Source organism: Muscardinus avellanarius, assembly GCF_963383645.1.
Source record: "Muscardinus avellanarius genome assembly, chromosome: 8".
NCBI lineage: Eukaryota > Metazoa > Chordata > Mammalia > Rodentia > Gliridae > Muscardinus > Muscardinus avellanarius.
In genome coordinates this window covers 92,080,412-92,224,590 of record NC_137794.1, presented here as the reverse complement: position 1 = coordinate 92,224,590, position 144,179 = coordinate 92,080,412, and the positions used below count along the sequence as shown (strand labels likewise).

Here is a 144,179-nt window from a genome sequence, read left to right as displayed (position 1 = left end):
TGAGGCAGCCTGCTTCCAATGACTGGTCAGTGTGTGGATAAATGTCAGTTCCCTCCCTCCAACCCTGAAAGGCCACCCTAACTTCAGAACCTCCCATCAGGCGGACAGAGGAATTCCCTGAACTGCACTGCAGCCCATCTTCTCCTTCCCAGACCTATTCCCTCTCTTCATTCCATAGATATTGCTTCCAAGAGCTTTTTACAACCAACCCCCAGCATCCTGCCCCTAAGAAACCCAACCCAGGCTGGGTGTGGTGGCACACGTTTGTAATCCCAACATTCGAGAGGCTGAGACAAGAGGATCACAGTTCTTGGACAGCCTCAGCTACTTAGTGAAGCCCTTTGCAACCCAGTTAGATCCTGTTTCAAAAATAAGAATTAAAAAATAGGGCTGGGGTATAGCTCAGAGGTAGAATGCCCCTGGGTTCCATCCCCAGTACTACAAAAAGAAAGAAAGAAAGAAAGAAAGAAAGAAAGAAAGAAAGAAAGAAAGAAAGAAAGAAAGAAAGAAAGAAAGAGAGAAAGAGAGAGAGAGAGAAAGAAAGAAAGAGAGAGAGAGAGAGAGAGAGAGAGAGAGAGAGAGAGAGAGAGAGAAGGGAGAAAGAGAGAAGAAAATAAACCCAACCTGGAGCATGACACCTATTAAAAATCATCAAGCTATGAAAATGCTGGGACCTTTAAAAAACAAATATTTAATGACTCCTTGAATTTCTCTAGCCCTCTTTTAAACATTGTAGAGGATGAAAGGTACAAGGCATGTCTCCTGTGCTTAAACTCAGTCTCACTGGAGGGCACAACTTAAGCAGGCATCTTTATACAACCAGCAATGTGTTCAGAGGAGGAAGACCAACAGGAGGCCAGAATTAGTATGTAGTAGGTGAATAAATAAATGCATCGATTCACCAAAGAGCCAGGTGTGGTGGTGCACACCTGTGATCTCAGTACTTTGGAGGCTAAGACAGGAGAATTACAGGTTTGAGCCCAACCTCAACAGCTTTGCAAGACTCCCAGCAACCTAGTGAGACCCAGTTTCAAACCAAAAAAGGCTATAGGTATAGCTAGGAAGTAGAATGCCCCTGAATTCAATCTCTAGTACCACAAAAAAAAAATGGTAAATAGGAAAAGATATGTGTGAGCTGAGATAGACAATAAAATTTGAGGCTAAACCACATTTACCAATGTCACCTTTTTTTATTCATTAACTCACTAGGGGAAATTTCTCTCAGTTTCTCCCAGGGCTTTGGACTAATGCAGTAGACTCCCTTTCTCATTTGTAGCTTTTAAGAATAACTGTAAAATACACTGGGAATGCTATATCTTAAGATAAGGGAGGGATGGAACAAAACAGCCCAGGCTTGAACCAGGATACCCTTCAGTGATTTAGCCCAGTTATCCTCCTTCCCCAGGGCATCAAAGCCAAAGTGGACTGTTTTCCAGAGCTCCTCAGCTGTGACACAAGAGCAGCAGGTGCAGATGAGACTCTGTCTACCCCGGGGAGCTTTCCTGAGCCTTGGGGAACCAGCTCATCCGAATATCTTCTGCTATCCCTCGCCACCTACCTATAAGTAGTAAACCCATTTCATATAACTTTTTGTAAGTCATCTATTTCTCTCACCAGACTCAAGTAATCAATAAAAGTGCATCCCAAGACACAGTGGGCTAATATGGTAGCCAGCACACAGTGAACCTGCTTCATGCCCAATTTGCCATCTACTACTTTTCACAACAGTGACAATAGAATATGAACCCAAGCAAATGCACATGATCCTGCTTTGCTTTGTTTTGGTTTGGGATGGTTCTCAGAGAGAAAAACCTACCCTTCCCCCACATGTCAGAAACTAACCTGGCACACGCTCCCTGAGTGGTCAAAGTGAACCAAATGTGTTCCCACCACAGATAACTATGGAGAAAGAGGGATGTCTTACAGTCAGCAATACCTGTAGCCACATCCGTAGTAATACCTTCCCTTCCCTCACTATAGTGTTCTACTATCCCCGAACCTTACCTAACTTGACTCGTTCTTGGAGGTAGGAAAATAAGATTCCATTCTATCCCCCTTTTGCAGATAGAGAGAGTGAGATTCTGAGATCCCACATATTAGATCTGAGCTTAAACTGGAAGTCTTTCTATTCCCTTCGCAACCCTATGAATCTTTAGTTTATGCATGGACTGTTTAAGGGCTTCTACTTGATGGCTGCCAATCAAAAGAGCTATGGTTTATATCAGAAAAAGGGAATTTATATTTTTACTTCTGGTATCACAGTTGGTTTGGGACTCAATACATGTCAATCGAGCTTAACAAAACAAAAATTTGTACTATTGCCTATTTCACTGAGAAATTAGGCACTTGAAACTGGGCATGGTGGTGTATGCCTATAATCCCAGTACTTAGGAAGCTAAAACAAGAGGATTACAAATTTGAAACCAGCCTCAGAAACTTAGAGATGCCCTTGATAACTTAGCAAGGCCCTGTTTCCAAATAAAAAAGGGATGGGGATTTAGCTCAGAAGAAGAATGTCCCTGGATTCAATCCCCAGTATCACAAAGAAAGAAAGATCTATTTATCTGAATATAAATCCTGACTTAAAACAGAGAGAAATTTGCACAATTAACTGTACCCTTAAACAGACAAATAGGTATATTGTATTCTAAATAATAAATACCTTTATTCCTTTCTGGGTTACAATTACACAATTCTCCAGGAGATAAAAGCTAGATTCTATTGAAACCCTTTTTCCTTTTCTGCTCTGTTGGACAGCATATCATTCTACTCTTAACTGAGATACACCTATTTTGGGATGTCTACATTGACAGGTCCCTGGTAGGGTGGAGAGGGGGATGGGGTGAAAATTGATGGGAAAAGAAATTGGGCTGTCAGCTCCTGCAATGCGCCTTCCACTCAAATCAGCTTGCTATTTCCTCCCGTCTCCAGCCAGCATATGGCAAAAACACAGTTTGTTTTTTCTTTCCTTCATGAGTGAAATGAGGTCATCTCATATGCAGTCATTATTCTGTAAGGATTGTTCTGTAGGCTGATTTCATTTCCTATTCTCTTGTCTACTCTTGTTTCCACCTATATTTACATCTCATTGATTCCCAGGAATAATGTCTTACTCACCTCCATTCCATCTGCTCGTGCAGATGATGAAGATTCTATTTCTAATGTGTTTTATTCCTCAACCTAAGGCTCATCCCAGCAGTTTCACTTATGGACAAATGACCTTGACCAAGACAATTACGTATTTACTGGCTTTATCTTCCTCCTCTACGTACACAAAAAAAGATAATTATAAGCATCCTGTGAATGAGCGTGCTTTAAAAATCCCCGTGGATTCTTGAAATGCATGGATTTAATGTTCATGATTATACATTTGCACACAATCCCTGGAAGCCCTGGACATATCCAATAGCTTGTCTTTATTTTATTTATTTTATTTTTTATAGTACTGAGAATTGAATCCAGGGGCATCCTAACTCTGAGCTATACCCCCAAGCCCTACTTTATTTTTTATTTTGAAGCAGGGTCTCAATAAGCTGCTGAGGCTGGCTGTGAACCTACCATCCTCTGGTCTTAGGCTCCCAGGTATTGGGATTACAGGTGTGTGCCACCATACCCAGTAGCTTGTCATTTCAAGTGTGTGGACGTTTGAGGATGGAACCTGAGGTGGACTGACGGCTGGTGCCTGATCTCTGGAACTGTCCAGAAGGCTCATCTTGTTTCTTCACTGAATAGGACCCACAAATAAAGCTATCTGCAAGGGATGTTGGACAAGGTGGAGAGAAAATAAAGCAGATAGGAAGATGATCATTATTAGCCAGAAAATTTCAGTTTTGAATAAATAAGCGAGAGATATTTTAAATCGGGCAGTGTCTCTGATTCTGCCATATTTATTCAACACGGAAAGAAAAAAAAGAGCGATCGAAGAAATTGTTTCTTCAAGTGCTTTTGCCAATGCAAATATGGAAATTTGCAGAGGAAAACTAAATGCTAAAGCAGTTTTGCAGCTTGAAAGATTCCAGATGTGTTCGGATGTTTCTCTCTTGAATGTTAAGAACCTCCACGTGAGGCAGTAGAGGGATGCGTGGATGATGTAGGAGTTACTTTTTTTTTTTTTTTTTTTTTTGGTGGTCCTGGGGTTGCTGGAAGCCCTTCTACCTCCAGGCTACGCTCCCAGACCTATTTTATATTTTTATTTGGAAACAGGCTCTCTTAAGCCAGCGTGGCTGGCTTCGAACCTGCATGATCCTCCTGTCTCCGCCTCCTAAGCACGGGGATTACAAGCATGCGCCACCACGCCTGGCTAGGAGTTACTTTTTAATGTTTTTTACTAATATATAAAAAAGAGACTAAGTATTTTAAATTCCCAGGAGCTCATATTTTGTACTTTTGAAAACAGTAAGCATATAGGATGATTCCCAAAGCATGTGTTTAAAACTATCAATTAAAGGCAAGTATGATGGGCGCACACTCGTAATCCCAGTACTTGAGAGACTGACACAGGAGGATCACAGGTTCACAGCCAGCCTCAGCTACTTAGTGAGGTCCTCTGCAACTTAGTGAGACCCTGTTTCAAAATAAAGAATAAAATGGGGCTGAATGTAGGGCTTGGAGTTAGAATGTCCCTGGTTTTACCCCCAGTATCACAAAAATAAAAATAAACTACCAACTAATTTAAAGGTCCCCTATGATCATATAAATACCCATACCCTGTAATAGATGTTTTTCTTCTATTAATCTATCCTAAGAGCATTGTCCAAATATAAAACTAATTCATTTCAATCTATATATTTTTTGTGGTACTAAGGGTGGAACTCAGGGGCTTTTCTACCTCCATGCTATACTCCCAGACCTATTTTATACTTTATTTGGAAACAAGGTCTCACTGAGTTGCTGAGAGCCTCACTCAGTAACTGAGGCTGGCTTCAAACTTGAGTGCTCCTCCTGTCTCAGCCTCCCAAATGCTGGGATTACAAGCGTGCGCCACCACGCTGGGCTCATTACAATATTTATTGCAGTATTTTATGTAGTCAAAAGTATTGTCCACTATGTGAGAGGTGATTTGGTAAACTACGATTGAAACATAAAAAGGAAAATAATGTGTAGCTGTTTAAAATTACATTTTAAAACTTTTAATGAAAAGCAAAAGTGCTGTGACAAAATGTTAAGAAATTCAAGATAAAAAATACATTGACTGTTCAAGCTCAATTATATAAAGATATATATGCTGATATAAGTCTGGAAATAAATATGCCAAGATGATAATACAATGGATTTTGAGCACTGGAATTAAGACTTCTTTTATATTTAATATACTTTCTAATTTGTTTATAATAAACACATTATATTTAGAGTCAGAGAGAAACCAAGTAAATTTTTTTTTTTTTGGGTGGTAGTGGGGTTCTTGGAAACCCTTTCCCAGGCTACACTCCCAGACCTATTTTTTTTTTATATATATTTTTATTTGGAAACAGGGTCTCTTAAGCCAGCACGACTGGCTTTGAACCTGCGCGATCCTCCTGTCTCTGCCTCCCAAGCGCAGGGATTACAAGCGTGCGCCACCACGCCCGGCCAAGTAAAATTTTAAATAGACTTCATTTTTAATTCTCTATATGTCTAATAAATTAACAACATTCTCTGGTAGAAGAAAGGGCCGTGCCCAAAGGAGACAATGGCCCAATATCAGAAACTAGAACAGATGTTGACCATCTACAACACCTATGCCTCACAGGCATGCAAATGTCCCCGGTTCTTGTCTGCCACCTGTGAAATCAGCCTGTCTATAACTTTTTTTTTTTTTTTACCTGATGCCTTCTGTTATTATCCAAAGTTGTTATTCACTTACAAATACCTGGCTATTTAGATACTAGGTACTGTTTAAATTGGGGGTTGGAAAGCAAGATCTAATCAGAAATAGAGTTTATAGTCTAGTGGGAGAGTTCAATATGGCACAAAAAATTATTTAACCTGAAGCCAGAAAGATCACTACGTGCTGGCCAAGTCAAGGGGTAAGCCAGGCGTGGGGCAGGATACAGAAGAGGGCTGGAGGCAAGAAGGTAATTATCTAGTGCGTTCCAACAGCCGGCTCATTCCTGGCATGCTCACAGAGGACTCCAGTCACATGATTATTTCTGTCCACTAAAGTGTGAGCATCAGTCAACAGTCTAAGTGCTAGCATAGATAAGATAATCTGCTTCTTCTCTTCATTCTATATAGAGGGATCCGTGCTCTCCAGAGGGTCTAGGTTATAGAATCAGACCTAGAGTCCCCATGTGCATAGCGGCTGGACCTGCCTCAGACCCTGCATGAACAATACATAAATCTTTGTTGTATTCAGTTGCACAGAATTTGGGGTTATTTGTTTCAGGGATAGCCCTGACCATACTGTCTTGGGCGAGATTTTAAAATTCAAAACAATATGACTAAATCGAGTACCTATGCCTAGCGTTGCAGAAGGGAGGTGTGTTAAGAAATGACAGTGTTAACTGCATCAGCTGTGGTAGACGTCATCACCGCAGTCTCCACGGAGACACAGTCCCCAGCATTTTAAGTCGGTACTCACCCTCCTATTCTCAAGTCTCCCCATGACATGCCACCCAGTAACATACTTTTCTCAGCTATACTGCGTGAATTTCTGATGATTCTCCCCGGGTTACAATAATAAGTAGACTATACTTCCTAATGGATGGCACCGGTCCCTGACTGCCTAGTTGCCTAACTCTGTCCTCGACATCTCCTCTAGTTAATGTAAAAATTGCATTTTAATACCCACCATGAGGTTTCTTTGCTTCGCTGTTTTTGGACCCTGTCATCAGATCTGTTTTCTAAACACAAATAAACAACATAAAGAGAAGCCACAGGAAAGAAAACTCTCGTGTTGCAATGCAGAGTCAACTAGGCTCAGAATAGCGCGGTGCAGAGCATCTGGGACATGCCACACAAATGTGCACTGCCAGGCCTGCACAGAAGACTTCAGTCTGCCGAGCTACTTTTCACTGTCTGCGTATATAATAATAGCGAACATTACACATGGCTTACCATATGTTAACAAGCTAGAACCAGAACAGCCACCTCCAACAACCATGCAAAATCGAGAACTGGGAGAACTACTTTTAAATGTTTTAAGACTCACATAACACTTCCCTCTTTATTTGGAACCTCATACCACTTGCATCAACCCTTACTTTAAGAAATCAAAGGGCTAGGTTGTAGATCAGTGGTAGAACACTTGCCTAGTATCTGTGGGGTCCTGGATTCCCCAGCATTGCATGAAAAAAGAAAAGTTCCATAAACTGGGCTCGTTGGCACATTGCCTGTAATCCCAGGACTAGGAGGCTGAGGCAGGAGGATCACAAATTAGAGGTCATTCTCAGTGATTTAGCAAGACTTCCAGCAACTTAGCATGATACTGTTTCAAAATGAAAAAATTAGCCGGGCGTGGTGGCACACGCTTGTAATCCCCCCGCTGGGGAGGCTGAGACCCGAGGATTGCACATGTTTGAAGCCAGCCTCCACTGGTTTAAGAGATCCTGTTTCCAAATAAAAAAATATAAAATAGGTCTGGGAGTATAGACCAGAGGGAGAAGGCCTATGGGTTCCATCCCCAGTACCACCAAATAAATAAATAAATAAATAAATAAATAAATAAATAAATAAATAAATAAGAAGAAAGAAAAAATGAAATAAAATGAACTGGAGGTGTAGCTCAGAGATATAATACACATTTGGGTTCAGTTCCCAGAAAGAAAAAAATCAATTAATCCAAAGAATTTTTTTCCACTTCTGACATCCCAAGACCAGCCAATGAACAATAAAAATCATGAAATCATTTTGGCTAAGGAGATGCTATTTTATGTATTTATTATATGCATGTATGTATGTATGTATGTATGCATGTATGTATGTATGCATGTATGTATGTATGCATGTATGTATGTATGCATGTATGTATGTATTGCAGCATTAGAGTTCAAACCCAGGATTTTACGCATGCTAGGCAAGCACTTTACCACCAAGCTACACTCCCAGTCCTTTTTACTTCTACTTTTTAATTTTATTTTTTCGGTACTGGGGATCGAACCCAGGGGCATTCGAAGTCTGAGCTACATTCCTCGCCCTATTTTTTTTTCTTTATTTTGAAATAGGGTCTCACTAAGTTGCAGAGTGCCTCACTAAATAGCTGAGGCTGACTGCGAACCTTCCTGTCTCAGCCTCCCAAGTACTGGGATACAAGCATGGCCACAGTGCCCCACTTTACTTTTTTTTTTTGTGTGTGTGTGTGTGTGTGTGTGTGTGTGGTACTGGGGTTCCTGGAAACCCTTCTACCTCCGGGCTACACTCCCAGACCTATTTTTTCCTTTTTTTATTTGGAAACAGGGTCTCTTAAGCCAGTGCTGCTGACTTCGAGCCTGTGGCTGCTGACTTGCGAACCTTCCTGTCTCCGCCTCCCAAGCGCGGGGATTACAAGCGTGCACCACCACGCCGGCTACTTTTATTTTTGAGACAAAGCTTCACTAAGTTTCCCAGGCTGACCTGGAATTTACAATCTTGCAACCCCAACCTCCCACACAGCTAGGATTATAGATGCGTGGTGCTCTTTTAGAATTGAAATGCTTTCTCTAATTACAAAGCCCATTTATTCACATCCTAATAGATTTCACTTTATTTGGAGATGTTTTCACGGTTTGGAGAACCCGCTCAGTGACCCTTGAGCTGAACAACTTCTGTGTGTATCACTCAAGGCCCTGTGCGTCTCCTTTGTGAAAAAGTACATTTAGTTCCTGGATGCCACTGACAAAATTTCTCGCTGGACCTGTGCTATGAAACTTTCTTGGTGATATTATGTTCTCCATCTAGCTTTAACTTCATCTTGTTGCATCTCGTGAAACGTATTTGTCAATGAAAGTAAAAACGGCATACAATCACCGACGACAGAGTTCCAGTAAGTGTGAATCCATTACAAAAACTGGCGCCAGAGCTGGGCATGGTGCCAGGCACCTGGAATCCCAGTACTTGGGAGGCTGAGACAGGAGGATCTCAGGTTCGAGCACAGCCTCAACAATATATCAAGGCCCTCAGCAACTCAGTGAGGGCCTGTTTCAAAATAAAAATAATAAAATAGGGCTGGGAGTATAGTTTAGAAGTAGAATGCCCCTGGACTCAATCCCCAGTACCCTTACACACACACACACACACACACACACACACACACACACACACACTAGTGTATTACTGAGCTACAACAACTTCAACACACCTAATAAAGATGTAATAGAAATCCATAAACAAGATGAAAGAAGAGTAACAGAAAAAAATTTTAAGAAATAATGTCCAATAATTTTCTAAATTTAATGAAAAGTATAAATTGACATATCCAAATTCAACAAACCCAAAGAACAAGACATATGAAGAAAATTACACCATTTCACATCATCATCAACTTTTTCTAAACCAGTGATAGAAAAGAAAAAAATTTTCAAGTGAGAATACAGTAAAGCAGCATCCTTAATGTACTGAGAGGAAAAGACTGTCAACCTAATATTCTATACAAAACAAAAGTATATTTCATGAGCTAAGCTTTAAAAAAACTTTTTTTAGACACACAAAAGCTGAAGAACAAAAAAAAATAACCACCAACACACTTGCTCTACACGAAATGTTAAAGGAAAAATTTCAACCAAAAACATGAAGAGAGAGGGAAAAAGAACAGAGTGGGACAAATAGATAAATTGCAAGATGACTTTTACATTTTAAATGTAAATGGTCAGAACTACCCATGTAAAAGGCAGAGATTGTCACATAGCTAAAAAGACAGGAGCCAACTATATCCTGCATGTACAAAATGTTTTCTTTCTCTCAATATAAATATATACATGCACACATATACATAAATCTACATGGATCTATCTACATATACATATGTATGTGTACACATGTGAAAGAGGATAGAAAAAGATATACCATGATAACCCCAATTAAAAGAAAGCTATAGTGACTATATTAGCATGAGATACGAAAGATTTCAAAGCAAATAATAATATGAGAAAAATATGTGTCTCATAATGCCAAAGAGGTTAAGTGATCAACAGGGCCTAAACAAATCCAAATATTTGTGTACCTAATAACAATATACACAAAGTAAAAAGCTGGGTAGAACTACAGGAGAAGTAGACAAGTCCGTAATTATGGCTAGAGATTTAAGTACTCCTCCTTCAATCCTTGTGAGAACAAATAGAAAATGTATAAAGACATAGAAGACTTAACAGCACAATAAAACAACTTAATTCAAATTTATAGACCACTCCACCTAACAACAGAAGAGTGCACACTCTTTTTAAGAACAGATGAGAGCTTTCACCAACATGGACCATACTGGACCATAAGAAATATCTCAGTAAATTTATTATTTTTATTATTTTTGTGTGTTTGATACTGGGGGTGGAACCAAGGGGTATTCTACCTCCTAGCTACACTCCCAGCCCTATTATTTTATTCTTTATTTTAAAACAGCGTCTCACTGAGTTGCAGAGGGCCTCACTAAGTAGCTGAGGCTTTCCTCGAACCACAGTCCTTCTGTCTCAGCCTCCCAAATGCTGGGATTACAAGTGTGCGCCACCACGCCCGGCTGTCTCAGTAAATTTAAATGGTAATTTCTGACTGTAATTGAGTTATTATAAATTAGTGGCTGGAAGCACTCTAGGACATCTTCAAATATTCTGAAATTAAGGTACACAATTATAAACTCATGAATCTAACAAATCAGAAAAGTAATCAAACCATTTACATTGAGTGAAAATAAAAGAAAATATTTCTGAATTTGTGAGATGGCTGAAGCAATACTCAGAGAAAATTTATAGCATTAGAAAGTGAACTCCCTGGGTAGGGGTGTGGCTCAGCGATACATATGTGCCTAGCATATGTGAGGTCCTAATTTTGATCCCCGGCATCCCCTCTCAATAAAAAAAAGCAAAGAAAAAGAAAGGGAAACCTGAGCAATGAGGAGGGAGAGAATAAAGATCAGAAAGCAATGAAATAGAAACAAAAAATCCATAGGGGAAACCAGCTGCTCCCATGAGAAGATTGATAAAATTGTTAAATCTCTAGATTATGGGCTGTCACAACCATATTTCAAGTTTAGTATAGAGTAACAGTAATGAAGATAATATGTATTTATCCTAAAGATCAATGGATTAAGGATGTAAAGATGCACAAGTACATTTAAAATAGAAAAAAGGAAAAGAATTGAAAATCTAGAAATGACCTACAAATACGTGAAAAACTGATTTTCAACATAGATGCAAAGGAGAATGTTTTCAACAGATTTTGTGAAATGATTGAATATCCATATATAAAATATGATTTTTGATTATACCTCTCTCCATATAAAAAATAGACTCACAGGGATCTGGACCCAAATATAAATCTTATAACTATGCAATTTCTAGAAAAAAATCTAGGGAAAAACATTTGTGATCTTAGGTTAGGCAAAGACTTCTTTGACATAACCTGAATGGTAGAGCACAATACTTTTTTGTACCCCAAAAAAGTACAGTTCTTTTTCTGGTGTTGAGGACCAAACCCAGGGCCTTGTCTATGCAAGCATATATCCTGAGCCATAGCCTCAGCCCCCCAATAAAAAACAGTTTAAAAATCCTTCCCTTTGAAAGATAGTGTTATGAAAAAAAAGAAGAAAAATTGAAGTAACAGGGAAAATATTTGTAAATTCTATATCTGATGAAGTACTTGTATTCAGATTATATAAAAATTTTCATACCAACCCAACTTAATAAAAGGCAGGATACTTGATCCAGCAGACCCCACATCAAAGATATACAAATGGTAAGTAATCATAGAAGATGCTCAGTATCCCTAGTCATTAGAGAAACTCAAATGAGATGCATGATACCATCATACAACTATTAAAGTGGCTAAAATTCAAAAGCTAGGCCATACAAGTATTGGTGGAGATGTGGAAGAATTAGAACTCTCACACATTCTTATACACTTTCATACATTGCTGATGAAAAATAAAAAAGCAAACCACTTATGGAAAAAAATTAGTTTCTTTAGAAGCTAAATATAAACCAGGTGTAGTGGTGCATGCTTGTAATCCCAACATTCAGGAAACTGGGACAGGAGGATTGTGGTTCACAGCCAGTCCCAGCTATTTAATGAGGCCCTTTGCAACTCAGTAACACCCTGTTTCAAAATAAAGAATAAAAAATAGGGCTGGGGGGTGTAGCTTGGAGATCAAATGCCTCTGGGTTCCATCCGCAGTACAGAAAAGAAAAAAAAAAAAACAGCTAAATATATATACCTACCATAGGATATAGGTGTCCTTTCCTAGATCATTAGCCAAAGGAAAACAATGCATATATCCATAAAATGACTTGTATAAGAATATTCATTGTAGGTTTATTTGTGAAAAATAAAACCTGAAAAAACTCCAGTGTTCCTGAACAGGTAAGATTGTTGCATACCATATAATGGAATACCTATCAGCAATAGAAATGAATGGACTATTGACACACATCTGGGATGAATCTCAAAATCATTATGCTGAGTGAGAGAAGTCAGGAAAGAAAAGAATACATACTACATTCATTGCTATAAAATTTTAGAAAACATTAACTAATGATGGTGATAGAAAACAGAGGACCTATTACCCAGGAGCACCGAGAAACCTCTTGGAAGTGTTGGATATTTTCATTATCTTGGTTGTAGTGATGGTTCCACAGGTACATACACATCAAAACATTAAATTTTATATTTTATATGCATCTTATTGTATATTAATTAAACCTAAAAACATTAAGATTTTTGTCAAACTGATATACCTCAGTGGATAAAGTTTCCTTTCAATCACTAACCAAAAAAACAAACAAAAAAAAAAAAAAAACCTTTACTAGGTCTATTTCTTCTGCTCTGTGTCCACAGCCTACAGGTTAATATGGGAGACGGAATAGCCAAAAACGGTTCTATTTGATTTGCCAAGGGTCTAATGGTTAAGTCTGTTGTCAAATATGGCCAACAGCTGCTGCGTAGGGCTCAGGACAAGGGGTAGAGAATCCACACATTAACCCAGGATCATTTCTCCAGCAATCGCACCAGCCCAAGTTGGCACGTGTGCCACAGTAGACATCTGCTTCTTAATTTTTGCTCAAATCCTGGCACACACCTCACAAAATGGCACAAGGTCACCAGTGATAAACTGAAAATTGGAATTACAGCAACTGCTTTGGAAAAACTCTAGCTCTTTCAAAAACTATACATCTTGCCGGGTGTGGTAGCGCACCCTTGTAATCCCCATGCTTGGGAGGCAGAGACAGAAAGATCACAGGTTGGAACGAAGCCCCTCGCTGGCTTAAGAGACCCTGTTTCCAAATAAAATATAAAATAGGTATGGGAGTGTAGCCTGGAGGTAGAAGGGTTCCATCCCCAATATCACCAAAACACACACACAAAACAAACAAACAAACAACAACAACAAATTATACATCTTCCAGTGGTTTTTTTATTTATTTTTTATTCCAGGGCTTGAACCCAGGAGCATTTTAACTTCAAGCCACACCCCTACCTAGCTCTGTTTTATTCTTTTTAATTTTTATTTATTTATTTACTTATTTATTTACTTGTTTATTCGTTTTTATTTATTTATATTTGGTACTGATCATTGAACCCAAAGGCATTCTCCCTCCAAGTTATACCCAGGCAGATTTTCTTTTTTATTTGGAAGCAGGGTCTTACCTAGTTGCAGAGGGCCTCACAATTTGCTGAGGCTGGCCATGAACCTGTGACCCTCTTGTCTTAGCCTTCCAAGCTTTTCAGTGTCCTTAAACAATATGGGCAGTAAGCATTTATGTTGTATGTGCTGTCTTTAGTAATTAGTATAAAAAAGATTCTGAGCAAAATCCCAATTTTATAATAGCTTTAATTACAAAGAAAGCACCCAAACCCATAGCTTATTATAGTCTCTCTTTTGATCTGGTGGCAAAGACCTACCTTGCCTCCAGGCGGTAGCGGCCACTGCCAAATTCACGACAGCTTCTGCCAGCTCCATTTCAGGGTCTTCCTTGGAGATAATGCTGTACAATTTTGGCATTTAACTAAAAATACACATTTCCAGCAAGTTGGCTTACATTCTGTAACACAGTCTTACTGAATCCTTTGCAAAGCCCTAGCCATTGTTCTTTTTAATACTTTATGCCTTTCTACTTCCATTCTCAGAAAACAAAAGGCCTACAACCTGGGGCTACATAATCGGCTACACCTTCTTAAAGTTAGATGCCACTTGGTCAAAACTAAAATTCAGAAAAAGAGGCTTAACTCGAATGTGTTTATTCTAAAATGATGTTTTAGAAAGACTCTGATTTAGCTAGGTTGATTCTGAATCGGAAAAAATAAAATTTTTCATTACTAGGTAGAAATCAGCATTTACGATAGAAATTGGATTCGGTTATAGAAAAATTGTGCTCTATTTGGTGTACAATTAAGTAATGAATTAATATGCTTGCATCAGGGAGGAGCCAGCCTCCTGTACTCTCTCATTTGGACAGCAATGTAGTAAATCATACACACTCCCAGGGAAAGGTCTCAAGATAGAAATTAAATTAATTTGACTACAAGGATAAAGAAGGCCCTAGGATAGAATAGTTGAAGGCTCTGGGGCAGAAGTAGGCAACCGAAGCCAGAACCCACACCCAAGCTTATGTGATTCTAAACTCATGCTCTCTTTTCTCCTCTGATTGAGACAGTTCAGCTAAGTGTCTGGGCATCCTGGTCACTTAGCAAACAGGGATTCTTATGATCTCGAAGAGTGAGATGGACTCTGTTAATGCCTGGCATGAGTGTTTAACACAATTTATTTACAATTACAGTTATTTGCTATTTGCGTAGCAGAATGCCAGTAACGTGTGGAGAACCTGAGAGCCGACTGAAAAAAAAAGGCTTGTATAGCAAATGATCAGTATTCCGGCCAAGGAGAATCTGAATTCAAATTGGCAAGAGACAACAGGATTTTTGAACTGCCCGGACACGATGAGGTAAAAGTCAGCAAAAGCCAGGAGGGAATTTCTACTTGCTCCCAGGCTCCTCTTCACAGTGCGAGTCCCTGCAGAGAGCTCCGAGGGCTTTGTTCAGGCCAGTCCTAAATGCCTACCGAGGCTTGGCCCCACCTTCTAGAGATTACTTCTTCACTCGCCTCTGTTGGGAGACAAGCCAATAAAACTTCTCATAAAGGTTTGTAGCTATTTCTGGGGCTGGGATTGTAGCTTAGTGGTAGAGTGCCTGCTCTGACGTTAGGTTCTATCTCCAGCACCACAAAAATAGAATATTTCTGAATGCAAAATGTACTCTTTTCCCTCTGTAGTTTGATTCAATTTCTTTTTATAGTCACCAATGTTCAATACCTATTTTGATTTATTTTTGCTGTTTTATATTGACTCAGGCTTTCAGGCCATTTACCATCCAACAATTTCCCAGTGCTTTCCTTCTCCTTCCCCCCCCAAAAACCTCCATAAAAACATTTTGAGAGTATATTTCTAAGTAACAGCCTTACCTGTATGCTACAGTTTCTGGGATTAGAAAATCAATACAAATATTTTTCTTTTGAGACAGATTTCATCATCACAGCAGGAAAAGAAACATAAGATGATTTGGGGTGTTGGTTTTTGAAGATGAAGATGCCCAGGGAGAGATCGGCTTCAGGGAACCTGAGTCAAATTTGGCAAAGGTTTAAATGAAACAGCGAGTTTGATGAATCTGCTCAGGGTTTAAGAATATTCAGCCACCTTTTCTTCCCAAGAAAATCCCCAGGGATCTCTTCAGGAACAAAGGGTTCTCTACAGTAGCTCCAAGCGATTCAGACACAGCTTCCTGCAGATGCCACCAAAGGGATTTCTTTACTTTTAGTAAAGCCATTAGCTGGCTTGCCAAATTCTTCAGCATAACAAAATTATAGGCCGTTTTTCTCTTGGGCATGCTGAAATGGTGAAAATTGCCCGAAGAAAATTGAAACCCTGATAATTGATTTTCTTGCTGTTTTCAAAAGACTCAAACCTTTTCACGATTAAATGGAAACTTTCAGGACGAATACAATCAAAGCCATGGGGACTGCCTCTGTATTCTTAGAACTGTTTCCCAGCTAAAACCTATATAAGACGTTTCTTCAGACAGATTTAGGATTAAATGTTTTTTTCTAAAATAGAACTCTCCTTTTTGAGCTTATGCAGAATCAACTAATTTGATTGACTGGCTCACTGGGTCCTTCCTACCTGGAGTCTAAGGATTGTAGGTAGAAAAGAAAACCCAAGGAAATATTGGCTCTGAAACAAATGATTCCTGTCATAAACTTGATACTAAAAAATAGATCTCTCTCCTCATTAGTGAACTGCTTGAGACAGAGATTTTGTTGACAAATGGCTGAAATGTGAAAATTCTATCTTCCTCATAACACATATTTTTAAATTATTAGATAATATTTCCAACAAATACATACATATATATATATGTATGTATATACATATGTTGTGTATGTTTGTATAGAAAAAGAGAATTTGAGGTTGTCCATAGGACACAGATTAGGTTGCACAATATCATTGCTACATATTTATAATATGTTAAACAGGTTAAAAGAAACTTTACATTTGAAAATTCTTCCCATAGAAGCAGTTGATGACCTTTTCCAGAATAACTTCTTGTACTCTTCAAGAATGTTTGGGCTATTAAGACAGATTCTTTGAATTATTCATTTCCTGAATATGATTATATTCTGTTCAGGCTGCTCTAATAAAATATTCTACAGACTGGGTGGCTTAAGCTAGAGATAGTTACTACTCACAGTTCTGGAAGCTGGGAAGCCCAAGATCAAGTAGAGTCTGTGTCTGGTGAGGGCCAGCAGGCAGCTCCCTTCTCCCTGTGCCCTTGCATGGCAGAGAGTGTTCTCTGCCTCTCCCCACACCCCCTTCTTATACAGCCACTAGTCTCGTCATGAAGGCCCTTCTCCCACAACCTTATCTAACCCTAGTTACTTCCCCATCTCTAAATCCCATTAAACTAGCCTTATGCCTTCAACATAACAAATTGGGGAAACACAATTTGATCTATAGCAATTATGCCACAATTTAAATATCCAACTAATTTTATGCCCTTCATTCCTGCAGTGTTGGATTAGAAGGGTTTCATGAAGAGGTCCACAAGGACAATGGCCTCAAATGCTGGCCAGCCCTGCCAAGTGGAATGCCCGACTTCTACTTTAGAGTGGTTACTTCTTCTCACACAGAGTATCTGCTCTCCTCTGTGAGGGACCATCACTCCTTTTTTTTTTTTTTTTTTTTTTTTTTTGCAGTACTGGGGGATGGAACCCAAGGGCATTGTACCTCCAAGCTACATCCCCAGCCCTAATAATTAGTTTTTTTGTTTGTTTGTTTTTTGTTTTTAATATGGTCTCATTGAGTTGCGAAGTAGCTGAGGCTGTTTTCCAACCCCGATCCTCCAGTTTCCACTTCTCCAGTGCTGGGATTACATTACACCATGCCCTGCACTTTTTCTTTGGGCAATCAACTCCTTCCCCACTCCTCAATCTGCTTTGTGTTGGGTCATGGCCTCAGCCAAGGACTTCATTCCATCACCCTCCTAGATCCCTGCCCCCAGCCACAGCAAGTGGTTGAAAGATGGAATGGACGCACTGACCCAAACTAGATCAGAGAGAGTACATGGGAAAACCCAGAATTAGAGGAAGCCGAAGGAAGAGGTTTACCACCTTGAAGAACTTGAAAGTAGAATGATGGAAATCTAAATCCATTGTAGGACACAGTGCAGAACCCAGAAATGTAGCCTGTCTGAGCTCAGAACCAAGCAGTGCCTAAAGCTAGCTCCACTCCTACATGGGTTCATTTCACCGAAAATAACATCAAACACCAAGGCAAAGTGCAGTCTTTAAGAATGTATTTACAATAAAACACACACACACACACACACACACACACACACACACGTTGCCATTTGGGCTTCTCCACCATTCAAGAAGCAACCTATTCAATGTATATCTTAATAAAAGCACAGTGAGAGGCAATTTTCAAAAGAAAACAACTTAAAAAATAAATAGCTGTGTTTAAATTTATAAGGTATATACATGGCTATCAATTTTATCGTTAAATTATATTAAACTTCAATATTTAATCTGCAAAAGAAGCAGAATAAGGGTCTTGTATATAGCGAACAGGAACAGTATTGATTATAAATTGAATGTGAACTGGGGGACATAGTTGCCCAAGTGCAAAATCCAACCCTGACCAGCTGAGCTGTCTAACTGACCTTTGCTGGCTTACAACAATCTCTCCTCACTCTACAGCTCCAAGGACCTTTCCTATTCAATAATTTATTTGAACAAACATAGCTATTATCTATTCAGTCACCTCAAGAGAAATGCAGATTGAAGAGATAGTCTTTTGCTTATAGACTCTTTCAGATCTGACCTGAGTGGCCAGTCTCCATCCTGGTCAATGCTTGCTCTCATTAGGACCTTGTGTGTAGCCTCCACAGATTGGACCTGGCGTGGGATAAGTCCTCTCTGCAAAAGGGCATGCTGTTGTTACTCTAAGGTGAAAGTGCGTCTGTCCATCTTCTCTTCCTTTCAAAGTGCAGGACAGATTTTGGACTTTAGGTGTAAGTTTCTCACTTTTTGTAAGGGGTGGAGAGAAGACACAAGACACAACAATGTGACCATCGAACTGTTTTGCTGCTGTGGCTTTGTTTTTCTCTTTCTGTGTCGAAGTTGTAAAATGAATGTCAGGATCTTATTGACATTCATTACACATGTTTACCGACTTTCTTTCCATATATATGATCTTGCTGCAGAAAATGGCCTTTGAGTTATTTTCCATCCAGTGCTGAAATTCTGGAAGGAATAGAATGAACAAGAGTAACATTCTGGCAGTTTTAATTTCAATGTTTTAAAACTCCAGTACATTGTAGTCCTTTCAATTTGAGAGTGCATAGGTGTGTGTAAAAGGTATTATAATAGTTCTGCTCATTTATCTGGGAGAGATGCATGGAACCTGAAATTGCAAATAGTAATAAATTCTGTATATACTATGTTTTTTCCTATTCATATATATGTTTATATGATTACGCTTAATTTATAAATTACGCACAGTAAAAGATGAATAACAATAACTAATAATAAAATATAACAATTATAACGGCATACTAGAATAAAAGTTATGTGAACGTGTTCTGTCTCTCGCTTCGCTTTCTCTCATGTTTTCGGGTTGCAGTTGACCTTGGATAATTGAGACCATGGGAATTAGAGCCACGGACAAGTGGGTACAGCTGTACTTTTATCTTAGTTAATTAGAAGCATTCCCACCTCCTGAAGAAGCTGTTTTAATTAGATGTTTAGGGTTGCATATAGCAGAAAAATTGACCCAAGTTGGCCAAAACAAAAATAATACTTTTTCAAACATGTCTGAATCCAGGGCTCAAAAGCTGTCGTCCAGCCACTTTCCTATTTCCCTGTTCAGCTTCTCACTGGGTGCCTTATCACCGTTGGCTCTTCTGGGTAGCAAGACAGAGCAGCTGTAGTCCTTCCTTCTCCCAAGGCTTTTGGTCCAGCTGGGAAGAGACCCTGTTTCCTTGAAATCAGCAAATGTCAGTTTTTCTTCTTGATGCAGAATAGGTAGCTGGACAATTTCTGAACCAATCAGAGAATGCAATATACAAAAATTCCTCTTCAGATTAGTGGGTGGATGATGGGAAGCCAAATACCATCTATCTTCTGAGAAGAATATATCACAGGGAGCCGGGCATGGTGGTGCACACTTGTAATCCCAGCATTTGGGAGACTGAGTCAGGAAGATCGCGGTTCGCGGACAGCCTCAGCTACTTAGTGAGGCCCTTTGCAACCCAGTGAGACCTTGTTTCAAAATGAAGAATTAAAAAATAGAACTGGGGGTATATCTCAGAGGTAGAATGCCCCGGGGTTCCATCCCCAGTGTCGGGATCCAGCCTGACAGCGGCAGGGCTTGACAAGATGATGAGTACCGACGGCCCGATCACCACACAGAGCCGGGAGATATGTCAAGCAAGATCTCATTTATTTCTCTCCAAGCAATCATATATATAGCACCAAACCACGAGGGGAATTCCCATGGGAAATAGCCTAGCCTATCGGAATAAAGATCACTAGCACGTAGTTCACAGCCAATCCCAGGCCAGTACATGAGCCATTCATGTGTGCGGAAGCTCCTTTAAAGGTAAAAAAGGGAAAAAACTGCTCAGTCTCCCCACCCATAGTGAATGGGGAAACCACGCCTTCATAGCTTCCTCCAGGCACCATCTTAGCCCCTTTTCTGCTGAATCATTTTACTGCATAAGTTCTTAAACTTTACTTAGTAAACTTTACTGCAGCCTTAGGCTGCAGGCTGCTCAGGCCGAGGGAGGCTGCATCTTGTTAGGCGCTGTATGGACACATCCCATCACCCCAATACCACAATAAATAAATAAATAAATAAATAAATAAATAAATAAATAAATCACAGGAGACAAGAATTAGCTTTCATTCTTAAAAATATTTGTATAAAAATCTATGAGGAATATCTAACTGAATTCGCTAAATATGGTCAAAAGAATTAGGGGAAAACTAAGCTAAAATTCTTTGGAACATATTTCAAATAAAAGTGGACTTATAAAAAAAAAACTCCCCTGAATAGGCCAGTTTATCCTGCAGGTAATGGTATATTTTGCACAGAATTCTCAGAATGTAATTATAATCAAATTTAGATTTAGAATAATGGTCTACTTAATTCAGGAATTCAGGGTAGAAAATTGAATAAAAATAGAGGAAAATGATTTTTATGCTTGATTTTAGAGACATATTTATAAATGATACTTGAAAAAGACATACTGGCTGGGTGTGGTGGTGCACACTTATAATCCCAGTACTTGGAAGGCTGAGACAGGAAGACCACAGGTTTGTGGCCAGCCTCAGCTACTTAGTGAGGCCTCCACAATTTAGTGAAACTCTGTTTCAAAATAAAGAATAAAATATAGGTCTGGGGGTGTGTCTTGAAGGTAGAATGCCTCTGGGTTCCATCGCCAATACAAAAAAAAAGAAAAAGAAAGAAAGACCTGCAGAATCCATTATGTTTCCAGAAGACTAAAATAAATAATTTTCATTGTTTCATATGTAGTTTATAGTTATGTATTTAAATTAGTGTTAAATAGTGTGTGTGTGTGTGTGTGTGTGTGTGCACGCGCGCGTGTGTGTGTTACCAGAGTTTGAACCCAGGGACGTTTTACATCTGAAAAATACCCCGGCCCCATTTTTTATTTTGAAACAGGGTCTCACTGTTTGCTGAGGCTGACCTCAAAGCTGCAATCCTCTTGTCTCAGCCTCCCAAGTAGTGTGGTAAGAAGTGCATGCTACCACATCTGGTTCATATTTATATATTAAATTACATTAATTTTGCAGTGTTATCAATTTTCTTCCCTTTAAATTCTGACCACTCTTTTCATCTTGCATTAACTGGACCAGTCTTATGTTTTAAAATGTCTTAATAGAGGCCCCTGGAGAAACCGGGCCCAGTAAGACGCTGGGTTCTGGGCGGGGGTCGCGGGCGGGGCACGCCAGATGGGGCCCGGGTCACGGGACTCTGGGCCCCGGGCCGAACTGCGCGTAGCATGCCAGACCCCTGGAGAAACCGGGCCCAGAACAGAAAAAGATAAAGAAAAATATCGGAGAGGAGGTAAGAAAGCCGTTATGGATGCCAGGACACTGGAGATGCAGACAAAACTTATCTAAATGCACTGGAACTTATGGAAAAATTCTCCGTGAAAGAGGACTGCTATTTCTCTATATTGTTAAGAATCTCAGACATCACATATAAGGAGAGAGTTTAGCGGAGACCAAGGAGAAATGCGGTGTTGAAAGAGTTCCCCGTGATGGTGGTGGAGACTTGTATTCAGGAGAAGCAGAAACCGGATCTTACCAACTTTATTTTTTTGGAGAAATTACACCAAATGTCGAATGCTACCATCACGCATGCTTAGGAAAACTGGACAACATTCAGAGTGGAAAAAGAGCCTGGGAAGGATTTGAAACAGTGGAGGCAGTGGCAATGCCAGTGGCCAATATTCGGGGGAGGCAGAGATCTGATACATTACACCTGGAACCTTTGAAATAATAACCACAGAGACAGTGATAGGAACCTGCTGAGGGGTTAGGCGGGCGCCGGGGCCAGTGGCCGACATCGGAGCTTGCTGTGAGGCAAGGCCACTACTGAGGCCTCCGTGGCCGGGATTGGAACCTGCAGAGGGGTTAGACCGATGCTGGGGCCAGCGAGGCCGGCATTGGAGCCTGCCATGAGGCAAGGCTTGTGCTAGGGCCTCCGAGGTCGGGTCCAGAACTTGCTGAGGGGTTAGGCCGGTGCTGGGGTCAGCGAGGCCGGCATCGGAGCCTGCCATGAGGCAAGACCAGTGTTGGGGCCCCCGAGGACGGGACCGGAGCCTGCTGAGGGGTTAGGCCGGTGCTGGGGTCAGCGAGGCTGGCATCAGAGCCTGCCATGAGGCAAGGCCGGTACTGGGGCCTCCGAGGCCAGGATAAGAGCCTGCCGAGGGATTAGGCCGGTGCTGGGGTCGGTGAGGCCGGCATCGGAGCCTGCCTTGAGGCATGACCAGTTCTGGGGCCTCCGAGGCCAGGATCGGAGCCTGCCGAGGGGTTAGGCCGGTGCTGGGGCCAGTGAGGCTGGCATCGGAGCCTGCCGTGAGGCATGAAGAGTGCTGGGGCCTCCGAGGCCGGGATCGGAGCCTGCCAAGGGGTTAGGCCGGTGCTGGGGCCAGCGAGGCCGGCATCGGAGCCTGCCTTGAGGCAAGGCCGGTACTGGGGCCTCTGAGGCCAGGATAAGAGCCTGCCGAGGGGTTAGGCCGGTGCTGGGGCCAGCGAGGCCGGCATCGGAGCCTGCCTTGAGGCATGACCAGTGCTGGGGTCTCCGAGGCCGGGATCGGAGCCTGCCGAGGAGTTAGGCTGGTGCTGGGGCCAACGAGGCTGGCATTGGAGCCTGCCATGAGGCTAGGCCGGTGCTGGGGCCTCCGAGGCCGGGATTGGAATCCTGCCAAGGGGTTAGACCGGTGCAGGGGCCAATGGCCAGCATCGGAGCCTGGCGTGAGGCAAGTTCACTCCTGCGGCCTCCAAGGTCGGGACCAAAGCCAGCTTAGGGGTTAGACCGGTTCAGGGGCCAGCGGGACCAGAACTGGGGCCTCCCATGAGGCAAGGCCGCTGCTTGAGCCAGCGAGGTCTGGATCAGTCCACTGAGTAGCCAGGCCACTACTGGGACCATCAAGAGTGGCATTGGTACTTGCAACACAGCATGCACAGAGAAATATCGCAGAAAATATAAATCAGACGCTTCTCTTAATCAGCAATAACTAGGAGGAAAAGGGCAACAGGAAGAGGTTGAGCTATAGAAAGGGCCCTATAGTGAAGCAACTAATGTGACCAATCAGAGGGTATGTAATACTGGAGGACGGAGCCTCTTTAAAACGCAGGAGGTACATAAACAAATGTATCAAAGTAAATCACCAAAGAAGTGTGGGATGGAGGGAGGGGGAGGGAATGGGATGGGGGCTGGAGGAGGGCTAATTGGATGATGTGTGCTTGTATATCCTCTCAAGTCTTGTACTCCAATGTGATTGATATATGACTACAATGCACCAATTTAAAAAATGAATTAATTAAAAAAATAAAAAAAAGAAAAAAAGAAAAAAAAGAAAATGTCTTAATACTCTAAAAGTGTCTTCAAATTATCCTTGTAAATAAGGATAATCATATATTTTAAATATAAGTTAAACTCCCAGTCCATGTATGGTTAAGTGAAAGTTGAACAAAAGTTATATACAAACAAAATTTATATTACAGCCACAATAATTGTGAAAAAGGAAAGTATTAAGGAAAGCCAAGAAGCACTGGTTTAGGCTCTTTTTCTAAAAACAAAAAGAAGCTGGATGCAGTGTGGTAGAATATACCTGTAATCCTAGTACTCAAGAGGATCATAGATTAGAGGCCAGCTTCAGCAAGTCAGTGAGACTCTCGGCAACTCAATGGGAGCCCATTTAAAAATTAAAAAAGAAATTAAGATCTGATAGTGCAGTTCAGATGCAAAATACCCCTGGGTTCAATGCCCAGCATAAAACAAAACAGCCAGAAGAAGGATCTCAACTTGCAGCCCGGTGGAAGTAACCTGAAATGGAACGCCACATCGTTTTCTGATCTTGGCATTCTAAATTGCCCTGATTTATTCACTGTTTGATTTATATTTTGTCTATATTGCCATTTGAAGAAAAGGGTATGGTTTCCTTCTCTAGAGTAGCCCAGCCCTTTTAACACGTAGAGGGAGAAAAGGGGCGCTGCAGCCATGCATCCGCTTTTTCAATACATAAATACTGAGCACCAGGTCCTGCGCACTAAGCTCTTCATCCTATGCTTAGGATCAAGAACGAACAGCCAAGTGGAGGAGACATGCATTAAACAGAGGGAACAAAACAGTCGAATGAATATATCATCACAGAATGATGAGTGTAAGAGGAATTTCAAACCAGAGCCCTAGGTCAAAAAGCACAGGGCAGATCAGGGGATCAGAAGGTGCAGCTCAGAGGTATGACGTTGACGTCGGGCTCTGAAGGAGCAGCGAGGGCTGGCCAGGCCAGGGCGGGCAAGGCGGGGGCATTCCCCGCCAAAGCAAGCGCGGCTGGAAGGGCCAGAAGGCGGGACGGAGCCTGTTGCATTTGAAAAACTGAAAAACTCATCCAGCTGCAGCTTGAGGGGAGGGGGGGAGTAGAAACGAGATACAAAAGTGAGCACCCGTTGAAACTGTCAGATCAGTCAAATCGGGCCAACAGTGTGGCAAAGAGCAATAGATGTGGTCAATGGCTTGCCCAAAGGCTCCCACCGTTAGACTACTGAATTAGAGATTTGTGTGTGCGCGCAACATTGCTTTCTGATAGCCTGAAAGATAAAAAGTACTTGGCTTCTGGCTGCTCATGGGTGCTGGGTTGTTCTTTCATTAGTCAACAAATGTTTATTGAGCACCTACACCGTGCCATGGCTGTGTAGGCAAAAGTGAGAGTGCCGGACACCTCCCTTGGCCTGGTGCAACCTGCATGTCAGGGAAAGATACGGGCGACCAAGCAAGAAAATGTCTGGGACTGAACGATCAGCAGTGAGGAGGTGGCAGGGGCTTCCATGGAGGAAGGAGGGAAGGATGAACCGTGAGCAGTGGCCACGGCTGTGCAGGTAAAGCAGCTGTGAGAACAAGGCAGGAGCCCGCGGCTCTGGTGGCAAAGAACCAGGACAAGTAACCAGGACAGAGGCTGACCCTCTCTGCCTTAGCAGGCTGGGACAGGAGGGCCTGTTCTGATGCCAGTGTTGGCTCTGTTCAGAACAGCTCTGTCCTGGTTCCTGAGTATCAAAGACAACGTGATTCATTCCCCTCATAAAGCAGAGGTTCTAGCAGGGCATGGTGGGCCATGCCCATAACCCTAGTACTTGGAAGGCTGAGACAGGAGGATTGCGGGTTCAAGGCCAGACTCAGCAATTTACCTCAGCAACTTAGTGAGACCGCTAAAAGAAAAAGAAAAATAGGACCCTGTAGTTGTAGCTCTGTAGTAGGATGGTTCAGTCCCCAGCACCAAAGGGAGGGTGGGCTCAGTTTACTGACTTGGAGAATCATGAAGCTTAGCAAATAAGGGGAAGTCTTGTTTGTTGGTTTATTTTTAAGAAAATGATTTTTGCTTTATAGTACCAAGTGAAGTATTTGACAATTAAATGTCTAATTATTTGCCTCTGTGTGTTTGCGTTTGAAGGAAGCTGTGGTTCCAGCATGCAGACCATAAACACCCTTTGAAGAATGAGGAAGTAGCTTTTGCAGTTAGTAAACTGTTTCCATCTCTAACCACAGAAGCAGAGGCCAGCAACAAATTTGATTTACAAAGTAAATATAATTTCTCTGGTTGGGCTTAGCCTGTTGTTTTCTTAAAGGAAATACGGTTTAGTTTGCACAGTGAAGGAGATTAGCATTTTTCAGAACATTAAGAATCAAACGCTGTCATAAAAGCACGGAAAGAAAAGAACTAATTTTATCTTCCAGTCACAGCTGATGTTCAGAATAAAAATGACATGTGACTAATAGCAAATTGTGCTCCTTTCCACATATTTCTCCATATCTGTTTCTGTATGGCAGCAGAACACAAGACTCCAGGGTAGGAGGGAAAGGGGTGATATCTTTCCATCCTAAGGGTATGGCTGACACCCCAAACAAAAGACAGATGAACAAGAGAAAACGTAGCATCCATTTGATCAAAGCTTCATGTGACACAGGAACCTTCAGACTGAAGGTTCTGAAGACGCAGGGAAAGCCATCTGTTTTTGTGCTCAGATATGATGAAGAATGAACAGCCATGTAGAAATGTGACCGGACATCAAAGGTGTGCACTAACACGGCAGACTTCTTGGCCTCTCTGTGCGCCATCTTTCCTCCTGGGCGTTGGGCAGGACCCTCTAGAGTGAGGACCTTATCTACCATCAGACGAAGTTGGCCAGAGAATTTATGGCCAGCTCTTACCCAGAAAGACAGGGAGAAGGCTAAAGTAATATTTCAGGCTTTATGGTTTGCTTTGTAGAAAAGAGGTTCTAGTTTCTATGACCCGCTTTGGGGAAGAAGAGTAGTAAGAAGCAGGAGGGCCAGAGAAGGTCAAGGAGACCTGGGTTCTGAAGCTGTCCTCTGAGGCTTTCCAATAGCCTTTAGAGCAAAGTATTCAGCATGTCAAACAGCCATGGTTTGGGATACTATTTTCTGAGCCCCAACACTAGCAATGGGTCAGCTATGCTATGGAAATATAAATATTCCAAAATTATCTCTAGGCTACTTGATCAACAGTCTCTTAATAATATTACTTGACTTGGGAAAGTATCAGTATACATTTAAATTAAATTTAGGATTTTTTCCAAGTTAAGCCCTAATCTTTAAAAGAAATATTCCAAGCCAGGTGTGGTGGTACATACGTCTAATCCCAGTACTTAGAAGACTGAGACAGGAGGATCACAGGTTCTAGGACAGCCTCAGCAAGTAGTGAGACTCGCATCAACCCAGTGAGACCCTATTTCAAAATAAAAATTAAATACTACTGGGGGTGTAGCTCAGAGATAGAATGTCCCTGGGCTTAATCTCCAGTATCACACATACACACATGCACACACACACACACACACACACACACACACCACAATTATTTCATATCCAAAATAAAACTATTTATTTTAATAAAAGTTTCTTTTCCAGAAACAATAATATACCATAGAGCAAACCATCTTGTAAAAGATAGTCCTAGACTAGAACAACATGCACCTGACACACTTCTCAAAACAATAGCTAGTTTCTGTCCTTTAGGCTTGAAAGGAAAGTGAAGGAACCCGCTAGAAACTTTGGGTCAGGGTTTCCAAAACAAAGCAAAGCTCAAGCGTCAAGGCTGAGCTCGCCACTTGGTGCTAGGATAGGCACACAGATGGGAATCAGACGTCAATGCCGGTGTCCACTAGCACTTTCAAAGTTAAAAGTGGAGTTGTAAGAGTTAAGCCAACAGCAGCCTAAACCAGCAGGAACCTGTGGGTGGGTATGGAGCTGACAATGTCCTGTTCACAGCTTCTAGGGGCACATTTTGGCTTAAGACCCTTTGCCAGCATTGGCCACGCCAGATGGACACGGGTGGGCATGACAGGATCATTCTGTGGACTGCTCCCTATTGGAAACCAAGGCAGAGTTGACTGTGAGGGACAGACTGAGGGCAGGCAGAAGTGGGGGATGGTAGCTGACGCAGCCCAGGGCCCTGAGCTCGACTCCAGCCCTTGCACACTGAAGAGGAAACAGAAGTTACAAATAAGCTGTAGAAGTCAATCAGTAAGCCTCCAGAGAAAAGTGGAGCAAACATGCCGAGAGCAGAGGCTGACAGCCAAGCTCGGTGCCTCCCACCCTTGGGTGACTCGCCTGTGCATCCCCGGCTCAAGCCCACATGCGTCCTTCTCGTTATCTAAGTAAATAGAAGGATAAACACATGCTTTTTCGTGGGGTTGCTATGATAAATCTTGCAAAGAAAGCCCTAACCACACACGGAGCCACAGTCTACTCTATCATGTGTTGACCAGAAACGTCAGCCCTGAGAAAATGATTCCTGCATCTCTAAGTCAGGAAAATCAGAGTTACTGGCCCCAAATAAAACTTCATACTGAAAAGAATTGAAATTTTTCCTGGTCTCAAACAGGCATCTTCATATAACAATTGAGAACCATGAAGGGTCTGGAAGAGATAAAGAATAGACAAAATGATAAAAGGATTTAGGAAAATAGGTATTAAAAAATGATGGCACCAGCCAGGCGTGGTAACTCACGCTTGTAATCCCAGTACTTGGGAGGCTGAGACAGGAGGATCACAGGTTCGCAGCCAGCCTCAGCTACTTAGGGAGGCCCTCTACAACTTAGTGAGACCCTGTTTCAAAATAAAGAATAAAAAAATGGGGCTGGGGATATAGCTCAGTGGTAGAATGCCCCTGGGTTCAATCCCCAATACCACACACACACAAAAAAAATATTGCTCCAAATGCCTCTGACCAGGAACCATCACTATTCAATCAGAAAATATTTATAGAGGACTCCATGGGGGGGAGGAAGAGATAAAAATTCCTACCTCCGTGGAATGTAACTACTAGAGGAGGATACATAGAATAAACAAAGCAAATAAGTAAAATGTACAATAAGTGTACAGAATGTATTTTCTAAAGAGAAAATGTAGACAACTGGGATATAGCTGGGTAGAGAAAATTGATAAAATTTTAGCAATAGGCAAAGAGCACCTGCTACTAAGATAACTTTAGCATGAAGAACCGAAGGAAGTCAGGGAACTCACTCCACAGACATCTAGGACAGAACTTTCAAGACAGAACAAACAGCAGGTGCAGGAGCCCTCCAGGAGCCCTGTCAGAAGGCGGGAGGGGGGTGCGGCTGCTGTGGCTTCCGTCAGCAAGGGAGAGTTGAGCAAGGTTGGGGCCCTGAGCAAGCAGAGCCTTACAGGACGCTCCAGGGCTTTGGGCTTTACCTTGAGTGGACAGGAAGCCACTGTAAGGTTCTATGCCTGGGAGTGATGTGACCATGACCACATTTTTTTTTTTTTTTTTTTTTGGTACTGGGGATGGAACCCAGGGTCATTCTACCTCTGAGCTACACCCCAGCCCTATTTTTTATTCTTTATTTTGAAATAGGGTCTCACTGAGTTGCAAAGGACCTCGCTAAGTAGCTGAGGCTGTCTGTGAACCATGATTTTCCTGTTTCAGACTCCCAAATGCTGGGATTACGAGCGTGCACCACAATGCCTGGCTCCACATTTCAACAAGATCACACCAACTGCTCTGTTGAGAGGAGATAAAAACAAGGGTGGAAGATGGTAGACAAGATGATGATGATGATGATGGTGATGATGATGATGATGATGGTGATGGTGATGATGGTGGTGGTGGTGATAATGATGGTGATGATGATGGTGATGATGATGATGATGATGGTGATGGTGATGATGATGGTGGTAGTGATGATGATGATGGTGATGATGGTGGTGATGATGATGATGGTGATGATGATGATGATTTTGGCATTGGAGATTGAACCCAGGGGCATTCTACTTTTGACCTATACCCCAACCCTATTTTATTTTATTTGTTTTTGTGGTACTTGGATGGAACCCAGGAGTATTCTGCCTCTGAGCTACACCCTCAGCCCTATTTTTCATTCCTTATTTTGAAACAGGGTCTCACTGAGTTGCAAAGGGCCTCACTACGTAGCTGAGGCTGGCTGCAAACTGCAATCCTCCTGTCTCAGCCTCCCAAATGCTGGGATTACAAGTGTTTGCTACCACGCCAACTCCTTATTTTATTTTTAATTTGAAACAGGGTCTCCTAGATTGATAGGAGGCTCACTATTTGTTGAGGCTGTCCTCAAACCAATGATCCTCCTGTCTCAACCTCCCAAGTACTGGAATTACAGGCATGCAACACCATGACTGGTAACAATATTATTATTATTATTATTATTATTATTATTATTATTATTATTATTACTATTTGGTGGTACTGGGGTTCCTGGAAACCCTTCTGCCTCCAGGCTACACTCCCAGACCTATTTTATATTTTTATTTGGAAACAGGGTCTCTTAAGCCAGCAAGACTGGCTTCAAAACTGCGTGATCCTCCTATCTCCGCTTCCCAAGCACAGGGATTACAAGCATGTGCCACCACGCCCGGCAACAAACAATATTATTTATGATTATTATGATTATGATTATTATTATTATTATTGTACTGGGGGTGGAACCCAGAGGCTTTCTACCTCCGGGCTATACTCCCAGACCTATTTTTATATTTTATTTGGAAACAGGGTCTCACTAAGTTGCTGAGAGCCTCACTAAGTAGCTGAGACTGGCAAGAACCTGTGCGATCCTCCTGTCTCAGCCTCCCAAGCGCAGGGATTACAAGCGTGCGCCACCACGCCCGGCCAACAATATTATTTTAATAATTCTCGGGAAGATTATGGTGAGATTGGACAAGGACGGGGTCAGTGGAGATGAGAAGTGGATTACTTCTGCACAGTTATTGAAGATAGAGCTACTGGGATTTTGTGTTGGATCAGCTGTGACATGGTGACATGGGAGGGAGGGGGGGGGTCCATGTAATTATGGCCAGAGTTGCCTTTTTTTTTAATGGGGAGATTGGAGGAGGAATTTCTTTGCAGAGGAATTTGAAAGAATACATTTTGGACATTCAAATTCTTAAATGCCAGCAGGGCGTGGTGGTGTACTCCTGTAACCCCACTATTTGGGAGGCTGAACCAGGAGGATCGTAGGTTCAAGGACAGCCTCAGCGAGCAGTGAGAATCTCAGCAACCTAGCAAGACCCTATTTCAGAATTAAAAAAAAAAAATAGGGCTGGGGATGTAGCTCAGAGGTAGAATGCCCCTGTGTTCAATTCCCAGTACCAAGAAAATTATATGCCTAAGTAGAGATGTCATTAGGCAGTTGGATAAATTAACCTGAATGGAAACTAAAAAGATAAATGTAAGTCTTCATCATATAAAAGAAGTCCTTACAGATAAAAAGAAAGCAACCCAGTGCAGTGTGCTTGGGGGGCTTTAACAAGACACCATCGCCTAGGTGGATAACAACAGAAACTTATTTCTCATAGTTCTGGAGATTCGGAAGACCACAACCAAGATGGAGACAGATCCAGGGTCTGGAAAGGGCCCTGACCTGATTCATAGGCCACCCATGGGAGAAGGCGCCAGGCAGCTTTCTGAACCTAATCTCATTCATGACGGAGCCATCCTCATGACCCAGTCACTTCCCCTAAAGCCCCATCTCCTAAGCTGTCACTTTAGGGGTGTTATTTTTTGCAAGGAGGAAGCACATAAATATTCAGATCATAGCAAGGGCTAGTAACTGAATCCCAAGACATCCCCACACCGAGAAGCTGTGTATTCATTAGGACTCGATCCACTGAATATGGTGGAAAGCGCAAATAGCAGTGTATTATGGAACATAGACTTTTGAAGGCAAGTACTCCAATATATCCAGGAAGGACATTTGACATGTCCATGATGGGAACAGGGACCTCGATTCCTTTTACTTCTTGTCTCTGCCATCCCAAGCCCAGAGCTCTCATCTGCATAATTAACCTCAAAGATGGAAAATGGGCACCATAGCTCTACCCAGTATTGTTGCAGTCAGGAAGAGGGGAAGAATGGGGAAGAGCAGAACAAGCAGAAGAGCTTTCCTGGTGACTCTGATTATATAGTGTAGAGAGGAGAGACGTTGGCTCTGAACAGGACTGCTGGGGGAAGAACATGCCTCTGCCAATCCAGAGTTGTGACGATGTGCACTGGCTGATCAACTCGTCTCTGTCACGGATCTATCTTCAGAAAAGGAGAACAGCACTACTTACCTCTAGGTCGGTATGAAAAATAAACAAGATAATACACTTAGAATACTTCTTGCCATAGTAAATGCTTCGAAACCGGAGTTACAAGAGTTAAAGGAACAATAGTCTGAATAAACAAGAACCCACTTGATCACCAGAGCCTCATCTCCAAAGGACTCTGAAGATTTGGATTATATTTGATGACGTCTTTTTAGGGAAGGGAGCTGAGTTTTACTGGCTGTGGTCGTTGTTTCTCTAGGACTGAAACTGGTGGTCACAACCAACTAGGAATGAAAGTGATTGTCTTTCTCATTGTGTGAATGTTCCGTGTGACTTCAGAAATCTTTTAAAAGCAGAAACTTAACAGAAGAATGAGTTAGTGATGAACCTTAAAATATTATCAAATGCCGGGCGTGGTGGCGCACGCTTGTAATCCCCGCGCTTGAGAGGCGGAGACAGGAGGATCACGCAGGTTTGAAGCCAGCCGCGCTGGCTCAAGAGACCCTGTTTCTAAAAAAAAAAAAAAGTGTAACAATAGGTCTGAGAGTGTAGCCCGGAGGTAGAAGGGTTTTCCAGGAACCCCAGTACCACACACACAGACACACACACACACACACACACACACACACATATTCAAGGATGTGAACTAATTTTATACTTCCAAACTGATGAATTAGAATGAATGAGTTATCCAATATTTTAGAAAACATACAGGCTTAATCATCAGCTAAAAGGTACTACTTAGGTAATTTTTATCTATGGGGGAAAGAATAAAGTTAGTAACAAGGCACTAATATTTTTTAAAAGAGTTAATAATATAAATTATAGTAATTTTAACTTGAAACATAAGATATAAAACACTGTATTCAATAACTACTGCAAATTATAAGATATTTCAGTTATATATCATAGCCATAAGCAAAATATTTATAAAGTAGTGGAAATATATTTTAAATGATAATCCTTTGATCTCTTATTCATCTCAGAATGCTGCATACTGCTAAGACTTTCTAAATTTGTCCCATTGTTTCCTGTTAAAATAGCTAGTCAGATGCTACAAATAGACATATCATTCATGAATTAATGTGTATTTATAAGGATTTATGAGGATTTGTTTCTCATGTTGCTCCTTTCAAAAAGGAGAAAGACATTCTAATAAATCCTGAATAAAGATTTATTTTCTTAAGCTCCAAAAAAGTTAACTGCTATTTGTGAATTCATCATCCTAGTCTATTCATTTATATAAATTAATGTTTGTGGATATGTCTACATCAATCAGTTTTAATGTGGTTTTACTGCCAACAAATATACTCACTTTGTTTATCTGAAAGAAAGCCTTTACCTTTACTTTTGAAGAATATTTTACTGCTTTTAAACTTGTAAGTGGGCAGGTATTTTCTAACATCATACCAAAATATATCATTCTATTGGCATCTAGCTTTCATCGCTTTGTTTCCCCTGGAAAATAATAAGTTTTGTCCTTCAGACACTTTTAACATTTTCCCTTTATTTTTAAGTAATTTCACTATGATATACCTAGGTCTGTTTGGGTGTTAGAGAGATTCTTGACTCTTTGGCTTAAAGTTTCATATGTGTTTTGAGAACTTCTTGGCTATTACCTTTTCAATTACTGCTCACTCCACTCTCTCCTCTTTTCCCATTGGGGCCCCGATTACACATATGCTAGAGCTTCTCGCCATTGACCATCTAGCTCATATTTTTTTATCTTTTTAATGTTATACTGTTCACTTGGTAGTTCAGTAGACTTCTCTTCTATTGTCCAATGGGCTGTTAAACTCATATGATGAGATCTTAATTTTGATTAATTGTATTTATCAACTATAATTTCCAGCACACTATTTTATAGCTTCTAGATCTCTTGCAAATACATATATTTATGTATAATATATATGTGCATGTATACTAGAATGTATTTTTAAAAATCTATCGTTATCATTTAAAATCCTGTAACTCTAATATAAAGTTTATTATTTTTGCATTATTTTTGGTCATTTCTTGGAAATATACTTTTATTGGCACATTGTAGTCTCTTATTACAATGTAGCTTAGAAGGATAAGGGATATACATGAACACTCGGTGAGCTCCCCCCGGCTCCCCCTTCCCCATGGAGATTGGCATTGATAATTTCACATATGTCTAGAATGTCAATGAACGTGTTTCTTTCATTAATTCTCCCTCGTCCCCAGCCCCCTCCAATGGCTCCAGGAGTTCACCCTCCATTGCTCCACTAGACTTTTTCTCCATTATCTAAAGTCCCCTGGGATGAATCTTTTTATTTAATGCTAGTGATTATATAGGATCAATTACAGGTGCTCTGGAGAATATCTGCCTTGAAGATTATTTTTTCTTAAAAGACAAAGAAGCTACACATCATTTTGATTCAACCAGGAACTGAGAAGATTGCATTTCTAAGAGGTTCTTGAAAAACTTCAATCCTGATTTTTAATCTTTCAAACACTGATGAACTATCTTAAGTTCTTTTTAGTATCTTAGCCTCTTAGATTCCCCTTGCTTTCTTTGTTTTGTTTTTACTGAGGGTTGAACTCAGAGACATTTACCTCTGAGTCACACCACCAGCCCTTTTTATTTTATTTCATTTCATTTTGAAACAAGATCTCCCTAAATTACTGAGGCTGTCCTTGGACCTGCAATCGTCATGTTTCAACCTCCCAAGTACTGGGATTACAGGCCTGCGCAACTATGCCCGGCTCAGCTTCTACTTTATTGCTTATACTGCAGAGCTTAGTGATCACCTGATGCCCTGAGGGACAGAGGGACAGATCCATCCCACTGCCCTGCAACCCTCTTTTCTTAGGTCCTATCTATCATGTAGTGCTAAGTTCCAGCTTTTAGGCCTGAAATCACAGTTTTGTGAAGCTCAAAAAGTTCCAAGGCTTTACTACTACTTTTTCTCTTATTTCTACAACTCACATATTGGGAAATGGTATGACAGGGCAACCAGTAAATAATGTCAGATTTATATCAATGCATTTCTTTTATCTCCAGGATCTGTCTCATTAATAATAAAAGCCTTAGTTCTCTGATTCCCCCAAAAGTTTTTATTTTTAATATAGTTGACTTGCTTTTTTGTTATTTTTGTGTTACAAAAAAATTATTCAGTGATACAGTGATTCAGGGCCATTATGAGAAGTATAGGGATTGCTGCAATGGGGTCTTATCTGGAAGAGATTGGGCTTAACTCTAGATGCAACCTGGGCAAAGAGGGATTTATGGACATGGAGCAGAGTGAGGATCCATGGATAGAAAACTACTAACAGGAAATATCAATTAGGGAAATTCTGGCCAAACCAACCCAAAAGGACTCTTGCTGAAGACAACCCAAGGAAATCAGACATCATCTGGGAAGGGGTGATTGAATAAGAAACCTCGTCAGATACCCGGAGTGACCAGGTATGGAGGGTGGAGGGGGGGATTCTTGTTAAACTGACTTAACAGGGTCTTTGCTAAAACTAGATTTTACATGGAAGCACACAAATTGGCCTGCAGTCTAAGGTTGGGTCAAGCACAGAATCTTTGTCACTTGTCAGTAGAAGGGAGTAGTCTGATGCAAGCTACTTTGCGATGGCTTCAAGTGGATATTTTCTAATAAGATTTCTGTATTCTCTGTATATTCTTGGCAATTGTATTTCTCATTGCCATCTTTTCACTTATTATTTAAGCTTAGTGAAATTTCACTATTATCATTACATTGTATAATTTTTTTCCAATTTATTAAATTTATACCATTTGTAATTTTTTTGCCTTGTAGCTTGATCTCAGAATCCAGATTTTCTTTGAAAATGCTGTCTAAAATGACAACTATTGCAATTTTCTTGATCAAATAGCTTATTTCTAAAATTACAAGGATGTAATTATGACTCATTTATTTATTAATTTATTTATTTATTTTCAGTACTGGGTATTTAATCCAGGGGCATTTTACATTTTACCTTAGAGTTACACCCCCAGCCCTATTTTTCTTTTTTTTTTTAGTACTGGGGGTGTAATCCATGGGCATTTGACCTCCAAGATATACCCCCAGCCCTCGTTTTTATTCTTTATTTTGAAACAGGGTCTCACTGAGTTGCAAATGGCCTCACTAAGTAGCTGAGGCTGTCCTCAATCCTCTGGTCTCAGCCTCCTGAATGTTGGGATTACAAGCATACACCACTATGCCCAGCTCATTTTTTTTTTTTTCAATATTGGGGATGGAACCCAGGGGCATTCTACCTCCAAGCTACCCCCCCCCCCAGCCCTAAGTTTTATTCTTTATTTTGAAACAGGGTCTCACTGCATTGCAAAGGGCCTCACTAAGTAGCTGAGGCTGTTCATGATCCAGGTCCTCCTGTCTCAGCCTCTCAAATGCTGGGATTACAAGTGTGGACCACCACACCTGGCTGCTCATTATTTTAAAACAGGGTCTCAACAGGAGGATCGCACAGTTTTGAAGCTAGCCTTAGCTACTTAGGGAGGCTCTCAGCAATTTAGTGAGACCCTGTTTCAAAAATAAAAAATAGGTCAGGGGTGTAGCCCAGAGACAGAGGTCCCTGCGTTCCAGGACCAAAAAGAAACCAAAAACCAAAAAAAAAAAAAAAAAAAAAAAAAACAAAAAAAAACCACAACAGCAGGGTCTCACTAAGTTGCAAAAGGCCTCACTAAGACTGGCCATGGATCTTCAATCTTCTTGTCTCAACCTCCCCAGTACTGGGATTACAAGCACGCATCACCATACCCAGCTTAACTGTGATTTTTTAAAATAAGTGACCCGCATACATATTTTTCTTCTTAGTATAAATTCTTTTTCTTCTTTCATTTATTTTATTCTCTCAAATAATTTTAAATGTCCTTGCCTGAATGCCCATTCTTTCCCATTCACAATTTTCATAATACATTCCACTTGAAGAGAGTCAAGCTTTTCTAGGGTGTTATAAATATTCTACTTTCATGAAAGGTGCATTTGCATAGTTGTATCATTATTTCATCATTCATATGAGCAGTATTGTCAGTGAGAGTTTTGATTAACAAATAATTACATGGATGTAGACTTCATCCTAAGAATGCAAAGATTGTGAATTTTTCATAATTGACTATCTTTTATGTCAGTAACAAGTATGAAAAAACTTAATACTGTGCCAGATACAAGCTGCCATAAAGTTTGAAATCCCATTTTGTCAGAAAATAATCTTAAAAATGAATTAGTAGGACTATTTGCCACACAGTAGACTCAAAATATAATATTGCATTCCATTCACATTCAAAGTTTATCTTCCCAGCATGAACACAGTCAGGGTCAAGCTATTCCAACCACCAGGCATACTCTTAATATAATTATACCTAAGATTCCAGACTGCCTAGAACAAGTTCAGAGAGAGGGTGAGGGAGGGTTGAGGGTCTCACTGTTACCAGGTGGGAGATTTTTAAATTGTCCCATCCAACCTCATTCCTTGATTTCTGCTTGAAAAGCATTCAAACAAAAACACAAATGAAGCCGGGCTTGGTGGCGCACGTTTGGAATCCCAGTACTCATGAGGCTGAGACAGGAGGATCTCAGGTTCGAGGACAGTCCCAAGAGGTAGGGAGACTCTCATCAACCTAGGGAGACCTTGTTTCCAAATAAAAATAAAAATAGGGCTGGAGGCGTAGCTTGGAGTTAGAAGGTCCCCGAGTTCAATCCTCAGTGCCACACATACAAGTAAAAGAAAAAAGAAAAAGGACACATGAATGGTGAATATAGAAGGTTTATTTATTTATTTATTTATTTATTTATTTATTTATTTTGGTGGTGGTCCTGGGGTTCCTGGAAGCCTTTCTACCTCCGGGCTACACTCCCAGACCTACTTTTACATTTTTATTTGGAAACAGGGTCTCCTAAGCCAACGCGCGGCTGGCTTCGAACCTGCGCGATCCTCCTGTCTCTGCCTCCCAAGCGCGGGGGTTACAAGCGTGCGCCACCACGCCCGGCCTAGAAGGTTTATTTAAAGAAGTGAAGGCACCATCTTAGGCTGTGAAGAGAGGAGAAAGGGTTGTGCCCCAGGAGAAAACCCCTGGAATGGTCCATTCCTGGGAAAGAGGCAGCCTGGGGCAATGGGGCCACACTCCATACGCTGGGCTGGAGGCGCCCATTTCCAGGTATGGAAAGCGGTATAGAGCCTTCCACAAGTAGGGTTTTGTAGTCCTCTGGACAACTTTATCTGTATCACCTTTGGGATGACTGGCGACCCTTTGCACACTGCACTTTAGTGACCCTGCCTTCCTCCTCTTCACCTTCCCACGGGGGTCAAAGTGCGACTTTGATTTCTGCTTGAAAAGCATTCAAACAAAAACACAAATGAAGCCGGGCTTGGTGGCGCACCTTGGTGGTCTAGTCTGTCCAGTTGACCCAGCTGATCCCAGCTGACCCCATCTGCTAACGTTTAGCTACCTAACATCACTAGTTGCTGAGGCTGGCCTTGAACCTGTGATCTTTCCGTCTCAGCCTCCCAAGTACTGGGATGATAGGCATGTGCCTCTGTGCCTAGCAGGGAAGGAATAGATTTTATCTTTCCTGAAGTCAAAGGCTCTCAAATCGGCTCCTTTACTCTAATAGAATACCACCCAGTCTTTGATATTTGATACTGCACCCCCATCCAAGACAGGACACAGAGTCCAGTGCAGGTATAGCTGCAAAGTTCCAGTCCTGTTCTCTTGACTGGTTTTTGTTTTGGGTTTTTATTTTTCTTATAGGAGATACAAGAATTTTTTTCTAAATAGTTCACTGCATCTCGTGTAAAAACAAAACTAACAACAAACTACTTAGAGCAGCCTCACAAGGTCACACATGAAGTGTTGAGCAGTAGACTCTAAAGTCATAATCCTATGCACAAGCACATACCCAAAGAAAAAAATCAAGTATCAGAGGTGTGTCCCGGGCTTAAGGCAATGCTAGTTACAGTTTGTATCTATCACCAAATAGGATACTCTGCAACAGAGTTCATAAAACTCTCCCACAGATTCTTGATTTACATTTGTATAACTAGATTATTCATTAAGAGGTTTTATGCAAAATAATAGGAAGTGTCAGAGGTAAGCTCAAGTCTGTTTTAGCAAGTGGAATTGCTTGACTCTTCTTGAACAATTTCTCTAACTTCTGCTGAGGGAGGTTTCAAAGCACATTAAGATCTTCCACTGATCAAGATGCGCAGTACCACATCTCTAACCTGCATTCCTGGTGACACAACTCGCAGCACAGGTAGGGGGCAAAGGGCCGGGGCAAAGGGCAAGGGCAAAGGGCAGGGGCAAAGGGCCGGCCCACTCCTCTGGAGGGCAAATGTCTCAGGTCTAGATGCAGCATAGCCAACAAAATGACAAGCACTGAAGCATTAGATTGAACATTAAGTTTCATGTGGCACTGTCATTAGTATTTCCTGTCCTTGCTAAGAGGGCTTTTTGTTTTTTTATGGCAGAGGGGGGGATTGAACCCAGGGGCATTCTACCTCCAAGCTACACCTCCAGGCCCATTTTATTCTTATTTTAAACAGGGTCTCACTGAGTTGATGAGAGTCTACTTTTCGAGACTATTCATGAGCCTGCCATCCTCCTGTCTCTGTCCCCAAAGCACTGGAATTACAGGCGTGTACCACCACATCCGGCTATGTTGACATATTATTTGCATAAAAGTTATTTAAATAAATACCACAAAAATAAATAAATAAACAAATAAGTTTGCAAACATTATTCCATTGAAATACTCAAAATGCCCGGCAGACTCATGATTTAATTCGTAAATATTTGCGGAACCCTAGTAGTCTGATATGGGCTCTCCTTTCAATCTCTTTTGGCCGGTATTTTTATCAGTGACTTGGATGAAGATATGGCAGTAGATATCAAAAGACCAGTGCATCGTAAGTTATTGAGACCCTGTCTCCAAATAAAATAAAATACAAAATAAGGCTAGGAATGTAGCTCAGTGGGAGAGGACTCCTGGGTTCAATCCCCAGTACCACAGGATGAAAAAAAAAAAAGTATAAATGGCAAAATGATTCAAATCCATCAATTAAATTCTAAGGTTCTAGCGGGACATGGCAATACACACTGTAGTCCCAGGACTTGGGAGGCTGAACCAGGAGGATCACAGGTCTGCTGTCATCCTCTACAACTTGCTGAGACTTTCCATAACACAGTGAGACCCTATTTCAAAACAAAAAATAAATTGGGCTGTGGATGTAGCTCAGAGCTGGAATGCCCCTGGGTTTAATCCGCAGTACCGAGTGCGTGCACGCGTGCACACGCACGTGTGCGTGCGCACACACACACACACACACACACACACACACACCCTTAGGTCAAAATAGCAACTACACAAATACGGAACTGAAGAATTATTTTTAAAACATTACACTAGCCGGGCGTGGTGGCGCACGCTTGTGATCCCAGCATTCTGGAAGGCTGAGACCAGAGGATCATGGTTCGCAGCCAGCCTCAGCTACCTCGAGTCCCTCTGCAACTCAGTGAGACCCGGTTTCAAAATAAAGAATTAAAAATAGGGCAGGGGTGTAGCTCGGAGGTCGAATGCCCCTGGGTTCCATCCCCAGACCCGCAAAATAACAACAACAACAACAACAAAAAAAAAAACACATTACACTAAAGAGCAGCAGCAGCGACAACATAAAACAAAGTACAGGAACTTGAGTTGGCTGCAAGTTTGGTGAGTCTCCAGAACAAGATCAGGCTGCCAAGCCGAGGGCTGCATCTTGCTGCCGCAGAGATGCAGAGATGCCTCTCGGAGGCAGGGCACCAGTGCTCTCTGCTCTGGGCAGCCCACATCCACATTCTGTGCTCATTTCCAGGTTTTCAAAATAATACACATGGGAGAAAATACTCAAGAGGTGAATGTTCAGTACCTGCTGTGATGGCAGGTTTTGTAGCAATTGTTGCATATAGATTATACAAATTAAAGAACAGGAAAAATACTAAAATGGTGATTTACCTGCTGCTTCAAATGCATTTAGCAGCCCAAGGCGTTGCTGTAGGAGAAATTCCCTGGGTATGAGCTATTCCTTGTATCAGGGATTCTGGGGGAGGGGGCCCTAAACCTTAGAAGAAGAGATGCTGTCTCAGTCTTGTTGAAAATGCTGGTCTTATTTAAAAATCCCATATTGAGATTACATGTTTATGTAAAAAATAAATTGGTTGAGTGGGTTCAGACTACATAACAGTATTTGAATAACAGCTTCTTTTCTTACAGGCCTGATTTGCCTGATGACCAAATTATTAGTGAATAGCTTACTAGTTCATTTAGGAGAGTCAAGTTAACACAAAAAGAACATATCTCCTAAACACACTTGATCATGTTAAAATGCCCACCTTCTTAAATTCTCATGATGAAATTACTTCTAAAGGAAACAGTCAGCCAATCCTGAAGTACTCCCAGCTTGCTGCAGGGTATCACGTGCTTTGGATGTTATATTGGTATCCAGTTTAACTGAGTCAATTTAATCTTTCTTTTCTTTTTTTCTGCCTGCCTTGCTGACTGGTTTAAGAATTTCAGTTTGTTGATCAGTTCTATAACCTTTTGGTTGAGTTTGTCAGGTCTTCTAAGTACAGTGTGTCTGGATACAAAATAAATCTTAAAAAATCGGAAGCTTTTCTGTATACCAACCATAAATCCACTGAAAAAGAAATCCAGGAAACACTTCCACTGAGGATATCTAACAAAAAAATAAAATACTTAGGAATAAACTTAACTAAGGAGGTAAAAGATCTTTACAGAGAAAATGATAAAACATGAAAAAAAGAAATTGAAGATCTTAGAAGATGGAAAGATCTTCCATGTTCATGGATAAACCTGTGATCCTCCTGTGTCAGCCTCTCACATATGAGGATTAGAGGCATGTTCCATCATGCCCAGCTTTCTTGATAGATTTTTTTTTTTTTTTTTTTTGTGGTACTGGGGGTGGAACCCAGAGGCTTTCTACCTCTGGGCTATACTCCCAGACCTTTTTTATATATTTTATTTGGAAACAGGGTCTCACTAGGTTGCTGAGAGCCTCACTAAGTAGCTGAGGCTGGCTTCGAACCCATGCGATCCTCCTGTCTCAGCCTCCCAAGTGCAGGGATTACAAGTGTGTGCCACCACGCCCGGCTTCTTGATAGATTTTTAAGTAAGCAATACAGTACTGTTAACTATAGGTACCATGAGGTACAGCAGAGATCCAGAGTTCATTCATTTTGCGTAAATAAAACTTTATGTGTGTGGAATAGTATAGAATTTTTAAATGGAAGGAAACCCATTTAAAATGGAAGGAAACCCAGTTCGATTATTAATATTTTAACTTATATGCTAAAATAGTTTATAAGAGAACTAATCTGTGCAAGGATCTTATTGAATTCTTTACTATTTTTACAAAAAAGATATGTCTAGAAATAATTTGCAAAAAGATAGGAAGAATTATTTTGAAACTAACATGCATGTGAATGAAGCATATACTGTCATTGGGATTGTTTAATAACTGCAGCACTTAGATATAGTGTAGAGCTTAAGTTATATTCAACCTTTCTAAAATATAATATTTTCTTTCGCGCCCCCAAAAGAACTCTTTAATGAACTCTTTCTAAAAGGAATAGGAAATATAACTTATAAATCTCCTCATGAAGAGAGAGAGAGAGAGAAGAGAAAGAGAGAGAGCGAGAGAGAAAGAGAGAGAGAAGAGAAGAGAAGAAGAGAAGGAGAGAAGAAAACTGACAAGGGATAGGGAATTTAAACCTAGAGAACTTACAACAGAGCTGCCTAGTAATATTTATTTCAAAGTCACACTTGTAAGCATGAGAACAACTTAATAATAAATTTTACTTTTGTTCTTTTATAATTGCAGAATTATATTTTTGCTGTCATTAAAATTATTTTTAAATGTTACCTTGAATAAAGAATATATTTATTTAATAAGAATATATTTATTTTAATATTTTAAGGTAAATGAACACTTTTTAAATATGTGTAGTAGGTTTATTTTCTCTGTAAAAATTGCAAATGTTAGCAAGGTGTGGTGGCACATGCTTGTAATCCCAGCATTTGGGATGCTGAGACAGGAGGATCATGGTTCACATCCTTAGCTATACATCCTCAGCTACTTAGTGAGGCCCTTTGCAACCCAGTGAGACCCTGTTTCAAAAGAATAAAAAATAAAAAATAGGGCTTGGGGTGTAGCTCAAAGGTAGAATGCCCCTAGGCTCCATCCCTGGTATCACCACCAAAAAAAAACAAATGTTAAATTACCTAAATTAAAGTGATTGGTGGTTTCTGAGCAAGATAGTCTGGTCAGACATTATACATAAACTTTCATATACTACAGAATGATTTAGTTGCATTTGTAAAATTCTCTTGTCTAACCTAAACTTACATTCCATGGAGATAACATGGCGTATGTATAATTATTGAAATTAAAAAAAAATAATACATGGGAGAAACAGGTACATCTAGAGAAGGAAAACTAAGTTGAGGAAAGATCTGGAGACTGTACCATCTAAGGAACAACTGAAGAGAGCAGGAACACTTAGATAAAAGGCCCGTGCGGTTTTTAAGCATTAGAAAGGCTGCCAGGAGGAAGTGGTTTGAATACAGTATGCATGGCTCCTAATAACAAATGCTTAGCTGAAGTCTGAAAGTAGAACTGTCTTCATGCCTCAGCCTTGTGCCACTGGAGCCCAGTTGCTGATGCTTCCTTTCACAGAGAATGTCAAGAGCTGTCTCTAGAGCAGCACAAACATTAGACCCTTTCCATCCATAAGCATGCGCTGGAGCAGACATCAGAAACATCAGAGGAAACTTTTCCTCTCTTTCTATTACATTCAGAAATGGCTACAGGAGGGAGCCTTCAAAATGGGAGCAGCTGGGGAATGCTGGAAAGACACAGACTCTTTAGAAGGAGATACTGATGAAAACCAAATCTCACTACCACCTGAAGGACCTGATTTATTCGTTCATAAATATGAGCACTAACTCCAGGCCAGTCACTGTGTTGAGAACACTGAGATAAAAGACACCATCCTTGTTCTTGGGGAACTCATAGTCTCGAAGGGAAACAGGCAAATAGATCACTGTAATGGAATCTGATAGAATACTACAATCAGGGCCATATTCCTAGGTAGAACTTAGAGTTCCCTACTTGATGCAAACATCAATAAATTGTTTTTGATTCTTGCGAATTTTTTTCTATTTAAATCCAAATCTTCTGGGGATTAAAAGATACATAATTATTAAAGAAGATGAATGCCTTCCTAATTAATTTGGATTATTTACTATCAGAGACAGATGGAGAATTTGGATCCTTTCCCAAGACTGATAATACATGCAGAACTCTACTTATTATGTTAACAACCTATAACTCTGGCCAAAGTGATCACTCAACCCAGTTTCTTGGATTTACTTTATATACAACTCCTAATTCTTCTATCTTCCTATAGAAATCTACTGCTCCTGTCCAGGGTGACCTATTCAATATGTTTGGGATTTTTATGATATGAAAAAACCCCACTCTAAAGACTTATAAACTCAAAACATCATAAGATGTATAGATGCCTTTCCATTTACAATTGAGATTTTTGTTTCATGCCCAGTCCACAGATGTTATTCAACTATTTATAAATAATTCTTAACATAAATACCAGGAATTTTTAAGATGTAGATAGCCAATTCAGCACATTTTTCCACTGACTATTTTATATCCTCTGACAAATTTTTCTTACATCTTTGTAAATTCTACTATTTTAAAATATAGGTAAGCTGTTAGATTTAACTTGTAGTGCATACATATCACATGCTCAACATTATCCAGTCTTTCGCAACATACTGATAAAGTAATAAGAAAAACTAGACTATCACTACCAAAGATGTTGCAGTTTCACTGGAGAAGTAAGAATAGGGAGCAAGCTGCGTGTGGTGGAGCATACCTGTAAGCCTAGTACTTGGGAGGCTGAGGCAGGAAGATTGCAGTTTTGAGGATAGCCTCAGCAACTCAGAACAAAAAAAAAAAAAAAAAAAACAGACTTTGAGGAATACAATTCTTTTTATAACTGAGTGAAAAAGGTAAGTCATTTAAAATATTTAAGTCAGCTGGGCATGGTGGTGCATGCTTGTAATTCCAGCATTTGGGAGGCTGAGACAGAAGGAGCGTGGCTCACAGACAGCCTCAGCTACTAGTGAGACCCTTTGCAACTCAGTGACACCCTGTTTCAAAATAAAGAACAGAAAATTGGGCTGGGAGTGTAGCTCGGAGGCAGAATGCCCCAGGGTTCCATCCCTAGTACCACAAAAAATAAATAAAATATTTACGTCATATTGAACACCTGTGACTTCAAATCACTCTTTCCTACTTCATCTTGTAGGCTATTAAAACAGTCCTACTGTAGCTCATAAGATAATTCAACACAACATAGTCATTCACCCCTTTAAAAATGTTTGCACATTCAAAAAAGTACGTATTTAAATATTTTACTTTTAATAGAATAAAGTGGGGGGGTTGCTTTAATTTGCCCTCCTGCAGCTATCCAAAGCTTTTAATTATTAAAAAGTAAACAGAAACACCTCTTGATTATCAAGAGGAGACACACAAGGACACTGGCGAGGCATGGCACATGACGTAAGCCTTATGTGGGCCGGCCTTCTTCACCATTTGCTTCCTAGAGGTTGGACTCCAGTAGGTTTCTCTGGTTTCTGCAGAAGGGTCTTCTTAGCGTCTTGGGTAGATGTTGCTGCCTAGTCTTTGCCTATTCTGTCTGCATTGACTTTTGTCTAACATGTGTCCTGTCCTGCTGCCTTTGGGGCGCCTGGCTGACGACCCACGGGGCATCCTTTGACTGCTTCCTGCTCTTTGTCCAACTGACTACCTTTGTGTGTCCTGGAGATGTTTTCCTTTTCCATTTACCTCTAAAGATACCTATAAGAGCTACATCCTTTCCTGCTCTTTGCATCATTTTGAAACTGATACAATTAAATTTTGGATACTTTCCAGGTTTATTTTTTCTGATTTATAATCACAGCTCTTTCTATTGCCAATTCCCACCTGATTTTGGGGAAAACCCTGTGTTATTTAGCACTAGCTAATTTCTGTATTTTTGTAAGTATATTAAATGAGCCAATAATGCCAATTAAATGACAGGGCTCAGCAGTGACAAACTCTTAATTCCTTTACTTTCTCTTCAAATGCTTCATGCTTTTTTCCCTCTGTTCATCATTAGGAAATTATAACCTTTTGATAGATTAAATGAATTTCAGTTCACTGGAGATTTATTATAAAGTTTTATGTCATAACTTTGGTTATGATAGCTTCCTTGAGGCAGGTTTCTATGTCTTTCTGATACGCTTTTATAAATCTTTGAAAGCATTCTTGCTTTCTGGCACAAGATGATTTAATCTCCCTTGTACATTTCTGTGTCAACTCTAGACTGAGATAAATGTTTCTCCACAGATCCCTAGTTTCCGAGAGAGAGAGAGAGAGAGAGAGAGAGAGAGATATCAAGAACAGAATGATTGGAGTATGACATGCAGAAACAATGTCCCTAGATTATTTCAGTGACAAAATTACAAAATTTTCCCATTTTCCCTGTGCTTTGGAAGCTGAGACAGGAGGATCCCAGGTTTACCTCGGCAGCTTAATGAGACCCTCAGCAACTAAGTGACATTCTGTTTCAAAATAACAAACAAACAAACAAACAAACAAACAGGACTGGAGTTGTAGCTCAGAGATAGAATGCCCCTGAGTTCAACCCCCAGGACCAAACCAAACCAAAAAAAAAAAAAAAAAAAAACCTAAAAATATCATTCCATTAAAGTTTATATTGTCTGAGACAGGAGAATCCCAGGTTCAAGGATAGACTAGGCAATGTAGGAGACTCTCGGCAGCCTAGGGAAACCCTGTTTCAAAACAAAAAACAAAAAAGAATTGGAAGTGTAGTTCAGAGGTAGAACGCCCCTGGGCTCAGTGCCCAGTACCAAATATATAAAGTTCATATTGGTATTTCTAATGCTATTCTAAAATTACATAATGTCCTTTGTCTATTTGAAAAATTCTATAGATTGTAGCTCATTTTCTCTTGTTAAAGAAAAATTACTTATTTTCTTTGATCAAGAGTTCTACGATTCCCACACCAATATCAACACAAATAATAAATAGGGAACGAAGTTCCTGGTCTTTGTGGTCACTTTGGGTTTGGTTAGAAGGGGGTCCTAGAGAAGACATGGCTCTAGATTCTTCCTTCAGCTTTTATTCTTTGAGGCTACACAGGACACATTGTTTGTTTCACTTATTTCACTGGTTTTCAATTTGAAGTCATCATCCTGCTCACAGCGGCCCCACTCTATTCTCATTGGAGAGGAGGCCTTGAGTCTCCTTTCTTGTACTAATACCTACGGCAGGAGAGTCCCAGAGCTTGGCCGGCAATTTGGAAAGGATGCAAAGAGTTTGTGTTTGGTCCACGATGACTTAGTGCACAACTAAAAGGACAGGTTCCCGGATGCACAATGATGCTGGGCAAATTGATTCTCTCCACTCCCTTTTAACTTCTAGCCATTTCTACTTCACACGTTCAATGAAAAGTTTTAGCTCTCCTAAATGTGGCCCTTAGTGTTGAAAACTTTGAACGTGGCTTGTTCCCTTTCCTGAGTCACAGCCTTTCCCTGTGTGTACCACGCAACATCTCCTCGTTCCATCAGCAAGCTGGTAAATCGTGGGATGGCTTATTTGTATTTTATGAACCTAAGTGATTCACCCACACGGTGTTACTTCCATCAGTTCAAAATGTCTAATTTTCTACAGGGAGATCAAAGAAAGATTTAGCATGCAAACATGTAAACACAAGCTTTTGAGGTTTAGGCTGAAAGTCTTTCTTGTCCTCCAGGGTCTAAAATTCATATACTTTGAATACAACATCTGATGAATTCTCACTTCTCCAAAACACATATGTTGTTAATTTAATTACAGATGGTACTAGCACAGAACTTCAATTTCTCAAAGGTCTTTGGATAAATAAAAATATCCATTATTTTAATATTTTATGAATTCAGATTTCTAAAAACTTTAGAACATCTGAAAATAAGCCAAATGTATCAAAACAAGACCATTTAATAGAAATATTGTGTATATTTGCATAAAGTAATTGCATATTTCCATATGCAAAAATCTAAATTTATGTCACTTATCCTGAAAAATGCACAATCACATTAAATCTTATAGTTTTATCCTCGTAGATGTGAATACCTTTTGAAATTTAATAGGGTTTTAATACAAAATCACCCAACTTTCAAATAAATATTTTAGAAAACGCACTGGATTGATTTTCCAATACCTCTGCCCTCCTAAGCCAGGAGGGTTTGCTATTAGAACAGACTTTGAACAGCCATATCGCTCCCCTTCTCAGACATTATCTCTTGGCCTTATTTTCTTCTTATTAACACAAAAGTAAGTTTCTCCTTTTGACCTTAAAACTCTGATACAAAAAAAAGAATTGGCATAAAACAGCTGAATCCATATAATGTTTAACTTTGTACATACACGTGTGTGTGTGTGTGTGTGTGTGTGTGTGTGTGTGTGTCTGGGGATGGAACCCAGGGGTATTCAACCTCCGAGTTACACCCCCTGCCCTATTTTTTTTTATTCTTTATTTTGAAACCGGGTCTCAGTGAGTTGCAGAGGGCCTCACTAAGTAGCTGAGGCTGTGTTAACCGCGATCCTCAGGTCTCAGCCTCCCGAATACTGGGATTACAAGCGTGAGCCACCACGCCCGGCTCACGTGTATATTATTGCTATAGTCTGCAACCCAAAGGCGCCTGTGCTAGAAGTTTGGTCCTCAGCAGAGCAACACTGAGAGGTGGTAGGTCCTTGAAGATCTGGGGCCTAGTACAACATGATCAGGCCTAGGGAGAGATTAACTAATGCTCTACTCAGGGAACTAGTTTCTCACCCTCTGGGAAGTTCTGCAAGACCCATAGACCCAGTTATCATAACCTGGCACCTCCTACGAATCCCTCTCGCTTCCGGTTTCCTCGTGTGATGCTTCCACTGGCACTCCTGCTATTGAGCTGTCATCTCTGCGAGGCTCTCGCCAAAACCAAGCAGACCCCGGTGTCTTGAAACCCCCAAACCCTGAGCTGAGTAAGCCTCTTTTCCTTATAAAAATATCCAGCCTTGAGTATCTTGTATATCAACACAAAACAAACTAATACAACTATCATTCTATAGTTTAACTAAACATACATATATTCATTCAAGGAAATATTTAATGAACTTGATAAAATTAATAAGATGTACAACTACAAATCTGTAATGCATAATCATAATGCACCAATAAAAAAGAATATAAAGTTAAAAAAACAAGGTTAAACATATCTCCTCAAGCATTTGTCATTTCTTTATGGTAAACACTTTTAGAAACCTTTCTTCTAGCTGGGCGTAGTGGTGCACGCTTGTAATCCCCGCGCTTGGGAGGCAGAGACAGGAGGATCGCACAGGTTCGAATCCAGCCGCGCACGCTGGCTTAGGAGACCCTGTTTCCAAATAAAAATGTAAAAATAGGTCTGGGAGTGTAGCTCAGAGGTAGAAGGGCTTCCAGAAACCCCAGTACCACCAAAAAAAAAAAAAAAGAAACCTTTCTTCTAGCTTTTTGAAATGTGCAGCACACCATCGTTATCTGTAATCACCCCTGTGCAAAAGCACACTGAGTGTCTTTTTCCTGACCGTGACCTGCGAGCCACTGACCAACCTTCCCTCCTGCTGACGGCGCACCCACGTCCCTGGCCTCTCCTCTCACACTCTATGAAGGAATCTCTGAATCTTCAAATCTGAAATTTAAAAACTTATGTTAGTAGCCTGATTGTTTTGTCTTGTTTTAGGGGAGGGGGCAAGTCCTTTGACAGAGTTAATATATTTTGCCTATTTAAATATGTAAGTATATACTCTGGAGGAAGATTGGTTTATTAGTTTAGTTTTATTATATCTGGTAACTGTGAAAATGATACCCAGGCATTAGAAGTATTGATTTCTGTGAAGATTTCTGGTGAGGACTTTTCGTCCCATCCAGTGTGGGACACTGGATACAGCATTTCTTTTAGTGAGGGTGAGGACTCAGAGCTTCCCAGCCCTGTCTAGGGCATGTTCTTCCAGCCCGTGGAGACCTTGCAGTCACACCTCAGGTGTGGATTTCCTAGTGTGTCCACAGGAGGAATATACAGAAGCTTATGACTACTGCATAAGAAAGTAGATTTGGGACTCAGCATCAATGGAGGTTGCAGAGGACTATTCAGAAACTCATGTCCCTGGGAGCAGTGTGTGTGTGTGTGTGTGTGTGTGTGTGTGTGTGTGTGTGTGTGTTATGTGTGTGTCTAGAGATTGAACTCAGGGGCATTATGCCTCTGAGCTACACCACTAGCTCTAATTTATTTTTAAATTTGGAAACAGGGCCTTACTAAATTGCTGAAGCTGGCCTCAAACTTGTGATTTTTCTGTCTCAGCCTTACAAGTACCAAGGTTACAGGCATGCACCAAAAAGCCTGGCTATGTGGTGGTGCATGCTTGTAATCTCAGAACTTGGAAGGCTGAGACAGGAGAATCACACATTTGCAGCCTCAGCAACTTAATGAGGCCTTCCACAACTTGGTGAGACCCTGTCTCAGAATAAAGAATGAAAAAGGGCTGGGAGTATAGCTTGGAGGTAGAATGCCCCTGAGTTCAATCTCCAGTGCCAAAAAAAAAAAAAAAAAAAAAGATACCCCAAAGGATTCCTCAAAAGGATTCCCCTACAATATTTTAATGATTCTGCAACCTGTCGGTATCTATGAGGAAGGCAAACAGAAGTTTGTCCTTTACACAAATACCATGATTCCATCTGGCCATGGCTCCTGATATCAAAGTCTTAGGTGGAATCTAGGACCACTATATTGCACAAACCCAGGGGGTGCACATGTATTTTGTTTGCCTATCCCATGGAGTTAGGTCATTAGATAATGCAACCAGTATAATTTGAGGTCATAACTGGTACACTTCCAAACTTACACAGAATGGCTACCATAAAAGGGCTTAAAAATGAAAAGGTGTAGAACGTCCTTCCTAGTACTTAAACTTGAACAAAAAGCCACATGGTTAATTAATCTAGTCTAGTGATGAAACAGTTATGTAAGAAATTTAAGGATCAGAAAAAGCTCTCAAAGTCTAGACAGGCAGATAGTCAGGCTCAACTAAAGGTCTGTTTCTAAGACAACAGAACCCATCAGCAGACAGTTGCCTAGGCATCCCTTGCTATGGAGGGAGAGTGAAGAGATGCAGTGAGAGAATCAGGAGGTAAGGTAACAGGGTATCAGCATTTGCCGACTTGGTCCCTATCCTGCTGCCCACCCGTATCATCCTCAGCATCAGTATTGTTGTAGATACTATTACAACCATACCAAATTATTAAAAACACATACACACATTTGAAATTTTAAATAAGTCCGTGCTCTCATACAATTACACTGCAATAAGAAAGAAGAGTACTCGCCAGTTTATAACCCAGTGACCAACCACACCAATTCTTTGTTTGGCTTGGGAATGGGACTTGAATTCAGGAGTACTCTGCCTCTGAGCACACCTTCAAACTATTTTTTAAACAGGTTCTTGCTAAGTTCTTGAGGGTCACATTAAGTTTCTGAGGCTGGCCTCACTCCTGGATCCTCCTGTCTCAGTCTCCCAAGTACTTGGTGTGTACCACCATCCCCAGCTCACACCCCTGTTTTTTTTGTTGTTGTTTTGTTTTTGTTTTTGTTTGGTGGTACTGGGGTTCCTGGAAACCCTTCTCTGGGCTACACTCCCAGACCTATTTTTTATATTTTTATTTGGAAACAGGGTCTCTTAAGCCAGCGAGGCTGGCTTTGAACCTGCATGATCCTCCTGTCTCTGCCTCCCAAGTGCGGGGATTACAAGCGTGCGCCACCACGCCTGGCAACGCACCCCTGTTTTTTAATACATCAAAATGACAGAGTTTCCTTTACACACAACTTTAGACATCTTTGTAGAATTGCTTTGGGGGGGGGGGGAGAAGAATTTATGACCCTAAGGAAGGAATCAAAAGAAGTAATGATTCTAAACAGAGTAAAGAAAGATCAACCCAGTAGTCATTAGTTAAAAATCCTCAAATAGGATATTTGAAACCTTTGAAAAGAGTAACAGTCCTTGTATGGTAAAACCAGAAGTCATTAGTTAAAAATCCTCAAATAGGATATTTGAAACCTTTGAAAAGAGTAACAGTCCTTGTATGGTAAAACCATGGATGGATCATTATTTGAGATTCTATTTATTTAAACTATTTTAAGTGCTATTTTACTAGGAAGGACTGATTTTTGTTTTCATCAAATGCCATCTACCTAAAGATAGATCAGAGTGGCACCCCAAGGTTATGTTAACAGTGTTCAAGTACCAGCAGGTCTTACCTGCCCATCTACAGTAACAAGCAAATCCCTACCCATAGGTGAAGCCTAAAACATTTCTGGGCAAGCCACTGGTGACATTTTCTTTTTTTTTTTGGGGGTGGTACTGGGGGTGGAACCCAGGGGCTTTTCTATCTCCAGGCTATACTCCCAGACCTATTTTATACTTTATTTGGAAACAGGGTCTCACTAAGTTGCTGAGAGCCTCACTAAGTAGCTGAGGCTGGCTTCGAATCTGTATGATTCTCCCATCTCAGCCTCCCAAGTGCTGGGATTACAAGCGTGCGCCACCACACCTGGGTGGTGACATGTTTTTAAAAGGACCAAGAGAGCCGGACATAATGTTGCACACCTATAATCCTAGTACTTGAGAGACTGAGATAGGAGGATCATAGGTTTGAGGACAGACTCAGCTAATAGTGAGACTCACATCAATTGAGAGATACCCTGTTTCCAAATAAAAAATAAAATCAGGCTAGGGGTGTAGCTTGGAAGTAGAATGCCTCTGGGTTCAATCCTAAATAAATACATAAGTAAGTAAATGGACCAAAATGAGAGATGTCAGCATGCTTCAGTCACGTGATCTTTGAGCGCACTTACTGACATGCAAAAATTGGAGCAGCAGAACCTATTCTAGGGGAAGGTTGTTGCTATAGTGATAGCAGCAGGTGCTGGTGCCTCTGAGGCCAGGTTCGGAGACTGCTGAAGGGTGAGGCCGGTGCCGGGGCCAGAAAAGCCGGGATCGGAGCCTGCCATGAGGCAAGGCTGGGGCTGGGGCCTCCGAGGCCAGGAATGGAGCCAGCCGAGGGGTGAGGCTGCCCAGGGCCAGCAAGTCTGGGATTGGAGCCTGCTGTGAGGCAAGGCCAGTGCTGGGGCCTCTGAAGAAGGGATGGGAGCCTCCCGAGGCGTGAGGCCGAAGCCGGGGTCAGCGAGGCAGGGATCAGGGCCTGCCATGAGGCAAGGCCATTGATGGAGCCAGCGAGGCCAGAATCAGAGTCTGCCAGGGGGCAAGGCCAGCGGCGGGCCTTCAGGAGCAGGAACGGAACTTACAATGTGGCATACACAGAGAAACATCACAGAAAATAGAAAATCGGATGCTTTCCCTAATATGCAAAAACTAGGAAGAAACGGGTAATCTAGCTGAAGAAAGGGCCCCATGGAAGAGCAATTAAGGTGACCAATCAGAGGGGATGGGATGGGGAAGACGGAATCTCTTTAAAACGCATGATGTACGTAAACAAATGTATCAAACTCAATCACCAAATCAAGCTTGGGATTGAGGGAGGGGGAGGGAATGGGACGGGGATGGGATAAGGGCTAATTGGATGATGTGTGCTTGGATACCCTCACAAGTCTTATATTCCACTGTGATGTTTGACTACAATGCACCAATAAAAATATATTACAAAAAAACCCCCAGCTTTGCTGGGTGTAGTGGTGCTTGCTTGTAATCTCAGTTCTAGGGAAGCTGAGACAGGAGGATCACACATTCTCAACCAGCCTCAGCTACTTAGAGAGGCCCTGTCTCAAAATATAGAATAAAAAATAGGGTTGGGGGTATAGCTTGGAGGTAGAATGGCCCTGGGCTCAATCCCCAGTACCATACACACACACACACACACACACACACACACACACACACACACACACAGCTTTGTCCTCTGTGGACTTGCTCTGGATTGTAGGAGGACACAGTCCTGTGGTCCTGAATCTTTACTACATCCAGCAATGCTGTGAGGAGGGGTTCGTCAAAGAGGGGGAGGTCCAATAATCCTGCAGTGTGGCTGACTTAATTCTGATCTTCCTGGGGAAAAATACTAAATAATATATGTACATGTACAAATATATAATAATAGCCAGGCATGGTGGTGCACACTTGTAATCCCAGCATTTGGGAGGCTGGAACAGGAAGATCGCAGTTTGTGGACAGCTTCAGCCACTTTCTAACTCAGTGAGACCCTGTTTCAAAATAAAAAATAATATATAGGGCTGGGGATAAAGCTTATAACTCGAAGGTAGAATGTCCCTCGGTTCAATCTCCAGTACTGCAAAAAACGAATATATATTTGTTTGCCCAATTTTAGTTTTCTAAGTAATAAAACCTAATTCTCTTCACAGGATATGAGTCATTCTCTTCACATCTGTAGATCAACTGTACACAATTATTACAAATTAAAGAGTTGTCACCATAGAAACTGAATATTGTAACTCAATATTATGGTAACTCAATAATATGCATAGTTTTACATTTAACTAAAATAAAACAATCTCAGCTTAGCCACAAGCCCATACCCCTCCCATTTTAAAAAGATAGTTGACATCTGCCAAGTATGAGCAAAATATTCATAGAACTTATACCTCTACTCCAAGCCAGATCTAACCCAGGTCAAATATATAGAAAATGACCAAGATATGATACAATAGATTATCAGACTTCAAAGTGATTCTAGATAACAATAGTTTAAAAATGTTGTAAGTGCAGAAAATATTAATTCCCACTCACGGGCTTGTTTTATTTTTTGTTATTCATAATATTTGTACATCTTTATGGGGAACATTATGGTAATTCAATACATGTACACAATATGTAATTATCAAATAATAAGCATTTTCATCTCTTTAAACATTTATCATTTTTATGTGTTGGGAATTTTATATTCTTCTAATAGTTTTGAAATAGATCATAGATGTTTTTAAAACTAATAGATACATTAACTGTGCTAAAAGCCAGAAGTAATTCCTTCATTCTTAAATCTGTTTTGGTGCCCCTTTACTTACTTATTTTTGTATGTATATGTGGTACTGGGGAATCAACACAGAGCATTTTACCTCTACACTTAATTTTTATTTTGAAACAAGGTTTCACTAGGTTGATGAGAGTCATTACTTGCTGAGGCTGTCCTCAGAGCTGTGGCCCTCTTGGCTCAGTCTCCCAAGTACTGGGATTAAAAGCATGCACCATGCTCAGGCTAGTGCCCCTTTATTAACTTTTCCCCACTCCCTCAAGCTTCCCTCCCTTCCCAGTCTCTAGTGATCATTATACTCTTCTGTTCTGTGAAGTTAATTTATTAACTTCCACAAATGGTGAGAGCATGTGATATTTGCCCTCATCTTTATTTTTTGTACTAGGGACTGAACCCAAAGACATGCTACCTTCGAGCTTCATCTCTAGCCCTTAAAAAAAAAATTTTGTTTGGCAACAGAATTCAGCTAAATTGCTGAGAGTCTCATTAAGTTGATGAGACTGGTCCCAAACCGGTGATCCTCTTGTCTCAGCCTCCCAATCCCTGGGATAACGAGAGCAATTCCAGCTTTTGTGTTTGTCTTTCTAAGTCTAGCTTATTTCATAACTTAACATAATGACCTCCAATCTCATCCGTGTAGCTTCATAGGACAGGATTTCATTCTTTTTATTCTATTATTCTGGATAAGATTCCATTAGGCATATATACCACATTTTTCTTACCCGTTCATCCACTAAAGGGCATCTGGGTTGATTCCATATTTTAGATATTGTAAACAGTTGTTATTGCAATAAATATGGGAGTGCAAGTATAATAATTTCATATCCTTTGGATATATACTCAGTGGTGGAACTGCCAGATCATTTACTACTTCTATTTTTAGGATGTAGAGGAAGCTCCATACTGTTGTCCATATGGCTGTACTAATTTCCATTCCTACCAACAGTGTATAAGAATTCCCCTTTCTCCACATTGCACCAGAGCTTATTATTTTTTGTATTTTTGATGACAGCCATTCAAACGGGGTGAAATGATCTCATTGTGGTTTTGATTTTCATTTCCCTGATGACTAGTGTGATGGAGCATTTTTACATGCACTTTGTGGCTGCCGCCATAGCTGCCTCCTCCTCCTCCTCCTCTTCCTCTTTCTCCTCCTCCTCCTCCTTCTCCTCCTCCTCCTCCTCCTCCTCCTCCTCCTCCTCCTCCTCCTCCTCCTCCTCCTCCTCCTCCTCCTTCTTCCCTGGGCATTCTACTTCCAAGCCACCACACCCCCAGCCCTTTTCATTGTTTATTTTGAAACAGAAAACAGTCTCTTGAGTTGCTAGGCTGCCCTCAGGTTTGGACTACAGTCATACACCATCATGCCCAGCTCATATATGTTCTTTGGAGAAATGTCTAGTTCCTTAGCCTATTCTTAAGATGAAATTTTTTTTTTTTTGGTGTTTAGCTTTTTAGTTCCTTATATATTTTGGATATCAATCCTTATCAGCTAAGTAGTTTCTCTATATAATCTTTTCCCCCCTGCACAGCTAGCCTAGGAAGCTACTGGACCCCACTGGAGGGGGAGATCAAACCTCTGAGGCTTTGTAAGTAGAAATGAAATTGCCACAGAAAAAAAGCTGGGCATGGTGGTGCACACTTGTAATCCCCAGCATTTAGGAGGCTGAGACAGGAGGATCATAGTTTGTAGACAGCCTCACCTACTTAGTGAGGCCCTTTGCAACTCAGTGAGACCCTGTTTCAAAAATAAAGACTAAAAAATAGGGCTGGGGGTGTAGCTCAAAGATAAAATGCCCCTGGGTCTCATCCCCAGTACAGCAAAAAAAAAAAAGAAGAAGAAGAAGAAGAAGAAAGAAAAAGAAAAGAAAAGAGAGAAGGAAAGAAAAGAAATAGAGAAAGAAGAAAGAAAGAAAGAAAGAAAGAAAGAAAGAAAGAAAGAAAGAAAGAAAGAAAGGAAGAAAGAATCTCCACAAAAAAACAGAATGTATAAATTATCTGTCAAATTTAATCTTGGGGAAAATTGTACAGAGAAATATTTTATAGGGTTCTTGTGTAGTTTGGGAAGATAGTATTCTCAGTATCAAGCAAATGAAAAGATAATCATTGACTCCAGGAAAGACAGAAAGTTGCACAAGAATGTAATGGCTTTAAACAGACACAGATTTATTCTTTGGGTTTTGGAGATCAAAAATTGAAGCTGAGTTTCACTGAGCTAAGGTCAACCTGTCAGCAGGACCACACCCCTTGGGGGCTCTAGAGGACTCAGCTTCCCAGCTTCCAGAGACTTCTTGAGCTGGTTGGCTCATAGGCCCGCAGCACTCTGGTCTCTGATGCAGTCATTGAATCTCCCTTCCTGATTCCCACCCTCCCTCCGTCTTTCACGAGGACCCTGCAATAACAGCAGGCCCACCAAAATGATTCTGGTAAGCCCCCCATCTCAAGCTCCCTGACGTAAGCCCACATGTAAAGTCTGGGTACCCTGAACAGTTGTAGCACAATCACAGGCTGCAGCAACCAGGACATGGGCATCATTGGGCGGCATAATCCTGCCTACCAAAGGGGATTCCACAGCCCCCGGACTATCCCAGAGCTGGAACTCCAGTGGAGGAATCTGCTTGGGAAAAGGGTGGGAACACATCCTCCAGAAAGAGAAAGCAAAAAGGATTGGGTGTAAGAAAAGAGAAGGGCATTTTATGTGAATGGGGACCAGGGTCATTTTCTAGGAGGCTTAGAAACACACCAGGAGCTTGACACAGAGATGTGCTTCTCAGGGCTCCGAGGAGACACTCCCAGGAGATGCTGGGATTTGAGGTCACGTCACACATCATGGGACACATAGTGTCAAAACAGCCATGGAAATTTTTATTCCGAACTCTGCAGACACACCAAACAATGACATCTGAACACAGCAGCTCTGACATCGCCTTCCAGATATACCGTTGTTTTTCTTCTCCCATGATTCCACGAGAAACCTGACACTAGGCTTTCCAAGAAGAAGAAGGAGAAGGAGAAGGAGAAGGAGAAGGAGAAGGAGAAGGAGAAGGAGAAGGAGAAGGAGAGATGAATCATAAACCATATGGGACATAAACCAAGAAATAAGAAAAACTCATCTCTGTCCAAAAGAACAATAATGGTGAAAAACTGCAGTCATCAGGGGGCTATCTACCCAGGGTTTAAATGTTTTGAAGAACAAAACATGGAGAGTCTGATAAAGCCTACCAGCTGCTTCTATTTTCTGAGCTATCTCCCCTGGCGTCAGCCACTGAAGCTTGCACGGATTTCTCTCTTGCTATGTCAAACGATGTCGTATGACATCCCCACCCCCTCCTGCTCCCTCCATCTGTGTGTGTGTGTGTGTGTGTGTGTGTGTGTGTGTGTGTGTTATTTCTCTCCTCCCCGTGAGAGCACAACCTCGCCTGCTCTTGCTGCTGCTGCAGCTCTGCCCAGCTTTCTGCTGCCTCTCTCTTCTCTTCTCCTCTCTCTTCCAGCTTAACTCCTTGCCTTCCGGTAAGTGTGACAAACACTTCCCCAGCCCTGTGAGAAGGCACAGGGTGAGGTTTGTGGTCTTCCAAACTTGCAACTTTGAAACTGCCAGTGAACTGTTGGGGAACTTTCCATCGTTGTGCTTATAATTGAAGTGTGTTCTCAGGAGGGTCTGGTGTGTGGGGCAGTCTACTGGGGACACCAGGACCAGTGGACAATTGTCTCTGGAAGTGTGGAGTCAAGAAAGGGTATAAGATAAAACTTATAAATGATACCAATTACTCTGAAAAGGATAGTTTAACAAAGTTCTTTGACTTTCTGTCCTGTTTTCTCTCCTGTTAATTTGTCTTGAGAACTCTTTTAGGAACTGAGTTGTCCTGTGGCTTACAACGACTCAGTTATCCCCTTAAAAAAACACTCAGTTATTCTCTTTTAAAATAACTGTACAACAGGAGTTTAAAGAGTAGCAGGAAACTAAGTATTAAACACTCCAATGCTTATGGAAATCTGGCGAATGGGTAGATCAAATACAACGAGACACTTGCCTGTAGACCAATGGAAGGACAGTTTAAAATTCATCACTTTGAAGTTTGGTTTAATTTAGATTTATTTCATCCTTAAATAATCTCTCCAACGCTTAAAATCCACAGGTGGATTTAAACCAGTAAATATTTATTGTTTTTAATTTGACTTAAAAACTACTCTCTTGATTTTCAAGGGTAAAGAGCAAAAACACCATGAGTCATTTTAGAAGAGCTTAAAATAACCTCTGGCTGGACAGCAGGTGCACGAGTCTCTCTCTGAGCTTAGGGGAGGCCTGAGTTATATATAGATGCGCATGCCTAATAAGTCGAGGTCAGGATAAAGAAACTCCAGTGATGAAGACATCAAAGCTGTTCCTTGCGTTACACGATAACAAGTTGGCAAATTAAAATTGGTGAACTTACTTCTTTCTACACTAATGAGTGTGTGGTGGGAACCACAGGTGGGTGGTAATGTCTGTACATTGAAACTTCCATTCTTTTTAGTGTCTGAACATTTGCCATCTACTGCCCTGAGAAAGGAAGAAGGAAGCTGTGTAGTTTGAAGAACAGTATGTTTTTGTTCTTATTTTCATGCTGGAACAGCAAAATGTGTGAATTATGAGGATCTTGCCATATTTTTAGGCTGCTAATTAGCAGCATCACTACTAAATATTATTTACAAATAAAAAGGCGCCTGAATTTAAAGACCCGCACCAAATCAATGGCAACCCTAAAAATGAAACAGCCAGATGCCCTAGAACTGTTGACTCAACTCACCTCCTCATTCCCAATTTCCTAGGAACCCGCACTGCATCGGAATTATGTCCCTAGCTCATGGGTTCCCTGTTTATTATACGTTGCTATTTCCTAAAAACTATTGCATTTTCCTAGAGCTTTGTGGCTTAGAAAAGAAAGCAGTTATGTTTTCCTTTTTTTATAAAAAAAATCAACTTTTAGAGTGAGACAAAAGGGCATGATAGAAATTTAAAGAATTATTAATATTTATAAGAATCGCCATGTTTCCATATTAGTTGATTTATACCTTCTCTCATTCTCTATTTTATTCCCCAAATAATGCTTGTTTGAGCCTCAAAAAAGTGTTTTGCTGATGGATAATTTCTTATCTGGGAGAAAGAAAATGCTAGAAAAAGCAAGAAATAGCTCCTATATTAGCATAAGAACATATTTATATCCAAGTATACTAACAGAGTAAGGGGCATTATTACTAAGAATGGTTTTAGTAAGTACAAAGGCTCTTCAATGAAAGAAAGTGCACTTGTGAAGACCGTGAGTCCACACAGAATTACATAAGAAAATCATAACACAAACTGACCTAAGGAAAATGGTAAATGTGGTCACAAAGCATAGCATGAATCATTCAGTCAATGCCAATAATAAAAGGTGCTAATAAAATTGAAGATCAACCCACCAATGTGCTAGCAGTATGATTTGATTTTAAAAATGGCTTCCCACTGTTCCTACTGTACTAATTGTAATATCAATGGTTTTATAAAATGATATTCATTCTATGTTAGAAACCATAATTATTTGCTTAGTGTCCTTATTGTCCTTAGCGCCTGGAAGTCCTTCCTGTTAGTTCACCTGTCTGGTCAAACCTCAGCAGTAGAGGTTTAGAGGCTTCAGCTGATAAAATACAAGGAAAATTTGTATTATAATCAATGGTGAAGGATGAATGAGGAGGAAGGAGATAGAGTGATGGGTGACTATAAGAATAAAGTAAAGTGCCTATATGGGAAATATCCTTGTCTTTAAAATATAGCGGGGTTAATATAAACCTTAACTAACTGGGCATAGTGATATATGCTTGTAATCCCAGCACTGGGGAGGCTGAGACAGGAGGATTGCAGGTTTGTGGCCAGCCTCAGCTACTTAGTGAGGCCCTCTGCAACTTAGAGACCCTGTTTCAAAATAAAGAATAAAATATAGGACTGCGGGTATTGCTCAGAGGTAGAATGCCCCTGAGTTCTATTCCCAGTACAGCAAAATATTATATAAATATATATTTAAATATATAATATATAAAATAATATATATAACTGTGCTCATCACTAGGAATATTCCCTGTATGGAGACTAAGCACTCTGAAGAGCTCTCAGGAGAAGCGTCAGCATGTACAGGGGATGGCTCATCATCCCCCACTCAAAATGGCCAGGCAAAGCAAGATAGTCAGGATTCCTCAACTTCACTCCAAGAACCAGAGCAAAAGGGAAGTGCGCCCCCTGAGAAGGGAGCCCGTGATATCTCCGAAGAGCTGAGTCGACAACTGGAAGACATCATCAGTATGTATGGATCTACCGATGGTATGATAGGGAAAGAGGCCAAGACCCAAGAGCAGCCTGAAAATCCTGAAGCACCTGACCATGAGGACTGTGAAGACGCCACTGAAGAGTCCGGAAGAGAACCTATGGCTTCCGGAGAGTCATCCACAGCCAGAGAGCCTGTCGTCAATAAAGAGCAAAAATTGGAAAAGAAAATCCTGAAAGGATTAGGCAAGTAGTCATGTTTTAATATATAAATTTTAATTATTCCTAAAAGGGACATTTCCTTTAACCTTTACTAAAATTTACATCTCATGTTTGAGTCACTATAGCCTTCTTCAGGGCATGCCTAACCTTTGTCTTACTCAGCTGGATCTGATGGCGCACACGTGGAATCCCAGTCCTTGGGAGGCTGAGACAAGAGGATTGCAAATTTGAAGGCAGCCTCGGCAGCTTAATGAGGCTTTTGGCAACCTAGCAAAACCCTTTTTCCAAATAAGAAATAATTTTTTTAAAAAAAAGCAATCTGAGGGTATAGCTCACAGGTAGAATGCCTCTGGGTTGCATCCCCAGTGCTTACGGTATTTGTTCCCTGGCCCTTTCTCTTCAATAGAACTCAAGTGAAGGTTTCAACATATCACCCTTGTGCTCTGTGTCCCAGTGGATCCCAGTTGCTCATAGGGAGAAGACTGAAATCCTGGACATATTTTTTGAGGCCCTCTTGGTCTAATCCTAGTCACTCCTAGCTTTCTCTCATGTCTCTCTACCCCACATCATCCCCTTCCTGAACACTCCACTCCTGTTTCCACCATTATGGTCATCCAATCCTTCAGTTCTCTGAACAAACCATGTTTGATCTCTCAAGGGCCCGTGCATATCTCAATTTTCTTACCTAGAAATGTGTACCCATCCCTCACTGCCCCCCTAATTCAGCCCTCTGGACACTGACCTACTACCATCATTAAGTTTATATCTAAAATGGTATTTTCTTAGGCTAATCCTCGATAGAGTCTTAACTGTTTTGGATCTTTGTTGTACCGTGTGTCCTTCCTTCAGAGCATTCATCAGTATTTAAAGTTATACATTCGTTTTTTAGATTATTTGGTTAATGTTTGTCTTCCCTACTAGATCTTTTATCTCAAGAGCAGGGCATGTGATATTTGGACATCACTGGATGCATATCGCATAGGATAAGTGGGGGACAACACAGTGTAGGCTCAAGAGTTATTTGTGGGAAGAATGAATGAATAAATAATATATCATTTAAAGCAAAGCTAGTAGTCTGGATATAAGCAATATGTGAAATTAGGGATAGGTTCTTCTACAAAATAATTGTTGATTAGATCACTTAGATGTTCCATAACCATACAGAATATTTTTGATTAAGCACAACTCATTAGAAATGTATTGATTGTATTTTCAACAACTACAGAAAATACATATTTGTACTCTCATTAATTCATTGGTTCAGTGAATATTTGTTAATGCCTGGTCTTTATGAGGCAGTGTGCTAGGTACACAGAAATAAATAAGCCATAGCCCTTTGGCCAAGGAGCTCTAGGTATAGAAAGAAAAGCAGACACATAAATTAATTATTATGTAGAATAATTGAAAAATAGAGAAAACAATTTATAAGAGCAATGGGGGGTTGATAACACCAAGAATAGCTGCTAAAGAAGAATGAGAACGCCAATTTTCTAGTTATAATTAAAGCGTGTTACTATCAATGAAATACTCACTACAAATGCCACCTTCCTTGGCACGCCCAGCTAGATTTAGTATTTCTTCCTTAGTTCTCCACTAAGTTTTCTGCAGGAATTATTTGCTTATACATCTGTCTTCTGGGTTACATGGATAACATAATAATAAAAGTACACTATGTTAGAAAGACATTTTTTTTCTTTAATCAAAACAGCTCAGACATGGCCCTTTGCTTGGTTATTGTTGAAGTTTTCATAAGAACAATTTAAAGTGTTCCTAACAAGAAGGGTTCCCAACCATTTGCCTGTTGTCCTAAAATTTACATAGGAATCTCTCTGTGTGCTGTATTGATGGGAAGAAATTAGGAGCAAAGTTAAGGATAACCAGTGTTGGCTTTCTCATCCATGAGTTGTTTCATAATCTGTAATAAGATCATAATTACCAAATTTATCAAATAATCAAAATTACAAAATAATAGAAATTTTTTGGAGTCAGAAAAAAATTCTAGTTCTGTAGTACTATCACTATCTAAAGTTACCATGTTCCAACTAAATGTGTTTGACTAGAACCAATATTTGTGAATCGGAAATCCACTCTAATCTTACATGTGTGAGGGATGAATTCTCTGTGCCATCCCATTCAACAGCATTAGCATGTTCTTCTAAACACAGTACTATTTCCACTATCATATGAATCAAAAAATGGGGGGGGGCAACCCTACACATGTAACCATCATCTTAAACTTCAGTCCTCTATAAGTAGCTTTAGTAGAATTCTTACCTACTTATCAATTAATTGTACTTCTATCTACACCAATGGTTTTTTTTTTAATGTTTCACTAAAAGCAAGTACAGAGTTTGTATTTAAAAATAAATAAAAACTATTCCAGAGCCATGGCGCACACACAGTTTCAGAACTGGAAGGTCTACAGGGGGACCAAGGAACCATGTCAACTTTGACACAAGCAGATTGTAGACGCATTGGTGCTGTGGCTGCAAAAAGTGCTTCCTCCACTTTCTTGGAGAAGACAAACAGGTTCTTTTAGAAAAACTTAATAAAATTCTAATAAGTCATTCAACCCATACCTGAAGATATATCCTTAGAGTTTGCTTCCATATTTGATTAAAATAAGTTTTTAACTAATATACTTACCAGATATCATTTGTTTTATTGGTATTTTTTGAGATGCTGCAACGTTCTGATTCTCTAATCCAAATTTTTCCAAAATGTATACTTTGGTATTTTGGAGATTTCAGGCAAAGTGAAAGAGTTCTCTTATTGCTAGAATTTTCTGATCTTTGATACAGATACACAATGAAGATTTCAAATAGTGATTGGCGTGGATTCCAACATTTCTTAACTTAACTTGGACCAGCAAGACCTTCTGTTTTCCCAGAACACCTTGAATATGTGAGAAATGTTCCTACATCCAACCACTCAAGATTTATTTTTCCTACTATGGATGCATATTCTCCCACAACCAACACATCATACACTGGATTAGTTAGGGACCATTTCAAAATATCCTTAGCTATAGAGTCTCTTTCCCATTGGCTTCTGAACTGAAAAAACAACAACAAATAAACAAAAGTATTTCCCATTATATAGCACCATGGCATTTCCAGCTAACATCTAAAATATCCTCCTTGTTTACTCCACCAATATCTTCCAGGATCACAAGTGGCTTACTAATCATTTCATTTATGACCTTATGTGAACTGCGCAAACACCACATACTATAAAAGCAAAACAATAATAAAACAATATACTTTCTGACATTTCAGTCGTAACTGATTGAATAGGAAGTCATGGGATTGAAGCACACGCCTGGGAGGGAAACACAGCGAATAACGCAGTGCCATTCTGAGCTCAGAACCTAGTCAACAAACTTTAGAGACAGGGAAATGAAAACCCAAGGAGTGTAAAAGTCTGCCAAAAAAAAAGTTACCCCGTGATTTAATGTGATGATTAAGATTAGTCATAAAGAGGCAGAATGGATGTCACTAACATTGTAGGACCCAAGATAAGTAGGAAAAATCAGTGTATTGGTTGAGGAGTATTTAGCAATAGCTTAGTTAGTGGGTGTTTTCCTTCTAGTGTAGGGTAATTGTAGATTTACTCTTCTCTCTTGAACTTTCAATAGTTTTACTCTATGAAATAAACTAAGAATAGATAACAGGGGAGAGGGATAAAAAAAAAAGAACATACAAATTTTATTATATGCCTAAGGCCTGGAAGTATGAGATTTGAAGAAGGGCAAGATGGCCGGTCTTTCTATGGCTTAAAGGGATGGGGCCTGGAATTCTGGGGAAGGGAGGTGGTGCCTGCTATGGAAAGTTAGGTGAGGTTGTCTTATTAAGCAAATGAGATCTCCCAGGTCTTAGAAACCTGTGGTGATCTGTTTGGGCCAAGTGACAGACCTCCAATCTCATCCTCCTGTAGAAAGATTCTTCCTAGGTATCAAGGAGACATCAGATAAGATAAGCCTGTGTTATCTGCTATTTTATTTATTAAAGTAGATAGCCAGGCATGGTGGCGCATGCTTGTAATCACCGTACTTGGGAGGTGGAGACAGGAGGATCGCGCTGGTTCGGAGCCAGCCGCGCTGGCTTAAAGAGACCCTGTTTCCACATAAAAAAGTTAAAAAATAGGTCTGGGAGTGTAGACCATGGGAGTGTATCCCGGAGGTAGAAGGGCTTCCAGGAACCCCAGTACCACCAAAAAAAATAAAAATAAAAAAATGAAAAAAAAATAAAGTAGATAGATGCACATGTTTTTGTTTCATTGTTATTTTATTTTACAAACGGATGGTTTGTCAGAGCCATACCTATTACTGCAAATGTCTGTAGTTTCTCTGAATAACCAATTCAAATATGACAGAGAAATATATTTGGGGTGGGATGTTTTACTCACCCACACTGGTTACAGGTGAGTTTCGGTTCCACCTTCTGACAGCACCTTAACTAGAACACTGGTATTCTAAAATGGCTTCAGACAACCACGAAGTACTTAGTCTTCCTCAGAAAGGTCACTATCTCAGCTAGTCTGATTCATCCGTTTTAGGAAGGATAATAAACTACTGCTTTGATATAAATGCTAAATGTTCTGGATGAAAAAGGAGGAGGTCAGAGGAATTCAAGGGAAAGAGGAATCAGCAAAGACTTAAAGAAAGGCGAGTAGATTTACAGAGAAGCTAAAACTTGGGCAAGAATCTGAATAACAAGAAAGGTTAGAGAAACAGATGGAAGTGAAAAGAAAACACATTATAAGCAAAATGATTAGTACTGTCTTCTGAGCGGGGCAAGGTATAGATATATTAGTATCTTAATGTACCTTCTGATGTTTTTATTTTTTATTATTTCTAATAGTTCAAACACATCATCAGTTGACCTAATGAAAACCCTAAGCCCCTCCCCAACCGAGCAAGAGGCCAAAATTCCAAATACAAAAATAACAGGGTCACTAAAGTACCAAGGATGTAAAATGTCAGGCAAGTGGAAAATGTCATGAGTAGAAGACACAGGCAGGATACTATTTTCAAAACAGATAGTTGCCTTAAAATCAAGTAAAGTAAACAAATAAACAAAATGCATGACTATGAGAGGCCACAGTGAGGAGCAGGGGAGTCTTTATAAGATGAAAGGTGGACTATAGCATTCCAGGACGTCAGAAACATCAATCTGCTGGTGGCTTTAATATTACTTAAATCAAGTTATGAATGGTTAGAGCAATCTCAGTTGTAGAATTATCAAATCTCAAAGGCTAACGTCAGAATCCATTTAGTCAACCATCTAATTTGTGTGTGTGTGTGTGTGTGTGTGTGTGTGTGTGTGTGTGGTACTGGGGTTCCTGGAAACCCTTCTACCCAGACCTATTTTTTATGCTTTTTAAATTTTTTTAAATTTGGAGACAGGGTCTCTTAAGCCAGCGAGGCTGGCTTCAAACCTGCGCGATCCTCCTGTCTCCACCTCCCAAGCATGGGGATTACAAGCGTGCGCCACCATGCCCGGCCCAACTCATTTTATAAACAGAGAGAAACTGAATCCAAAGAGTGTAAGAGAGTGAACAAAACACTACTCAGTTAGTCAACGGCTGTCAGTTCGAGAACAAAGGCCTCCTGTTCTTAGTTCAGTGTGAATTCAACCACACTACCCTTCCTATCCTCCATGTACATGAAGCTTATTTCCCTGAAAAGATGTTCATAGATGCTTAAGAATTATTATTATTAAAGTTATATTAGTGGGAAAACAAAATTAGTATTGAAATATGAAACTAAGTCTAACTTTTTTTTTTTTGGTACTGGGGATGCAACCCAAGGACCTTATACCTCTGAACTACAATAAGCCTAATTTATTTTTATTTTGAAACAGGGACTTGCTAGGTAGATGAGAGTCTTACTAGTTGCTGAGGCTGTCCTCGAAATTACAATCCTTCCGTCTCAGCCTAAGTCTAACATTTGAAAGAGGACACTTGCAGTCATTTCCTGATGTAAGTTTTGGCCACAACATATGGAAACCAGGAAGGGCATTTAGAGGCACACAAGTTTATATTCAAGACCAAAATTTAGCCCCAAAGATCTAAAAAATAATTTTGAAAGGGACAAAGCATAGTTTTGATCACATCAAATCTGTATAAGTTGTCACCAAATTTAGTATAAATGATCATTAGTATGCTAAAGTCCAAGAAAAATCCTGGTAAAATTTCTACAGCTGGTTCTTAAGATTTTTAGATTCTTTGATGTAAAAATAACCCCTCCATATTCCAATACAGCTGTGCCAGGACCCACAGCCACATGTGACTTTGTTGTTCTTGTGGCACAGGTGGTTCGTCTTTCATGTCAACCTCCTGCCAAATCAAGCGTGTTTGTAGGATTTTTCCTGCTCTTTAATTTTTCTCTATTTCTTTTTTTAAATGGTGCATATTAATTATACAGAAGAGTGGATTTCATTGTAGCCAAACTGAGCATTTTGCAATGTGGTGCCCGTCTGCCTTCTCCAGCTTTCGTGGGAAGAAGCAAAGCTTGCTTTAAAGAGACACCTTAGGAAGAAGGCAGGTGGCCCTCCCTCGATACAATGTCCTTGAGCAAAGTCAGTTTTTCCTCTTTTGTGGAACAGTCTCAGCCAATGACCCCTTGTCCTTGGGGATGTAATCATAGCTTTCCTTGGGGGATGAGCAAATCCCTGTTTATTCTTCTCCTCCACAATTATCCCACATACAATCCTGGTTCAACAAAATCAATGTAAGTTTAAAACCTAAAGTCTCTGATGTCACAAATATATGAATTCTGTACGTGCCTCTCTCCAATTTCTTGGATTTTTTGTTTAAGGGAAAAATAACTTTTGAAGGTGTATGGCTGAATCTGATTGTTAATAACAATGGTTAAAGCAGAGAGACCCGGGTATGTGATGCATACCTATAATCCCAGTACTCGGTAGGCTGAGACCGGGAGTTGCAAGTTCGAGGTCAGCCTCAGCAACTTAGAAAGAGTCTCATCAACTTAGCAAGACCTTGTTTCAAAATAAGAAATAAAATTATTCTGGAGTTGTAGCTTGGAAGTAGAACACCTTTGGGTTCAACTCCCAGCACCGCTAAAAGGAAAAAAAAAAAAAAAAGAAAAGAAAAGCAGAAAGAGACCACAGTGAGAATGAAGATTAAACAACAAACTACAAAACCACTCCTTACAGCATCAGAAAACAAAACCTAAAGAAAGACATACTTAGTTTGAGAAGAAAAAAAAATCATCAACTCATTCAATTGTTTCTGCCTCCCCATACAAGACATGCAGTGAATCTTTACACCAGTACTCACAATGAGACGTAGCTGAGCATACACTAAAATTCACAGGTGAGAATAAGACCTGTCTTCCCAATAGTTGGCCAGTGTTCCTTTGAGTAACATGATAGCAGGGTGTGCTAGTTGGCTTTGTTGTTGTTCTGATTATTAACATTTGCTCAGCACTTGACCCTAAACTGATCAACAGTATAGTCTCTTGCCCTTAATAAGCACCACTAACTCAGGACAGGAGTCGTCCCATGGGTAACTTCCCTGGTCAGAAGTCCAGGGTAAAGGAATGGCGTGGTCGTTGCTAGAGGAATGGCTGGAGCACCTGTCCAGCAAGGGTGGTCAGCACTGAGTATCCACTGGGAAGGGCAGCACAGTGTGCCACTGGCCATCACCAGGGAGCTGGTAAGGCCTGTTCCCTCCCGCCTTCTCCCTCTCTGAGGCCATGTCTCTGATTTCAACTGACTCAGTGGGCTAGGACAGACAAAGTAACTATTGGGAATGAGGTCGTGTGTGTGTGTGTGTGTGTGTGTGTGTGTGTGTGTGTGTGTGTGTGTGTTAAAGTAGTTTCCTTTTATTTTTTTTATTTTTTTATTGGTGCATTATATTCATACAACTTATTGGGGTAAAAAACTTGTGTGTACAAACATGTACTCATCGCTGATTTAACCCCTACCCAAATCCCACCCCATTCCCTCCCCGTCCCTCCCTCCCTTGCTTGGCTTAGTGATTGACTTCAATATGTTTAAGTACATTGTGTGCTTTAGAGATTTTCCTCTTCCCCCCTCCTTTCTCCTCCTTTAGGTTGTCTTGTTTGCTCCTCTTTTCTCCCTAACTCTCACATATTAGGGAAAGCATCTGATTTCTTATTTTTTGTGCCTGACTAATCTCACTTAGCATAATGTCCTCCAGTTCCATCCATTTCCCTGAAAATGACGTAATTGAGTTTTTTTTTATGGCTGAGTAAAATTCCATTGTGTACATATCCCACAGTTTTGTAATCCATTCATCTGTTGATGGACATCTTGGCTGGTTCCATAGTTTGGCTATGGTGAATTGTGCAGCTATGAACATAGATACACATGCATTAGTTTGGTAGTTTGGTTTCTTTTCTTTTGGGTAGATACCCAACAGTGGTATTGCTGGATCAAATGGTAGGTTTGTTCCCATTCTTCTGAGGATTCTCCATACTGTTTTCCAAAGTGGTTGCACTAATTTGCAATCCCACCAACAATGTATTAGAGTTCCCACTTCTCCACATCCTCGCCAGCATCTGTTGTTGTTTGTGTTTTGAATGATGGCCATTCCAGTTGGAGTTAGGTGAAATCTCAGGGTAGTTTTGATTTGCATCTTTCTGATTGCCAGTGATGTTGAGCATTTTTTCATGCATTTATTGGCCATTTGAATTTCTTCTTTTGTGAAGTGTCTATTTAGTTCACTTGCCCATTTTGTTTCAGGATGCTTTGTTTTCTTAGTGTTGAGTTTCTTGAGTTCTCTGTATATTCTAGATATTAGTCCTCTATCAGTGGTGTAGGTGGCAAAAATCTTCTCCCATTCTGTTGGCTCTCGATTGAGGTTCTTGATAGTTTCCTTTGCTGAACAGAAGCTCTTCAGTTTCATGCAATCCCATGTATTGATTCTCCTTTTAATTTGTTGTGCCTTTGGGGTCTTGTTGAGGAAATGTTTGTCTGTGCCTATGTGTTGTAGTGTTGGACCTATGTCCTCTTTAAGGAGCTTCAAAGTCTCTGGTTTAATTTCCAAGTCTTTGATCCATCATGAGTTGACTTTTGTACAGGGTGAAAAAGTGGGATTAACATCCAATTTTCTGCATATGGTTAACCAGTTTTGCCAACACCATTTGTTGAAGAGGCTATCTTTTTTCCAGTGTATGTTTTTGGCCCCTTTGTCAAAAATCAATTGGCTGCAAGTGTGTGGACTTGTTTCTGGGTCTTCTATTCTGCTCCATTGGTCTATATAGCTGTTCTTTTGCCAGTACCATGCTGTTTTTATTACAATAGCTTTGTAGTATAGTTTAAAGTCAGGTATTGTGATTCCTCCTGCGTGTTTTTTGTTGCTGAGAACTACCTTGGCTATTCTGGGCTTTTTGTTATTCCAGATAAATTTAAGGACTGATTTTTCTTTTTTTATTAATTTTTTTGTGGTGCTGGGGATTGAACCCAGAGGCATTCCACCTCCAAACTACACCCCAGCCCTATTCTTTAAATATTTATTTATTTATTTATTTATTTACCTCCAAACTACAACCCTCAGTCCAATTTTTTATTCTTTAATTGGAAAAAGGGTCTCATTAAATTGCAGAGGGCCTCACTAAGTAGCTGAGGTTGGCCGCGAGCCACAATCCTCCTGTCTTAGCCTCCCAAGTACTGGGATTACAAAAGTGTACCACCACACCCAGCTCTTATTTTTTTCTTTTTATTTTGAAACAAGGTCTCTCTAGTCTGATGAGTCTTACTACTTGCTAAGTTTGTCCTTGAATCTGTTCCTCTTTCATCCTCCCAAGTACTGGGATTACAAACTTGGACCACCAAGTCTGGCTGGGGTTTGTATTTTAACTTTGGTTTTATTCTCTCCCTCCCGGCCCCCATGGGTGGAGAGTGGAAGACACAAATTACATTTACATTTAATATTTTGCTGTGGGTTTTTTTTTTTTTTTCGGGTCTGGGGTTGAAACCCAGGGGCATTTGACCTCTGAGCTACACCCCCTGCCCTATTTTTTTATTTTTTATTTTGAAACCAGGTTTCACTGAGTTGCAGAGGGCCTCACTAAGTAGCTGAGGCTTTCCACGAACCACAATCCTCCAGGTCTCAGCCTCCCGAATGCTGGGATTACAAGCATGCGCCACCATGCCCGGCCAGACTCCCTGACATCCAAATTCCAGGCAGGAGTATAGTAATTTAGAACAAGAGTAACCTTGGATTGAAGCCTCAGCAATACCAGTACAAATTATAGAACTCTGGTCTCTTCTGGGCCTTAGATACTTTATTTATAAAATTAAACCAGGTAGTCTGGATGCTCTTTGAAGTTCCTTGCAGACCTGAAGTTCTTTAATTCTATGTAAGGCTGCCAGGTTTGATAAACAAAAGTTCAAGATGCATAGCAAAATTTAATTTTAGGTAAATAATGGAAAATCTTCTACTACAAGTATATCCCATACCCTGTATTTTATCTGGCAACCCTAGTTCCATGGTGCATCTGCCTCTCTGGTATAAGCACAGATATTCTAGCCAAAGAAAAATGTCTATTTCCTAGGGAAAGGTTGTCAAAGTTATTACATTCTTCAGTAGATTCGTATGAGGAAACCTGGGCTGTCTTGGTGGTTTGTCACAGGCAGGTGAGACAGGAAATCCCCCACTTTGACTGGTAAGAGTGGAAAGACACAATTAGCGGTAAATGGGGGCCTCCGCTTCCACGTCATCCTCTAACACCCAGCCCAGGGAGTGCTGAAGACAAGATGTCTAGACCCCAAAAAGTGAAAGAAGACAAAGGGCAAATGACGGGAAAGAAAAGGAAAATCCCACAGCTCCCTGTTGAATGTTTATAAACACACGAATGAACTTTTTGTTTCTTTTTCTTTCCTTTTTCCTTTTTTTTGTTGTTGGGTTTTTGTTTTGTTTGTGTGGTACTGGAAATTTGAACTCAGTGTACTCTGCCTCTGAGCTATGCCCCCAGCCAGTGCTTGTTTGTTTGTTTGATGGCTTGTTTGTGTGGTACTGGGGATGGAACCCAGGGGTATTCTACCAACGAGCTACATCCCCGGCCCCATTTTTTTTTTTATTCTTTATTTTGAAACAGGGTCTCACTAAGTTGCAAAGGGCCTCACTAAGTAGCTGAGGCTGGCCGTGAACCTGCCATCCTTCTGTCTCAGGCTCCCAAGTACTGGAATTAGGGCTTTGCTAAGCGGCTGAGGCTGGCCTCAAAACTGTGATCCTCCTGTCTCAGGCTGCCAAGTACTAGGATTACACATTAGCTTCAATATGCAGCATAAAGTCCAACTGGCCATGGACAATGAAGCTTCCATCAAAGACTAAAGCCTGGGTGGATGAAAGGAAGGCCTGAGAAGCCAAAAGACCCATGGAAAAGGGGTTTTACGTCTTGGCTCTGCTTTTCTTCTATATTGATTTTATTCTGTTTAGTAGGAGATATGATCAGAGTTATTCTCATCCAAACCTCATGGGACATGTTTGTGTATAAGGAGGAGAGAACTGGTTCCCAAACCAAGAGGAGAAAGGTGCACTAAAGAACACAGGGAAAACACTGCACACTACACTGTAAGGTTTCTCTGCTTTGGGCTGGAATTTTAGCAATCCATGTAGATACAGGCTTTTCACGCTAGGCAGAGATTTTATTAGCTTTTTTGTTTTGCTTCTTTTTTTATGAATTAAAGTGGGGATAAGGGTGATTTGTTCTTCCATAAAATCAGTGTTTCGATGCATACTGTGTCTTTTTGAATATTAAGAATACAAAAGGGAAAGTAACAAGAATGGAATTTTTAGAAGAAAATCTACATTACTGTGATAGCAGATATTTCCTGAAAGTCTAGCACAAACATGACCTTGAACTATACATTATCACAAATGCCTCAGCTAATCCTCACTTTCTCTGCAAGGGAGATGTCCATCCCTTTTTACAGGAAAAGAAAAAAATCTGAGACTCAGGTTAGTGGTTTGGTCAAGGCAGGTAGGAAATTGCAAGTCGTCAGTGTGAAATACCAGCCCATGTACCTGATTACAAGTTCAACACTCATTTTTTAAAGAGTATCTTTTTTTTCTTTTTAAGGGAAAGAAGCCAACCAGCTAATGCAAAATCTGAACAAGCTGCAGGCCCCTGAAGAAAAGCTTGACTTTTTATTCAAGAAGTATGCTGAATTGGTAAGATCTTAGGTGTCTTTGTCAGAAAGATTCAAGTTCTGTTTAGAGCTGAGGAAAAGAGCGTGTTGGCATTTCATATATGTCATTAGAGACCATAGCTGGTTATGTCAAGCAACTCATAAAAGAAAAATTGTGTGTGTGGTACTGGGGATTGAACCTAGGGACATTCTACCTCTGAGCTTCACTCCCAGCCCTGAGTTATTTTTTTTATTTTGAAACAGGGTCTCACTAAGTTGCTGGGGCTGCTCTCAAACTTGTGATTCTCTGTCTCAGCCTCCCAAGTACTAGGGTTGCAGGTGTGCACCACCATGCCTGACCCAAGGGTTCTTGAAGGGCCTTGTCTTCTTCTTCTGGGTGATTTATAATTGGCCAAAAAAAGGCAAGGGATTAGTGATGATAGCACTGAATCCTCACAAGTACTTTCTGAGGTGGGAATGAGCCCCAAACAGCAACCTATGAGTTCTTTTTTTTTTTTTTTTTTTTTGAACTGGGGGGTTGAACCCAGGGACATTTTACCTCTGAACTACAACCCCATTCCTATTTTATTTTGAAACAGGATTTCAGTAAATTGGGAAGGGCTTCACAAAGTTGCTGAGGCTGGCTGCAAACCTGTGATCCTCCTATCTCAGCCTCTCAAGAACTGGGATTACAAGCATGCTCCATCATGCCTAGCTTAACCTCTAAATTCTGTAAGGCACCACCCTCTCTATGGATAATGAGACCCCCTCAACTGAGATATGGTGGCCTCAAGAAACCCCCAGTAATGTGATTTTTCTTTTATTTCTGCTTCTTTCAATTTTTTTTTTTTTTACTCACTTATTTCTTCTCTGGAAGCAGTGACAGAAAGAAAAAAACCCTTTAGACTAGCCGCAGCAACAAGCAGTTGGTTGGACGCCCCCATTCCCCCAGCCAGGTAGATTTATTTTACAGCTAAAAAAAAGCTCCACTAGCCAGGCATTCCGGGTCACACTTGTATTCCCAGTACTTGGGAGGCTGAGACAGGAGGATCATAAGTTCAAAGCCAGCCTTGACAACTTAGTGAGGCCCTCAGCAAACCTAGGGAGACCCTGTTTCCAAATAAATAAAATGGGTCTGAAGGTGTATCTTGGAGGTACAATGCCTCTGGGTTCCATTCCCAGTGAGGAGGAGGAGGAGGAGGAGGAGGAGGAGGAGGAGGAGGAGGAGGAGGCAGCTCCACTCAGAGCTTCTTACCCTCTGAGGCTCAGACCTACTTTTCTTAATGTTTAGCATTGACTATTAACCTCAATACCATAAGTTAAATGTCAAAAAAACTTCCCCAAAACTCTGGTCCCCACCGTCGCCTGCTCCATCCTACTCTCGCGTAGCTGTCCTTGCTGCTTTAAGTACAATTCACATCATTTGCGCTTTGCCCCTTCAACACACCTGCTCAGACCAAGGCCACTCTTGTTTGATTTCCAGCGTCGTGTCCCGCGCTTGGCTCGCCTGGGCAGTATTCTAGACTTAGCTCAGGATGCCGCGCACAGGGCTGCATCAGCACAGCAGAACACTGGAGAAGAACCACTTCTCCTTGAACCAGGGTTGCGCACCCTTGTCCCAGGGAACCCACTGTCCCTACACACCCTCCGAGCCAAGCAGTCACCTGGCAGATGTTATTTACCAGAGCACTCAATTCAAGGCTTGTTGACTGTACTTTGGCATTTGTTTCATCTCCTGTAATAAACTTCAAAACCCAAAAGAGCACTCTAGAAAAAGTGAAAGAAAAAAATCTTTACTCCCAAAGCCATTATTACATTTCCTTTACAGGGGAAAAAAAATTAGGAGGAATTTCAGGGTTTTTTTTTTTTTAATATATGGAGACAACAGCTTACTTTCTTGCTCATTGATTTGGATATTAATATAGAAAATGTCTAAAATATCATTGTTAACATGAAATAAAGCATCTGCCTCAGAGCTGTGAACCAAACTACCACTCTAACTCACTCATCCCTATAGAATCTGAATTCTGTTACATTATATGCCATTGTATTCATTAATAAATAAGGATATGGTCATAAACAAATAAGGACACCTCTTGAATAAATTAAGACCTGGCCTAAGAAAACTATTTTCTGTAAGTTTCCTTAATTTTATGCAGCTAAAACAACATCATTAATGCAATTCTAATTTAGTATTTGGTATTCATTTAACTTTTTTAATGTAAAAGAGAAAGAAAGATTTTAGCTAAAATCCTACATGTCTGTTACTGTAGTGCAGAAGAATTGGTGTAGGTGCACTGTTGAATCACAAAGCCAGCAGTGGCTTGTACATTCATATACACCCATATAAGTGAAATATTTGAAAAAATATATCCAAATACTAAAAAAAAATAAAAAATCAGAAAGTTAAGTTATACTTTAGAGCAAAGCAAAATATATCTAGCTTAATTTTTTTTTTTTTTTTGTGGTACTGGGGGTGGAACCCAGGGGCTTTCTACCTCCAGGCTATACTCCCAGGCCTTTTTTATATTTTATTTGGAAACAGGGTCTCACTAAGTTGCTGAGAGCCTCACTAAGTAGCTGACGCTGGCTTCGAACCCGTGTGATCCTCCTGTCTCAGCCTCCCAAGCGCGGGGATTACAAGCGTGCGCCACCACGGCTGGTGACCTAGCTTAATTTTAAATTTGTATGATCTTGTAGTATAATTAAAGCACTAACTGATCCATGAGAAAGTATAAATCATCTCTCCTTCAAGCTGTGAAGCCCATGAGGGCGTCTTCCTCCTGACACTCACGTAAAGTCACATAGGACAGTGTCCACCAAATGGGCAGGTTGGCCTCTGTTTGACAATAGGCTTCATCTCGAGGTCCTTTTGGATATCACAGCTGGGGGTATTACTAGTTAGTGGAAGGGGCCAAGGACAGGGCCAAACAGCCAACATAGTACATAGTACAGCATAATAATAAAAATAAATTAAAAATTGTGCGGCTGATTGTGTGACTAGTGATGAAGTTGAGAAGCCCTGACACGTGATTTAATCTTTAAAAGGTAATATCTAAACCATAATGACAGTAACAATAACACCAATATGTAAATTTAGTGGAAGAATAATGTCATTTAAAATCCAAATATAAGCATGGGAAATTTCACCTGCATTTAATAACTGTGGTACAAAACAAAAGAACAGGAGTTAGGCATAAAAAATACATAATAAAGGACCATTGACTTTCCAAGACAGGTATCAGTTTCCATCAATACTTTAAGTAACACGGCTCCTGTTTTTTCCAGAGCTAATTCTTGTTACTAAGTAGAAATTGCACATGAGTATGAAATAGGATATCAAATATGCCTAGCCTTGGCTTAATCTGGTGAGGGCTTATAATGGCTATTTTGACATAGCAAGAGAAAAAGAAGAAATAATAATAATTATATAATAATAATAATAATATAATAATAATATTAAAATAATAATAATAATAATAATAATAATAACAGTGAACTGAGGAAAGTGTGACAGTCCTTCTCGTGTACCTCAAAAAACCTATTCAAAACAGAGAAGCTGAGACATGGGACAGGGTTTATGCGGCATGGGGATCATTTGCATCGGGCTTGGAGTCTGAAAGCATCCTGTCTGTTAGCCAGCAAGGTCATTAGGACTGACGCATTCCTGGCTTGAGCTCCCTTCAGGCACTAAGGGGACTGGGAGCAGCAGAGCAGACCAAAGGCTGCCGCTTGAACATGGCCCCGTTAATGGCCAGCCTGAGTCTGACACTCCTAGAAGCTGCTAGTCCCTCTCTGGGGTCTCCTGGAGCTTGTTCGCCCTCGAGACTAGGATTCCATAATGTTACAGATTTATCAACTAAAAATACACTACACGTAGTTAAACTTACATTTTAGATAAACAAAAAACAATTTTTTTGTCAAAGCATAGCCCAACCAATATTTGGGATGTACAAACACTAACAAATTATTTATTTACTTGAAACTTAAATTTAACTGGTGTCCTGCATTTTACCTGGCAACCCTAACCCTAGAATGCAGCGTCCAGGAGTAAACTAGTTTTATTTCACATGCAATCCCCAGTACTTTAGCTGTGGCTGCTGGAGAGGCCGCAGAGCTCGCCTGGACTGTTTAAAGCAGGAACAGGCCAGCGGTGGGTGGGGAGCAGCGTAGATGACAGATATTTGCCTTTCGTGCTGTTGAGAGGGACATATCTTCTCCTCCTTTCCCTCACCCAAAGAATCTATACTCAAAGCCCCGAGTTATAAAGAAGAGTTCATCTTCTGCTTACCAGAAGGCCACTTTTCTCTTTCCTATTTTTAAAAATAGCACTAGAAATTTGTTTGGAGAAACAATTGTTGAAAATGACATGCAACCCAAGCGGACAAACTGTTGACCACTGTCTAAATGAAAGGCATTATCATGAAGCAGGCAGTATCTGGATTCTGAGACATGTGTACGGTCCGGCATTGTTAGATAAACTAGAGAAAAATACTTCTAGACTCCCCAAAGAGTCTAAGTAAGAAGAAACTAATAACGAAAGTATTGTAAAACCTAGAAATGTTATGCTCTTAAAAACTGTGTCTACAAGTACTGAAAAAGTTGAAGGTGATATTCTGAGGTTCATGTGCCTTCAGAGGATCAGATATATATACACACACAAACACACACATACATACATACATACATATATATATACACATATACATATATATCTTATTTGTGTATATATATTATTTGTGTATATATATATATATATATATATATATATATATAACTTTCAAGTAAGTACAGAGTCATAGGTTTTTCTTTATTTCTATCAACTCCAAAGAGATTCCCGCCACTTTATTGCACATTTGCACCCCCATGTCTAGGTGGATGAACATCGCACGGAGCAAAAGAAGCTAAAGGTCCTACAGAAGAAACAGGTGCAAACCCAAAAAGAAAAGGACCAGTTACAAAGTGAACACAGCAGAGGTGTCCTCGCTCGGAGCAAACTGGAGAGTCTGTGCCGGGAGCTTCAGAGACACAACAAGACGCTGAAGGTACGTAGCGTCCAAGCTCAGGACACACTTTCTTGCAGGCTGCGTAGACATGGACCTCTGCTACTTGTGGAAAGAGCGTGAGAGTTTAAGAACCAGAGAACGGTAATTTCAAATACTGACACTGCCTCTGCCTCTCCTGTGATTTAGACAAAGTATTTTACCTCCGAGAGCTTGTCTCCTCCTCTACAGAATGGTGATTTTAGCAATTTCACTGTATGGTTGGGGGACAAATTATATTAAATCCCATACTAAGGTGCATCAGACACAGCACAGGCCCTTAGTAAAACCAGAGCACTTCCCTTCTTACTAGGTTGAGTTTTTTTTTTTTTAAGTAGTTCTTCGTTGACTCTAGAATATTTGTAAAACTTCAGCATTTTATTTTATGATAAGTTTTTTGTGGTCTGAGATAAATAGATACAAAGCTAATTGACACTATCAAGGGAGATTATGAGTCAAAATGTCAATAGTCAGCTGAAAAGAGAAGATACTTGAAAAAACACTGAAGCTCTCCACACTTAATTATTCAATCTAAAAATAATAGACTGAACATTTCTCTCAGTCTGCATGGGTTTCGCTAATTATGGGATAAGCCCCTAGCAGTGTGCTTAATTTGATTACGTGCTGACACCACCTCCATTCAGTAAAGCAAGATGCTGGGCTCTCCAAGATAATACTGTCTGCATATAGTCTTTTTTTTTTTTAGTGGAAGATCCCAAAGCTTTTTGATAAATAGTAATTAATTAGACATTCCTGAGAGTCGGTTATTACTGCATGTGCTTAAAAGGAGATATTTTGAGCCTGGGGTCATGGCGCACACTTGTAATCACAGCATTGGGGAGGCTGAGACAGGAGGATCATGGTTCGTGGACAGCCTCAGCTACTTAGTGAGGCCCTCCGTAACTTAGTGAGACCCTGTTTCAAAATAAAGGATAAACAATAGGCCAGGAGGTATAGCTTGGAGGTCGAGTGCCCATGGGTTCCATCCCCAGACCTGCAAAAATAAATAAATAAAAGGAGATATTTTAAACCAGGTATGGTGGCACACGCCTGTAATCCCAGTACTTGGGAGGCTGAGACAGGAGGATCTCCAGTTTTAAACCAGCCTCAGCAACTTAGTAAGGTCCTCTGCAACTTAGTGAGATCCTGTTTCTAAATAAAAAATAAAATAGGGCAGGAAATGTAGCTCAGAGATAGAATACCCTTGGGTTCAATTCTCAGTACCACCCCCCCCCCAAAAAAAAGAGAGATTTAAGAAATAAAAACATTAAAATCATTACATTTGTACAATGAGTTATAAAGACAAATAGGAAAGGCTAGTTGTTCTTCACATTTCAAATTGTATTTTGATACCTGGTAAAGGGACAGTGAACGTGTTGAACATCAGCTCTCAAATTACAAATTTAAAGAGACCAGCTTCTAGCATCCTTTCAATGTTTATACTAAGGACCTTCAGAAACCCAGGGCACATGGGGGACTGGAGATAGAATCATGGTCCTCAAGTCAAGATGTGTATTGAAGTGATAGCCTTCTGTGTTTACATAGGTCTCCTGGAGTAGAGTAGATCCATGCAGTGTGCAGACACAAATTAAATCAGTTGGGGAGGGGAATGAATCAACAAAGAGATTTAAAGATAGAATGCCATGGTTTGGGCCCTTTGGTTAGCAAGTGATGGGTGTGGCAAGGACCCTGGAGGTACACCCAATACCTTCACGGCTTACAGTCCTGCACAAAGAGATGATGTGTTGTTATTATGTCAGGAGTTATGCTAAGTACCTTACATGTGTTTTTTCATATAGTCATTTAATCTTCACAAACAACCATGTGATAGTTTATCTATTGATGAAGAAACTGAGACTCAGAAATCTAAATCATTCAAGATTATGCATATTTGAGGCATCAAATTCAAAACAGTTTCTAATTTTTCTTCTGTTTTTCTTTGACTCATGGATGGTCTACAAGTATTATATAATTTTTATAGCCCTCATGTTTGGTCTATCTTCATGGACATAATATGTGTACTTGGAAAGAATGTTATTCAGATGTTGGTAAAGTGTTCCAATAATATCAGTTAGCTTTAGGTCATTTATGTCTTGACTGAATATTTGTCTAATTGCTGGGGAAATCTACCCAAATTGTGGAATTGTCTACTTCTTTTAACAATATCAGTTTTTTTGCTTCATGTATTTTGAAGCACTGATACTGGGTGTGTACACATTTATAACTGTTTTGTCTTCTTGGTGAATTGCCCATTTTATCATTATGTGATGTCCTTTGATACTAATCTTTACCTTAATGTTTACATTATTTGATATCAATATAGTCACTTTAGTTTTCTTACTTTTATTTTACTTTAATTTATTATTTATTTATTTATTTATTTATTTATTGTGATACTGAGGATGGAACCCAGGGGCATTCTACCTCTGAGCTATGCCCCCAATTCTTTATTTTGAAACTGGGTCTCACTGAGTTGCAAAGGGGCTCACTAAGTAGCTGAGGCTGTCTGCGAACTGCCATCCTCCTTTCTTAGCCTCCCAAATGCTCAGATTACAAGCATGTGCCACCATGCCCGACTAGTTTTCTTACTTTTATTGTTTTCCAGTTGTATCTGTTTTCACCCTGGTTCTATAAATTAAAATATATCTCTTATAGTTTTACCTTAATTCTTTTCATATCTGACTTTAATTGGAATGCTAGTCCATGAACATATAATGTAATTATTGATGTGGTTAGATGGTAGATATGATTTTATTATTTGTTTAGTATTTACCACCTGTTTTCTTTTTTCTGCCTTCTTTTGGATGGGTTGAATATTCTTTAAATTGAATTTCATGTGTCTCTTGGATTTTTTTTCTTTGTGGTACTGGGAATGAAACCCCAAGGTCATTCTACCTCCGAGCTACACCCCCAGTCCTATTTCCTCTATTTTTTATTTTGAAACAGGGTCTCACTGAGTTGCAGAGGGCCTCATTAAGTAGCTGAGGCTGTCCATGAGCCACAATCCTCCTGTCTTAGCCTCCCTAATGCTGGGATTACAAGCGTGAGCCGCCACGCCTGGCTCTTGGATTTTTAAATTATACTTCTTTGTGGGTTTGTTTGTTTGTTTGTTTGTTTGTTTGTTTGTTTTTCCAGTACTGGGGATTGAACCTAGAGCACTTTACCACTGCCATACATCCCCAGTTTTTTGTTTTGTTTTGTTTTGTTTTCTTTTGAGATAGGGTCTCACTAAATCTTCCAGGCTGGCTTTGAACTTGCAATCCTCTTGGGTCAGCCTCCGGAGTCATTGGGATTGCAGGTGTGTACCACTGCACCCAGCGTCTGGGCCTTGTCTTTAGTAGTTGCTCTGTAATAACAATCTAAATTTTTAACTTGCCATAGGCTACTAGGAGTTGAAACTATATCACATAATATACTGTATAGAAACACTGCAACTAAGTAGGTCTACTTACTTCCCCTATGTTAAACTATGGTTGCTAGATGTATACAGTTACATGTGTATATAAAGCTCATGAGACAATGTTATAATTTTTAATTTAACCATCATATTACCCCTTTAAAATATAAGGCAAAACTGTCTTTTTCCTTTACCCTGACATTTATCATTTCTGATGTTGTTTTGTTTTGTTTTGTTTTGTTTTGTTTTGTTTTGTTTTGTTTTTGCGGTACTGGTGATGGAACCCAGGGGCATTCCACATCCAAGCTATACCCCCAGCCCTATTTTTTATTCTTTATTTTGAAACAGGATCTCACTGAGTTGCAAAGCAGCTGAGGCTGTCCGATAACAGCGATCCTCCTATCTCAGCCTCCCTAGTGCTAGAATTACAAGCGTGCGCCACCACGCCTGGCTCTTTTCTGATGCTCTTTATTCATTCTAAAGCTTCAGCTTTTCATCTCCAGTCATTTCCCTACAGACTAAAGAACTCGCTTTAATATAATCCCGCTGGCAATCAATTCTCATATTGGTCTTTTATCTTTAAATATGCTGTTACTATTATTATTGAAAATTATATTCACTGGATATGGAATTCAGCATTGACAGCATTTGCTTATGGCTTTTTTCCTCTTAGAGTTGTGTAAGTATTCCTCTATATTCTGGCTTCTATTAATTTCTGATGAAAACCAACAATAGAGTTTTTGTTGTTCTATATGTAACATATCATTTTCTCTGGTCATTTCAAGTTCTTTATAGTGATGTGATTTTCAGAACCTTAATTGCTTTATTTACATGAGTAGTATTTTTCGTATATATTCTACTTTGTATTTGCTGTGTTTTATTTTGTGTGTGCATGTGTGTGTGTGTGTGTGTGTGTGTGTGTGTGTGTCTTTATATTTTTCACCAAATTTGGGGATTTTCCAGCCACTATTTCCTGAGATATATTTTCTACTCTATTCTCTCTCCCTCCCTCCCTCCCTCCCTCCCTCCCTCTCTCTCTCTCTTTCTCTCTCTCTCTCCCCTTATCTCCTTTCTCCTTCCCTTCCTCCTTTTGAGTTTCTAATTCTATGTGCTTTAGACCTTTTGATAGTCAAGATCACAAGTTTGAGGTCAGCCTATATCACTTAGAGAGGCCCTGTCTCAAAATAGAAAGTGCTAGGGGTGTAGCTCTGATTGTACACGTAGTATACATGTATTGCCTGTGGTTTTACATGTATACTCAGTTGCCTAACCTGAGCAAGGTTCTGGGTTCAATCCCCATGAATAATAACAAAACAAAACTCACTGCTTCTTTAATGAGTTAAAACACACATAAAACCTCATAATTTAGGATAATTTTTAAAGACTAGTGAAAGTCTGAGATATGGTCTTGTTTCCACAAAATACTATATATATTTGAAGCATTTTATTAGAGCCTCAAACTATATCAAAACAGAACTTCTCAGGAAACATTATTTTGGTATAGAAAGAATAAGCATTTGTTATATCAGCATTTCACACCATTTTGTGAGGACTATAGGAACCATCTAGTCCAAGATATTCAGATGTCTGTGCATAAATTAATAATTTATTGGTTCATTAAATAAACATTTGCTGAATACCTATGGGTTATGTGCCAGGCATAGCATCAGTACTAAGATGTACAATGATGTTTGAAAAGTTTATTTTCCAGATTCGTCTCTCAAATCTTACTTGTATTATTAATTTTTACTTTAAATAATGTACTTGATTAAGAACATTTTGTCTTGATCTCTGTCCAAATTATTAAAAATGATTAGTTAACTCAAATATTTAAAGGTTTTGCCGGATTTGTTTTTGTCTCATTAAAAAACAATGTAATAAAAAAATGCAATGCGATATTTTGTAGGCCAGGACAGGGTGCTATGGTATTTTGACAGGTGTTTAATGCCATTCTAACATCTGTACCTTCTTCTAGTCACCACCTTCCAGGAAAAAGTCAGATTTCTGGGTAGTGTTTCATTCATGGATGGAATATTTATAAATGCAAATGAGTTCAGATCATTCAGAACTTGTTGACTGCCAAGCATACCAGGAGCAACAAGAAAATCACTATTACATATGCACTTAACTGACAGCTATAAATTTTAATAAATTACATATAGTAAGCATTCATATACAAAATTTAGGAAATTAATACCCCAGATAGTTAATAATTAATTTTTTTCAGATTAGGTGCTACAGTATCTCTTACAATATCTCTGAGAAGTTGTTGCCCAATAAAGGTTTACAACATGAATAACAATATGGCCATATTAGAGCTAAATGTGTGAATATGTATAGGAAAGATGAAACTCAAGGATATTTTCAGAGCATACATTTTCAGATCAGTTTTTATTTTGATCACATTATTCTACAATAACAAAGATCTGTATAATTACTTTTGTTAAAAATAATTATTTCCTTTAAAAATCCTGTTACATAATTTAAACTTGACAGGCAACTAAATGCAGTATAATTTTACTTGCCAACAATGAAGCAAGCTTTCATATTAACAATTAATCAGAACTGAAAGGAATCCTTAAATGTCTGTATCACTTGTCAGGCGTGTAAGTGTCTCTATCTTTCGTATGATGTAGTGAGACCGAACCCTTTCATCCTAAAAGAATGAGAGAACTATCACAAAGCAAACAATTTTCAATATAGATATAGAGGAAATTGGGCATATTGTTGGTGGTTAGCAATGAATGGAGAGTTTTGACTTAGGAGAAAAGAGAAAGGGAATAATATAAAAGTTAATTTTCAGGGGGTTTTTTTGTTGTTGTTTTTGGGGTTTTTTTGGGGGGGTGGTACTGGGGTTCCTGGAAGCCCTTCTACCTCCGGGCTACACTCCCAGACCTATTTTTTATATTTTTGAAACAGGGTCTCTTAAACCAGCGTGTCTGGCTTTGAACCTGCGCAATCCTCCTGTCTCTGCCTCCCAAGCGCGGGGATTACAAGCGTGCACCACCATGCCCAGCCTTTCAGTTCTTTAACCTTAACGAGGAATAAGGCAAAAATAGATGTTTCATTTTAGAGTTTAAGATATTTAAAATTTAGTATTACCTTTGGATTCAAAATTTACATTGAAGATTTCAATTATCCAGACACATGGAATGATTTTTTATCTAAAAATAAAATGTCCAAGCCAGGTGTGATAGCACATGCCTGTTATTCCAGTACGTGAGATGCTGAGACAGCAAGATCTCAGGTTGAAGGATAGCCTCAGCAATGTAGCAAGACGTTCAGAAACCTAGCAAAACCCTGTTTCAAAACAAAACTAGGTCGGGAGGCTGAGACAGGAGGATTGCGGTTCACAGACAACCTCAACTACTTAGCGAGGGCCTTTGCAACTCAATGAGAACCTGTTTCAAAATAAAGAATAAAAGACAGGACTGAGGGTGTAGCTCAGAGATAGGATGCCCCCTGGGTTCCATCCCTAGTAACACACACACACACACACACACACACACACACACACACACACACTAGAAAAAAGGGCTGAGAGTGTAGCTTGGAGGTAGAATGTCCCTGTTCAATCTCTAATACCACCAGAAGGAGGAGGAGGAGAAGGAGGAGGAGAAGGAGGAGGAGGAGGAGGAGGAGGAGGAGGAGGAGGAGGAGGAGGAGGAGGAGGAGAAAAAAGAAAAGGAGGAAGGAAGGAACAGGAGGGAGGGAGAAAAATGTCCAGCATAAGTCCAGAGTGGTGGCACACACTTGTAATCCCAATACTTGGGAGGCTGAGACTCTGTAATCTCAGTACTTGAGAGGAGAATCACAATTTTGCAGCAAGCTTCAGCTACTTAGGTGAGGCCCTCCACAACTTAGTGAGACTCTTCAAAATAAAGAATAAAAAATAAGGCCGGGAAAGAAAAAAGAAAGAAAGGAAGGAAGGAAGAAAGGAAAGGAAGAAAGAAAGAAAGAAAGAAAGAAAGAAAGAAAGAAAGAAAGAAAGAAAGAAGAAAGAAAGAAGAAAGAAAGAAAGAGAGAAAGAGGGTTTTGCTTGAAAATAGTTCCTTTTTTTTTTTTATGTACTAGTGATTGAACCCAGGGGCATTCTACTTCTGAGCTACACCCACAGCCCAATTTTTATTTTGAAAAAGGGTTTCACTAAGTTTCGGAGGCTTTACTAAGCAGCTGAGGCTGACCACAAACTTGTGATCCTCCTATCTTACCTTCCCAAGTACTGAAATTACAAGGGTGCACCAAAATGCCCAGCTATTTATTTATTTATTTATTTATTTATTTATTTATTTATTTATTTACTTTGCAGTAATGGGGATGGAACCAGGGGCATTCTACTTCTGACCTTCACCCCCAGCTCTATTTTATATTCTTTATTTTGAGACAGGGTCTCACTGAGTTGCAAAGGGCCTCACTAAGTAGCTGAGGCTGGCCAAGAACCTGCTATCCTCCTGTCTCAGCCTCCCAAATGCTGGGATTAGAAACATGCGCCACCACGCCCGGCTCCTTTTAATTTTTAAAGACGTTTTCTTTTCTTTTTTTAATTGGTTAATTGTAGTTATGTGTAATAATGAGATTTTTATTTTTGAATGTATTGATCTATGGTTTTCTTACTTTCCTTAAGTTTTCTGAAGAAAATATTTTTCTCATTAAGAAAAAGTATAAATTATGATCATTTATATTCATAAAACTTGGGTAATGCAATTATGTGGTTAACTTGCCATGAGTTTTATAGAGGAATATTAGAACTATTTCTCTTCTTCTTGTACCAAACCAAAAGGACCCAAGACTTATGCCATCAGTCAGTAAAATCAAGAGGCCTTTTTTCCCAGGCTACAACCAAAAAATCTAAACCCTGTGAGTGTGTCTGTCAAAAATCACTGCAGTCAGTTCACGCAGCATGTGAGCCATCATCTTTCAAACAAGCTTATTCATCACCATGATCAAATTCAAGGTCCTCGGAGCACTTGCTCCAGTGACTGTGGACTCGCATCTGAAACCTCCGCTCACACGTTTATTTTGAGACTGAGCAACTTCGGCACTAGAGAACGGAGGGAAAACATCCCGTTTACTCTGAACACTAACCTCCTTTTGGTGACTATCCCGAGTCCTTGCAACGTGGGATACCTTTAATCCAGCATCACACTGTCAGGGGAGAGGAGATGATTCTGTGAAAGATCCAAAGAAATTCCCAGAAGAAGAGAGAGAGCTCAACTCAGGATCTGGTGGGGTCCTTGTTTTGGGTGATAAGAAAAGATTTTCAGCACAAGTGAGTCGGAAACACAGTGATTTCTTTAAGAAATACACATTCAGACTTCCGGGAAGATGGCGACGGAGCAAAACAGGGCTTACGAGCCCTGCTAGCAACCAATCTCTATTACCACAAAATCAGCGCCTTTCATAACCAGAAAACACCATTAGCAGAGAAACAAAAAATGTAATTTTAAGGGACAGAGAAAAAGAGGGCTGGAAAAACGAGACACCAGAAACCAGACCGCAGTGCTGCAGCCGGAGCCACGGCATGAAGCGGCGGGCGCCATTTTGCCTTACAGCACCAGGCTCCAGAGAGGAAGGTAACTCATAACAGAGTTCAGAAACCAGAGAGGAGATACGCCGGCCTCACGCCCGAGAACGTAGCAGTAGCGCCTTACTGCTGATGGCAGCGGCGAGTTCACCAGACGGCACCAGACCAACGCACTCAACAGCCCACCAAGCTCCAGAGAGGAACGGCAGACAGCGAGCTGAGGTGAGCCGCTGCGGAACAGCCAGGCGGGATTCGGCAGATTTCTCGGCGCAGAGAGCAGCTAAAGCTCCCAGGGGCTGGGCTCAGCGCACCCTGCAGGGACTCAGAGTGGAGTTCAAAACCAGAGAAGAAATACGCCAGCCTCACGGCCAAGGGCGTGGCAGCGGCGCCATATTGCTACCGGCGGCAGCAGCAGCGAATTCACCAAGTCCACGACAGCTCCATCTATGCACTCAACAGTGAGTCAAATTGCGGCCCCTAGAGGAGAAATACCAGTACTGTACTCCCAGGGACTTGACCCAGTGGGGGAGTGGTGGTGGCAGAGATATTACACCATAGGAGAACGCCCAACCTGGAACCCCCCATGGTCTAAAGCAGCCTCGATTGACTCCCTGGGTCTGAGACTCTGCGATACAACCCAGTAAAGGAGTAGTGGGGACTGAGATACCACAAACTCGAGATCTATAGCACCTTAAGTGAAGTCGTAGTGACCCAGGGAAGAACCCAGAGAAGGCACAAACTTCCAAAATCATGGGAAAGAGGAATAACAATGGAGCAACGAATGCCCACAACCCCACAACATCAGAACCTGATAAAACAGAAATGCAGAGATTTATAGAAGATCAAATCAGGAAAATAACTGTAGAGATAATAGAGGTGTTTCGAAAAGAATTCAGAGAGAGCCAAAGAGAGATAAAGGATGCAATTAATGAAGTAAAGGCCTCAATTCAAAGTACAAACAAACAACCGATTAGACCACATGGAGAATAGAATCTCGCTCCTAGAAGATGATCGTTCAAAAAATGAACGCATAGTTTTTAATTTAGAAAAAAAAAATCTGACAGCAGGAATCTGACATTGAAGAAATATGGGCCCATTTTAAGAAAGCTAACCTAAGAATAATTGGAATAGAGGAGAGAAAATAAGGTGAAACCAAAGGGATTGACAATCTTTTCAAGGAAATAATAGCAGAAAATTTTCCAAACATAGAGCAAGAGGTTGATACACAGGTACAGGAAACTTATAGAACCCCCGTTAGAGAGGATCAGAGAAGAGGATCCCCACACCACATAATTGTCAAAATGACCAATGTGGAAGCCAAGCAGAGAATCTTAAAGGCAAGAAAAACAAAGGACCAAGTGACATTCAGAGGCAAACCAATTAGAATCACTCCAGACTTCCCAAACCAAGTCATGAGAGCCAGAAGGGCTTGGAGTAACATATTCCAAACTCTGAAAGAAAACAACTTCCAGCCAAAAATTTACTACCCAGCAAAACTTTCTTTCAAATTAGATAGGTAAATAAGAAGCTTCCACGACAAACAGAAACTGAAGGAATTTATGTCTTCAAAACCAGCGCTAGAGAAAATACTCAAAGAGATTAACTACAAAGAAGAAATAGGTAACACACACCAGAACCAGAGAAAAAAGATTTTTCCATCCAACAGACAACTAAGATTGGTTATCTGTGGAGATTCATTATTTATGTTAGTCTTTTACCTATCTCTAAATTGTATTGTTTGCTTTTATTGTTGCTAATTTTTAGGATTTCTAGTTGGAATATTAATATACCTTCAGATATAGCATTTGGAAATATTTTATCCCATTCTATCAGTAACTTTTAACTCTGTTTACATTGTCTTTGGATATACAATTTTTTTTATTTTTTAGGGAGTTTGTTTACCCTTCTGTTGCCTGTGCCACTGAAATCATATCCAAGAAATCACTGCCAATTTCAATGTTGTGAGGTTTTATGACCCAGATTTTCTTCTAAATGTTTATAGTCTTAAGATTTATATTTAGGTCTTTTATCTATTTTGAGTTAATATTTGTATATGTGTTAGGTAAGGGTCCAGTTTTATTCTTTTTCATGTAATTATTATTTTTCAACAATATTTAGTTAAAAGATTATTATTTCCTCCACCAAATGTTCGTGGAAACCTTGTCAAAAATAACTTGACAATATATGGAAGAATTTATCTCTAAGCTTTTATTTAACTCCAATGGTTCATATATCTACCTTTATAACAGTACTACACTGTTTCAATTATGTAGCTTTATATGGTTTGAAATCATAAAATATACATCTTCTAGCTTTGTTCTTCTTCGAGATTGTTTTGGGTATCTAGAGTCCATATTCCATATCAGGATAGATTTTTTCTGAAAAATAAATAAATAAATAAATGTATGATAGCTTCACCTAAAAAAAAAGAAAAGAAAAAAATATTCTTTGGTAAGAAAGAAAGCAAAAAGAAATATTGAACTGTTATCTTTAAGTCATCAAAAGCTTGGTATCAGACAAATGAAACTGTTTTGTGAGATTATCATTGTTAATATTGGATAAATTGCTATAAAATTAGATGTCAACCACTAAGCCAAGTATGGGAAGGAGGGATGGGGAGGGAACGGGGTGGGGAACGGGTAGGGGCTAACTGGGCGATGTGTGCATGTATGTCTACAAAAGTATTTTCTTTATACCATTATGATGTATGAATACATTGCACCAATAAAAATTAAAAAAAATAAAGAATGCAAAAAGTAAAAAAAAAAAAGAAAGAAATACACATTCAAGGGAGAATGTGTGCTGTCTCCACAGTGAGCGATGCCCTTTGGGTTCCATGTCTCTTTTTTTTTGTAGAAAACTTAGTGAAGGGGAGCAGGATGCTGGTCTGTGAGGATGACATCAGTTCAGTAACCAGAAGGTGGGTTAGGCTGTTTTGGTCCTGAGGGGAATTTACTATCGAATCAATAGGCATCTACCTCTTTTATTTAAACTGCGAATAGGTGGGATGGGTAACGATGCTCAAGGGAATTATCATAAGTGAATGGGTCCCGTGTTTTCTTGGTCCTGTCACTTTTCTGGATCTTTGAGAATCGTGCTCAGGGTAATTATCACATGTGAATGTCTCAGAAACTTGCGAGTGACCAAAACTGGCTTGGGGAGTGAGGACTTCTAATACCAGGGTTTCATATTAAAGTTACCCTTTCCTCGTTTTACCTTTATCTCTCTTCTTTCTCTCATTTCTTCTATCCTACCCCAGTAAAATATTTTGCTTTTGATCTGCAGGAGGAAACCCTCCAGCGGGCGCGCGAGGAAGAAGAGAAACGGAAGGAGATCACCAGTCACTTCCAGGCTACGCTGACAGATATCCAGGCTCAGATAGAGCAGCAGAGTGAGCGAAATATGAAGCTGTGTCAGGAGAACACTGAGCTCGCAGAAAAACTGAAAAGCATCATCGATCAGTATGAGCTCAGAGAGGAGGTGAGGACCGCATCAAGCAGCTTTGAAAAACTGCACAGAGATCCTGCTCTGGGTTGTGATGGTGGGGGGCCTGGTCAAAAATAAAGTTAGGGCCAGCCCTCTCAAAGAATGATAGCTAGGGTTGAATTTATGTTTTCTAGCCAAAAGAAAGACAGATGGTACTGCAAAATACCTAGGTGAAAGTCATATGAGACTTCTTCAAAACTGGAGTCACTGCCAAGTAAAAGCAGTAAAGAGAAAGTGATAAGCTTTGGGCCCGGTTATCCTTGAAAACAGTATTTCTCAGATCGTGAAACTCTCTCTCTTTTAAGAATCTCTGTGTCATGTAAATTTAAGAGTCTGAAGGCTACAAATCCCACAAGCCAGAAACAGTATGAATAATGTAATAATTGTAATAATGGTATCATTTATTTGGTGCTAGTTGGTGTCAGGCAGGGTGCTAAGTACTGTACTTTACATATGCTATGTCATTTAGTTTTCTCAACCATCTAATGCACTAGTAAATACTATATTTTTCACATTTTATATATGGAAAGCAGAAGCTCTGAGATAAATCCCTACAGTCAAGACTTTGCCTTACAATAGCTTATCTTAGCGAGACAATGGGGTCTTTGCTACCTCAAAATTATATTGTAATGCTAATGTGTTTTTAAGGCCCCAGATACCCCCACAGGAATTTGATATCATATTTTTTCCTCAACCAAATTTCATATCTCTGTATTAAAATGTAAAATAGCAGAGTCAAAGTGGCTCTTTTGGCTACATGCTAAGATTTTATCAAGAAAATAAAACTGAGCCAGTAGCATATGGTCTCAGCAGTCAGGTATATCAGGAAAGGCCGCACAGTAAGCCAAAATGCATGCTACCATTTTTTCTTGTCACAAGGATCAGTCCTCCTCCAGAATGGAGGTTCAGACTAAAGAAAAGGAAAATATCCCTACTCTTTAGAGATTGCAGACAGAAATGGCCTGGTATTCTAGCTGTATATTGTGGGACTTCCTAAACCAAGGAATTCTTTACACTGAGATAGAACAGGAAGCTTCCTTTCACCCAGCAAGTCCAGAAATTAAAAGGTGTGGAGAGGGCCGTGTACATCCGCAAATCAATTCATTTATGACTCTTGGCTTCTCATTCCTACCTGTTAGCTTTCCGTTACTATAACAAATACCTGAGGTAAGCAGCCTATCAAGAGAAAAGGTTTACTTTGGCTCCTAATTTTGGAGGTTTCCATCTATAATCAATTGACTCCATTGCTTTGGGGCCTGTGGCAAGGTAGCGTATCTTCATGGTGAGGACCTGCTAGGGAGCAAAGCTACTCACATCACAGCAGCCGGGAGGGAGAAGAGAGAGAGTGGAAGGGGTGGGGGCTCACTACCCCTTCAAGGGCATGACCCCAGTAACTGGAAGACCTCTCCTCACACCCTGTCTCTTAAATTTTCTACAATCTCCCAACAGCATCAAGCTGGGCACGGAGCCCTTAACACCCGAGTCTTTGGGGGATATTTTAGGCCAAAACTATAGCCCTACCAGAGCAGTGTGGTAGAGTCCTCCCTCCCAGACCAAGGTCCACATGCTGGAGCTGAGACTTTCTCATAACTTTGAATCAAGAATGTAAAGAATTTACCATGATAAACTACATCACTGTGGTTAAAAGAGGTCTTATATTCATAGAAAGAGTCAAAATACCAAGCGATAGTGCTGTAGCTCTTGCAGTATAGATAGTTGTCTGGGCAATAAATATTATAGCATCTAGTTACCAGATTTAGAAAAATAACAACGGGACCTCTATGTGTGAACAGTGCTTCCTATGGCACCTCCAGCTTAGCAGCTACCTCTGTATAGTGCAAGGCGTGGGGCCTTCACCAATTCGGGCTTAAATATAAAGCCCTGAGTGGTGCTAATGCATTTATGTCCCTCTTACAAAGCTTAAAACCTAGAGAAAGTAGGTCCATGTGAATTGTCTATTTTTTAAGCACTAATGGTAAATCGAGCTTTCTATGTGTCTTTTATTTTTGCTTAGCATCTGGACAAAATATTTAAGCACAGAGAACTGCAGCAGAAGCTGGTGGACGCAAAACTTGAGCAGGCCCAAGCCATGATGAAGGAGGCAGAAGAGCAACACCAGCGAGAAAAGGAATATGTACTTATTTTCCTTTTAATCGGTGTGCACATCTGGTCTACCGCAGTGTCAGAGACTGTCTAGGAAAGTTGCTTTGATAAGGGTCAAAGAGCACTAGACAGGGGAACAGCCCGAGCTTCTATGGAAAACTAGACGGGTTAGCCCAGTACGAAGCACTGTACCTATTTTTCACATAAGCTAGTCATTCAACAAATATTTTTCAAGTGCTGTTATCTACTGAGCACCATTGTAGGTGCTGGGATGCAGCTGCGGTGATCAAGACAGAGAAGGGTCATCTCCCACAATTTAGATTGCAGTCTGAATGGGAAGAGATCGGCAGTAAACAAATAAGGAAGGGTAACTGAAGATAGTAACAAGTGTTATAAGAAAATAAGAAGGAATTGAGAAGGGATCAAAGAGGGGGACCTACTTTAGCCTGGGGTTCAGGATAGCCTCCCGGGGGTGATGCTTGTGCCACGCCCTGCCTGGTGAGGAGACACCAAGTGGACAGTCATCTTCTGAGGCTGTGTGTGTGGCAGCGACAAGATGCTGGTGCGGGAACCAGCCTGACATGCTCCAGAAACGGGAAAAGGTCAGAAAAGCAAGGGCATGTTGACCACGTGAGAGAAAGTTTCAAAATGAAGTTGGAGAGAGAAGCAGGGGTCAAGTTGTATAGTTTTGTAGGGCTTGGGAAGTAGTTTGGGTTTTCAGTACAATAAGAATGTTTGGGTAGTTATAGCCAAGAAATAGCATGATCTGTTTTGCATATAAAGTATGGATTTGGCTCCTAGTAGAAAGTGGGTTACCCAGGAGCAAGAAGACAGGAGGCTACTCCAGCAATCCAGAGGAGCTCTACTAACCCCTTGGATTAGGGAGTGGCATCCGAAAAGGAGAGACAGAGACAGGTAAAAGTCTTTGCAGTGTAAAACCAACAGGCAGCGCTGCCGACCTGAAGATGGTGACGATTAAGGAAAGAAGGTTAAGAATAACTTCTGGATTTGGGGTTGAAGAAACTAATTAATGCCGGGCGTGGTGGCGCACGCTTGTAATCCCCGCGCTTGGGAGGCGGAGACAGGATGATCGCGCAGTTTCGAAGCCAGCCGCGCTGGCTTAAGAGAGCCTATTTCCAAATAAAAATATAAAATAGGTCTGGGAGTGTATCCCGGAGATAGAAGGGTTTCCAGGAACACCAGTACCACCAAAACAAACAAACAAAAAACGAAAAAAAAAAAAAACCCTAATTAATGGTGTTCACTGATCTTCTTAACCCCAAGCACTCCCCAAAATCCGCATCGTTCTACAGATGAGAGAATTGAGATGCAGTTTGTTTAATGTCCCTGCTAGGTGACCGAGATGTGGTTCAAATTTATAAGCATCTGTCTCCAAAGCCCAAGCTCTCTGAGACCATGTCACACTCAGAGGTGTGTTTCTGAGTATGAGTTAAAGAATGCTATCAGTTGCTGGGGAGAAAGGCAAGTTTAAGGCATAGTCAATGGTCTAGTTCTTTTAAATTTTATTTAAATTTGATATTTAATATTTGATCATGAGTTTTTCATTTATCGAAAATCAGATCAGAATCACCTTAATTTATTAGAATAGTAAATTTCAAATAACTTCAATTTTTAAACACAACCACAAAAAGATGAATTTTAGACAAGACCACCATGTAATTTCAAATCGGAAATTCATGTTTTCTTAGGAACAAGAGTAATTTTCTTTTTTTATGGGACTTGAGATTGTATCCCAGGGTGTTATACCTCTGAGTTACACCCACATCAGTATTTTTTATTTGTGTCAGGGTCTTGCTAAGGTATTGTATGCTGGCCTCAAACCTGTAATCCTCCAGTCTCAGCCTCCCAAGTACTGGGAATACAGGAGTGTTCCACTATACCCAACAGAAAAAGATTAGTTTATTAAAACCTTCCACAATTTAGCTCTCAAAGTAAGAAATAAAACATTCAATTATTCTTCAAAATCCAAGAAAACAGATACTGCACTGTTGGTGTAATTGCCCTTTAGGTAATATAAGCTTTCTACAGAAAACGCTCTGTAGTTCCTGAATCAATTCTCCGAGGCGGATCCGCCCTTTGTTGTACCCACCAGGAGATGCAGGTGCCTGTTGGAAGCTCTGTGTGAGGAACTAGGGTCAAAGACTGAATACCTATTCCTTACTGCATCGTGCATGGTGCGGTGGAGCGCAGGGTTTCAGAGGATCACTCTGGGTTAATATAAAGGAGCAGTTGCTGGCAACAGGTTCTGAACATGTTCAAGCAGAAGCTAATGATGGTTGGAAAGAATTGCTGGAGAAACTTCTAGAATTTCAAAGGAGATAGGATTTTGTGTGATTTATATATATGCTAGAGACCTTTCTTTTTAAAATAAAGTCACCATTTTTTAATTGGAAGTCAAACTTTTTAGACTAATTGCTTTCTTAACTTTCTTAGATTTTTTATGAAGTTCCAAAAAATACTTCAGAGGAATAATAAGAAATTTCTTTTTGTGAAATTTGAAAGTGGTAATGTTAAAAACAACGTGATATTCTTTCTGTGCATCCTGTCTTTTCACAGTTGCTGAGCCAGGCAGCAGAATGGAAACTTCAGGCCAAAGTGCTGAAGGAACAAGAGACGGTGCTGCAGACTCAGGTGAGGTGAGGGAGGTCAGGACACGGGGCAGCCTCTCCTGACTGGTCCCTAAAGTATGGGACCACAGGTAGTCTGCAGAGCACTTCACATGTGGCAGGAGATGGGGAGACAAGGTTGGAAAAGAAGAACAAATTTGCATTTAGTAATTTTAAGTAAAAATATAACCATAGTATTATATCTATGAGAAAGAAATGTTCTGTAGCAACAAAATCTAGTCAAAAGGTTTGTTGACAGACAAATGATGGCATCAGAAAGGTCAGTCACAGGAAACTGCTGCCAGGTGCACACCTATCTGTTCCTCTCTCTTCTCCGCCATTATTCTACTAAGGTAAGAAGAAAATGTAAACTGCCCAGATGCACCTTTTATAACTGTCATTCCTGAAATCTGCTTACATTTTGACATTATTTATTAAGACATAGAAAATGAAAAAAATAAGCTAGGCATGGTGGCACACACTTGTAATCCCAGCATTCAGGAGGCCGAGACAAGAGGATAGTGGTTCGCAGCCAGCCTCAGCTACTTAGTGAGGCCCTCTGCAACTCAGTGAGACCCTGTTTCAAAATAAAGAATAAAAAATAGGGCTAAGGGTGTCGCTCAGAGGTAGAATGCCCCTGGGTTCAATCCCCAGGCCCGCAAAAAAACAAAACAACAACAACAAAAAAAAACGAAAAAGAAAGAAAGAGGGGGGGAGGGAGGGAGGAAAGACAGACAGGAAGGAAGGAAGGAAGGAAGGAAGGAAGGAAGGAAGGAAGGAAGGAAGGAAGGAAGGAAGGAAGGCAAACACAGTGTGAGTGCTCTGCAGGGTCCTGTGCTGCCAGCCGTTGGCTTTGGTGGTGGTGAATGACTAGGAGTGGCAGGAAAGTCAAGAAGCCATTTAGGTTTGGTTTCATGATGACATTTGTGTTTTCATTAGACTACTAGAATTCCTATTTCAGGCTCAAACATAAAGTCTCCTGCCACCGCTGTCTCTGAGGAAAAGTCAGGCCTATCCATCTCCCCATTACCTGTGGGGCTCTGTCCCTCCTGGCAAACGTTCCCTGTCAAGTTCCAGAACCATCCTGCCAGGAGCCATAGAGGGGCCTTAGCTCTGCTGCTGGCAGAAATGGCCAAGTGCTAAAGGGACCGAGAGACCACAGAGCAAGCTCACAGAGGGCGAGGGAAGCAGAAGCTTCCCAGGTTGGGCAGCGTTCATCATTAAGACTTGGAAATGTTATGTGCTGACTGTAGAATCCCTGTTTACTGTAAAAAAAAAAAAAAAAAAAAAAAAAAAAAAAAAAAAAAAAAAAAACTACACACACAACATATTTTTTCCCTGACTGAATATACAAGTTCAGTGAATAGTTTTTCACTGTAAATTTAAAAAAAATCAGGGTGAAATTTAACAGATTATACCATGGCACAGATAGAGACACAGTAACATTTTCATATCCAGCCTTTCTAAAGCATACTCTATACATACACATTCAGAGACGGCAGTGAGGACTTGCTTCCCCTGGTATGATCTGTTCTCTGCAAATACACAAGAATCCCTTTAAATACTAATTGCACAGAAGTTGGGGAGATCAGGCTTCTGACTTGTAATGGAATCCAAGTCAAGTTACAGACTCAAGACCACCCTTAAGGTACCTGCAGGCCCCCTGGGGCATCAGGGTGTCGGAGGGGCAGGCAGCGGCTGTCTTTAGCCAGGAGTTGGGCACTGTGAAGGAGATGTGACGTGCTGTCAAGGGTGGGGAGCCAGAGATAATCAAGCCAGGGCTTCTCATCTACTGCTGCCTCGTTCGCAGCACAGTGTGAGAGGAACAGCCAACAGTACTTGAAGCTATGCACCGCTCACATCATCTACGATGTGCAATTCCTTCCATAGATAAGTGGGTTAATATGATTGACTACTGGGCTACAGAGAGATTCATTCAGCTGGCATCAGAATGTAGGCTTTTAATGATCTGAAAAATAAAAATATGAAGGTACAATCCAATTTTCCAACTATCCACCTCAAACTTGAAAACACGTCCAGCAGGGGTCTGGGTTTGCCAGTATTCCTCAGTCCGGGACTGAATCTAGGCACCATGGTCAGAGTCCTGGTGCTGACCTGAGGAGCACTGTGACCCTACGCCAGTCACTAAACCTCTCAGGACCTAAATTTCCTTGTCTGTAACATGAAAATCCAGTAATGAGTCAGTGATTCCTAGCTGGGGCCCTCTGACCTCTGGAAGGCCCATTATTATTCAGTATTTTCAAACCAGCAGACATGGGCAGCAGACGCTATCTAAATACAGTTTTTTCTGACATAAACTCTCATTCCGTAATTGTACATGATAGATGTTCATACATTTAAGGATTTTTTTGTTTTTGTTCTTGTTTTTGCTTTTTTGGTACTGGGGATTGAACCCAGGGCATTCTACCTCTGAGCTACATCCCAGACCTTCTCTTTCTTTCTCTTTCTGTCTCTCTCTTTGGAACAGGATCTCACTAGGTTGCTGAGAGTATCACTATTTGCTGGGGCTGTTTTTGAACCTGTGATCCTCCTATTTCTGCCTCCCAAGTACTGAAATTACAGGCATGAACCACCACACCTTGCTACATTTAAAATTTTTAAAGGCTAATTAATTCATAGATCTGTAATATATGCAGTTGGCTATCAAATTATGCATGCAAAGCACAATGCCAGGCCTTTAATAAGCATGATTAGTTCAGCCAATATTTATTGAGCACTTACTAAATTGGGCATGGTGCTAGGTGTTGGTGGTAATCAATAAGAAGATGGAAATCTCTGCCTAACTGAACTCACAATCTAGTGAAAACAATAATGCTAATAAAGCACTTATTATTTTTAGTGCATGAGTTAGTATGAGCTGTTATAGTATTTCATAGGTAAGGACCCATATAAGGAATTATGAAACAAAGGGAATCTTTAATTGCAAAAAAAAGTTGAAGAATCGCTGGGGAAAATGATCTCCAGACCCTTTTCAGCTCCAGTTCATCAAATAGAGAACTTGCAGAGCTGAGGAAGTACAGCCTGAGGCTAAGCTATCCCTGTCTTCTCCAACACTACCCCGTTTTCTATGGTGCAGGAAACCTCACCAATTGTAAAGACTCTCCTATGTCTTTCTCTTTTGTCTCCAAGGCACTTTCAAAACTTCAATAATTATTTAATCATCAAAAAGAAAATAAAGGCCCAATTCATCATGTGTAATAATGCTTAAACAACTGCCCAAGAAATATCAACATTATTATTGTTAAAACTTTCGCTGGCTGCAGTGGAGCACACCCGTGGTCCCAGCTACTGGGGTAGCTGAAGCAGGAAGATCACTTGAACTGAGGCAATAGGATCATTCTAGGCCAAACTGGGTAACATAAAGAGACCCTATCTCAACAAACAAAAGCAAAACAAAAATACCTTCTAAATCTTGAAAAAGAAACTCTACCGCAAATGATTCTGCAGAGCACCCAAACACTTCCTTTGGTTTTACCCTGTCTTTTAAGGAGTGGGGGGTGGCAGCAGGCCAAAGCCTTCATCCCCATCTCGAGGGGAGAGCAGGAAAAATATAAAAGATGGATTGTGTTGTTTTCCTAGACCGAAGTCACTTTTTAGCCATAAGACAACAGCTGGCCAGTTGGGACCATGTCTCTCACTTAGGGAAGAGATGTCTGGCTTTCAATTATACAGACCAAGGCAATAGAGTAACTGTCAGAGATGATCAATGGAATACAATTGTCACTACAAATGGAGTGTTCATCGGATCAATAAGGATGAAGACAGTAGTAGATGGGGAAAGGCCGCAGTGTCTGACAGCGCTGACACAAAATACCTCCTGAGGGGAAAGATCGGTGAGTAAATTGTTAAAACTGTATAATCACAGTCTTTCAAATCAGAAGTCCTCCCCTAATCTATAGAGGATGAGAAGAGAGCCCTCCAGTCCTCGGCAGCTCCCCTTGTAACAGGACTTGCTCACAAACCAAATTTCCAGGTTTGTTAAAACCACTACTGGACACAGTTCTATTTCCTACACTCTACAAATGTTTGTAATTACAATCCAGTGCTCAGTTTAAAGAATGTGTGAGTCCCTTGGCCCATTAAAAAGTGAAATATTGAGGCAATTATTGTTACTTCTAACTATAGAGCAGTTTGTTTCTAGTTTATCTCTGGCTGGAAAAAGAGGGCTCACGACCTCTGAATGTCCTTTCCATGCGTCCCTGCAATCCCAAAGTGAGAGCGGGAATGTCACACATCAAACTAAACACGCATCATGTCATTCCAGCAGTCAGAGGGAGAGTTCTATCACATACATATCCATTAAGGAAACAGGGCAAATTTTTAGACAGGATATAAGAAAACCGTGTCGGAGTTGGTTACCTGAGAAATATATAACCCACACAGGTTTTGCCACCTATGACAGACAGAGAAATAAAAAAGAAAGAAAGGCAGAATATTAAAGACTTGTCCCTAGAAAGAGGAAATAAAGAGTTATATTAATTACTGTGGAGTTTCCATTTTGCAAGATGAAATAGTTCTGGAGATTGGCCGTAAAGAATGTGAACATCCTTACAACCGCCTAACTGTATACTTAAAATGGTTAGGATGGTAAATTTTATATTAGGTGTATTTTGCCAGCGCTGGAATACTTTTTCAAGTTGAGACAAAACAAAACAAAAACAGTCACTAGGAAAACCCCAAAGGAGGCGGGGATGAAGCAAGACACACTTCTTGGCACTCTGGGTGTGTCTGCCTTTGTGCTGCTACCAGTCAGCAACAAGAGAACATGAGAAGCGGAAACATCTGCCCAAGTGATACACCGAAAAGAACATTCTGGGGATTTTTCTGTGTAACATTATAGGAAAGCATCTAACAGGTATACAATGAAAAGTAAAGCATAATTATAGTTGAGGGAAGACAATCTAACCAGAAAACTTGAATGTCTGTCAGCTAACGTTAAAGCTGAAGTTAGTTCTGGGTGTGGTTGTTTGTGCTGATGGTGTCAGAGCTCTCTCTGGGAATGTGCTCACTCCTGACCTTGCCTGTCTGCAGCCTCCACTACGGGACTGCCACACTGGGCTTGGGAGAACCAGCTCAGGGGACGAGTTTCTGAAACCCCTATGTAACAGCTGGACTGTCTGATGCGTTGGAAAAAGAATGGAGAGAGAGAGAGAGAGAGAGAGAGAGAGAGAGAGAGAGAGAGAGAGAGAGGAAGAAAAAGGAAGGCACTGGCCAAGAATGCAAATGCACAGACTCTGTGATTGAGGATGACCAGGCTCTGTGAAGTAGTTGTTCTCACCACAAACCACTGGATAAAGTGCAGTGTAGGTAGCCAGGCCCACAACAGCTTCCCTAGGGTATGGTGACTCAAACCAAGATGGCTTCTGACCATTCATGGGCCCTCAAAGCATTCAGTGGATCACAGACAGTATTTTGAAACAATGAAACACAATCAATAGAACATGTCAAAGCACAGGATAAGAGGAAATACTATTGCATGCAGTGTATGTACGTGTGCATGTACATGCGTGCATGTGTGTGAATCCCCAAGGCACCTTCCTGGCCATGAATTCTTTCATGGTCCCTCACTCAATCTTCTGTAATCTTATGTCAAGGAATAATGAGAATCAAATTTTAGTTATACTCTCAGAGCTGAGTGATTTCAGAATGGTCAGCTGTTGTTTCATTTTTCTTTGGAAATTTTCTATTCTATGGAAAGGATTTATGTTACACACTCTGCTGTTGTTTTCTGCATTGAAATATATACTATTCTGAATGATTTGGGAAAAAAGTTCTAGATAAGCACTTTTCTAGGTAGGGGAAGTTGCCTGATTCACACACACTTTGTTTTGACCCATCCTCAAGAATGAGCTCTCCAGCGTGCCACCCTTGGATCTGTGCTCGGTTCTTGTCTCTGTAAGAGAATTGCAGAGATGCCACCAGCTGGTCAGTGGTGCCTTTCTTCTAGCAGACGACCCACCGTCCCAGTTTACCAAGAATAAGTACAAGCTCCTATTTGATGCTGGATGCTATAAGTTTGATTCTCCATGCAAGACGTATTTAAGGACCTGGGACTGTTCTGGATATTCAGGGGTACCAAACTTGAAAATGGCGGCTTTACTGACTTGATTTATCCACATAAACTCTCTCCTGACTCAAAAGATACTAACTTAATATCATTTTCTATGTTTTGGGTACTGGGAATTGAACCCGGGGCATTCTACCTCTGAGATACACACCCAGCCCTCTTTTATGTTTAGTTTTGAAATAGGGTCTTGCTAGTTGGTGTGGTGGTGCACGCTGGTAATCCCAGCATTTGGGAGGCTGAGACAGGAGGGTTGCAGTTCAAAGACAGCCTCACCTTCTACTTTGTGAGGCCCTTTGCGACTCAGTGCAACCCTGTTTCAAAAAATAAAGAATAAGCCGGGTGTGGTGGCGCACGCTTGTAATCCCGGCATTTGAGAGGCTGAGACCGGAGGATCGCGGTTCACAGACAGCCTCAGCTTTTACTTAGTGAGGCCCTCTGCAACTCAGTGAGACCCTGTTTCAAAATAAAGAATAAAAAATTGGGCAGGGGGTGTAGCTCGGAGGTAGAATGCCCCTGGGTTCTATCCCCAGTACAGCAAAAAAAGAAAAAAAAATAGGGTCTTGCTAAGTTGCTGAGGGCCTCACTAAATTTCTGAGGCTGTCCTTGAACTTAAGCTTCTCCTGTATCATGTATTACCATGTAATACTGGTATTACATGGGTGCATCACCGCTCCTAGCTCATATACCCTCAGAGCTAATCATTTTCAAAATTAGTATCATTTTCAAAAGTGAGACTTTTAGCCGGGCATGGTGGCGCATACTTGTAATCCCAGAGTTTGGGAGGCTGAGACAGGAGGATTGCACAGGTTCGAAGCCAGCCTTAGTGAGGCTTTCAGCAACTTAGTGAGACCCCATTTCCAAATAAATTATAAAACATGTCTGGGAGTATATCCCAGAAGTAGTAAAGCCCCTGGCTTCCACCCCCAGTACCACAAGAAAAGAATGAGATTTTAGGACTTTATTATTGTTACTTATAATCAAGTATTTACCCACTTTTCTTCCCCATTCCCATCCCAAATGCAAGCCTTGACATTAAAGACGTGGAGATACAATGGGTTGTCTCAATATCCTCCTGGTGGGCCGCATACTCAGGAATGCTAACCCATACAATGTGAAATTAGGGGGAAATAAAGCACCCATTCCTCAAAAGTCTTTACTTTCATCTGTAGAAAATTGGTATAATGATCTGGTTTTTATGAAAAGGGACATTTTTAGCTGCTATCAACTAGAACCCTGTATCCATACACACAAAACTATGATGTCTAAAACAGAAATGGCAACTGCTTAGAGTGGCAGCAGTCCTTGTCCACGTTCCACTCACATTTCCTTATCACTTACTTTCATCTGCTGTCGTTCTCCCTCAGGACCACTTCTCCACAAACACATGCCTCATGTGATCATCCGCCACTTCGTCTCCCTGATGGTCTACTGTATCGACTGACTGGGCCCCTTGTATTCACTGTCCCTGAGTCAAGCTGTCTTTGAGACTGTCCCCTATTCAAAGTGCAGGCCCCTCAAAAGCAGGATCCATGTGTTAAATACTTGTGCACCTGCGGTCGACGCATAAGCTCAAGGCTCCGTAAATGTTTGTTGGTAAAAGTTGTGATATGATGAATTGATGGCAATGTATTTTAATATTTCATTTTTCTCTAAAGATCTTCAATCATGCCCACTGACCTGGATTGATCTTGCAGTAAATAAAACAACTGAACATATGACTAACACACTGTACCGAGAGTGCCTTTAAGTCATCTTTCTTCTCAAACGATGAACAATGACATGTTATTTTGTTCTGGAAACATTCTGAAAGCAGCCCTGAAATAGATTCACGTGTTCCCTGTTTACAGCTCACTCTCTACTCGGGAAGGTTTGAAGAGTTCCAGAGCACGCTGACAAAAAGCAATGAAGTGTTCGCCACTTTCAAACAGGAAATGGACAAAGTGAGTATAACTTACCATCCTCAAAATACTGACATCTTCTATTTTGACAAGGAATTCTCCTTTGGGTTTATTTTTTTCTTGCTAAGATATGTCAGCACATTTCATGAAGTAATGAAATGTTTATAGTAGGAATAAGGTTTGAGCTATGTGTTTTTATTAGTAAATATCTGGTAAATTAATCTTAGAGTCTAAAACCACAAGGATACTTTTTCACTTTGAGGAAGAATATTGCTTTTTCTTCTCCATGGCTAGGGAGAGAGAGAGAGAGAGAGAGAGAGAGAGAGAGAGAGAGAGAGAGAGAGAATATTATGTTCTATATGCTAAAGTTAAAAAACTGATTTTTAAATATTAAAAAGCCTTCAAACAAATATGTAAAATAGAATGTGAGAGCAGAAAATATTATTTGGTAGAATCTTTCTTAGAAGGGAAGATATATAATATGATAGATCTAACAGAAGGAGCTCTAAATTTTAAAAACTGTAAGTCAAATTCTGTCTGTGTTCTTACTTGATAAGACAATTCACTTGCTTTTCCTCAATTTTATTTTTCTTATCTATATAAGTTGAAGTATTATCTTTCTGGCCTATTTCACAAGATTTTGAAGTTCAAATAAATGGATGTATTTTAAAAGAGGGATACCTCAGCTACTTAGTGAAGCTCTCAACAACTTAGTGAGACCCTGTTTCCAAATAAAATATAAAATAGGTCTGGGGGTATAGCGAGAGGTAGAAAGCCCCTGAGTTCCATCCTAGTACCACAAAAAAAAAAGGTTAACATTTTTTAGAGTATTTTTTGTTTGTATGTTTTGGGGTTTTGGTTGTACTGGGGTTCCTGGAAACCCTTCTACCCTTGACTACACTCCCAGACCTATTTTATATTTTTTAATTTGGAAACAGGGTCTCTTAAGCCAGCACAGCTGGCTTTGAACCTGCACAATACTCATGTCTCCGCCTCCCAAGCGCGGGGATTACAAGCGTGCACCACCACGCCTGGCTTTTTAGAGTCTTTTACAAATATTAGGTAATAATAATATCATTGAACTTAATGTTTAAATCTTATTAAATTTGGTATTTTCTCAAATCAAAATCAGCATCAAAAATGTGTTTCTGAATAAGTACTGGCATTAACCATTTTTAAATGTAAGGAGCATCTTTTTAAAAATCCTTTCATGAAAGCCGGGCGTGGTGGCGCACACTTGTAATCCTCCTGCTTGGGAGGCGTAGACAGGAGGATTGCGCAGGTTCGAAGCCAGCCGCACTGGCTTAAGAGACACAATTTCCAAATAAAAATATAAAAAATAGATCTGGGAGTGTAGCCCAGAGGTAGAAGGGCTGCCAGGAACCCCAGTACCACCACCAAAAAAAAAAAAAATACTTTCATAAAATAATCGCATAAATCTCAAAATTAAGTGAGCAAATATAAGAAGACTAGTGTTATCAAAAGTTAGTTTCTTATCAACTTTTTGTCAAGTCCTAATGTTAAAAGATTAGAATAAATGTTAGAGCAAGATAAAATAGTTTATATTTCAAAATTACTTAATTTATAATTAAAATAAAAATCAAGAGTTCTTAGTCTGAAGTTCACTTACGATCTTTAGTAGGTGACTCGAGAATTCCCTGAAAATAAGCAAAAAAAAAATTTTTTTGATCCATATATATCTGCATTTCTCTAAAGAGTGGGCCCACACATTTTATCAAATTCTTAGAGGAGTTAATGACCTTAAAAGTTTATAAACAAGCCAGGCATGGTGGTGCATATCTGTAATCCGACACACTGGAGGGCTCAGACAAGAGGATCGCAGGTTCAAGGCCGGCACCAGCAACTTAGGGAGGCCCTCAGCAAATGAATGAAAAGATGAAAGCCTGAATTCAAATTCTGAGTGTGTTCTTATTCAATAAGTGCTGTTGGACAGTTCACTTACCTTTCCTGAATTTCATTTGTCTTATATATATATAAATTGAGACATTATTTTCCTTGTCTACCTTCGTAAGAGTGTAAACAAGACTCTACTTCAAAATGAAAAATAAAAATGGCTGGGCCAGGCATGGTGGCGCATGCTTGTAATCCTCGCGCTTGGGAGGCAGAGACAGGAGGATCGCGCAGGTTTGAAGCCAGCTGCGCACACTGGCTAGGAGACCCTGTTTCCAAATAAAAATGTAAAAATAGGTCTTGGAGTGTAGCCCGGAGGTAGAAGGGCTTCCAGGAACCCCAGTACCACAAAAAAAAAAAAAAAAAAAAAAAAGCCACACCAGCTTTCTCATTCTGGTAGTCTTCTATTTAAAAATTAAGTGATCTAAATTGCAAGCTTTTTCATGGGTCTCAGTAAAGATATTTTCATTTTAAATGAGAAAAAAAAAACAATGATAAAAGTGTGCCCCTAAGTGCTTTCTTTTCTCCTATAATGGCTCTGGTGCAAGTGTGTTTGTTCACCATTGACCTAGAGGACATAGAAATAAGTCAAGACTCTTCCACAATCTTTTCTTCTTGACATTAAACATTGTTTGCTTTAGGTGCTAAAGCAAGGTACTGCTCTTAATGTTGTATATGGAACTAAGAGCTTCCTTATACATTAACTCCTCAGATTAACACTCAAACGCTCTAATTTTTGTAGACAACTAAGAAAATGAAGAAGCTGGAAAAGGACACAGCCACGTGGAAAGCCCGGTTTGAGAGCTGTAACAAAGCTCTACTGGACATGATCGAAGAGGTGCAGACATTTTTCTCTTAGCTTTTATCCCCTACCCCCCAACTTGCCAAGTTATTCATTCTTAGAATATAATTATAGATTAATAATACAAATGATTATGCTTGAAAAAGAGCTAAAAGGAGTTAAGGGCAGGGGGTAGGACATGTTAAATTGTAATAATAAGAAGAACAAAGGTCATTTAGAATCAAAACTAAAGCTTTGTGATCTTCATTCAGAACCTATTGATTCAAAAGCTGTTCCCATGCCAGGGGTGGTAGCACACACCTATAATCCCAATACTTGGGAGGCTGAAACAGGAGGATCGCAAGTTCAAAAACAGCCTCAGCAATTTAATGAGACCTTGTTTCAAAAATTAAAAATAAAAGAAGAGCAGGGGGTGTAGCTCAGAGGTAGAATGCTCCTGGGCTTTATCCCCAATACAAAAACAAAAAACAAAGAAAGCTGTTCCCAGACCTGCACCATACCTGCTAGACTGTGAATTACTTAAAGGTAGGATGAGTGTCTTGCTTTGCTTCAATTTCTCTAGTGTTTGGGGTATAACAGGGGCAGAATAAATGAATGAATGAATGAATGAATGAATGAATGAATGAATGAATGAAAATTTACTGAGAGAAGACACTGGCCCAACCACCAGGGAATATGCCATTTAGAGAGAGCTATTTTCTACATTCCTCCAAAAGGCATTTAAATACTGATTATTATGTCAGGATCTGAGTAGGTTTTGCAATTCTAAAAGCAAAAGATATGTGGCCCCTGACCTGAAAGGCAGAAATTACAAGTGCAAGTTTTCTCCATGTTAACAAGGGAAAAAAGCTTCCAAGGTACAGGGTAGCTCAGGGGGGTGAGGAGTGAGCCGATGAGGGGGTGTTCATGTGCAAACACACCACCATTTCTAGAAAACAAAGCAGAGCTGTGGAAGCGGCATCATGAACTAGTGTGTAGTGAGTTCCTATGGTAAGATTTACTCTTCAGACAATTCATCCCAAATTGCAACTGATTCCAAAGATATATGCTTATTATTCATCAACATAAGTCAAATGGTTGCTGGGAATGGATTACAACAGTTTATCTATAAAACAGAAAAGTCACTGCTGAGGGTCATGTCCCAGACCATCATTCATTTCAACACAAACTTTTGCTTACTAAACCTTCTAAGTCTTAGAAGCAGAAAATCCATCTACGTTAAGATGTGAGAGGTTCTCAATTCAAGCCAAAAGAAGCCTTTGCCATTGTTCTTTTCCAAAGAACAGGCTGTGGTCATTAAAACTCTACCGGAGTCTAGAACACAATTGAGAAATAAAAAGAAGTGATGTCCCTGCCCAAGTGTTTCTCTGTGGCCAGGCCTCAGAGCCTGGTCCATAAATTCTGGGACAAACGGTTTTGTTGTCTCCAAATTTTTTTTTTCATGTCATTTTCTTGTGTGTGTTTGTGTGTTTGTGTGTGTGTGTGTGTGTGTGTGTGTGTGTGTGTGTGTTCACATCACAGAAAGCACTGAGAGCGAAGGAATATGAGTGCTTCGTCATGAAAATTGGGAGACTAGAAAACCTGTGCCGTGCTTTACAAGAAGAAAGAAACGAACTCTATAAAAAAATCAGAGACGCGAAGGCCTCTGAGAAGCATGACCAAAGTCAGCACACCTCCGACGAAGAGGAGCTGGAGTCGACAGCCTCTGCAGGTAAAGAGAGTGGCGAGGAGGCCCCCAGCGCGCAGGAGGCAGAGGGATGCCTGGCCACCGCCCACCTGGTCACTCAAGGCCCAGAGCCGACCCCGGGCCAGGCCAGAGAATCACAGCAAGAAGCAGGCAGTGATGAGGCCCCCCGAGAAGCAGAATCACCTCCCCGTGGCCCCTCCCCGGGAGCACAGAGTCCCCAGGACAAGGCCGAAGGACCTGCGCCCAGAGCCCCTCATCCCCCTGCAGGGACCTCGCCAGGGACGCCAGGCCCGGCACACCTGGCCACTGAGGCCCCGGCCTCCCCGCCCGGGGTGGAGGCCGCTGGTGCCTCCTCGCTGCCCCTTGAGAGCGAGCAGGTCCCCGCGGGGCCTCCGGCCTTCCAGCCCCCAGGCCAGGCCCCACCAGCCGCCCCCCAGGACCCACCCGCGAGTCTAGAAGGAGTAGACTGAGCTCCAGGCTAGGTAGAGAACAGGCTGTGCGGCCGGACTTCTGCGGAGGACTGGGGGCTAGGGATGCTTTAAGGGTTAGGGATGTCCTCGGTGGAAGAGTTAGGAGACAGACACTCATGTTCTGCGGAGCGCATTCAGCCTCGGCTTTTTGTTATCAATTTATAACCGATATGGAGCTTTTCTGTTTAACACTGAGTGATAGTATAATTTTCCCAAATGGCAATAGCAAATTTATCTTACTTTTCCATTAGGATAGTACTTTAATTCACTTTCTTTCTTTTTTTTAAGATTTAAAGAAGTTTATTAAAATTAAAGATTTAAAGAAGTTTATTAAAATTAAAGATCGAAATACAGAAAATAGAAATACAGCCCCATGCCAAAATGGCATGGGGGGGGGTGACTCGAAATGAATACACCCTAACTCACTTTCTTAATCGACAGTAAGATCTGGTGTTTAAATATATTTCCACTACAAGATACAAATACTGAAGATGTGATGTTATATTTATTTTCGCACATAGTATAAGTTTCTTACAAATTAATAGATATCCAGGTTCCATCTAACCAACATATATACATAAAGTATGCATATGTATTTATTTGAGCATATATACATATGTGTATATTTTATGTAAATGTGTATATCACACATCTATGTCTCTCAACCTTTATGGACTTTTCTCTGTGTAAAACATTTACATTCTAATAAAAAAAAAATACCTCTTACTTGCACTTGGGACTACAGTAGGTTAATGCTCTGAATCAGAAGTAGGTTCAGAACACAGTATTTAGGCTGTCATTAGACTGGAAAAAAATAACCAGCCTAATGTTTGATTAATACATTCAGCCAATTGATCAAGTGACAAAGTAATAATTGTATTAGATTGCAAATTTGTGCAGAGAACATGGACACAGAGTTGATCACAAGAGGCCCTAAAAGGCAAAGAGAACGGGCAAGGGATTGAGGGGCGGAGGGACCCCAGACTGAGAAGAGGCTGTGCCTTGGTGCCGGCCTCTCGTGCTGCTGATATCTCCACACAGGATGTTCACTTCTTGCTGTTACCGAACCAATCTGTATTCCCAAAGCATCTGCACTTCCTTCCAAAGTCTGTCCTCTGTAAGCAGGAAATTACACCGAGGCATCTCAATTAATGCTAAATAAAACTATTATTTTTCCAAAACAATTCCACACAGGGTCTCAATATGAGTGATGAGGCATACACACCCACACATTTCTGCGTGGAGGATGCTTCTACAGCCAGAAGTAAAAAGTAAAAAAAAAAAAAAAAAAGGCGAAGATTCAAGAGATGCATGAGCATTACATTATCACTGCTTCACAAGAACCTCTACGAATCCCAACAATACTGACAGCATTCTACCTAGGGTAAAGGAAGGCTGCAGCAATGACATAGGAAGGAAGGGAGGGAGAAGGAAGGAAAAGGAAAGAGAGCGACCAAAGAAAGGAAAGGAAGACATGTAACCCAACCCTACCTTAAAAAGTTGAACTCCAGCAGGAAAATGGGAAAGGCAAGATTTGCCACTTCTCATCCAGGAATTCACTCTTCACTGTTGCACGTGGCTGTTTGCCAAGGCACACAAAGGGCTGCTAAGCGGCAGCCATATGTTACAAGAGTTGGAAACTGCATAAAATGTGTTTGAAGTAGACAGAGAGGGAAATAACAAAAATGCTAGTCGGGGGTGGGGGGACTCGGGAAAAGGCCTGTCACTATTTGAGAACCCATGTGTTTTTAAAGGCTTAAAGTATTACAACCACAGGGGTATGCAGCCAAACTCAACATTACTGGGAATTAAACAATCATTTAATGCAGAGCCAAGTAGTCCCCGTAACAATCCAGAAGGATCTCCTTCCTCTGTCTACAGAGGCTGAACATCCAACGGAGCACGATTAGATAATCATAGGAAAGTCTCAGTCTGAATGTTTAGCAAGAGAAACAGGCAGATATGCCAAGACCCTGGAAAGCAAATATTCTAACACCCAAAGTTCATCATTTTCCCCCAAAGGGTTTTCACAGCAACACGTTACTCACTACTGTATATACCTTAGGCAGAGTTTCAGATACAATAACTGGCCTGCAATTTGTAAAGCTTAATATAGGCTTTGGGAGAATTATTTCAACATTCAAAGAATGTTTTATTATAGTCCTGACTAAATTATAACAATAACTCATAAGATGTGAAAGCAGAAGGAATTTCTATTCTTTATCAACTTCATGTAACCACTTCTGGAGATGCCAAGTCTACCTTCTAGAAACACTAGAGTTATTCATGTTTTCTAAATTAAGAAACATAACTTAGGTATGTATACTAAAAGACACTTTTCTTTTCCAATTCTCTAGTGGTGATTTTAATTTTTATTATTTATCATTAATTTTTATTTTAACACAAAAGGAAAATGCCTAACAAAAATTATGGTTTTATTCCATTGTTGGTTGAATTTTTGGTGTCTGAATAGAATGCAAGTGAAGTCAGTCCTTTGAAAACATTGGTGTGTGTGTGTGTGTGTGTGTGTGTGTGTAAAGGACAGGTGAATAGAGAACATGACAATAAAACTATAGCTAAAATCCACTGATGCCTACAAGAAAAAAGAGCTAGAAACAGAATGTCCAGGTGCTGTAGTTTACATGTGTGTCCCCAAGCCAGGCGTGGTGGCACATGCTTGCAATCCCAGCATCCGGGAGGCTGACACTGGAGGATGGCAGTTTGTGGGCAGCCTCAGCTACTTAGTGAGGCCCTCTGCAACTCAGTGAGACCCTGTTTCAAATAAAAAGAATTTTGAAAAAAGGGCATGGGATGTAGTTCAGAGGTAGAATGCCCGTGGGTTCCATCCCCAGACCAGCAAAAAAAAAAAAAAAAAGTGTGTCCCAAAAGTTCAAGTGTCAGAAATTTAATCCCCAGATTCATAAGTCAGCTGTATTTGGCAGTAGAGCTTGGGAAGTAGTTATCGTTAGATGGAGTCAGAAGACTGGGCCCCCATGGTGGCAGTAGCAGCTTCCTCAGAGGAGGAAGGGAGAGCCGAGTTCGCACACTTGCTTTGTCTCATTATGTGATGCCTTCTGACGCGTTGCGATGCTGCAAGAAGCCTTTCACCAGATGCCGAGCAGAAGCAGCACCATGCTCTTGGATTCTGCAGCCCCCAGACTGTTAGGCAAATAAACTTGTATTGTTCATAAATAACCAAGTCTCTGGTATTTTGCTATAGCAACAGAAAATGGACTAAGACACAGTGCTAGTGAGAAAACAAAACTCAAACTCCTCTGCCTGGCTGTCCATCTGCTGGTGGACATTTTCATATGGCCAATATGTTTTTTCTTCATAATCAGGTTTTCAGGAGAACATATTTCCACAATTTCTCCACCATGTGTCCTCTGAGGAGTAAGAAAGGGAGGGAAGAAGATGTTGATTCATTTTTCCTCTCTCCAATTCTCCTGGCTGCTCCAAGAATTTTCTATAACAACTCCCCCTCTCCAAAAAACAAACACCCCAGCTACTCTGCCTCTTGATTATTCTTTCTTCTTGGTCCATATTAATCTGGGAAAATTCCTAGGCCAAGAATTTCTTGAAATGCTTTGAGAGGAGGGCTGGTTAATGAGAATGATATAAAAGACAAGAGTTCGCCCTTATAAATACACACTTTTTAAATAGCCCCCTGTTTTGAGGTTATAGAAATAATATTTGTTGTTTAATAAATTTATTTATTTATTGCAAAATGGAGGTTGCTTTTCCATAAAACTAACAAGGAACAGGAATGAAAGATTTTTTTCAGGAAAATGTCCTCAGCCCATTCCTTTATAAACAGTAGTTAAATTCAGTATTTAAGAAGAAGAAAATAAAATATAAAGAATTTGCTCAAGAAAAATACAAAATAAGAATGATAATTCTGGCCTCTAAAGCTGTCTTATCATAAAAAAGGCAAGGAGAGTTTAGAAGACAAATAGCATTAAAGTTACATTTTCACAAGGTTTAAATAATTTCCATTTCTATAGTTCTGAACATAAAAATTAAGGCCATCATTAGATTAACTGCAAGGGCATTCTGTTAGCATAGAAGCCTTCACATGATAGTAATGAATATTTGTCTCAAACACACTAAGCTGTATCTTTCATACCTGAGGTTAAGTCTCCTTACTGGTATCTTGATAGAAGTTCTACTAATGGTAGTTGCTGTTGTACGTGCATGTGAATGCATGCACAAATACATTCACACATGAAGACACGTGTGTAAAATTTGACCTAGGTCCACTTCTGTGTCTGTATTTTGAAAATATAATATTTTCAAAAAAATTATTTAGTATTATCTTACCAAGGACAGACTATAAAAAGCAATTGCTTCCTTGTGACTAAAGATATTTGAAAGAAACATTTAACTAGCAAAATAAACCTAGAAATTCACTGTTCCATGTCATAGAGATTTTCCACAGGATCTGTTTCACTTTACCACAAGATAGAAGGAATAAATTATTTCAACAGCACAAGTGAGCTTTCCAAAAGCAAGTCTTTCTACATACTAAACTTGAGAGCCCAAGGTTTCTGTTAATGCCAAGTATCCCACTTAAAACTTTTAAAAAGTGGTAAACTATAATGTTGAATTACTTTATGTCATAACTATGACATACCTACATGTAAAACTCATTATTTTAGAACAATTATAAAATAATCACATTTTATGGTGATTTTAACAAAAAACCATCACAGAAGCCAAGAAAGAAGACATTAAGAGAAGGAAGGGGAGGTAGCAATTATATAAAAGGAAAAAATAAAAGGAAACCTTAAGACTACTAAGAACAATAAGAGGAAGAGCGCCAATTGGCAGTCCCTTTGTGAAGGCAGACCAGTGACCAAGACCAAGGGCTACAACAGCATCAACACCCTTCAGCCTGTCTCCCAAGCAGGGAAATGTTTACAAATATGTTTTTCGGTGTTCCTGCCTTATTGCCTTTCTTCTTGTTTTCTTTAATTCTAAAATTATAAATGTATTCCTTTCAGTACAAAATAAAATGACATTAGAAAACACTTTGAAAAGAGAGACATTACCCACAATTTTATCACCTTAATTCAACCACTATTTGTATTCACCATATCGTAGTATATTCAAAATGACTTAAATGTCTTTTTTAACTTTAACATTATGTTGTCTTTTAGGCAGGGCATGGTAGTTCAAGTGAGAGTAATTGCTATTAATAGCTACCAGATTTAAATGTTTATACTGTGCATTTAAATTTCATAGCCTTTGCCCTATACACAGAAGCATATTACATTATTTATAGAATACATACAACTATGTAAATACAAGTACACGGCATGCACATATGTTGTTTGATAGGGACTGCCATGCATTACACTTAAATTTTTTTGCCACACATATTCAGGTTTCTATGAAAACCTACTGGACACGGAGTAGAATGAGATTATTAAATTCAACACAGCTTAAAAATAAAAATTAAAAAGCCAACTCCAGAGAAATACAAATGCAATAAATGACAAAAAAAAGACAATTCAAGCACCTATTTTTGACGCAATAAGAAAGCAAATAGCATAAGTCACTGCATTAGCTACATAAAGGTCAAGGTTCTTTTTAAAAAGCTAAGCTCTTAAAACCACAGTTACTGGCTTGCTTTCTCTAGTGAAGTGATGGACATGAGCATTATCTATATTGTATGTGTTAAGTAAGGCAAGGATAAAAACTATCATTAACCTGAGATTGTTCTAATATATCTATGTAACAAGCCATAGAGTGTTCAGAGATCCCACACATTTAAAAAATTTGAAGGACAGAGTTGAAATTTATAGAAATAGAACAAGAATATTTTTCATTACACTTAAAGTCATACTACACGGGAGAGCATTTAGTGTGGTATTATGGGCCAGATTTATTAAAATATAGCAAATACTCTACTCAAACTAGTATAATTCCTCACAGTCGAACTATTGCAATGTTCTAGGTAAAGATATTCATTTTTGATTCACATCTTTTGTTAACATTATTTTCAAAGCATTATTCTGGGATAAAGGATCCAAATCTAATCTTAGGATAGCACTAGTCCAGGAATCAGACTATCAAATACCTAGTCCTTAGTCTACTGCCAAGTAGCATGACTTTGAAGAAATTATTTACATTTCTGGAGCTCAGTTCACATACCTATAAAACAAGGGGCTGGAGCTAGACGATACCTGAGGACTTTGGTGTCTCTGGTGAAATCCTCAAGAGTATGAGTTAGGGAGGGATTTGCACTTTCCAGGAGGGTCTTATTCTAAGGGACCTGCATATCACCTGGGGCACCTCTATTACAAGTCTGACGATAAAAGGAGACAAAAAATTACCCAAATAAAATTTTTAATTTAAAAAAGCAAAAGAAGGCTTAAGGATTTATCCAGCATACCCTGAAGGTCTCCTATGTGTGAGGTTCCGTGCCAGCCCCTGCTATGCCAGTAGGAGCGAAGCTAAAGGGAGGGTTCCAGGGCCACCCACACCTCAACTCTATCTGTACCTTGTCATCAGAATCAGGCCTGAGGACCCCTGCTACATGCACTGGAAGCGCGACACTAAAGGAGGGTTTGGGAGAGACTCCACATTCTCCCATTCACCCCAGAGCATCTAGCCACCAAAGAGCTGGGGTAAAGACCTCTAGGAACATGTTTTTCCCAACTTATTTTTTCTTTTACGGGTGCATTGTAATCATACATCTTGATGGAGTTCAGGGTGATAGAGGCATGCGTGCACACCGCACTTGCTGAGCCCTCCCCAGCTCCCACCTCACTTCCTCTTCCTCTCCACCTTCCCATAAACAACATTGGCCGGCATTGATGTTTGTGTATGTACATCACATCCATTGAGGTGTTTTCCTCAAGTCTTCCCCCGCCTCTCTTTCAGCTACGCCCCCTCATTAACTCCACCTACGGTTTCTCCTCCTTTGTCTGGAGTTCTTCCCCATCCCAATTTTTCCCTAGCTTCCACATATGAGGAAAAACATCTGAACTTTCACTTTGTGGCTGACTGATCTCACTTTGCATAATATTTTCCAGTTCCGTTCATTTCCCTGCAGGCGACATAATTTTGTTCTTCTTTATGGCTGAGTAGAATTCCATTATGTGTATATCTCATAGTTTTAAAAATCCATTTACCTGTTGATGGACAACTTGGCTGGTTCCATAGTTTGGCGATAATGAATTGTGTAGCTATAAACATAGATATGCATGCATTACTATGGTAGTGTGGTTCCAGTTCTTTTGGATAGATACCCAGGAGTGGTATAGCTGGGACTAGGGAATAAGTCCATTCTCTAGGAGAATTTTTATTACAAATGATACTCAGATCTCCAAGTGGAAAAGTAGACCTTGGTTGAGAATGAGTGCATTATGAAGTGTGTGTGGTTATTATGAAGTCTGGGAATGTATATATGAGTCCACACTTGTGTGTGAGGGCTTAAATGAGTATATGTGTGTAATATATGTGTGTAGTTTTATGCAATGTTAATGATTGTGTATAGCTACATTTATAATAAATTGATGTGAGCCTATGTTGGTGTATGTAGGTATATGCGTGTATGTGAGTGTGTGTGTGTGTGTGTGTGTGTGTGTGTGTGTGTGTGTGTGTGTGTGTTGGGGCTGGGAACTGAGAAGCTAAATCATTCATGGCTCCTCACTGGATCACAGCTTACGGCAGACTTTTGTTTACTAATACTCTTGCTTACAGTGGCACGAGCTCATTTTTTGTTTTGTTTTGTTTTTTTGGCTGATAATCTACTTTCCAAACAAATAGGTGGGTGGGTGAGGCTACCAGTGTAGTGGCAGCTATTCATGAAATAACCACACACACTGCCAGCCCAAGATGTCAGCCACCACTCACAAAGCTCCCATCCCAGCAAGCGGATCTTGAGAAGTTCTCCATGCCACTCCTGGCGAGGACCAGCCTTAGCTGGAGCAGGGAGCACAAGAGTGATGACAACAGCTGACGTGACTCTGGTCTTTCTCAGCTCTCCACAGGGTCCCAAGACCCAGGATGACATCTTCAAAGGCAGATTTACAGCCTCCTTTATTTCTGCCATGCTACCACCCAGCTAAAACCCACCTCCTAAATAGTAAGAACATCTCCCTGAATGAAAAGCCTATGAGATAGTGTCCAATACATTTGTGCTTTCATCAGTGAGTCAGGAGAGGTCACTGCCAATTCCACCAGCCAGGCAGTTATGCCCATGACTCATTCATTCTTTGTGCCCAGAGATTTTTTGCTGTAATACAATTCATCTCCCCAAAATATCCAGTACTGACTAGCTGTGCCATCATAGCTAGACCATCTGGTTACTCCCTTGCCAATTATTAGGAAACTAATCCAGAAGCCCTCCAATTCAGAGTAATTTAAGGCAATGACCAAAGGAAGGAGTGAGAGGTTTTTTTTTAATAACAAGTTAATTGCCCACCACAAAGTTAACTGATGGTCTTCAAAAGTTAAAGGGAGCAAAACAAGTAAATACAAATAAAATTAAAAGGCAAGAACAGAATGAGAGAAAATGGGTTTTTCTTTAATTTTTAACATATTTTTATTGGTGCACTGTAGTCAAACATCTCAATGGAATACATGATTTGTGAGGATATCCAAGTACACATCATCCAATTAGCGTTTATCCAATCCCTATTCCATTTCCTCCCCCTCCCTCATTCCCATGCTTGATTTAGTGATTAATTTTGATATATTTGTTTACATACATCATGTGTTTTAAAGAGATTCCATCTTCCCTCATCCCATCCCCTCTGATTGGTCACCTTAACTGCTCCTCCATAGGGCCCTTTCTTCAACTAGATTTCCTCCTATTACCCATTTCTTCCTAGTTTTTGCATATTAGGGAAAGCATGTGATTTTTTATTTTCTGTTGTATTTCTCTGTGAATGCCGCATTGCAAGTTCTGATACCACTCATGAAGGCCCCGGCACCAGCCTGGCCACCTGGCAGACTCTGATCCTGGCCTCACTGGCCCCAGCACTGGCCTTGCCTCATGGCAGGCTCCGATCCCAGCCTCCAAGGACCCAGCACTGGCCTTGCCTCATGGCAGGCTCCAAACCCGGCTTTGCTGGCCCTGGCGCCTGCCTCACCCCTTGGCAGTCTCCGATCCTGCCTCTGAGGCCCCAGCACCGGCCTTATCTCACGGCAGGCATTGACCCCAGCCTCGCTGGCCCCAGCACCTGCCTCACCCCTCAGCAGGCTCCAATCCTGGCCTCCGAGGCCCCAGCACCGGCCTTGCCTCACGGTAGGCTCTGACCCTGGCCTCGCTGGCCCTGGCACCGGCCTCACCCCTCAGCAGGCTCTGATCCCAGCCTTGGAGGCCCTAGCACCGGCCTTACCTCATGGCAGGCTCCAATCCCAGCCTTGCTGGCCCCGGTGCCAGCCTCAACCCTCGGCAGGCTCGGATCCTGGCCTCGGAGGCCCCAGCACCGGCCTTGCCTCACAGCAGGCTCCAATCCCTGCCTTAGAGGCCCCAGTACCGGCCTTGACTCATGGCAGGCTCCAGTACCGGCCTCACTGGCCCTGACACTGGCATCATCCCTCAGCAGGCTCTGATCCCGGCCTTGGAGGCCCCAGCATCAGCCTTGCCTCATGGCAGGCTCCTATCTTGGCCTCAGAGACCCCAGCTCTGGTCTCTGTCACTATGAGCAGGTCGTCTACAGATGTTCCTCTTCTTCTTCCTCTTCTTCTTCTCCTTCTTCTTCTTCTTCTTCTTCTACTTCTTCTTCTTCTTCTTCTTTTTTTTTTTTTTTTTTTTTTGTTAACTGGGGTTCCTGGAAACCCTTCTACCTCCAGGCTACATTCCCAGAGACTATATATATATATATATATATATATATATATATATATATTTTTTTTTTTTTTTTTAAACAGGGTATCTTAAGCCAGCAAGGCTGGCTTCACACCTGCTCGATCCTTCTGTCTCTGCCTCCCAAGCACAGGGATTACAAGTTGTACCACCAAGCCCAGTGTTCTTCGGTTTTGTTTTTAATATGAGAGAGAAATACATGTCTTTTGTGAAACCTGGGACCCCAAATACCTACTGGCAATGAATTTTGTCTTCCCTCCAAAGGCAGAGGTCCACAGCTTCACTTCAGAGAGCAGGCTCTGATGCTCCAAGTGCACCCTGGCCTCCCACTCTGCACAGAGGAGTGCAGTGGCCATAAGGGCTAATGACTTCCAAAACATGCAACATGACAACCCATCCTGGCCATACTAGGCTCCCTCTAAAACCCCCCAAACCCTTTTACCACTCAGCATGTTGTCCAGAATTCCTGAGCATGTGTGGCAGGAGCAGTCTACTTTTGGGGAGATTTCCTCAAAAGTTCAAGGTGGACTGGACTGGATCTGTCTGCCCCTCCAAATTCTGGTCACCACCACCGCTGCTGCTGCAACTGCCATCTCGGTTCTCTCCTGAATACCTTTCCCATACAGTTTGTTTTCCAGAATTCCCAAGCATTTGCAGCAGTAGCAGTATACCTTTGAGGATATTTCTTTAAAATTATGAAGTGGATTGGACTGAATCTCTGCCTCTACCAAATACTGACCGCTGCTGCCGCTGCCACAGCCATCTCGGTTCTCTTTCGAGTATCTTATTCACACAGCATGTTGTCCCAAATTCCTGAGTATTGTGTGGTGGTAGCATTCTACTTTGGGGCAATTTCTTCAAAATATCAAGTTGGATTTAATCATATCTCTGCCTCTCCTGAATACTGGCCGCTGCCATTGCCTCTGCCTCCACCATCTCAATTCTCTCCCAAACACTTTTCCCACACTGCATGTTATCCAGAATTCCTGAGCATGCATGGCGGTAACACTCTACCTTTGGGGCAATTTCTTCAGAAGATCAGGGTGGGTTGGATCAGATCTCTGCCTCTCCCAAATACTAACCTCCACAGCTGCCACTGCCGCCACCACCACCACCGCCTTCCTCCTGGTTCTCTGCTGAGCTCCTTCCTTACATGATATGATGTCCAGAATTCTTAAGCATGTGTAGTAGGAGCCGTCCCCTTCGCGGGGATTTTTTTTCCAAAAGTTCCAGGTGAATTGGATAGGATTTTTCTGCATCTCCTGAATCCTGGCTGCCGCCGCCACCATCTTAACCCCCTCCAATATTTTTTTCTTTTTTTTTTAATAAGAAAAGACAGTATGTGTGTTTTGAAGAGGTTGTGGAATTGAGCATTCAGCAGCAATGATTTTTTTTTTTTCTTTTGGTGGTACTGGGGTTCCTGGAAGCCCTTCTCCCTCTGGGCTACACTCCCAGACCTTTTTTTATTTATTTGGAAACAGGGTCTCTTAAACCAGCGAGGCTGACTACAAACCTGCACGATCCTCCTGTCTCCGCCTCCCAAGCACGGGGATTACAAGAGTGCGCCACCATGCCCGGCAGCAGCAATGAATTTTATCTCCCCTCCAAGAGCGGAGGCCACAGCCTCACCGTGTAGAGCAGGATCTGCTGTTCTGAGCACATCACGGCCCCCAGCGCAGCATAGAGGAGCACGGCGGCCAGGCGCTCTGAGTTCCCCAGGCTTGGCTTCCTGCTGCTACGCTCCCTCCAACACACCCGGATCATTTTTCTTACAAGGTGTTTTGTTAAGAGTCCCCAGCATGCAAAGTTGAAGTGGTCTTTTCTCTAATATCTTCTGGGGTGTTCTTCGAAAAATCACTTTTCTTGCATGGCGTGCGCCTCCTTGTCATCTTGCTTCTAATTCCGCCATTATCCACTCTCTCTTCTGTATTCTAGATAGGAAGTCACGGCTGGAAATGTCTCCGTAAGTTGTCCCAATCAGCTATTAAACCAAAATCTGGTGTCTAGGACTTCTCTGAGGAATGCATGTCCTTTTCCGTGGCCGCAGTCGCCACTGCGACAGCAGCCGCCACCATCTTGAAGAGCTCTATCGAGAAAATAGGCTTAATAAACACAACAGAATATAGATGGGGATAGTGCAAGGAAATATGAAAAGAAAAACAGCTCAAAGATTATGCACAAGCTGGGAGTGGTGGCTCATGCTTGTAATCCCAGTACTTGGGAGGCTGAGACAGGAGGATCAAAAGTTCTCAGTCAGCCTCAGCTACTTAGCGAGGCCTGCCACAACTTAGTGAGACCTTGTTTCAAAATAAAGAATTTTTTAAATGGGCTAGGGGTGTAGTTGGGGGGTTGAATCCCCCCTGGGTTCAATCCCAAGTACCAAAAAAAAAATATATGCATAGAGATAGTGATAGCCATGTGCCCAGGTGGGGGTGGTGAAGTATGGGATGTATTGTCTATAGAGAATTGAAACAGTAATAAAACTGACCACTAGATAGTCTTATTTCATGCAATACTATCTTAAATAACATCAGAAGCAAATTTGTCCTCTCTGCCAGAAGCCTCACACCCATGTATAAGCTCCTAGCACAAGATGTAAGTGGGCAGTTTATAGAAGAAATACAAATGACCAAAGTGCATTAGGCAAACAAATAAAACATTGAGATACTATCACTTTTGCTCATTAAACTGACAAAACTTTAAATATTGATAATATTCAATATTAGTAAGGATAAGGGCAAATAGGTACACTCACGTACTGTTGGCACTGTATCGAGTCATCTATCTTTTTCTTGTCCATTTGTAGACATTCTTTCAAAGGACAATTTGGCATTATTTTCCAATTTTTCTAGTATGCAAAATTAAAATTTATTTAGCAAAGAAGAGACATGGTTTTTGCCCACCTGCATGTATTCTTTGAAGGAGGTCTAGAGGGGACCATTAGTCATAGAGCCTGATCCCTTTCACCCAGACTTGGGGGCTGTCAATCACAAGGCCCTACCCCTCTCATCCAGTCCTGGGGGCTGTCAATCATAAGGCTCTATCCACCCCTATCCCAGTCCAGGTGACTGTCAATCACAAGGCCCCACCCCTTTTACCCAGTCCTGGGGGGCTGTCAATCATAAGGCCCCTCCCCTCTCACCCAGTCCAGGCTTCAGGGCTTAGTGTACCCCCACAGGACACTGATACACTATTTCACAAATAGTGGCAGTTTCAGAAATTCCATAGATGAGGGGCTGCAACCTGGTTGAATAGGGAGGAGGCTGCTTGATGCATTATGAAGCTGAATTTGCCTCAAGGCAACCACACTGTTTTTAACTCAGATGTAATCAGGATTTTCAGGCACTGAAGCCCTTCCAATCCAGGATGCCCAAATTTACCATAAAACAGCCACTCTGATCTAGCTGTTGGTTTCCTCTGCTGAAATTCTGCCTGTCCCTGGGACAGTCTGTATGCAGGAGGCAGTGAATGGGTTGCATCGTGAAGAGGAGAAGCATAATCCTGAGAACCACTTTTTTTTGATGGGGGGGTGCATGCTGGGGATGGAACTGGGGGGCCTTCTACCTCTGGACTACACCCCCATCTCTATTTTATTTTTTTACTTGGAAACAGTCTTGCTAAATTGCTGAGACTCTCACTAATTTGCTTAGTCTAGCTGCAAACCTGGGATTCTCTTGTCTCGGCCTCCCATGTACTGAGATTACAGACCTGTTCCACTACATCTGGCTGCTAATAACAGTATCTGAACCCCAGGATCTACATAGGTGTTTCAGATCCACTGGTTTCTTTTTTTAAGAGGGCCTCTGTTGGCTTGCTGACATCTGCATAGTCAAAGAGCTTAAACAGCCACAGTGGGGCGGGGAATTGGAAAGCAATGTTCAAAATCATAACTGATTTATATCAAAATGCTTTTTTTAAAATCTCAAATCTTACTCTAATTCCTCAACTTATCTTTAAAATCTTTATTGCAAAAACGATGAATGATTACAAACTGAATGCTTTCGTGTAATCTGGGTCAAGATATAAACATCCCAGAAGCATCCTAGAATATCCAGACAGAACTTCTTCCCTGAATGTGGATTGTTTCATTTGGGACTGTGCATGGTGGGAAGGGGTGGGACGTTTTTTACTCCACAAAAGCAATCTTTTTCCTCCAAACTATGTATATGTGAGATTCATCCATACTGTAGTTTGTAGTAGTTTGTTAATTTTCACATTCATTTTATAATCTATAGTATAAATGTATGACAATTTATTTACCCATTCCAATGTTGATTTGTAGCTGTTTCCAAAATTATTGGCTACTACAAATAACATTGCTATGACATTTTCTAAGCATAAAATTAGAAGAGGAAGTAATGGGTTATATAGCAGGTGCCTATTTAAACTACAGGAGATACTACCAAACAGTTCTGCAGAGATTGTACCTATTACTTAAACTACCAGTGTCGGAGCTTCAACTGCTTCATGCCCCCCCTAACACATGATGTCATTAGTATTTCTAGCCATTTGGAGGTATGTAGCAATAGTTCATGTTATGGTTTGGATATATAATTTCCCCTAGAAAATGTTCAGAGGTAAAGTAATCAAATCATGAGGAGTCCAATCTCTTCAGTGGGTGAGTCTGTTGATGGATTAATGGAATAGCTGAGTGGTAAGACAGGCAGGTAGGGAATGGCTAGAGATGGTAGGTCACCACAAGGGATGTGACCCTGGGGATCATATATGCCCCCTGCCCCCCTCCACTTGCACTCATGCAAACACACATGTTCTCTCTCTCTCTCTCTCTCTCTCTCTCTCTCTCTCTCTCTCTCTCCCTCTCCCTCTCCCTCTCCCTCTCCCTCTCTCTCTCTCTCTCTCCCTCTTTCTCTCCTCTTCCCTCCAACATGCACTGATCTCTACAGAAGTGATTCAGCCTAATATGGACTGAAACCTCAAGAACTGTAAGCAAATAAATCTTACTTCCTCTAAGTCGTGGTCATTGAGTATTTGAGGCCACAGCAGTGAGAATCAGAGGAAACAGCTCACTAGTTTCAATTTGCCTTTCCCTGATGCTATTGAGGGTGAGGGTGTACAACTTTTCATATAATGATTGATCAAGTAGATACCTTCTTTTGTGACATGTACATTCATGGTCTGTCCACTCTTTTCCTTTTGGGTTATCTGTCTTTTTCTTTTTCATTTGTAGAAATACTTTTTGTTTCTGGAAAGTATTAGTTAATATAATTGCGAGTAAGTTCTCCTACTTTGTGGCTTCCCTTTTTTTTTTCTTCTTCTTCTTCTTCTTCTTCTTCTTCTTTTGGCACTGGAGATAGAATCTAGGAGTATTCTACCTCTGAGCTATACCCCCAACCCTATATTTTATTCTTTATTTTGAAATACAGTCTCACTGAGTTGCAAAGGGCCTCATTAAGGCCTTTTATTTCTTAATAACACATTTTGGTAAACATAGCTTCTCAGTTTTAATGGTGTCTAATTTACTAGTCTTTGACTTTTTTTTTTTCAAACACATTTGTGTTCTTTTTAAGAAATATTTTTCAACCCCCAAATTGTGAAGATATGCTCTCAGGATATCTTCTAGAATCTCTACTATTTTACCTTTTACATTTAGATCTACAATATGCTCAGAATCAATGTAAGGGGTTATGTGACACAGAAGATCTGATTAATTTTTTTCTATATGAATAGGCGATTGATTGAGCACCATTTATTTGAATAAAACATTTTCCTCTGTTGCGATTTAGTCATATATCAAATGTTCATATTTGGGTGGGGCTTTTTCGAGACTATTCAGTTCAATTGACTTGTTTATCCTTGCACCAATATCGTATTGTTTTAATTACTTTTACTTTATTTATTCATTTTATTTCTTTGGTGGTACTGGTGCAGTCTACCTCCAAGCTACACCTCCAGTCTGTTTTATTATTTATTTTGAAACTGAGTTTCACTAAGTTGCTGAGGGTCTTGCTAAGATCTTAGGGGGACCTCAAACCTATAATCCTCCTGTCTCAGTCTCCCAAGTATTGGTATTACAGACGTGCCACCACAGTGACCAGCTTATAATAAGTCTCTATAGCTGACAATGTAGGTCTTTCTACTTTAATGTTATATTCTGTGTTAAACATAGCATTTTAAAGTAGTATTAACTATTGTCAAGGTTTTTTAAGATAGCATAACTAAAAAGTAATGCATTACTTTTATTTCCATATGTAATTTAGAATCAACTTGTCAATTTTCTAAGCACCAATTTTATCTTGAGATTATAATGATTCATGATGCTTTCTTTGAGCTCTAAAATCAAATGATTTCCTATGACTTCGGCTCCTTTGAGTTCCCATTTCTTTCAAGAACCTACTCTCGATGAAGAATCTGTTTCATTATTTTAGCTAAGATTTTGGCCTCTGTTGTGATCTGCTCTAATGGAAACATTAAAGGTCAACCATGGTTGAAACTGAGCAAATGAGTTTTATTTCTTGTGCCAAAGAGTCCAAGGCCACAACTGGCCTAGGAGGAAAGTGAGCCAGGATAAATTAACATCTATCCCATAAAGCGGGGTAGTGGCTGCATCTGTGCCCGGCGCTTGGCAGACCTGGATGTGATGATCCACAAGCAGCACCATCTCTGCAGTGCCGCTTTGTGTTCACTCTGTCTTAAGGAGATACAGCTTCTTGAAGGTGAACAAGGACTTGCTAACATGCAGATATTCACCCCATAAACTAAAATACAAACTAAAAACAGATCCCTGTGACTCAAGGCTCCCAATTACTTTTGTATAAGAGTTTGATAAGTTTCAATTAGAAAAAGAAGGCACATTGTTGATTTCTTAGTCCATTTGTGCTACTGTCACAAAAATACCTAGACTAGGTGGCTTATAAACAACACAAAAGTATTTCTCATGGTTCTAGAAAATGCAAAGTCCAAGATCAAGGTGCCCGCAGGTTTGGTATCTGGTGAGGTTCAATTTCCTCACAAACAGCTATCTGCTCAATGTAACCTCACATGGCAGAGGGGTAAAAGATCTCTCTGGAGTCTCTTTTAATAAGTAAGTGCACTATTCACATTTATGAGGGCTCCTCATGACCTGACCACCTTCCAAAGGCTTACCCTCTAATATCATCCATCACATGGGAGGTAAGAATTTCAACGTATAAATTTGGGTGGGAGTAAGAGGAATAAATATTCAGCTCATAACATCCGTTGAAACTCAGCTCTTAGGAAACGAAGCGTAATTATAGTGACCATATTTTCTAAACCCCAAGTAGAGGCACTGTCTGACATGGCCTAATATTCTTATAGAAGCCAGAAAACAAGAACAAGAAGATCAAGAAAAACCAGCACCCAGGTATCATAGGTCCAATTCCATCACCAGTTCAAGACAGGTCTAGATATTTACTTGGTTCCAAGATAGGGCATTAGAAATGTAAATATTATAAGACTTTTCAAGACTGGAGTTACAAAAGGAAAGTTTGCCTGTTCCCACACGTGTCTGCAGGGAACCAGATAACCAATTCCTAACCTGCTTATTTTAGACCAGTGGCTCGGCCTCTTGACATCTCCAGTCTCACAGTCAGATTCCGAAGGCCCTTTCTCTGAAACTTTTTGACAGCGGAGACCAGGAGCAGCAGCTGCGACTGCACTGATAATGTATCTGTACCACTGCGGTGGCAGCCACTGGCCCCAAAAGGCTGCAGTGAGTTGCTGATTTACATCCCCGCTGCCGAAGCACAGAGAGAACAGCAGTGCCATCTGCTGAGCCGCCGGAGACACAGTAGCCTGTGCCTCAGTCAGGCCAGGCGGCCTTGTCAAGTAATCTGGCAGTCTTGCCTTATCCAGCAACGGGACTGGGAACCACCTCGGTGCAGCAATTAAAGAGACCTTCATGTCTGCCAGCTTCCATGATTGCTTACCACTGCCAGTCTGAAAAAGACCTCAAGGAAGTTTCTTCTGCTCTGAACAAATGGAACCCAACTGTGAGTTGAGCAACAGGCAAGGGGCAACATGGAGTCAAAACACTGAAGCGGGTTGTTAAGTACTTAACACTGTGGGCACAAGAGGTAGAAATCTGAATGGTCCACACTAGAGGAGCAAGAGAAAGATAAGAAGGGGACACCCGTGTCTTACAGTGACCGGACACTCACAAAACTAAACCACCTGACGCCACAAGTAACAACACATCATAAAAAACTAAATTTGGGGAATCTGGATTTTCTACTTTTCCCTGGGTTCTTTTGCTCCTGTCACCAAGATTACAATAAGAAGTCATAAACCGGGCATGGTGGCACAGCTTGTAATCCCAGCATTTGGGAGGCTGAGACAGGAGGATCGCAGTTTGTGGACAGCCTCAGCTACTTAGTGAGGCCTTTGCAACTCAGCGAGACCCTGTTTCAAAAAAAGAATAAAAAATAGGGCTGGGGGTGGAGCTCCGAGGTAGAATGCCCCTGGGTTCCATCCCCAGTACAAAAAAAAAAAAAAAAGAAGTCATGATAATTTCTTCAATGGTGTGTTTGGATTCTGTTTTGTTTTTTGAGTTACCGATTTTTTGTTTGTTTTTGTTTTTTTGCAGTACCAAAAATTGAACTCAGGGGCATTCTACTTCAGAGCTCCACCCCCCAGCCCTATTTGTGGTTTTTTTTAATTCCTTATTTTTGAAACAGAATCTCATTAAATTTCAGAAAGCCTCACTAAATAGCTGAGGCTGGCCACAAACCTGATCCTCCTGTCTCAGCCTCCCAAGTATTGGAATTACCAGTGTGCTCCACCACACCTAACTTGAACTGCCAATTAACAAACAATATATTTGGGATTTTGTTCATAAAATAGCTGCCCTGCAATGCCCTAAGCCTCTACTTGGCCCACCTCTTGGTGGCCATCTTACCAGGACAACTCTCAAAGTGCAAAATCTTTTCCCTGTATTCACAAACTCACAAGAACACATATCTTATGATGGATCAATAAAACACATTTTGGGAAATGTTTTGAGTATCTAATGATATTAGAAAACTTTATTTAGTACATATATAAATACATAAATTCAAACTTACATAGTAAGTCGACACACTCTTGAGGCAAGAATCCAATGCACCCTGATTTGGTCACACATTTACAGCTGGGCAGTGGACTCCTCACTCTGCTGGGACCCTCCTCCCCACTGAGAGACAGTAGTTATTCAACCCCTACGCATAAATACCTTCCATGTGTGTACAAAGGAACTCAGCAGGTGTGATTCCTCCTCTAGCAGGATACCAGGTAAGTGTTGGAACACATGATAGGAAATGGGCAAAACAATGTCACATTAGACAAGAGAGTCATAGATTTAGAACAGATCTCCACATCACAACCTGAACCAAAATTTCTTAAGCTGCTACTATGAGGATTCTGTGGGAGGTGGGATGAGGCAGGGTTTGGGGGTTTGACTACAATTTTACTTTTGAATATTGTCTAGATGGTCAGTAATTTAAGGGTTCTATATTAAGTGTTTATGTTTGCTCTCACTGCCTCCCATGAACACTGCCAGCATGCTTCCTGCCCACCCTGACTTCCTTCTTTTTGCAAGCATCCCTGTAAAGTCGCTTTGAAAGTATGTTTCTTACACACCTTACTCCCATGATTCAGCTAAGGGTAGGTTAGGTCACTAAATGTGTAAATGACAGGTTACTGTCACCTGCTGTAAGTCTACATGTAACAATCATTAGGTGTACTGCTGGGAAAAGAGCACATACCACCCTGGACATCCCTCAGAATTCCAAATCACAGAATTTTGAGCACACCCTAGCCTTCAATCTTTTGAAAGGAAAGGGGAAGATAGGGATTGGACCCAGAGGCTCTCTGCCTTTAAACTACACCACCAGCTCTTATTTTGTTTTGTTTTGAAACAGAGTCTTGCTAAGTTACTGAGGGTCTCACTAAATTGCTGAAGCTATTCTCAAATGTGTGATCCTCCTGTCTCAGCCTCCCAAGTACTATGATTACAAGCATGCACCGGCTCCAGCCTTCATTCTTGCCAGAATATCTGAGCTATTCTGAGGATAGACCTCATAGCTTATCTAGGTCTCTTTTTGAGGATTACAAAACTGAAAAGTACTAGATAGGAAACAGCCTGAGCCTCAGCTTTCATCTGCCTTTCTTCTTTTCTCCATTTTTGTCCCTTCTGCCTCCTCCCTGAAGATCAGCAAGGAACTGTTAACTGTCATCTGACCAAATAAAATGCTCTAGGTACATGGGTAGGCTTTGTGAGAATAAACATGTAATGAAACAGAATAAAATTATAGGGTTTATTTAGTCAGAATTTCCACTGCCATGACCCAAAATACCAGATGACTACAATTTAGAGGAAGAAAGATTTATTTGCTCACAGTCCTGGAGATTTCAGAAGTTACCGTCCATGTTAGGCCAAGTGAAGTGCAGAGTTCAGGACATGGCAGCAGAAAGCAAAGAGAGGACATGACAGGAGAGACTGCTCTCATGTCATGGAGGCTAGAAGCAGAGAGAGTGACCAAGGGGATGAAGGATATATATATATATATATCTCCCAAGGTCATGCCCCAGGGGTCCTTCCTCAGCAACCAAGCCCCACCTCCAGCATGACTATTTGCCTACAACATGCGGTAAAGGGGGACATTCTAAAATCCAAACCGTAAGAGATTCTTATGTGGGAAGGAAGCTTCAGCCTCCAGTTCAGCCTATTAGTCAATGCTTTGGTGCCTCTACACTTTCTACCAAAAAGTCTTAAATACCTTTAGTAATGGGGAATCACTAACTCCCAAGAAGCTCATTCAACATGCAGATGATTCATCTTTATATCAGCCAGAGTATGACATCATATGATAGCTAATCCTTGTCAAACATATTATACTTTGCATATATTATATTATTTATTCTCTCTGATAATGCTGTCAGAAAGCCACTTATTAAAGAAGTTAAGTATCTTGCCCCAGGTCATCCAACAAGTAAGAGATGGATACAGGATTTGAACACAGGTTATTTGACTCCAGAAGCCCTCTAAACTATTGGTCCACATAGCATAATTCCTGCTTTAACTTTCACTAATGGGTTCTTGGCATCTGGATCCTCTTCTACAGGACAACCTTGCTTAGCAAGATGAGGGGATATTTCTTTTTCTAGACAATCACACAGTGCCTTCAACACACCTCATATAACATAGTTTTTATTGCCCTCTGGCTCTGGGCTTTCTAATATGACATGCTCCATTCAGTCCATGTCCCTCTGAAATGTGCTTCCCAGATCCTAAGATAATCATGTTCTAGATGAAGTACAACTAGTGCAGTGTAGAGAGATATGACCACCTCCTAGTTTCCAGACCAGCACCGCCCAATATGATTTTCATGATGAGGGAGATGCTCTTGCTGGCACTATTCTATTTAGCAGCTACCTGCCACACTTGGCTTTTGAGTGCCTAAAATGTGATTCTTGCAACTGAATATAATATAAAACTGAATTTTATGTTAATGTATCAAATTAATTTTATTGTACATTGCCATATGTGGTAAGTGGCTACATATTAGAGAAGATAGTTCTAGATTCCGTAGTTCCTATCTGATAATACACAGTTAGCTTCTAGTACCCCAGAGTATATTTTACAGTTGGCTCTGACAGCTGTCACCTCATGATCATTCCAGTCTGTTCAGGTCATTCCAATCTGATTCGTCATTCACAGTATTTAAGTTCTCTGATTATCAGTGTCATCTGTGAGTTGGCTGAGCACACTTGCTACCTCTTAACAGAATACAGCTAATGATATCATAGCATGAACTAATATTTATTAAAGGCTTACTGAGTCCCAAGAATTGCACTAAGCACACTCTATCACTTCCAGTACATCTCATGTGAACCCAAGACTATCTGGCTCCACAGCCAGGATCCCTACCTAATAACCAGACTGCCCTCCGTATCAGAGAAATGTGCGTGCATGTGCGCGCACACACACAGAACCTGAAACTTTCTTCTACTTACACATAAGTTATAAATCCACATTTAACATACTGTCATCCAGTCACAGTTGTCCTTGCATCTGAAAGAATGCTTGGACCATGTTTACAAAAATGTCATGACAGTCGCTGTCAAATCTCTTGTTTCAGCACATATTCACAATGTCTGTTATCATTGCCCTTAACCACCTGCCTAACAACCTCTTAAGAAAGAGAGTGACATCAACCTATCATGGTTTCTTCTTGAAGTCCTGTTGACTTTGGGAAATATTTAATACTATTTCTTAGTACTTCACTCAGTCAAGAGCACCTTCCCATGTCCCTCAAGGAGAATATAACAATTAAGACATTAATGGAAACTTTGCTTCAGCAAGCTTTCCAACACATCATACAGGTAGAAAGAAGCATTTAAAGTGAAGAGAAAAGAATAGTTAGGAATACAGCAAGACTCTGAATAAGAATGTTTAAAAGATTCATTCATGTAAAAGAACATGAAATGATATATTTTCTCCTATTGCCCCAATTTCAACTAAAGTCTCAACACCTAGTTTCATGGGGGCTAAGGAACCACCCCCGCATCCTAAATGGTAGAACAAGACTGTCTCTGCAGAATTTTCCTAGGAGGTGGCCTCAAACTACTATCAGTAGTCTACCCATTACCTTTGGCCTGTATTTGAGAAAATGAGACTTAAGACAACAGGAAACATGGATGGTGCTAGTGCCTTTGAAGAGAGCTGCCAGCTGCTGGGCCACCTCTCACCTCTCTAGCACAGGGTGTGTGGTATGAGGAGATGGAAGAGATGGGTAAAAAAGACTGAAAAGCAGGGGGGTGGTATCTGGAGAGTACATCGTCATGGAAACCAAGGGAAGAACGTGAGTGGGCAGCTTCTTTCAGTGCTGCAGAGAGGTTAGGCTGAGAAATGAAAAGCATTTGTTGTATTTAGCAGTAATAGGGCATCAGCTTCCTTGCTTAGACCAATTTCCTCAGAGTGGTAAAGATGGAAGTGAGATTGCAGGAGGTGAGGGCCAATAGGAAATCCAGACAACCCTCTCAATTAGGCTGTGAATGAGGAGGGAAAGATGATGGGCTGTCCATGCAAAGTCCAGGGGAGAATTTATTTATTTATTTATTTATTTATTTATTTATTTATTTATTTATTTTGGTGGTGGAATCCAGGGCTTTTCTATCTTCCTATTTTATACTTTGTTTGGAAACAGGGTGTCACTAAGTTTCTGAGATCCTCACTAAGTAGCTGAGGCTGGCTTTGAACCTGTGTGTTCTCCTGTCTCAGCCTCCCAAATGCTGGGATTACAAGCGTGCACCACCATGCCTAGCTTCAGGGGAAAATTTTTAAGGTTTAAAAGTAAGAATGTAAAGCACACAATGAAAATCAACCTGTGGTTTTATATGGAAATCAGATCCCGTTGCAGTGAAAGCTATGGGTTTTGAAAACCTATACACATAATTTTTAATTATCTTTAAAGAACAAAGTTCATTTTTTAAGTCATATTGCATAGGCCAATATAAAAGTAGAGAGGAAACTAAATGATCATTTGAAGTTTGAAATTTCTACAATGAGCCAGGCATGGTGGTGCATGCTTGTAATCCCAGTACTTGGAAGGCTGAGACAGCAGGATCACAGGTTCGAGGCCAGCCTTGGGTAATTAGTGAGGCCCTCTGTAACCTAGTGAGATGTTGCAAAATCAAGAATAAAAATAAGGCTGAGAGTATAGCTCAGAAATAGAATGTCACTGGGTTCCATCCCCAATACCACAAGAAAGAAAACAAAATAAAGGAAGAAGGAAGAAGAAAGGAAGCAAGGAAGTAGAAAGAAAGAAAAGAGGAGGGGAGAGGGAGAGAGAATTAAAAAAACAGAAACCTGAAGAAACTTTCCACCAACCTAACTACTCATACACTTCGCATCTTAAATATTCGCTCTCCATTCTTTCCACACCTCCCACTCCCTCTCAGCCACCTGGTCCCCAGCATTCCTTGCCCCCTAACTCATCTCCCCTCATCCTCCACTGGTCCCAGGATCCCAACATTTCTTCTTAAATTCCTATACCTCTCTTGCTCTTGTCTGTCCAAAATCTTCCCAGAGTGTGTTGGTTAGGATCCGCACTATATAGGTTGAGGTCTTTCAACCATGTTGCATGTCACATGTTTTTTTTTTTGTTTGTTTATTTTAATCACCCTAACAAGACCTTTCATTTGACACCTGACATGCTCCAGTTAGTAAATGGCCCTCTTCAAAATGTATCACGCAGGGGCTGGGATGTAGCTCAGTGGCAAAGTGTTTGCCTTACATGTGTAAAACCTTGGATTCAATCCCCAGTACCAAAAAGAAAAGAAAAAAAAAATGTAACACCCATACCAGGCCTGTGGTGCATGCCTGTACTCTGAGCACTTGGGAAGCTAAAACAGGAGGATCATAGGTTCAAGGCCAGCCTCGGACTTAGCAAGACAACCTAGTGAGACCCTGTTTCAAAATAAAAAAGAAATAAAATAGGGCTCAGAGTGTATCTCAGAGATAAAATGTCCCTGAGTTCAATCCCCAGTAACACATACACATACACACAAATACATTGCCCCAAGGATTAAACATGCATAAATATTGTTAGGGAAAATGTCTGTGAGACAAAATGAAGAGGGAGACAGAGGAGGCTGGGAGAGCTCCAGACCATGACACGAGTCTGTTCCCAAGTAAGGGAAAGAGGAGAAGAAGGGAGAAGACATGCCCTGGAGTCTAAGGCAAATATGGCAAGGCCACAAGGAAGTCCTTGAGCTAAAGATGGCCTTCCAGGGAGTCCTTTGTCTTCCCAGGCTGTCCCTGCCACAGTGACACTGCTGTGGTCAGGCACTGGCCTGTGCTACCATGAAAGCCCCAGAGCAACATGTAATGCTTTGCAGAACAGAACTGTCAGGCTCTTGGATGATTTTTGCTCCCTGACCCTATAGATCTGTGAGGCATAGTCTCACCACTATCACTACCATTATCCTCTGGCTGAAAAGGAAAATCCTCTAAAAACACTCACAGACCCTTTAATTTCTGCCCTACACCCACCACTCAGCCTTACTGGACCCTGTTGTTTGTTTGTTTGTTTGTTTGTTTGTTTGTTTGTTTTTCTGTCCCAAAGTTACTTAACTTCCTCTAATTCTAGAAATCCCCAATCAAGACCTTACCGGGTGTCCCCCTACCAGGAAAGCATGCCCCAACCCCATCTCCACCGTTTCTGCTTTTTAACTCATGTTTTGACTTGAATGAAATCTCCCAACTCCCTTGTCAATATTCTCAGTCTGGGTTATAGGCCCCATAGCATGTTCCTATTGCAGTCAGTTCTTCTACTGGAGCAGGTCACATTAGTAAGATCTGTCTGGGACCTGACTCCCTGACAGATGAGTTAGGTTCATGGCAGCAGGGCCCATTTGTCTTGCTCACCACTGGGCCCTACGACCTCACACAGAATGATGCTCAAGCAATGCTCAATAGCACATTTTGACTGACCAACTAGTAGAAAAGCACTGCTAGCAAGAAATTGGGACAGTCATGGGTCTTTTGGATAAGGCTGAAGCTTAAGAGAAAAACCTTGGTGAGAGACCTAGAATAGCAGAATTAGAAAGGAAAGTTGTAAAAAACTCATTTAGTTTGCAGAGAAAGATTAAGGCAAAGTTCATACTCAAAATGTGATCATTCTGTGAACTGTGTGTGAATCTAGGGTCTAAATATAGGCATTTTTCAAACCACCTGTCCCATGTAGGCTGCAACAGTCAGAATTAAATTTAGCTGCATACAGCAGGGGACCTGAATACAAAGCTTTATCAGTCAGGGATCCCAGCATGAAGCAGATGACAGATTCAAAAGGGTGTGACTGTAACAAAGTTGGGAGAAGTCACTATTAATAGGGATGTGGACAAGGTTAAGGAAACCAACACAAAGTGGTGAGGCTCCCTGGAGTGAGCAGTGGTGGGAGGTCACTGCCACCCTCAGCCGAAGGGACCTAGGTAGGGACAGTGTCACTGAAGCCCATGGAGGTTTCTGAAGACCTGGAGCCTTGCAGGAGGGTCTCTGGACAGGTGGTGTGGCCATGGATGAACAGAGCCTCTGTTAGACCCCAGACAATCCAAGCAGAGAGGGAGCAGAAAAAATAATTACTCTCCTCTCCCATGCTGGCCTCCTGTCAGGTGTGTCCACTCACCAACTCCAACTGGAAGCCAAAGGATAAGGAAGCCATCGAAGGCACAGATTTCAGAAGAGAGAATGGAGATGGGTCTTTGGGAGAGGACTGTAGAAGGAAAGTAGCCAACACATTGACTAATTGATCTGTTATTACAGCACATCTGAAAGTAGGCACTATATCACAAGGTGCTGGCTCCATGGTCCTCCAGAACCCAGGCTCCTACCTTTCTGATCTATCAACTTTGACACTTGATTTCCTCCCATTCCAAGATGACTTCTGTGGCTCCTGGCATCCAAATCTTAGGAATGAAGAAGGAGAAAAAGAAGAGAGCAGAAAAGGCATCTGCAAGTCCAGTGGGTCCCTTTAAGGAGTTCCCCAGTAGCACTATACAGAACTTCCACATATATGGGATTAGCCATCAGTAGCTGCAAGAGACTAGAAAATAGATGTGGTATTTTGCTGAACATGTTGCTTCCTGAAATCAAATCTTGTTTGCTTGTTTAGGGAAAAAAGGTAGAATGATATTGAGTAGGTGCTCCTGAAATCATGCTTGAAGAAACATTGCCAGAGATGGATTTACTGAGGATGGTAAGAGTTTTCTCAGGGAAACTATTTTTATATGCACTGCTATAGTTTAAATGTTTGTCTCCTCCAAAACGCACTTCAAATTTTCTTGCTTTGGGGACAATATTAAGAGGTGGGATCTTTATGAGGTGATTAGGCCATTGTTGGGATTAATATTAATCTGTCATATAAAGGTGCTTTCTGCCCATGCCTTGTGAAAGAAAATCTAGATGTTCTCTTTCTCTCTTCTTTGGAGAATACAACATACAAAATACCATACTGGAAGAAGAGAATGGTTTCAGCAGACACCAAACTTGCCAACATGCTTGACCTTAGATTTTTTAATCTCTGGAACTTGAACAAAAATAATTTTTTGTTGTTGTTGTTCGTCATAAGTTACCAGCCTCAGGTGTTCTGTTATAGAAGCAAAAATGGACTAAAATACTGACATTATAATCCAATGTCTTCTTAGGCTGCACATGTTCAGTGATTCTTCTATATACCCTTCCAAGACTACAAGAACCGTTTGCTTTACAACTTCTTATAATTCTCAAGGAATAGTTGCTAATCTAGATCAATCATTCTTTATTTTATTGCAATGTATTCTATCCCCAACTGATGAAAAGATGAATTATTCATTCATTCACTCAACAATTATTCATTAAGTACTTCCTCTGTACCAGGTACTGTTTGAGGTAATGGAGATAGAGTAGTGACCAAAATAGACAAAAATTTCTTCCTACATAGAGCTTGTGTTCTAGTAGGGGCAAACAGACAATAATATGACACATAAATATAATACATGGCATGTTGGTTGGTCCCAACTACCTTGGAAAAAAACAAAACTGGAAAGGGGAAAGGGAATTTAGGTAGCAGTTGTGATTTTCAACAGTCATAAAGAATGAGTAGAACCTTGTGAAAGGGCACCATTTGGAGATAACTGAGAGAAGTCTAGGAAAAGAGAAGAGATAGGGTAGTTGTCCTGAAGGGGAATAACAGGCAGAATAATAGACCCCAAAGATGCCCATGCCCTATATCCTAGAACCTGCAAATATGGTGGGTTCTGGAGGTTACTAGCATTAAGTAATCAGTATGTCTTCAAGACCTGTGACTCTCAGGGTTTCTCAAAATGTTAGTTGAATAAATATATCAGGTATTAAAACTAACATTCAGCCTCCACTTATTTCACTATAATATTTAGAAATCCAATTAGTACTGTGGTCTATCAGAACCACTTGACAAGGAAAAATCATCTTGGATTAAGTTCAATAGAGGCTAATTAGGGGAGAATTTAAAAAGGCTATTAATTTTAGATTATTCAATTTGAATAACTATGTTTAGCTTCTCAGAAACTGAGCAGGGAGGTTAAAAGCTCTAGCTTTAGAAAGTTCCTTTCTGACACAGACCAGAAATTAACTTTGCATTTCACATGAAGCAGTCAAGAGACAAACCCTTCCCTATTCTGTCCAAGAAATATGGGGCCCTGTGACTGCTCACTTCAGGGTATTGACATCTGAGTAACTACACATACTCTTTGAGTTTCCTAGAACAACCAAAAATTAGTAATGATTAACAAAATATTTCATACATTCTAATTTTATTTTTTAAATATTTGTTTTCTGGTACTAGGGATTGAACCCAGGGGCATTCTACCTGACTTCCACCCTTAACCTTATTTTATTTTATTTTATTTTATTTTATTTTTGAAACAAGATCTTTCAAAGTTGCCACACACTGGCCTTGAACCTGTAATCCTCCTGTCTCAGCTTCAAAACTACTAGGATTATAGGTATCTGCAACTGTACCTAGACTTAATTTTAAAAGGCTTATTGAAAGATGTGATATGATGTTCCTGATGAGGAACACAAAATTTGCAAAACAGTAATGTTGGCCCTCTGTTGCCATAGGTTCCACATCCACAGATTCGACCTACTACCTATTGAAAATATTCAGGAAAAAACTATCTACCCAACTGTCTACCAAACACAATGACAAGATTCTTGTCATTATTCCCTAAACAATGGAGTTTAACCAACTGTTTGCATAGCATTCACAATATATTGGGCATTATAAGAAGTAATCTAAGGATGATTTTAAGTAACTGGGTATGGTAATATACAACTGTAATCCTAGTACTTGGGAGGCTGAGACAGGAGGGTCTTAGTTTCAAGGTGAAACCCTGAATTTTAGTGAGACCCTTAGCAAAATTTAAAAATTTTAAAAGGGGGGTGGGGTATAGTTCAGAAGTAGAAAGCTCCTGTGTGAAATCCCCAGTACCCAGGGTGGGGTGGGTGATTTAAAGTATTATGGGGGGGATCATGTGGATAATATGCAGATACAATGTCATTTTATCTAAGAGACTGAGTATCTATGGATTTTGGTATTCTTGGGGAGTCCTATAACCCATCCTATAGGGCATTGTCTTTGAGAAGCTGAAAGTTTACTTCCTTAGCTCTAAACAAGAAATTTGACCTGGAACTCCATTTATTTTAACCTTTCTGATTTCCTTTCTTCTGGGTTTAATAATAAATACCGAAATCTGCAGGTTCACCATTAATATCTCATTATTTGTAATTATAAGAAAACTAAGTGACAAAACACCTGCTCCAACCTCAAATTAGAGGCAACTCTAACAACAACAACAAAATCAGTTTGACTGTTTTAAGCATTGTTCTTTGATAAACTAATGAATTTGAATTTAATGCTTAGAAATTTTAAATATGCTTTCTCATATAGTATATGTAATTTGCTAGACATATTTTCTTAAAACTTACAAACTCATGCAAATCCAAAATGCAACATAAAAAGGTTTAAGAGAAACCATAATGTTTTCAGGGATGGGATATGCCTGTCCTTGCTCTGCATGTTTTCATCCTGAAAGCTATAATAAACATTAGTATTCCTTACACTAAACATCATATGAACACTTCATGTTAAAAACCCCAATTTCAAAAGAATATTCTTATATTCTTCACAGCCCATATCCCACCTACATAGAACACCAGATTAAAGACATTTGGAAAATGATTGAGATTCCAACACAATTTTTCCAAAAGCTCTTCTTTTCTTTACACAAAGTGCTACATATGCATTAATAAACCTGACAAAAATGTAAATGAAAGGCATACAAGGAATGAAATTTCTCTTTCAGATTCTTTCAGTCCCATAAAATTCTTCTTAATCTAAAAATTCAAGCTTTTGCAGTTAATCATTTTGATAGAATTTCAATAGTTTTTTTTCAAATGGATCTAACAATTAAGACTTCATTTCAATTTTAGGGTAGAATATCACAAATGCACCCAGAGATTCAAGGCAAGAACCATTTTTGCTGTTTACCTCCAGGAGACTTGTCACCTTTCACAGAATGCAGCTACTTCAAAACTAGAATTCAGCAAACATTTTTAAAAAGATGTTCACAGCCATTGAAGATGATCAGCCTTCTGAAAAAAATAATCACAACTCCTACCAGTGCACATAGTATGAACTCAATAAATGCTGGCATAGCTCTAAGCATGCCAAGTGTGATAAATGAAAAGAGGAACTTTGGCAAGATAGTCACAGCTGTTTAACTCCAAGGTCAAAGGCATCTGGAGCACAGGGTGGCTTCTTTTTAAACTTTGTATTGGTGCATTGTAGTCATACATCTTAATGGAGTACAAGATGGTGGAGGCATACATGCACACATCACCCAATTTTCCCTTACCCAATTCCTGCTCCATTCCCTCCCTCTCCCTCCTTCTCATGTTTGGCTTAGTGGTTGACTTTGATATGTTTGTTAATGTACATCATGAACATTAGAGAATTTCCCTTTTCCCCTCTCCCATCCCCTCAAATAGATTGCCTTATTTGCTCATCTATAGTATCTTCTTTTTCATCTAGAGTTCTTCTATGACCCATTTTCTCCCTAGCTTTTGCATATTAGAGAGAGCACATGATTTTCTTATTTTTTGTAACTGACTAATCTCACTTAGTATAATGTTCTCCAGTTCCATCCATTTCCCTGTAAATGATGTAATTGTGTTTTTCTTATGGCTGAGTAAAATTCCATTGTTTTGTAATATCCCATAGTTTTGTAATCCATTCATCTGTTGATGGACATCTTGGCTGGTTCCATAGTTTGGCAATTGTGAATTGTGCAGCTATGAACATAGATATGCATGCATTACTTTGGTAGTTTAGTTTCCTTTCTTTGTGGTAGATACCCAGAAGTGGTATTGCTGGATCATATGGTAAGTTCATTCCCATTCTTCTGAGGATCCTCCATACAGTTTTCCAAAGTGGTTGCACTAATTTGCATTCCCACCAACAATGAAGTAGAGTTCCCACTTCTGCACATCTTGGCCAACATTTGTTGTTTGTGTTTTGAATGATTGCCATTCTAGTTGGAGTTGGGTGAAATCTCAGGGTAGTTTTGATTTGCATCTCTTTGATGGCTAATGATGTTGAGCATTTTTTCATACATTTATTGGCCATTTAAATTTCTTCTTTCATGAAGTGTCTAATTAGTTCCCTTGCCCATTTTTAGATTGGGTTATTTGTTTTCTTAGTACAGTTTCTTGAGTTCTCTGTATAGTCTAGATATTAGTCCTCTATCAGAGGAGTAGATGGCAAAATCTTCTCCCATTCTGTTGGCTCTTGGCTGAGGTTCTTGATAGCTTCCTTTGCTGTACAGACAGAAGCTCTTCAGTTTCATGCAATCCCACGTATTGATCCAACTTTTAGTTTCTTGTCCCTTTGGGGTCTTGTTGAGAAAGTTTTTATCTGTGCCTATGTGTTGCAGTGTTGGACCTATGCCCTCTTTAAGGAGCCTCAAGGTCTCTGGTCTAATTTCAAAGTCTTTAATCCATCTTGAATCAACTCTTGTGCAGGGTGAGAAAGTGAGATTTATTTCCATTTTTCTGCATATGGTTAGCCAGGTTTGCCAACACCATTTGTTGAACAGGCTTTTTCCAGTGTGTTTTTGGCCCCTTTGCCAAAAATCATTTGGCTGTAAGTGTAGAGATTTGCTTCTGAGTCTTCTATTCTGCTCTATTGGTCTGTATCTGTTTTTGTAGTGTGGTCAACCTTTTCTCTAATATTGTCTGAAGGTAGAGTTTCCTGTACCTGTGTATCAACCTCTTGTTCTATGTTTAGAAAATTTTCTGATATTACTTCTTTGAAAAGATTGTTGATCCCTTTGGTTTTACCTTCTATTCCCTATTCTATCCCAATTATTCTTAGGTTATCTCTTTTAAAATGGGCCCATATTTCTTCAATGTCCAATCCATGTTGTTGTATTATTTTTTCTATTCATATATTTATTTATTTATTTACCTTTTATTTTTATTTTTGGTGCTACTGGGGTTCCTGGAAGCCCTTCTACTTCTGGGCTACACTCCAAGACCTGTTTTATATTTTTTTAAAATTTGGAAACAGGGTCTCTTATGAACCTGCGCGATCCTCCTGTCTCCACCTCCCAAGTGTAGGGATTACAAGCATGTGCCACACCCAGCCATATTATTTTTTTCTAAGTTATATATGATGCGTTTGTTTTTGGAGTGATCATCTTCTAGGAGCGAGATTCTATTCTCCATGTAATCTAGTCAATTGTTTATAGATTGAATTGATGCCTTCAAAAACTAAATTCTTTTCAGAAGTCTTGTATTATTTCTACAGTTACATTCCTGATTTGACCTTCTGGAGATCTCTGTAATTCTGTGTTTTCAGTTCTGTTATTGTGGGGTTGTGGGAGCTCATCGCTTCCTTGTTATTCCACCTTTTCATGATTTCAGAAGTTTGTATCTATTGCTTTTGGCAGATTTCTCTCAGTCTCTAGGTATCAGCTGGTATATCCAAGGACAAGTTGTGTTATATTCAGTAGTAAAGGTTGAGTGAGAGGGGAAATAAAATCATAAATGCAGGAATAGGGTAAAGCCTCAGAATCAAACAGAATGAAAGTAAGAGTTTGGTAAGGTTGCATATAGTAAAGATTTGAAATAGTGAATATTTAGTAGTATTCTCATAACTAATGTATGAGTTTTTAATATAGTGGTATGAAGTGGATTTAATACAGGACAAAGAAGAGAAAAGAAGAAAGAAAAAAGAAAAGGGATGGAGAGAAGAGAGTAGGTATGTACAAGGGAAGAAGCTTGGGAGATGGCCTGGAAATAGATCAATTAAACAAGCATATACACACACACACACACAAAAAAAAAAAAAAAACCCACACACACACACACGGCCTGGTATGATGGTGCACACTTGTAATCCCAGCATTTGGAAGGCAAAGACCAGAGGATTGTTGTTTGCTGACAGCCTCAGCTACTTAGCAAGGCCCTTTGCAACTCAGTGAGACCCTGTTTCAAAAATAAAGAGACTAAAAATTAGGGCTGGGAGTGTAGCTTGAAGGTAGAATGCCCCTGGGTTCCATCCCCAGTACCACAAAAATATAAAAAAATTAAAACTATAATGCAACCCTACAAATACATGAATGTTCAGCAAACCAGGCCTCTGAAGTCTCTCTCTCTGTGCAGACACCAAGTGTTACCAGCACCTTTCCTGCTGCAAGCCTGGTTCTCTAAGTCTTTCTCAGTTTTTGCAGATAACTGGTATCAATGGGGCTGGAACTAGTGTAGATCACCCTCCATCCTTTCCACAGATGTGGAGTCTTGGTCTCTTCCTGCCTCCATAGGTGTCAGATGCCTCTGAGACCAAACTCAACCTCTTTTCTGCAGAGCTAAGGCTGGTCTGGTCTAACTTCTTCCCATTCACCGTGATTGGGTGCTCTGTGGTAATCCCAGAGATCCTACTAGTTGGAATTAATGTTAAGCATAAGTCTCCCCCCACACTTTCTACTGATGCAGAGCCTGAGTCTGTCTGATCCTCTGCTATGTCTAATAAAAGACTCCACCTCCCCTTTTGCTGGGTTGAACCTTAAAGTCTCAGACCCAGGGATTTTATCGTGGCTAAGCCAGTCCCTGGAGTCGCCACGCTGGCCATTCTCCTGTAGGGACAACGGCTTCACTTACATATTGTTGAGCGCAACTCTGGATCTCTGGAGGGCATGGTGAGTTTGGCTGCCACTGCTATAAGTTGTAGCCAGCGTTTGTGCAGGAGGAACTGATGATTTACGATTCCAATGATCTACAGCTGCTTATTACTACAAGTCCTTGGTTGTTTTCCTGTTCGTCTCTGGAGTCAGGTGCGAGGCAAGATGGTGCTGCTGTGGTGCCCATGGCCACAAGGTGGGCGGGTTTCTTTCTAGTGTTGTTGAGCACTGCTCTGGATCTCTGGAGGGTGTGGTGAGTTCAGGCGCCACTGCTGCAAGCTGTAGCCAGTGTTTGCGCAGGAGGAACTGATGACTTATAATTCCAATGATCTGCAGCTGCTTACTACAAGTCCTTGGTTGTTTTCCTATTTGTCTCTGGAGTCGGGTGCAGTAAGGCAAGATGCTGTTGCCGTAATGTCCATGGCCACGAGGCGGGAGGGTTTCTTTTCTGCTCTGATTTGTCTTCTAGCCTTTTCCCCCTGCCACCTTTGTTCTTTTTAAAGTTGTGGTGTTTTCTGGCTTTTGTACAAATGGTGTTTTTAGGCAATGGAGATCAGGTGTCAGCAGGACTGGTATATGCTGCTTCCCTTGGTCGCCATCTTCCCAGAAGTCCAAGATCCTTTCTTGAGAGGCTAGCTTTTAAAGGAGAAGTGAAATAATCTCCAGTTTGCTCGCTTTAAGAACTCCTTATGCCTATTTCTTACCTCGCAGATATTACACTTTTGTTATCCATTCTGTTAATGGACATTGGGTTGCTTCTGTTCAATTTATGCTATTTCTAGCATAAAGCTGCTAGAAATGTTCACAAACAAGACTCTGTGTAGACCTGTTCTTATTTCACTTGAGTAAACAGTGGAAAGGCGTAAGCATGGGAGAGGCATATGTTTCACTTGTTAAAAGACTGTGAGGCTGACTCCCTTCAGCAATGTGTTAGTGCCAGCTACTCCACATCTTTGCTGGCACATGGCGTCTTAGAGTCTTTTCCATTTCGGTCACTGCAATGGGTGTAAGGAGGTACTCACTGCAGTTTTAATTTGCATTTCCCTACTGACTATGTTGAGAATCTTATCATGCATTTGCCATTTTTACTTTGTTGTTCTTATTGTTACTCTTTGGCAAAGCCAAATTTACTTTGGCTCGATTTACTTTGGCACACAGTTTCGAAGGCCCAGTCCGTGGTTGTCAGGCCCATTGCTTTGGACATAAGGTGAATATTTGTTCAAATATTTTCCCACTTATCCCCCCTTTTTTGCGGTACTGAGGATGGAACCCAGGGGCATTGTACCTCCGAGCTACACCCCCAGTCCTAGTTTTTAGTCTTTTTTTTTTTTTTTTGAAACAGGGTCTCAGTGAATTGCAAAGGGCCTTGCTAAGTAGCTGAAGCTGTCGCAAACCACAATCCTCCAGTCTCAGCCTCTCTAGTGCTGGGATTACAAGCATGTGGCACCATGCCCGGCTCCCTAACCCCCTTTTAAGTGAGTCATTTTGCCATAGTACTAATACATTTTGGGAGTTCTTTGCATGTTCTAGATCAAATTCTTTTCTTGTAGTCTGTAGTTTATCTTTTTATTTCCTTAGCAATGTCTTTTGAGAAGAATTCTTAATTTTAATAAAATCTAATTTATTCATTTGGGGATTTTACATTTATATCCAATGTCCATTTTTTTAGTATGGTATGAGTACTCATAGTGTGATATGAATAGCCAGATTTAATTTTTAAACTTTTGCATATTAATATCAAATGTTCCCAGCTCTATTTATTACATTATCTTTTATCCACTGAATTTGAACTTTTTTAAAAAA

General features: G+C 40.6%; 1 protein-coding gene across 1 annotated transcript; it reads left to right on the top strand.

Moving 5' to 3' along the window:
* Positions 1-61,281: 61,281 nt before the first annotated feature.
* TXLNB (taxilin beta) lies at positions 61,282-108,838 on the top strand (the record flags this gene model as incomplete). The annotated part of the gene is made up of 9 exons (XM_080700139.1): positions 61,282-61,705; positions 73,755-73,846; positions 78,678-78,848; positions 91,052-91,246; positions 93,267-93,386; positions 95,933-96,007; positions 103,918-104,010; positions 106,622-106,717; positions 108,203-108,838. 9 exons carry the CDS (start codon positions 61,282-61,284, stop codon positions 108,836-108,838), a joined length of 1,902 nt encoding a protein of 633 aa, XP_080556265.1.
* Positions 108,839-144,179: the final 35,341 nt, after the last annotated feature.